General features: G+C 37.9%; 2 protein-coding genes across 13 annotated transcripts; one reads left to right on the top strand and one right to left on the bottom strand.

The window, feature by feature from the left end:
- Positions 1–41,614: 41,614 nt before the first annotated feature.
- Positions 41,615–70,445, bottom strand: STRADB (STE20 related adaptor beta). 2 transcript variants are annotated; one of them, XM_087435615.1, is made up of 12 exons: positions 70,297–70,445; positions 66,848–66,948; positions 57,133–57,213; positions 51,985–52,084; positions 48,078–48,199; positions 47,028–47,136; positions 45,828–45,951; positions 44,454–44,625; positions 44,053–44,157; positions 43,649–43,893; positions 42,930–42,972; positions 41,615–42,457 (listed from the first exon to the last, which is right to left on the bottom strand). In XM_087435615.1, the coding sequence occupies exons 2-12, from the start codon at positions 66,857–66,859 to the stop codon at positions 42,437–42,439; spliced, it is 1,134 nt and encodes a 377-aa protein (XP_087291741.1). In that variant the 5' UTR covers positions 66,860–66,948; positions 70,297–70,445; the 3' UTR covers positions 41,615–42,436. The 2 variants fall into 2 exon arrangements, with proteins under 2 accessions (XP_087291741.1, XP_087291740.1); XM_087435614.1 differs by having other exon boundaries at positions 41,615–42,433.
- Positions 70,446–70,723: 278 nt separating this feature from the next.
- On the top strand, positions 70,724–134,658 carry TRAK2 (trafficking kinesin protein 2). 11 transcript variants are annotated; one of them, XM_087435612.1, is made up of 19 exons: positions 70,724–70,927; positions 79,195–79,236; positions 79,906–80,012; positions 80,813–80,859; positions 97,283–97,415; positions 103,966–104,160; positions 112,020–112,096; positions 113,758–113,874; positions 114,892–115,101; positions 115,730–115,808; positions 117,562–117,692; positions 118,139–118,213; positions 119,351–119,488; positions 122,020–122,099; positions 122,413–122,616; positions 124,057–124,355; positions 125,924–126,190; positions 128,064–128,169; positions 130,723–134,658. In XM_087435612.1, the coding sequence occupies exons 5-19, from the start codon at positions 97,325–97,327 to the stop codon at positions 131,399–131,401; spliced, it is 2,748 nt and encodes a 915-aa protein (XP_087291738.1). In that variant the 5' UTR covers positions 70,724–70,927; positions 79,195–79,236; positions 79,906–80,012; positions 80,813–80,859; positions 97,283–97,324; the 3' UTR covers positions 131,402–134,658. The 11 variants fall into 11 exon arrangements, with proteins under 11 accessions (XP_087291738.1, XP_087291732.1, XP_087291737.1 ...); XM_087435606.1 differs by having other exon boundaries at positions 97,129–97,415; XM_087435611.1 differs by having other exon boundaries at positions 80,809–80,859.
- Positions 134,659–144,179: the final 9,521 nt, after the last annotated feature.

The following is a 144,179-nucleotide window of genomic DNA, read 5'->3' as shown; positions in this document are numbered from 1 at the left end:
CTGTATTCCTTGTCATTTATGGTCAGTCACTGAAGTCTCTCTTCCATTATCTCAGTGGCCAGCTAATGATGTGACAGATTTCTTAAAACACCAAAATTTATCTGCACTTTTCTTCATTAACTAGTTCTCTGGTTGCTGTAAGTTTTGTATTAGATTCTGGAGCTTGAAAATGTTGATTTGTCTTTGACAGTGTATATTGTTTCAGTGGAAGGACCGATTCTTTGAGCACCCTACTCCACCATTTTCCATGATGTCACTTCTCCCCTTCTCTTTTGATATATGCTTTCTTTGATATTAATCTTATTTCTATTTTATATTTTAAGTTACTATTTTTGTTTCCTGGGGTTTAGAGAGAATGAGAAGACGTCAATGATATACAAAGTAATATCATGGGTGTTTTTTTTTAATGCTTGCCGTTTCCTATCTCAACAACCTACTAAATACAATGTTTCAGCCATGCAAGTTATCTCACCACCTACAGTTGCACGGTTAAATTGTAAATGAATTCTTTTCCTTGTATAAGATAAAGCCAAATGGTAACACTGGATCTGCTTATTATTTATAGCCATCAATAATGCAAAGCTTAAAAATCATATTGATATTTAATTATTTTTTCTATTCACTTTCTCTGCTCTATTTTTATTTCAGAGTTCACCTTTTTCCTTTAGCACAATCAATGAAAATGTAAATCTCCCTAATAATGTAGGTAAGTTATTATTTGTATATATATTGTTGTAATTTTTAAATATTCAGTGAAATTGGGAACATGAACTTATATAAAATAATTATTATCAAGACTTTTCATCAAAATGTAAATTACACTATGATGTTTTGTGATTATTGGCATGAAAAACCTATAGAATTACAATATTCGTGGGAAATCAAGCAAAGCAAAATATAGGTGGCCTTAAAATCTTAGATAATATTTATTTTAAATGTATTATAATATTGCTAAACTATTGATTATGTTTGTCTGTGTTTACAAATATTTTGGCTACCCTGTAGATCTATCTAGTGAAGAGGTTTGTCTAATTCAAGGAGTTGTTTGTTTATATCATTATGAATACATATTCGACATATCAGTAAACCCAAAAGCGATAATCAAAATATTTAACAACCTGTACAGCATGAGCATGGAACAACCAGATCAGACAATACTCTTGGGTCCGAGTGCTGGAGGACCCCTGCTGTGCCATGTTGGGGTTGAAGGAAATGGAAGATTCCTAAGGGAATCAAGGTAGCCAGGGCAATGAATAAAAGGTAGGCACTTGAACATCTTGGGGCAGCAACTTTTTACAAATTACAGGCATACCTTATTTTACTATGCTTCACTTGATTGCACTTCACAGATATTGCATTTTTTACTCGTTGAAGGTTTGTGGCAACCCTGCATTGAGCAAGTCTGTTGGCCTCATTTTTCCAACAGCATTCGCTCACTTAATTTTTTACTACTGTATGAACATTGGTTTTTTTAGACATAATGCTATTGCACACTTAATAGACTACAGTATAGTGTAAACATAACTTTTATGTGTTCTGGGAAATCAAAAAATTCATGTGACTCACTTTATTGTGATACTTGCTTCACTGTGGTGGTCTGGAACTTAACCCACAATAGCTCCATGGTATGCCTGTAATACAGAAATGTTTTAATATTTTACAACTGGAACAGTCATAACTGTGTAATGACTGAATATCCATCCAGAGGAGACTGCAGTAATCTAATTAAAATGAAGAGAAAATAGGAACATAACTAGAACACTTGTCAGGGAAGATACAAGTAAGCACATTTCTTTGCAACATGCAAGCATCCTTGGGTTGTAGAGAGTGTTCTCCAATTAAGGATTTATGGGGAAAAGTATCAGGTGAAGTGTGATTGAGAAGTATATTTTTAGAACAAAGTCCCCAAAAGGGAAGTTTGGCTTATCTTGAATAGTTGAATGTAGTGAAATGAAAATGAATAGAAATTAATGCTTTAACCATATATGTTTTTGTATTTATATGTATGTATACATACGTATATATATTTGCACATCTGTTCTACACAGTAATACAGTTCTAAGAACATATATTGGGGTGCATGAAGCTATTTTGGAACATGGGGATTAATTTATGGAACATTTATTGAATGCCTGCTATATAGCAGGCACCATGCTAGTTAATAGTTAGTGATAACAGTTAATTTTAATTACTTAATGTATGCATTTTAACAATACTATTGAAAATAGTAATCAGACTTATTAAGTGGCAGACCCAAGGGTGCAGTTTGTCGGGGGCAGAACAAAGGAAGTAGTAGTGATGGGAACAATAACAATAAAATTTGCATTCATTTGGTGCCTAGGGTGTTCCAGACACAGATCACACTACAACTGTATGTGGGAGGATCTTCATCTTTTGACAGATGAGGGAACTGAGACAGAGGGAGCCAAGATACCTTGTCTGAAGTTAGATGGTTGGTTAGTTGCAGACACTATTTGAGTCCAGGCAGTCTGGCTCCAAAGCCTGAACTCGTAACTGCTAGGCTACAGGATCATTAGTTAGAGACATGTCTGTAGAACATGCTTGTCAAATGCCACAGTGCCAACTTATTTATATAATCATTTTTTTCATTATTTTCAGATGGGTTCATGCAAGATAAGGACTATGGACAGAGAAATACAAATAAAAAAGGAAAATCAGTAAGTAAATTGACATATCCTTTAAAAACCATTGTTAACATTTTACATTGTTTTGAATTAATAAATCTTTAGTGACAGTATTCTGTCATCAAGAAAGCATATACTTTATTATAAATTTATGAATTTATTGTAAATCAATTTTATTATATATTTATTTCATAGTTTATTATAAAGTTATAAATTATTATAAAGCAATATAAATATAAAATTGACTTTAGCAGGCTATGCTATTTAATTCTTTACTTCTGCCTCCCTCAAAATAGCTATTGCTTAATAAGCAACTCACGATAGCACCAGGAAAGCATAGACTGTCTCGGCACATCTATCGTGATATGAACAATTTTAAAGAAGCCATTCTTTTCATTCCAACTGTCAGTTAATACTTGAAATTAGCTATATTGGATTCCTTTCTTTGCACCTTCAGAATTTTTAGTTGTTCAAGATTCTGTCTGAATCCCATGCCAGGCTAACAGCAGTAGGTATTTCAGAAATGGAACAGGGCTTGTGTGGCTTGGGATGAGGATCAGGCAAGAAAGAAATACTGAGATGAAGGTGAGAAGAGGAAGAGAACCTTGGTCTACTTCGTGTTTTGCACTCAGTAGGTAAGAACCATGTGCATACAGGGAGAAGAGTCTAAGACCTGAAAGAAGTGTCAGCACTCTTCCTTGTCATTTTTGGTGACTAACGGACTCCTTAATCCAAGACGTTGGAACCTCATGCTCAAACTCTTTTGTAGAGAGTATAATTTTATATAACGATGTCTCAGACTCCATGCTGTTTCGTCGCTTAAAGATAGCAATCCCTGTTGTCCAGGACGTTACTGATTCTAATATTCAATCCAGTTGTCCCAGTAAGCAGTAAAATGTCCCGGAAATTTTAATGTTTTGGTATACAAACTACTTCTTCCAGACTGATTCATTCATCTAAAAATAGCACAAAAATCCCATCTGATTACTGGCCTAAACTTTTATTTAGGAAAAAAAAAGTGGTGTTATAGCTACAAGGCGTTATGTTGTTATAGAAGGAGTACAAGATTTTGAATCAGAAGACTTGGATTCTGGCACCATTCTCTTCACTGTTAGCTGGAGGTTAAATGGGGATTAATTTATGGAACATTTATTGAATGCCTACAATATAGCAGGCACCATGCTAGTTAATAGTTAATGATAACATACAACAGATGGGCACCATATTAAGCTGTTTATGTGCATTATTTTATTTAATCCTTACAACAAAGTAGGCCTTGTTATTGTTTACATTCTGCAGATGAGGAAACTGAGGCTCTGTGAGGTTAGATAAATTGTACAAGGTCACACAGGTAGTAAGGGAGTTGGGATTTGACCCTAGAGCACGTATGATCAACTGCCTTCTCCTGCCCCCCTGACCTTGAGTAACTAAAAATATATTAGTGAATGCAGCTGACAGAAAAGTAAACAGGGAATTATAATACAGCCATACTAGATGAACGCACAGGGTGCCTTGGGAGCATCCTGTGAAGAATGCACTTACCAGATGTGGATAATGAAAGGCCTTTTTAACCAAAAGGGGTGATTCAATGAGATAATATATATAAAATATTTCCCAGCACCTCGCACATACAATTTGTACTGTGTTGGTTGAATTGAACTGAATCCTCATGGCCGTGGCATTCCCAGGACCACTCAAGCAATTCATGTTGTGATAGGATCAATGAGCTAGAGAGATGGAGATTTTATGTCTACTCCAACTCAAATCCTTTTGACAAAGATAAATTTTATCGGAAATATGCTGCCCTAAGGGTCTCCAAGGGACTCGCTTAGAGACTCCTAAACAAAGTACAAACGATCTCCTAAATGCCAGTGTACAAAGGTCTTTAGTCATAGTTGTCCATCTGCTCTACCAGAATGTACACACCTTGGGGCTGGCCCAGTGGCACAAGCGGTTAAGTGCGCATGCTCCGCTTTGGTGGCCTGGGGTTCGCAGGTTTGGAACCCCGGCCAGGCACCAATGCACCGCTTGTCAGGCCATGCTGTGGCAGCGTCCCATATGAAGTAGAGGAAGATGGGCACGGATGTCAGCTCACGGCCAATCTTCCTCAGCAAAAAGAGGAGGATTGGCAATGGATGTTAGCTCAGAGCTGATCTTCCTCACAAAAAAAAGAAAGAAAAAATGTACCAGAATATATGCACCTTGAGAACTGGAAGTTTGTGTGTCCTGTATTCCCAGCATCTGGAACAGTGTCTGGAACATATGCACTTGACAAATACTTTTTGAATGAGTACTTACTGTGTACCAGGCACTGTGGATACATAGCTCTTGACTTCAAAGATCTTATAGCCAGGTAGAGGAGAAGACTTACTTGGAGTAAACCATTATATTACAGTAACACAGTTGTTCTAAAGGAGATAAATTTACAAAGTACAGTAGCCATGGGCAAAGTAGCACTGACAGTTAAAGATGATCTGACAGCTGGCTTGTGATTGGGCTTGCCTCCATATTAACTCAGGTAGTTTGGCACATTACTACCAGAGCAATATCCCATCCTTTATAACTGACTATGTGACCATAGCCTTTACTAGATTGGGGCAAGGTATTTATCTCACTCATCTTTCTCTCTTCTGGCACCTGGCACAGTGGTGCACAGTAGTCACCCGATAGATGTTGTATTTTGTCTATTTGCCATGTGGGTTTTGGCACATTGCTGTTACCACTAATAGTTTCTGTCTACCAAGTGCTCTGTGACTTCCCCCTCCTGGTGTTGTGTTGGTAGTGTTAGGCACGTGCTCACAAGTTTACTCTAAATATATTTCCCTACTCCCAGGTACACTATACTCCTCACTCCCTCAAAGATCACCTGTAGCCAAGGCCAAAGGCCACCTGTGGATGTGAGGAACTGCATGCCATGACCCCCAAGAATCTAGATTGGCGGCAATCAAGGCCAAAGTGGGGAGGGGGTATTCAACTCAGCTAAATATAATATACCCTGCAATTGGTGGGTATATTTTTTTGTTAGAAATACATTCAGACACACGCATACACACCATATTTATATAATTGGTATACAAAAGTTCACTACTTTAAAATATATGCAGAAGAAAAGAAAAGCTAAATGGAGGATAAAGGAAAAAAGAGATTTATCATGGCATTAGGGAGAGGCGCTGTGACCAATGAAAGAGGAGAAAGGACAGCCTTTCTGTATACCAACAGAGTAGGAATCAAGGTGAGATCTCCCTCTAATTCCTAAGGTAAGGACATCCCAATTTGTCTTTACAAATCGTTAATCTGGTACTGCTACTGTTTAAAGTACAAACTTCTTACTATAAGAGCATTAAGCAATTAAATAGCAGTGATTAAGAAACTTACAAGTCTTCAGAAGTTTTATATTAAAATAAGAGACTTCAGTTCAGAATAGCCCCATTCCTCCCAGGTCCTCCCACTTACAACTTAAAAAATGTACATATAACACAACGAACAAGCATGAGAAGTCTCTGAAACATGGAAAGAAGAAGGTAGGCTGCCTGGGGAATCTCAGGACTTGAGGAAAACATGGTGGTGAGTTCTCTAAGTTTCCTTATTGGCTCCCATATATTTTGAACAGGATGCTGCAGAAGTCCCCAACCAGAAGCTGCCAACAGGCACAGACAAAAAAGCTCCAAGGAAAGCCTGTTCCCCCTAGCCAAGGGACTCAGAAAGAGGTGGGCTAGCAGCAGAAAATTGTTTTGGCAATACCTGCCCTGCTCCATCCAAATACCAATGAAAAAAAGACACACTTTTTCTCTCCTCACCCATGGTATCAGTAGGTACAAGCAGGAAGTTTGTCTTCTATTTCATACCCCCACTCCCACCCCTGGGAAGCAGGTGGGGGACTCTGATTTCCCCATTAGGTGGTAGTAGGACCAAGCAGGCAGCTTATCTTCCATCTTCACCCTGCAGAACAAGGCAGTGCTCCGATTTTCCTGCTAGGATAGTGTCAGTGTGGCTAAGCTGGGAAATGATCTTTCATCCCCTGCCTGGTGAAAGCAGGCAATGCTCTGATTCTCTTACTGGGGTAGTGTCACTGTGGTCCAGTAGCCAGCTGAGCCCCTATCTGCACTTAGTAGCAACAAGATTTAATGAGGCTTTGCAGTGTGGTCCTAGTCACCAGTAGGCTTTGTCAACCCCCATATGTCAGCAGGATCCAGTGGGAAATTGAGCTTCCACCCCCCACTTGGCATCAATGAGGCAAAACTAGGTGGTGGGATGCAGGCTACATGGCACTCTGCTTCCCCTTCTTCACTGCCTTGTGTCAGGGGGCCTAGTGGAGAGATGATCTTACACCCACACTTGGAGCAAGAGGTGGTGCAGGTGGCTGCCCCACTTTCACTGGGAAGATGTCAGCAGGGCCAGGGGTGGAGCTCAATGTCCATCCCACCCATCTGCAACAAGGCAGTATGAGTCATTGCCCCACTTTTGCTGGAGTGGTGTCAGAGGAGCCTAGTGGGAAGCTGAACATGCACACCCACTTGGCTAGCCCCCATACTACATCTCAACATGCTAAAAATATATTTAAAAAAAATATTATAAAGGATCCAGAGTCTCATAATATAAGATCCAAAGTGTCCAGGATATGATTGAAAATCACTTTTCATACCAAGAATCAGGAAAACCACAACATAATGAGAAAAGATCATCAACAATGCTAACACTAAGATGACACAGATGTTGAAATGATCTGACAAGGATTTTAAGCAACCACCATAAAAATGCTTCATCACACAATCATAAATTCTCTTGAAACAAATGAAAATATAAAAATTATCAGCAGAGAAACAGAAGTTGTAAAAAAGACCAAATGGGAATTATAGAACTGAAGAAGAAAATAACCAAAATAAAAATCTCACTAATTGGGCTCAGTAATAGAGTGGAGATGACAAAGGAAAGAAGCAGTAAACTTGAGGAAATATCAATAGAATTTATCAATCTGAACAACAGAAATGAAATAGACTGAAAAAAATGAAGTTTCAGGAACCTGTGGAACAATAACAAAAGAGTTAATATTCATATTATTAGAGTCCCAGAAGGACTAGAGAGGGAGACGCAGAGGGAGAGGGAGAAGGAGAAGGAGGAGAAGAAGAAGCAGAAGGAGAAGAAGGAGAAGAAAGAGAAGGAGAAGGAGAAGGAGAAAGGGGAGAAGAAGAAAGCGAGAGAGAGAAAATATTTTAAGAAATAATGGCTGAAAACTTGCCGAATTTGGTGGAAGATGTAAACCTGTAGATTCAAGAAAAAGAGGATAAACCCAAAGAAATCTACATCAAGGCACATCATCATTACACTTCTGAAAACTGAAAAAAACATCTTAAAAGCAGCCAGAGAGAAACCATGCGTTACCTATAGGGGAATACCTATTTGAATGGCAGTGATTTTATCATCTAAAATCATGGAAGCCAGAGGATGTGGCACAACATTTTTCAAGTACTGAAAGAAAAGAACTGGCAACTGAGAATTCTATACCTAGCAAATATATCCTTCGGGAGTGAATGGCAAGTAAAGATATTCTCAGACAAAGGAAAACTAAGAGAATTTGTTGGTAGCAAAAACCATTAAGGAATGGCTAAAGAAAGGTCTCTAAAAAGAAAGAAAATAACAGAAGAAGACTTGGAACTGCAGAAAGTAAAGAACATCAGAATGGGTAAATATTATAGACTATCCTGCTTTTCATGCGTTTTTAACTAATATGTCATAGTTGAAGCAAAATTATAACACCATCTGCTGTGATGCTCAATGTAAGCAGAGGAAATACTAAGACAATTACATTTTAAAAGTAGAGAGGGTGAAGGGGCCTAAATGGAAGTAAGATTTCTGTACTTCACTTGAAGTGGTAAAATATCAATACCAGTAGATTGTGATAAGTTATGTATAGATGGCCCTGGACTTACGATGGTTCAACGTACAATTTTTTTTACTTTACGATGGTATGAAAGTAATACACGTTCAGTAAGAAACTGCACTTTGAATTTTGAATTTTGATATTTTTCCTGGGCTAGTGATATGCAGTATGATACTCTCTCATGATGCTGGGCAGCAGCAGTGAACCAAAGCTCCCAGTCAGCCATGCCATCACAAGGGTAAACAACCAATACACTTACAATCATTCTGTACCTATAAAACCATTCTGTTTTTCACTTTCAGTACAGTATTCAATAAATTATACGAGATACTCAACACTTTATTATAAAATAAGCTTGTGTTAGATGGTTTTGGCCAACTGTACGTCAATGTAAGTGTTCTGAGCACGTTTAAGGTAGGCTCAGCTAAGCTATGATGGCCAATAGGTTAGGTGTATTAACTGCATTTTCGACTTACAATATTTTCAACTTATGATGGGATTATTGGGATGAAACTTCATTGTAAGTTGAAGAAGATCTGTAAATATATTATAATACCTAGCACAACCACTAAGAAAACTGTAAAAATCCGTGTACTAAAAACTGTAAGTAAATCACTGTGGAATCCTAATAAACATTCACATAACCCACAGGAAAGCAAGAAAAGAGAAAAAAAGGGATGCAAAGTAGAAGAAACCAACAGAAAACCAATAACAAAATGGCAGAAAATAAATAACAAAATGGCCCCAATATGTCAATAATTACCTTAAATGTAAATGGTCTAAATACACCATTTAAAAGACAGAGTCGGCAGTGTGACTAAAAAACATAATCCAACAATATGCTGTCTACAAGAAACTAACTTAAAATACAATGACATAGGAAAGATAAAAGCAAAAGAATGGGAAAATATATCCCATGCAAAATTTAATCATGAAATGCAGCAATGGCTGTATTAATATCAGATAAACTAGATAGATTTCAGTGCAAAGAAAATTACTGGAGACAGAGAGGGACGTTATGTAATAATAAAAGTATCAATCCCCCAGGAAGATATAATAATCATAAAGTAACAGAGCCTGAAAATATATGAGGCAAAAATGTGATAGATCTGAAAGAGGGGGAGGTCCACACCCACTCTCAGTAATTGATAGAACTACTTGACAGAAAGTTAGCAAGAATACAGAAGACCTGAGCCACATAATCAACCAACAGGATCTAACTGACACTCTACCCAAGAACAGCAGAGTACACATTGTTTGTAAGTGCCATGGAACATTTACCAAGATAGACCACATCCTGGACCATAAAACCAAGTTCAGCACATTTAAATTAATTGAAACCATATGAAATTGTTCTCTCTGACCATAACGGAATATAGTGAGTTCAAGGGATTTGGGGGCTGATCAAGGAAAAAGATATAATCATAAGGTGGCAGTAGTACACACAAGCTTTACTTAAGTGACTCTGCTAGGTTTGCATGTGGGGGAAGTCCATCATAGCATTAGACCATCCAGAGACTACAGCATGGAGGCCACCACTCAGAAGGGGAGGAGGGCAAGAAAATTCCTGAGGGAGTGGAGTGTTAGAGAGAGGGTTATGTGTCTAGGTGATTTCACTCAGCAGCCTGGGTCAGAGAACTCCAAAGGGCAGGAAAAGCTTAGGATCTATATACCCCAGGTTTATCTTATCTATGGCTAGCATATGCTGGGCACAGTTTCATGGGGTATGCAAAGTAGGCAGGTTCTAAATAGCTTATTTGGTTTATGTTTAAAACAACTGAAATGTGTACAAATTTTAGTCTGGTGCTGGCAGGCTGTTGAGCTAATGGTCTCAGCCTGCTGTGAAGAAGTAAACAACCTGGCAGTGGGGGCAATATACAGAGGGCATCTTTGTCTTGTTTACATAATATGGAATCAAACTAGAAATTAGTAACAGAAAGACAACAGGAAAATATCCAAACACTTGGAAATTAAACAACACACTTCTAAATAATCCTTGGGTCAAAGAGGAAGTCTCAAATGGAATAAAAAATACATAGAACTGAATAAAAATGAAAATACAACATATCAAAATTGATAAGACACAGTTAACACAGCACTGAGAGAAATGGAGCACTAAATGCACACTGGAAGAGGAAAACTTTCAGATCAATAATCTAAGCTCCTACTTCAAGTGCTTAGAAAAAGAAGAGTAAAGTAAACCCAAAGCAAGAAGAAGGAAGGAAATAATGAGTAGAAATAAATAAAATTGAAAACTAGAAAAATAATAGAGAAAATCAATGAAACAAAGATAGCTGGTTCTTCAAAATAATCAATAAAATTGATAAACCTCTAACAAGACTGACAAAGGTAAAAAGAGAAAACATGCAAATCACCAGCATCAGGAATGAAACAGAATATATCACTGCAGATATTGCAGTCATTAAAAAGATAATAAGGAATTACTACAAAAAATTTTACTCTCATAAATTTGACAACCTAGAAGAAATGGACCAAGTCCTGCAAAACAACAAACTATCTAACTCAACCAAGATGAATTAAACAACCTGAATAGTCCTATAACCATTAAAGAACTTGAATTGGTAATTTTCAAAGCTCCTAAAGGGACCAGCCCGGTGGTGTAGTGGTTAAGTTCACACACTCCTCTTTGGTGGCCCAGGGTTCGCAGGTTCAGATCCCCGGTGTGGACCTATGCACCGCTAATCAAGCCATGCTGTGGCAGGCGTCCCACATATAAAGTAGAGGAAGATGGGCATGGATGTTATCCTAGGACCAATATTCCTCAGCAAAAAGAGAAGGATTGGCAACAGATGTTAGCTCAGGGCTAATCTTCCTCACCCACACACACACAAAAAGGCTTCTGGAAAAGAAGTGTTCCAGGCCCAGATGATTTCACTGGAGAATTTTACCAAATATTCAAAAAAGAATTATCACTATTCCAAAATATAAAAGAGGAAGGAACATGTCCCAATTCATTTTATGGGGGTAGTATTACTCTGACACCAAAACCAGATAAAGACAGTACAAAAAGAGAAAACTAGAGACCAGTATCTCTCTAGTTTTGAACTTAGATGCATAAATCCTCAACAAAATACTAGTATACCAATACAGCAATGTATAAAAAGAATTGTATATCATGACAAATGGTATTTATTCCAGATATGCAAGTCTGGTTCAACATTTGAAGATCAATCCTTGTAATCTACCATATCAACAGACTAAAGGAGAAAAATCATGTGATCATATCAATTGACACACAAAACATTTTTGGAAAGTTCAACACCCAATCATGATATAAAAACTCTCAACAAACTAGTAGTAGAGGGTAACTTCTTCAACCTGATAAAGAACATCTACAAAAACCTCCAGCTTACATTAGACTCAATGCTGAAAGACTGAATGCTTTCCTTCCAAGATCAGGGACAAGGCAAGGATGTATGCTCTTAATATTCTTTTTCAATATAGTACTGAAAGTTTTAGCCATTGTAATTGAGCAAGAAAAGGGAATAAAAGTCACGCAGATTGGAAAGGAAGAAATAAAACTATCTCTATTTTCAGATGAAATGATTGTCTATGTAGAAAATACCAAGGAGTCTATTAAAAAAATACTAGAACTAATAAGTGAGTTCAGCAAGGTTGAAGGATACAAATGCAAATGCAAAAATCAATAGTATTTCTATATACTAACAATGAATATGTGGAAACAAAAATTTTAATAATATTTACAATAATTCCAAAGAAAATTAAATACTTATAAATATAACAAAACATGTATAAGATCTATATGATAAAAATTACAAAATGCTGAGGGAAGAAATCAAAGACCTAAATAAATGGAGAGACATACCATGTTCGTGATTGGAAGACAGCATAGTAAGGATGTCATTTCTCCCCAGATTGACTTATAGATTTAATGCAATTTCTGTCTAAATTCCAGCTCTTTGTAAACATAGACAAGATCATTCTACAATGTATGTAGAAAGGCACAGGCCCTAGAATAGCTAAAATAATCTTTAAAATGAATAAGAAAGTGGAAGGAATAACTTTACTTGATATTAAGGCCTACTATATAGCTACAGTAATCAAGAATCGAGACAGTGTAGTCATAAAAGAGAGAGAGACAAAGATCAGTGGAACAGAATGGACATTGCAGAAATAGACCTAGAAAAAGATGCCAAACTGGCTTTTGATGATGCAATTCAGTGGAGGCAAGATAACGTTTTCAACAAGTGGTGCTGGAGCAGTTGGACATGCACGGGCAAACAAACCAAACCTGGACCTAAGTCTCATACCTAAAATAAAAAACAGTAATAAAACCAAATACTGGCGAAATGTGGAGAAACTGCTGATGGGAATTTAAAATTTTACAGCCACTTCTGGAAACAGTTTGGCAGTCTCTCAAAAAAGTATATATGCAACTGACATGTAACCCCACAATTGCTCTCTTGGGCATTTATCCCAGAGAAATTAAGTCTTATGTTCACAAAAAAAGCTGAACACAAATATTCATAGCATCCTTATTCATAATAGCCAAAAAGTGGAAACAACTCAGATTGTCCTTAAATTGATGAATGACTAAATAAACTGTGGTACATCCATACCATGGAATAATACTCAACAATAAAAAGGAACCAAGTATTGATACATACAGCAACCTGGATAAATCTCCAAAGAATTATTCTGAACAAAAAAAGCCAATCCCAAAATGTTATACACTGTTTGACTCCATTTATATAACATTCTTGGAATTACTAAATTATAAAAGTGAAGAACAGATTAGTGGTGGCCAGGCTTTAAGTAGGGAGTGGAGGCAGGAAAGAAATGGGTGTGACTATAAAAGGACATTAGGGATCCTTGTGGAAATGTTCTGCATCTTGACTGTATAATGTCAATATCCTGGTTGTGATGTTTTACTACAGTTTTGCAAGATGTTACCATTGAGGGAAACTGGATAAAGGCTACATAGTTTATTTCTTACAACTGCATGGGGATCTACAATTATTTCAAAATAAAGAGTTCAATTTTAAAAAAAGAAAACTTACCTTTAATATTTTCCTTCAGGGTGGTAGTCAGACCTGTATACGACAGATAAAACTAAATTAAGTTGAACAAGATAAATTCACTTGGTAACCCGTAAAACATAGGTTATATGTAATCAACAGACTTAGAAGGTTGAAAGAATCTATCACCTAGGGCAACAAGCTTATAAATTGACATATCAGAGTTCTAGAACAAATTCCTAAAAGTGTAAGCTAATTGCTTCACAAACAAGTCACAAAATCTTCAGAATTCTATGGAAAAATAAACTTTGAATTTGTTTTAAGTTAAAAGAAGTTTTTTTATGAATCAAGGTAGACAGTGTGTTAAAGAAATGCAGTATTTTGAGACAAACTTCTGGAGTGCTAATCTGAATTGGAAAGGACTAACATCTCTTTCAACTCATAGCTGATTCAGGTGACAGTCTTTCAATAGTTCCTTCACATTTTTAGAGCCCCTTCATAAGTTAAGACTTTCAGGATATAGCTTAATTAGTTTCTACTTAAACCCTGACAATGACTGGATACTAAATCATTTCCCCAAAGTTCAGGATGCAAGAAAGGTGGGGAGGAATGGGGAACTTAATTTTACCTACCAATGAAAGGCAGTGTTTGGTGATGGTAAGACAACTAGTATATATGATATAGTAAAAGACCTTGGATTTTACAGGCAGAAATATCTAGGTTTAAATCCAGATTCTTCCACTTCCATGGTCATATAACTTTGGGCAATTTACATCTGAGTTTCAGTTTTCTCATCTGCAAAATGTGTATACTATCATCTATTTCAAAGAATTTTAAAGGGCTTGGAACAAAATAGTCACTTGCTGAATGGTAAGTATTATCTTTATTCATCTGTTACAAGTATATTATATGACAAATGTGAAAAGTAGGATTGTTAGATCAAAGTATATGAGCATATTTAATTTTGATAGGTACTGCTAGATTATCCTTTAAACCAGATTTACTAATTTGCATTTGCACCCAAAATGTAGGAAAATACCCATTATTCCACACACATGTCATTTTAGTGTTTGTTAATTTCATACACAAAATGATATTTCGTTGATATTTTAATTTTTCATTTTCCTGATTATTATGAGTGAACAATTTTCATGTGTTTATTACCCATTTGCATTTCTGTTATTTTGACTGTTTATAAAATTTACATTGGGTTGTGTGTTTGTTTATGTGTGAGAATGCTTTACATGTTTTGAATAACAATGCTTTGTTATCTATGCTATTTGTTATCTGTGTTTTTTAACTTCTTTGGGGTCCTCACAGAAATTTTAAATGTTTATGTTGTCAAATCTGGTCCCTTTTCCTTTGTGGCTGTTAGTTTATATCTTGTGTAGAAGGCCCTTCCTCTCCCCAAGATGATGTCAGTATTCTCTTAGATGTTTTTCTAGTATATACTTTTTATGTTTAGCTATTTATTTCATCTATATTTTTTTGTATGAGGTAAGAATCTATTGATATTTTTGCCAAAATAGATAGGCAGTTGTCTCAACACTGTTTATTAATTGTCCATATAGTTAACATTTTTGTGTGTCAGTATCCCTTCCTGAGATTATCATCTCCAATCCTTGGTATTGTTGACAAACTTGACACTCTGCCTCTGTGGCTACAAGGATGACCATATAATTTGATATAAGAATATTAAGAGAAGAAGTCTTTATTGTTTTATATCAAGAGATAGTAATGGTCACTTTCCTCGCAAGAGAAAATGCCTAAGAAAGCCAACACAGAGAGAGGAACAAAGATATGGAGAGATAGTGGCTTGCTCACATTGAGTCCCTGGAACTGGATCTCCCAGTTAAAACGAGCCAATACTTTTTTTTTTTTAATGAAGTATTTTATTTCTAAAGCAAATATCATAAAATGTTTGATGTCTTTAAAATTAAATGTATCCATTATGTTTTACAGCTGATTGTACTTAAATGTTACCCCATTATTGGGGCAAGGAATGAAGGGAGAAGGGAGAAACTGTGATCTAGTATTTGGAGAGTGCCTGGTTTATAGTAGTTGCTCCTTATGTTTGTTAAATAACTAACAAATGAATTAATGACAAATGAATAAATTCATAGAAAGAATTAAATAAGGAATAGTTTTAAAATAAAATTAGGTGAATGAGTAAAATTTCTAAGTGTGAAAAGCAGATAATTTTTTTAAATGACAGAATTTACTGTATGAAATCAACATTATGTGGAATTTCTGTTAAAGAACAAACTAGCATAATTTTGGTATTAATATCTTATTGCTTTTCATGAGAAAATTGGTAAAGCCTTATCCAGGTGTGGCTTGAGAGGTCTAAATTTTAGAGCATTTAAAGCCAGTTGTAAAACTGTAAAATCTCCTTTCTAATCTTTATTATTTCTGTCCTTCTCCTAGCTTTGAGTTTAGTTTGCTCTTCCTATTCTAGTTCCAAAAGGTGTCAAGTTAGGTTGTTGATTTGAGATCTTTCTCTTTTTTAAGTGTAAATGTTTACAGCTAAAAGTTTCTTTCTTAGCATTGATTTCACTGCATCCCATAAGTTGTGATATATTGTGTTTTCACTTTCGTTTGTCTCAAGGTATTTTCTAATTTCCCTTGTGATTTCTTCTTTGACCCATTGGTTGTTTAAGAACTTTTAAATTTCTATGTATTTGTGACTTTCCAGTTCCCTTCTATTATTGATTTCTAGCTTCATTCCATTGTGGAAGAATAGACTCAGTATGTGTGAAAGTTGTTGGATCATTAAGAAATATATTTAGCTATGAGTAACACAAACTTAGAAATAGTGCCTTAAATAGTGCTGCAGTGTTCCAAGGTGTCATCAGGGATCCAGGTTCCCTTTCCTTTTGGATAGTTACACTCAGCATGTGCATGTTACTGTCGGGTAACACAAAGTGGACTCTGTGCCTCCAGGCATCACAGTCTATTCCAGGCAGAAAGAAGGAAAAGGACAAAGGTCAGTTAGGTACCTGTCAGCTGAGTCTGCCTCAGTTTTAACATACTCTTTCGGCAGCTCCTTCCAACAACTTCCAATTATATATAGTTGGCCAGAACTTGTTGTCACATGGCCACTCTTGTCTTGAGGCTAGAAGATGTAACTTTTTTAGCAGGGGACATTTTGGCCCCCTAAAAAAATTGAGTTTCTTGAGATAATATATATTTTGTGAGGGCAACTATCAGTCTGTGTCACAGGGAGCAAGAGACTAGTTACAAGACTATGGTTTGGAAAGAGATGATGGTGGCTTGTGTGACAGTGGTAGTGGGATTGATGGTGAGATGTGATTGGATACTTGATATGTTTTGAAGGAAGCAGGCACAGGACTTAATGCTGGATTAGATGTGGAAAGGAGAAAGAGGAGAGAGAGAAAGAGTGACACTCAGGCTTCTGGCCTAACGATTCAGTAGATGGTAGCATCATTAACTGAGATGAGGAAAAATAGAGAAAGGCCAAGGTTTTGTGTTTTTTGGAGGGAGGAGGGGAGCAAGGTGGTAATCTAGAATTCTTTTTGTATACATTAAATTTGAGATGCCTGTTATATAGCTAAGTGGAAATCAATATCCTTTTGAATATCTCTGAGGTTACAACTGTAGGGGAGGAAGAAATATTCCTCTAGCCCCTAGGTTCTTCTGGCTGGTCTAAGAATTAAATTGACATGAGACAGAATAACAGGATAAAATCAAACAAATTTAATAACATTTATACATGGGAGAAACCCAGGAAAACTGAGTAACTCACCAAAATAGCCAAAGCCACCACCTTAAATACCATCTTCAGCTAAAGACGAAGGAGGATGTTGGGGGTAGTGGTTTGGGACTTCAGGGGGGAGGAAGACAATTCCCATGGAGAAGGAAAAGCAAATGTTTGGTAAACAAATGTTTGCCATGCCAGGCAGAGAGAATGGGACATGGAGGGGACTTTGATTAAATGGGCCTTCCTTCCTGTCTTCCATACCTAGTTTATTATATGATAGTTGTCTATGGTATTAGCTCCTTCCGGAAACAGGCTTTCTATCTTAAATTCTTTAGGCAATTGGGGAGGAAGGTCCAAGTTTCTTCCTGAGTCTTTTGTTCTTAAAAATAAGCCAGAGAGTCACATTTTCTTGTTGCAAATTCTGATCCCCCACATTCCCACCTTTCAAACTTTAAGAAGTCTCACAGTCCAGAAGCTGAGTTGGTAGATTGTTCCATCTCATTTAACCAGTCTATCTGTCCTGACAATAGGTCAGGCCAGTTAAATTCATTTTTGGAGGCAGTCATGTAGATGGGGTCCCAAAGTTAGGCTTACATTGTGTAAGCAACCAATCAAGTATGTAATAAGAAGCACTTCTATGAAAACAAAAAGAAAAACAAGGTTAATGGTTGGAGCAATTATAAACCAGTTTCTGAGCCCAGGGGAAAGCCAGCCAAGAAGATTTCCATATGTCAGAGTTGAAGCATCTTTTGCAGTTTGAAATGTCTCTGATGATGTCATTGGGTGTTCAGGTAAACGTTTTTTGAATGGCTTACACAGCAACAGGCACAAAAATTGGCTAAACATAGGCTATTGTGGTGATCTCTTTTATATCAACTTGTCCAACTTCAGTTTTCAGGGCTTGAGGAAAAAGTGTGGTTTCGGTTCTCAATGATTCCAAATCGAAACTGGGGGAAAAATTAGACGCATTAGTTTGGAGATTTGTAGCCAGACATTTGAGGAAACTAGAAGAATTCAGGATTCAGTCCAGTTTACAGGTAGAAAACAAAAACCTCAAAGACAATTAACAGAACTAGAATCTAATATCCACAAGTGTATATTATAGTTTCTACTGAAACATAATTTTTCTCTCTAAAATCACCCTCAGTTTTATCAAAAATAGCCAAATTAAGACTAATTGGTTTGCAAAATAAGTCTGGTTTCAATAAACTTTGCCCAATTATTTATACAAGTACAGCAAGAATAGCAATTGATCATTTAGGCTCTTTTAAATCTCCTTTGCTGGAACTTTTCATAAGGAATCTCAGATAGAATTTAAAGAGCTCTCAAGGCCAGGAAAACCAAGCCAAGGACTTGTGATCAGACTCTGCCTGAAATACCTGTAGATTTGGGTGAATTCCTCTCTTCTCAAGGTCCCCCAAATATCTTGAAGTTCTTGCACTTGCCAGGAAGTGACCTTCTTTACTCCCCTGGTAAGGTTGCTCAGAACCTGTAAGCAAGGTACCAGGCTGATATTTCCAAAGGGCTTTATTTGTTCCATAAAGTTAACCTTTGTTCTTTATAGCTGTTTGATCATATCTGAGTCTATGCATGGCTCTCTCAAATATGATATTCCAGTCAAAGCCTTGGTAATATTACCAATGTTTCCAATTGTGTCCTGTTACAAGGAGAACAGATTCATATTGAACTTATGCAAACTACATTGCCATAAAGACAAGACTCCTTACTCACTAAGAGTTTCCAAATTCTGGAGGGATCAGGTAAGGAGAAAAAGATAAATGTTTCAGTTCTGCTTACAAGGTATAATTTACCAAATTGCTATAAGTCATAGTTAGCTTAAGAGAAAAAATAAAAAGCTTTCCTTAAATCTGGAAAAGCAAAATATTTTTAAAAATCAGGAATATTTCAAACAAAAAGTCATAAAAATTATAATCATCCTCATAGTTCATTCAGTTCCCTGTAATCAATTCTTTTTTTTTTTTTTTTTTTTTTTAAAGATTTTATTTATTTTCTTTTTCCCCCCAAAGCCCCAGTGGATAGTTGTGTGTCGTAGCTGCACATCCTTCTAGTTGCTGTATGTGGGACTCGGCCTCAGGATGAACGGAGAAGTGGTGCCTCGATGCGCACCCGGGATCCGAACCCGGGCCACCAGCATCGCAGCACGCGCACTCAACCACCAAGCCACAGGGCCGGCCCTCAATTCTTGATCTTGATCTTTTGTTAGCAGTTTTATGAAGCCATCAGTTTCTCTGTTAGAGTTCTGTAATTTCTTACCCAGTTCAGTTTTATGATCTGGAAGTTTATCAGAAACCTGTATTCTAGAGTAAGCATCAGAATCCTTTCCACAAATCTCTCTGAAGATGAAACATATTTTCAAAAGCATCAGAGTAAAACAATACCTGTCTGTAAAAGACAAAAGACTTAAAATGGCATGGTTAAAGATTTGATTACAGTGCAATTGACAAAGAAATATAGTTATTTCTGTAACACACATTTTAAGATTGTAATTAGATTAACATTATACCAGGATATATCAGAAAAAATTTTATGCAATTTCTAGAACATTTATATTGATAACATATGCATACAAGGATATCCATAAGAAAAGTTTAGCATCACTTATTTGACAATGTTTCCCAAGCCATTTAACATACCAAACAACTCTGATTAGTTTAATGTCTCCCTCTTTATAGGAAGAGAGAACAAATTCTTTGAGAAGTTTCAGGGTCCCACTGGAAATTCTCAAAGTTACTTTCAGGTCAGAAGAAAGACTTTATTTAGGATTTGAATTTTGGGGAAGTTTGTCAAAAATATCAAAAGGTTTTAAAACACTTGGTCAGATAGGTGATAGGTCACTGTGAAACAATGCTTAGTTATCCATTTAACCAAAGTGACAACAGAAGATGTTAAAGGTTAAACAGTTACAAAAAACAGTTACAAAAAAGAGAGTTAAACAGTTACCCAAAAAACCTTACTTATCTTAACAGAGAGACCTCAGCTTTTTGAACACAGGAAATTATTTTGACAAAAAAAAGAATTTGTGTCTTTTAGGTAGACATACTCAAAGGTAAAGAAAAACCTTTTATAGTCTCTTTATCAAGAGCAGACTAAAAGTTCAAGAAAATTATCCTTTTAAGAGAGAGAAAACCAAACTATAATTTTATACCTGCTTACTTTGATATTAAAACATTTACTTGATTAAATTCATTTCAATCTTAGCCAACTTGACCATGCACAAAACTCTTTTTCAGGTTTTCTCTTCCACAAACCTTCTATAATTTTCTTTTTTACATTCAGAATTTGTCCTTTCTTCTTGCCCATAACCAGTTTTATTTTAAGACAAATTTACTTTTTTAACAAAACATACAGAAATATCTCCATTTCTTATGCCTTCTTTACTGAAAACATACATTTTACTTTCCTTGTATACAGAGATGTTTCCCTTATTAATTTTTAGTAACTTTAATTACATATATTAATTAGAATTTTTAACCCTATAAACCTTAATTTTTAGTGAAAAGTAAAAAGTGAGCAATTATGAACTATCTTTTACATTAGTATTCTGTGGCTTGATAAATTTATAAATACTTTTCACAATTTTTAGAAACATATGTTACTTCATAGCGTAATCTTTTAATAAAGTACGAGGCATCTTTACTAATAGACTCAAACATCTTTTAGTTTCTTGGTAATAAGAAGCCAAAAGTAGATAATCCTATATTAAATAATTAATGTCTAATATTTTATCTTATTTGGAAATGATCTATATACTCAATTAATTTTCCATCATTTAATTTAACCTAGCAAAACTTCAAAGTTTCAAAGAGATTTTGGAAGCTATTTTAAATACACATGCCATAAAATACAATTATTGCTGAAAGTTTATCTATAAACTCTTATTTCACTTATATCTAACTAAATCATTTGCTCCCAACAATTATGGATTACCCACGAAAACTTCATGAGACATTAGACAAAATTAGCTATCATTCTAAGTTATTATTTTTGTTGACTAATTTGTAACAGAGATAAGATGAGCTTATTTGACTAGTAAACCCGGGCTGCATGTCTGCATTATCTCCAATGTGGATAACTCTGAGGACATGTCTATTTTAGTCAAAGCAACAAACTTAAATAAGTTTTTATTTACCAAAGATTATTTTATGTCACACTAACTTGAAAAACATTTGGGTTAGTTTCTATTACATTTAGAAATAATTTATATAAGTGCTTACTTCATGCCAATTAAATAGAGCTCTTAATTTTGTCCATACCATCCGGAGGTAGAAAAATGTCTCACATTTACAACATATACATATAGACATACATGAACACACAGTCAGACACAGAAAGAGAACTTATAGCTTCCATTAAATTTTTGCTACAAATCAGGTTCAATACAAAACTCACTAGTTTATAAACAATAGTTGCATCCAAATTTTATTTAGCATTTGGAAAGAGTTAAGTTCACCTGCTAAATCTTTTTACTAATATTTGTGGAGAGAACATTTAAGATCTTTTTTTTGGTCAAATTTCCAAATATTTCCTCTCCCATTTTGTAAGACAAAGATAGTTGCATTTTTTTTTATTTTATTTTTTTATTTTTATTTTTTTTCCCCCAAAGCCCCAGTAGATAGTTGTATGTCATAGCTGCACATCCTTCTAGTTGCTGTATGTGGGATGCGGCCTCAGCATGGCTGGACAAGCGATGTGTCGGTGCGCGCCCGGGATCCGAACCCCGGCTGCCAGCAGCGGATCGCATGCACTTAACCACTAAGCCACGGGGCCAGCCCCAAGATAGTTGCTTTTAATTTCTCAAATATTTGGGTTGTAGCCTGAATGATATCAAAAGGCTGATCCACTCATCCAACTATACTTTCTTTCATTTGCTTCCTTATATCAGAGAGATTTTTAACTAAGAGGTAAATCAAAAGATTTTTATGTTCTAAAGCTTTAGGACAACATACCACACCTTTAAAAAGTCTGCACAAAGTGTTTAACAAAGGCACTCTTTCTGAGTGCACAATTTAACCCTAGACCAATTCCCCCTAGGGGGAGGGGTTGCATTTTTTTAGTTAATTTTTTTTTTTGGTGAGGGAGATTAGTCCTGAGCTGACATTCGATGCCAATCCTCCTCTTTTTGCCAAGGAAGATTGGCCCTGGGCTAACATCCATTCCCATCTCCCTCTACTTTATATGGGACGCTGCCACAGCATGGCTTGACAAGCAGTGCATCGGTGGGCGCTCAGGATCCGAACCTGCGAACCCCAGGCTGCCAATGCGGAGCACGGGCACCTAACCACTACGCCACCAGGCCAGCCCCCTATTATTATTATTATTTTTTATTAGCACCTGAATATCAGCCTTCAGTTTCCATCTCACATTGTATGAACTCAGGCGACCCTATTGACTTCCTTTAGCATGTTTAATTAACATTGTCTGAAGGATGGATTTATATGCCCTCTGTTTTACAGTATCAGGCAGGGGAAATGTTCCCCAGTGAGACGCAATGTCCATCCTCACAATACAATCTATAATACAATCAGGCAAAAGAGATGCAATCATTTCACATAAAACCCACTTAAATATACCAATTCTCCTACAAAATTTTATCTTAATTCCATCAACTCTTATACCTCTAATCATAGCTTCCATTAGGACTTCATCAATAAGTCTCAATCTTATAATGTTGGGTGGAGGAAGCATTCCTGGCCAGACATAACATTTATTTCGAAAAAACACTCAGGCAAAGTTGACATAACCTCTTCATGTAATACTAGCTCAAACATTCCAACCTTTATAATCCTATCAACTCTTACACGTTTATGTTTTCTCAGTCTAATTGTAGCCCGAGTCAGTGCCCCAACAATGGGTTTTAGTACCACAATTCATGGAGTTCCTACATCAAGGAGCCTCAAATGTTTTTCTTTTCCATCTCTCAGTTATTTTACCCATTCCTGTGCAAAAGGCTGTGAGTCCCCAGCAAGAGGTGGAGCCAAGGGACCTTGGCCCTTTTGTCAGTCTTTAACTTGATTAACTGGTGCCCCAAGCAATTGTTGGTCAGGTTTCTCATTGTGATCTCTGCCTTCCAGACTTTTTACATTTCTCCAAGCTGGGTAAATAGATCAGGCTTGTTTGGGGCCCTTTAATATTAGGGGGGCCAATGAGGGGTCCCTTATGTCCACTCTACCTTAGGTAGTGCTGTATTAAAACCTTTGTTTTAACTCCCATTACTGTCCATTTTATTCATCCCATTTTTAAAAATAACCATCTAAAGATTTCCATCCTACTGGGATGAGTCTTGTGATTCTTCCCTTTCTGCTTCCTGTTTGTTTTCCCCCCTTCCAATATTTGTTTTATTTATCTTATTTCCTAAAAACCCTTTTAAAAATGTCCATCTTGTTGGGAAAAGTCCCTTGACCCTCCCCTCAGCTTCTTTCCATTCTCTTGTTAAGTAACTTAATGCTTTCATTAGCATCTATAAGACCATGAGAGGAAGCTGAGGCCCCAAATTTGATAAAGTTCTTAAGACTAGTCATTATTTCTTTGTATTTCTTTTTAATTTGATCTTTTCATAGGTACCAATAAAACAGCTGTTTATGATGAGAGCTCTCTAAAAATTTTTCCAATTTAGAAGTTTATCCAATTTAAAGGATCCATTGTCTGGCCACTGATGAGTAGGCTCTTAATAGCAGCTCAAACTAATAAGCCTTTTATGGCTTAACCATGGACATGAGAGGCATCCCCAAAAGAGAGTGCAAAAGAAGCAGCCCTCACAAGACCTAGAACATTCACTCCCCAGAATAGTCTAAGGAAGCAAAGGCCTTCATTGCACAGGTGGTAAGGATGGTGTAGTGAAAATGCTGTCTCTGGTCTCCCACAGGAATGTGGGGTGTCTTCAGTTACAAACCCACTAATCTGTGACACCAGGCAGGTGCTAGTGGGATGGGATTTTTCTAGCACTAACAAGCAACGAAGGGTGAGATGACAAAGGCCCTTTAAGGACTAGGACTCCTATGACAAACTGCCCTGAGAGCTGATGCAGCCATGCCACTAATTAACAGCTTTGAGCAACTCAAAGGAGGTTTCGGAGGCACTTAACTGTTTTTCAAAGTTGTTTTTTTTTTTAGTTATCTTAAGAGGTGAAATTACCAACCGCCCGAACTGGTCCAACCCCACTGCAAGAGTGATGCCTGTGCAGATGGGCTGAGAAGTGCCCAAGGGTTCATTTTAATGTTAAGATCTCCACCCCAGGAGGAGCTTAGGCCTTATTACCATAATACGCGATGTATGTGGAAGCATATTTTCCAACTGCACTCGCGCAAGCTTATTCCCACCTCTACATGTGATGACAAAACTCCCCTTTTGAATATTCATTCCCCATCCAAAATAAAAGGCCCCTGCTTTCCTTGTCTGGTGGAGCCACAGCTTTGGGAATATTTCCCCCTGGTTCTCCTTATTTGCTGCAAATAAATCTTACTTTGTGTGACAACTACTTCTGGTGAAGGCTTTGATTTCAACTCACCAAGAAGCAGACCTTTGGTTCAGTAACAACCAGACAAAGAGAGTGCATTTTGGAACCCCAGTCTATTCAACTGGCTTCCAGATGCACACCGGTATGTGCATCCTCCAGATGGCAGAGACCAGAGAAGTCGCAAAGCCAAGCTCTCAAGACATAGAACAAGACAAAATTAAAAACCTCATCTTATATACACATAACAGCTTTAAGCCTTGGGTCTCTTGGAGCCAAACTAATACCTATGAGGGACGTGCCACAGTGTTGGGGATTGTGTGTTGTTTTACAGAGTACCTTGTTGCATGGAAATTTCCTTGAGGTTGGTGGTTGACCTGTGTCATCTACCCCATTCCATGACCAACTTATCCTATCATGGGAGTCTTCTTGAGGTGGCGAGTGCCCTAATGGCTCTTAAATGCTTGACCCATGCCCACCTATTTTCCAGCTTTTTGGCTTCCAACGTGTCCCTTAGCAATAGCTTTTTTTTTTTTTTTTTTGAGGAAGATCAGCCCTGAGCTAACATCCATGCCAATCCTCCTCTTTTTGCTGAGGAAGACCGGCCCTGAGCTAACATCTATTGCCAATCTTCCTCCTTTTTTTCCCTTTTTCTCCCTAAAGCCCCAGTAGATAGTTGTATGTCATAGTTGCACATCCTTCTAGTTGCTATATGTGGGACGCCACCTCAGCATGGCTGGACAAGCAGTGCGTCGGTGCACGCCTGGGACCCGAACCTGGGCCGCCAGTAGCGGAGCGTGCACACTTAACCGCTAAGCCCCGGGGCTGGCTCCAGCAATAGCTTTTACCTCATGTGCATATTAACCCAGCACCCCAGACTGCTAGGCCAGCCTGAACAATAGGCTTATAGGGCCTATGCCCCATGGTTTTTCCTTTTTATGACAAATGACATAAAAGACAGAGACAAGGAAAAACAGTGACCATATCTAAGAGGAGAACAGTCAATAAAAACCAGAGTTCTCAAACTAAATTTCCTTCCATCAGTGAATCCAAGAAACTAGCTTCACAAGTATTTTCTCCTGCTAATCGCAATTTAGAAAAGGAAAAAACTCACCACTCTTGCTTCCACTGGACCCTGCAGGCAGAGATCTGGGAGACTGATGTGGTAAGAACTCTTACCTCCTGCTGGCTCTTGTCAGAGGTCCAAGTTCTCTTGGCTGCAGTAGTCCTGGAGTGAGCAGCATCCAGGCAGTTAAGTTTTCTCTTGTCTTCATCACCAACTGTAGAGGAGGAAGAAATATTCCTCTACCCTTATAGGTTTTTTTGGCTGGTCTAGGAATTAAATTGACATGAGACAGAATAACAGAAGAAAATCAAACATTTAATAACATGTGTACATGGGAGAAATCCAGGAAAATCCAGTAACTCACCAAAATAGCCAAAGCCACCACCTTAAATACCATCTTCAGCTAAAGACAAAGGAGAATGTTGGGCGTAGTCGTTTGGCACTTCAAAGGGGAGGAAGGCAATTCACATAGCGATGGAAAAGCAAATGTTTGGTAAACAAATGTTTGCCATACCTTGCGAAGATATTGTGACCTGGGGAAGACTTTGATCAAATGGACCTTGCTAGGTTCCTGTCCACCACACCTAGTTCGTATTATACTGTAGTCTTCTATGCTGATAGCTCCTTCCTGAAATAGGCCTTCTATCTTAAATTCTTTTAGGCAGTTATGAGGGAGGTCAAAGTTTCTTTCTGAGTGTTTTGTCCCTAAAAATAATCAAGCCAAAGAGACACATTTTGTTGTGGCAAAGTCTAACCCCCTCATACTATTTAGAATCTTTCCAAGGGTCACCCTCCCCCGATATTGCCCAGAAATCTCTTTTCTCGGGTTAGTTCTGTTTGTTCTCATTGACTCTTCACTTACCTGTATTGATTTTCCTTATATATCTGGTGAACTTTGTTGGCTCATTTTATAATGTGAATGAAGGAATATGTTGATTGTGTAGCTATGCTCTATGTGACAGACAGGCTTCTCTGGAGGGTGTGTGGGAATGGAAAGGCCAGGCAGGTGGCTGAGGACCCTAACATTTCCAAAGACCCAGTGTGTTTCTCTCCCAGATGGAACTTCCTTTCCCTTCTTTTTATTCCCCTTCAGTTATCTGATGTGGAAATGTGAGTAACAGCAAGCTCTCCTCTGCTTCTCTGTCAAGATTCAAAACTTATATAAGGATCTCCCCCTAGGCAGATGGCACATTTTCTTTAGAGAGAAGTTTTTTTGAAGTTTGGTTCATTCCTGGAGAACGACAATACTGTCAGCAGTGTGTCTCTGTGTGCAATGAGAAAGAGACAGTGATGAAGAAGGGTCCCAGTGATCCAGCTGTTCCAAATGCAGCTCTTTAATTTATAACTATGACAATTGCACCATCATCTGATTCTCTTTGGATATGCTGACCTCAAATTTATTGTTTCTCAGGCCCACCTGATTTGTGTTGTTTAAGGCTCTGGTTTTCTTGATGGGAGTTTTCCATTAAGTCAATCTCATCTGCTTTCATATTTTCTGAATTTTCTCAACTTTCTGATCCTGGTGTCTTACCTTACTGATTTCCAGTATTGCTATGGGATTTTTCTTTTGGAAATATTATTTTCTGTTAATTTAGTGTAACCTTGGGAGGTAGGAGAGAGTAAACCCACACGTTCAGTCCACCACCTTGAAGCTCCTGTACTGGTTTGTTTTATTGTACTTTTCTGGCTTCCTAGAGCATTTCCCCTAATATCACTGTACTGGGGTTTTTTATTCACAAAAGTATTATGTGTTAATCTCATCAATAATACAGAGTTAAACAGAGTTGAAGTTAACAGTGTCCTTTTTCCTCGCCTCCACACTTACTCCCTTGAGAAAATAGTGTTAACATTTTGTATCCATTCACACATTTTTCCATGCTTAGATTAGGGGGAAGTTTTTGTTTGTTTTGTGTTTTTTCATATATTTTCTATTATTTGTTCTTTCACTTCTTTGTCATACATATTTTGTTTCTTTTTAATTTTTTTGTGTGTGTGTGTGAGGAGATCAGCCCTGAGCTAACATCTGCCAATCCTTCTCTTTTTTGCTGAGGAAGACTGGCCCTGGGCTGACACCTGTGCCCATCTTCCTCCACTTTATATGGGACGCCGCCACAGCATGGCTTGCCAGCAGTGTGTCAGTGCGCGCCCGGGATCCACACCAGCGAACCGCCGGCCGCGGCGGGGCGCGCGCTTAACTGCTTGTGCTACCGGGCCGGCCCCTCTTTCTAATTTTTATTTTCTACTAAATTCATCTAAAGCAATGAATGTTCAAATGTTAGAATTTAAACTATTTTTAAGGGAGATTTTGGGAAATTCAAGCAAAGGAAAACAAAATGAGCAGAAGAACAGGTGTGGAAAAGTACGAGATGTATTTCAAGAATTCACTCAGACATATGTGCCTGGAGGAAAGAAACTGTGGTGGGAATATTGAGAAACTTGCAGAAATAATTTAGAGTCAGTGTGTGAGGACGATGAACAACAGCAAAAGTGGGAAGCCACTGAAGATTTAAGAATAAGGTCATGTTGTTAATGGCTTAATATTAATGAACATTTAAAATAAACCAAAAGTATTTCTTATGAAAACATCACTCATGGAATTGTTATTTTAACTAAGTTGGTATTAATGACCCTCTACAAACTAAAGCAGATAATGTGTGGGAAGGTGGTTTCTAGTACTGTGTCCTACAAAGAGGTGGTGTCAGGTTTCACCTGGATGAGTTGGCAGTGCGCTTGCACATTCGGTTGCTCCCAAAGCACCTTTCTCCTTCACGGCAGTCTTGCTTGTGGTGGAAGGAGCATCAGATGAAAATTAGGACACCTAGGATTTAGGCTGCTAATCATCTGGGTAACTTGGAGCAACAAACTTCAGCTTCAGATTCTTGTGTAAAACAAGGAGTAGGACCGGATTATCTCTAAGGTGCCTTCCATTTCTAGCAATTCGAAGGTTCTGTGATTCTATAATTGTTCCTATACACCTTGATTTATCACCAAGGGTTTCCTTAGGCAGTGTTAAGTACCCATTTAACAATTGCAGGTTGAGAATCATTGAAAATGCTATCTATGCCATTTATTATCTAAAGCACTTCACGGCCTTTTAAAATTAGATTGCATTTCTTCTGATGATTTTCTTTCCTACTTTTGTTTCTGCTTGAGGTTGCTGTGTATTGTTTTGATTTTACAAATTCAGTAGGGTGAATATTACAGTATCAAGGAAGCTAAGATTATATATGTATGTGTACATATATATATACAGATTTCCTTGACAGTTGGCAAAGTGTAGTAGCTATGAGAAAAATATTTAGGTTTTAAAATTTTTTATATCTTTAATAGCTATCAAAAGAATAAAACTATCTTGGGAAATATCCTTGCATTGCAAGCAGTCTAAAATTAAAAATTCTCTTTTTATAAGGTGGTTTTTTCACCAAAAGAATACATTTCACCATCTTTCAGACCAGAATATCAAGAATTCAAACCAAAATATTGGGTGAGTCCTGAGTTATCCTATATCAATTATATTTAAATACTAGGTTTCTCTAATACTTTATGTAATTCAATGGTTCCAAAACCAGAGTACCCATTAGAAACATCTGGCTATGTTTAAAAAAAATACATATTCCCAGGTTTCACCTCTGACCTAATGAATCTCAATCTGGAAATGGAGGCTGGGAATCTGTATTTCTCAAAAAATCCTAGGGGATTCTTATGCTGTCACCTGGGTATCAACTAGCATCTGAAAAACCGTTATAATAAATTGTATCCATTAAAATGATGTTTGAACTACTAAATTGAAACAAATTAAAACGAATACTAGGTTGATCATTCCACATTTTGCTTTTTTCAATTGGATAATGTAGAAGTTGTATGAACAAAGAGTTTGAGTAAGAAACTTCATTTTGAAGGCTGTTTTAGTGATAGAATAGCCTGATCCCAGAGCTGCAAAACTGCCTGTGGATATTACACTGAAATTTCACTATAATCCAGAATGTTTTATACTGCTCTCTCTTAACTATTTCTGAGACATATATAGTATTCATCAAAAAGCAAGATTCTACTGTGACATGGTAAGGAGTGAGTGGAACTCAACATCATTGTTGAAACTCTCAGACTTAAAGGCAGATGATATATGCCCCCAAGTCAGTCTTTAGAGAATACTTATGATACTTTTAATGGGATAGCTCTTCCTTGCTTTGTATTTTAAAAAAAATTTCCTACATTGCTGCTAAAATAGTAAATATTTATACGGATAGGACTTAGATCCTGATGTTAGCCATTGCCTAAGCAAATGCAGCTAGCACTGGAAATTGAGTTCTTAAAACAAACTATTTATGAGTGCCTTTAAATATTTAAAAATATCCCAGGTAGCAGAAAGCTCTTGGACGCAAAATAGTATCAGAATTAGGAATTTGAAAATTTTGCATTAAAATTCTCATTATTGTTCCAATTTCAAATATTTTTAAATAATTGAAGTTGTTTTTCTCTTTGTAGAAGGTAGGAGGATGACTAGCTAAATTGACAGATTTCTCAAAGAAAATTAACTAGAAAATTTATTACAAATTCGAAATAAATGCTACAGAATTTCTTAACCTTTTTTTTTTTAATGTTACCGTTCCAGAAATTCAACATCAAGGACGGTTTTGATCCTTTTCTAAGGAATATAAACAACAAATTGTCAGTCAGAAAAAAGAAAGACCGAGATATGTCCAAATGTAGAAACATTTTAAGTGCAGAGGTTATAGAGCATGAAGACCAAGATCCTCCTTACCCGAAACAGTCAAAACCTGCACGACCTCCTAATAAATCCTGGCCCCGTGATCTCGATATCACAATGAAGACTTTAGACACTAAGAATATGTTGGCCCATGACCCTGCTATCACCACAGTCAAGACTTTAGACACTAAGGATAAGTTAGTCTGTGATCCTGACAACATCACAATAAAGACTTTAGATACTAAGAATAAGTTAGCTCATGATCCTGGTATCACCACAATAAAGACTTTAGATACTAAGAATAAGTTAAAGAAAAGACTACCAAGTGTATCTTTACCAAACTTTGAAGGAGAATCATCAGTGACTGGAAATATAAATGTAAATACACGTTTCCTCTCAAAATCATTAAGTTTTACTTCTCACGTAGAAAATTTGAAACAATCAATGGTACTCAAGTCAATTTTAAGTAAAAATCTGCAAGACCTTTCAGATAAATTATTTTCTAGACCAGAATTTCCTATGGACACTGAAACAGGAAAGAAAAATCATAGTTCTTCACTTCTAAGTGTTCATGATGAACCACCAAGTAGTTTGGAAGACAGAGTACTTGAAAAAATTCAAGATTTAAATAGCTGGCTTTCAGAAGGAAACGTTTTAAATTCAAAGTCTCTTTTAAGTCAAATAATTAAAGATATTCCTGCAGAATCACTTTCAGAAGGTGGACCAGGAAATTCTTCAGAGGTAGAAAAGGAACTTGTCTCTGAAAAACATTTAGAGGCTGGTGAGAAAGATTTTCCAATTAAAAAAAAGAGTAGTTTCAAAAAGAAACATTTAAAAAGTGAAGTGTCCAGCTCCAAACCAGATTTAAATGCCACTGCACATGATTATATTATAAAGCAAATATTCACTGCACCGTTCTTCTCCAAGTTGGAGATCGGAGTGAAAGAATCTAGTGAAACACAGATGAACTTGCAGAATCAATTACCCACAGCTTGGGAGAGTTTATCTTCAAATATTCTAGTTCACTGTGAAGAAGATGATGATGAAATGGAATTGCCACAGGCTGAATCTGTTATAAGCCAGATAATACAAGCATTTCCTGTAGATACTCTTTTAGAATCTGGGATAATCAAAGTGGTAGAATTGGGTAAAGAATACCAGAAGAGCTCTTTGCTAGATACAGAGACAGTCTTTGCTGAAGAAAACCCAAAGGATTCCACAGAGGACTATTCAGAAATCAAAAGCAAAACAGAATCTCTTTCAGAGCAGAATATACCCACCATTCCCAAAGAAATTACTTCATTTTTTAATACAGTTGAATTTATAGATGAAGGCCAAAATATATCCCCACAACATTCAATATATCAGTCAACACCAGATAAAAAAACAGATTTGCCAAGTAATGGTCAGAGGCTTGATAGAGAAGAAAATGATCTAAGTTCTACTTTAGAAAATTTAAGTAACTCGTTAACGAGTAAACTTAATGAGTCAGATGTAATAATGTTAAAATCCTTTTTAAAAAACATATTTAATGTTTTTTTCAAATGTAGTCAGTCTGAAAGAAGACAACCAGAAAAAGAATTAGAAAGACTAATTCAACATCCTTTTCCAAATAATGCAGAAGACCTTGAAGAAATGAAAGAGAATTTTGATAAAGCAGACGAATTAGACAGAAAACCTATTTTGAGTCCAAAGCTGCGTGTATTTCTAGAAGAACTCTCAGAGTCAGAAATAAAAAATTTAAAATCTGAATTAAGTAAACATATCCAGCATTACCTTGTAGAAAGACTTTCAGAATCAGGACATATCACCAAAGAGGACTTACCAAAAATCCATCAAAATCTCTGTTTGATGAATGAGAAAGCAGAACCAGAAGGGCAAAATCTTTTTCTGGAGAAATATTCAGAAACTGTAAAAGAAATTGTGTCTTTTGTAAATAATTTTAATCATCATTTCATAGATAAACATTTGGAAATAAAGCTAAGATCTTTTTTAAATGAAATTCTCCAAAACTATTTCCTAAAAAACCTTTCCGAAAGCAGTTTATTTAAAGAGACAGACTCTGAGCCTATACACTCAAACATATGTTCTCGAAGAGCTAAAAGTGCCTCAATATCTTTTCCTGAGTTAGGACAAGATATTTCAACGGGGAGTTTTGGTAGAAGGCTTGAAATAAACATGAAATGTCCTTTAAATCAGTCTCTACAGAACTATCTTATAGCTTTATCAGAAACTGAACTATTAAATCTAAAAGCTGATTTAAGCAAACACCTCCAGAGCCTTTTTATACAAAAACTTTCAAAATCAGGACTAATCACAGAAAGGCAATTAGAGGGGATCAACCAGCATATAAAATGGATTAATTCTGGTTCCACACCATTAAAATGTATAAAGCCAGATTTATCTCTTAGAGATGAAAATCAATTTATGGAGGATCATTCAGAAAAGCAAAATAAACGTTCAAAAATTGTTCAAAAAACTTTACAAAAGGTTTCTGAGGATAGACGTGTAGAAACACAATTGACCAGAAAGGAAGAAAAGGAATATTTTTCCTTACAGAATATTAAAGAAAATCCATCAATAATTAGGGAACAGAAAAGATGTGATCCTAAAGAAGGAGCTAAAACACTGAGCTTAATTAAAGTACAAGCTTCTCCCAACAAAAATACCCAGGAGATTCTGTTAAATAAGTCATCAGAAAGACTTTCAGACACAGTGCTTAAGAAACAAAGGAAAGAACATGGCTTCATGCAGCTTCCTCGAGCAGAAAATTTTGATTTTAAAACAGAGATTCAAGACCCACATAGTTGGAGTGGTAAATCAAAAATACCTCAATCAAATGCTTGCTTTGAAAGGACACTAAAAACGAGGTCCCCTGAAAAAAAGGAGCATAGCAACATGTCTAAATTGGTGACACAGAAAAGATCTGAAGCAGTACTGCCACCGTTTCCAAGAATTCCTAATTGCAAAATGCCAAATGAAGATGAAGAATACGTAAACAAACTCACTTTTCCTTCCAGGCAGAACAACGCTTTAACTCATTTCAATTCTGAGGCTGGGGAAAAATCGAAATTAGACCAGTATTGTCAGAGATTGAAAGGAAATAATAACAATAATAAAAAACAACATCTAGTAACATTTGCACATTACAAAAAAGAAATACAAACTCTTTATATAAAACCAAATGAAATTTGCAGTGAAAAATGTGCCAAGGTCTCTGAATCACAGTCATTTAAATATAAAGTTGTAGAAGCTGAGAAAAACTCAAAACCACCCCTCTTCCCGGAAGTATTAAAGAGAGCAGTTCTAAAGCCCAAGGTCCGGAAAGAAAGAGACCATGTCAGCAAACCAAAGAAGTCATTTGGCAAGATAGTTAGGATCCTGCCAGCCACGCTGCCCGCCCCAAGGCTTCTAAGGAAGTCTGAGCCCAGGACATTGCTGCGCTGGACGGCAAGGAGAACTGTGCATGTAATGATGTCTTTCTAAGTCTTCTACTCGGCATTTGGCAAAGTTCTGTCAATAATCTATTTAGGGTATATGTGTCTGCATGCGGGTGTGTGTGTAACCTTCACTGCCCCACGACATACAGACCTCCAAATTGTAAAAATTCTTCTGACATTCAAATATCACCTCACCTGATTTAAAATGCAATCACAAAATCAGGGGCGGGATAACATACTTAGGGCCTTTGTATAAAACAGATACAGGGCACCCCCTCTGGAGCGTGAATTAGAGAAAGGCACCCTTTCCTCTGGGCAGAATCTGCAGGCTGCACAGCCTGGAGCTGGAGCACGCAGCCGTGTCCGCCAGGGGCTGTGGTGCAGGCACAACCTGCACGCCCATTGCGGTGGCTCTGTGCCATGGAAACATCCCTGCGATTTCTTTTCCTGCAAATAGAATTGTAAATATACAGTCTTTTTTCAGATCACTGAATTATCTTTGTTTCAGTAAACAAACACGAAGCTCCTATTATGTGCCAGTTATCCTGCTAAGCATTAGGGGTGTGCAAAATTTACAATCTACTGGATCATGAATTGCAAAATTTTAATTTAACTCCTACTCTTTTCTTCTTTCATTACCACCCCTCTGCAGTATCATGTGCGGAGAAAGTTGGGAATTCAAATCTATTTTTCCTATTAGCATAAAACAATTAGGAAGGTAAATCTGCTCCTAGACTTTATACAAACTGTTCTAGAGCAAAGTTAACATCTCGGAACGGAAGGGACTGATTTTAATTTCCTGCTCTTCTCTGTTAGTATATATAAACCGGCATGACCCACAAATGGGAAAACTTATAAATTCTAAAACGATTTTATATTGATGATTTGATGTGCGTAATTCTACTTTTGAATGAGAAAATAGACACAATTTCAGAATAGTTGCTTTGATTTGTTTTCCACAGTAAAGCAAATTATTAGCTTTACTAAATAGTAAAGCAAATTATTAGCTTTACTAAATAGTAAAGCAAATTATTAGCTTTACTAAATAGTAAAGCAAATTAGTGGCAGGGTAAATGTTATCAATACAGCTTATACTCTCAACTTTGCATTTCTCTTTTCTATCTAAATTCAGTAATTTAGTGTTGAGTGAGTATGTGTGTGTGCACACACGTGTGTGTATGTATACTAGGAAAAGGAAGTAGAAGATGCAATCATAGTTGTTGGAAAGGAAAGACTTTCTAAAGTTGCTTTAGACAAATGGAATCTTTAATACCACTTTGTCAAAACAAGAAATGATGTTTATGTTATAATATGGTATAAGATGATATAGGATCTCAGAACCCTTATCCTAAGAGTGGGCGAGGGAGATAGTTATCTTTATTTCCCTCTGGTAAACCAGTGGTACCTCTTTTCTCTCTACTGAAGTTGAAAACAGAAAATTGAATGGTAAGAGGGCATTTTTCAGATCATCAGAAAGACTTCCTCATCCGATTCTCAAAAATCCAATGAATGTCCCAAAGGAATCAAAACAGAAGATAGACAAACTGAGTTGCAGGAGCATCCAGAAAAATGATCGATGGTGTGGGTCTCCACACTCTTCCACTGGCACTCCCAGTAATCAGCTATGTCAACTGGGAAGCAAAAATTATATGTTACTCGCCAGTACCGCAGAAATTCCCTTGGTGATGTGGCTTACCTGATTGTTCCACGCACACGAGAGGGAAGAGGAAGAACATTTCCTGGCCCTCTGCAAACCCAGGCAAAAATGTGAAGTGATAGCATTTGTCTTTAGACTCTTTATACCTCATTTTTTGTAAATCTCTCTCTTGCTGCCCTAATTCTTCTCATTCCTGCCCAGCCTGCCCCCACCCTCCAACTCTATTAATCCACTCCCACCTTCTCTCCAAATCAGAGCAGCCCGTTCCCTTGGTGTGGCCATCTCTGCAAAGGGGTAAGAGACAAGCTGCTCAAATGGCAGAGGAAACTAGTTTATACTAACTTGAGAATGACTAATAGCTCCATATCCTCTTAGGGGTACTTGTAGATTATATTTTTATTACAAAATATAGCCATATTATAGAAATTTGAAAAAAAAGAGAAAAGGGAAACAAAGCCCATAATGCCACCACCCTAACACAACCACCATTTCTTTTTTATTATTTTGGTGTATATCCTTCCAGTTATTTTCCTGAATGTTTTACTTGTTTACTCTCGGAATGTACACAAAAATTTTTATTATTTTGATGTAAACGTAACCATATTCTTAAATGCTGGGCTGTGTGTGTGTGTATGTGTTAAAGAATATATTTATTAACTTTTAAAGAATGGAAGTTTGGATGATATAAAAAGTAAAACATAAGAGTTCATAATTTAAATTTGGGGTTGGGAAAGCGATTTGGAGGAGAAGAATTCTAGAATAGCCTGGCCAGCTTTGCCTAGGAGTCTGACTCCTAAGGACAGTTCCCCTAAACTTTTCTGGTTTCCAGCTTCATATCTTTCATTTCTTTTGAAATTACAGATCCTTTGAAACAATAGCATGTTTTAAAGCATGGTTTCTTTGGTAGTACCTAATGGGAGGCCTTGGGTGTAGGGACTGAAATTGGGGACTGCCCATAAAACATTCGATGCTCTCATTCTTTGTCTTTGTTGATATTGTAGACTTTTGTCCTTGTAAATTTAAAATGTACTTTCAAGAAACCTAACTCACCAACCTGATCTTTTATTTTAATATTTAGGATTGTTTGGATAGATTTGAGGATTCACCTGTGACCTCATTTAAGCATCTTGAAAACACCAAATCGAGAGCAAGGCTCTTAGGGAAGAGCCCCGGCAACGCCCAGGTGCCAGATCCAGTAAAACTTTCAGTGAGGCCCTACACAGCGCCCCAGGGTCTCCAACGCCGAGAGGGCCACGCTGGGAAGTTCACGAGTCCTCGGATGGTTTCAGCAGGCTTAGTTCATGTAAATGATACAATCCCAGATTATGAAATCCATAAAATGCAGCAAAAGAAAAAATTAAAAGAGAATATTGAAAAACGTTCGCTCATTTGTGATATTATCCAAATGTTAAACAGTTCAGAATGATGCGTGAGGCCAACAGTCAGAATATCATCTCTCCAGTTAGCAGAGGGGTTTGGAGATCTGTCCTTTTGTGTGACAGAAGTCAGCAACCAAATTTCATCTTGTTACAACCATTTCGTTTTAATTAAAATGAAAAAGAAACGCTTTTGATGTAAACGTGTTTTTGTTTATGAACCTTCGGGAACAAACCCAGAAATACACATTCAGCTGATATTCATGAGTCAAGTTTCATGCCCCAAGCTTTGCTCCTTTCTCACATCTCGCAGCATCCCTCTGGTTGATGGTCCTCTGACTTCCCAGCCAGCTCTCCAGTACCCCCCACCCCACCCGCTAGGCTAGCTCGCAGTTGCTGGCGTTTCGCTTTTTGTAATGCAGATGCTTTTACTCTTCAGGTCTAGTTACATTCCTAGACTCAACAGCGTGCAATTCTTTAGGCCTATAGAACTTCTTATATTAATTTTAATATCGTCTGATGTTACAACTTTTTACACTACAAATAAAGACAGTAAAGAGCAGGTTTAATACTAATTCCCGAGGCATCTCCTACACTTCCTAACTTACCCAGAAAACTGTGCAAGGGCCTCTTTAATAACAGGAAACTCAGGAAACTGCATAAAACTGTAGAAACTGCGTACGTCATCCAGCCGAGTCACAGCCGGATTTAAATCAGAGGCGTCTGAGCGCTGGCTCTGTTCTTACCACCTACAGTCTTTAGCGCTCGTGGAACCTTGGTTCACTCTCGAGCAGTAAGAACTGCAATTTATAAAATTTTGGTCAGTTTCAATTTTTCTACCATAAATCATAAAGACCATGGGGTTTAAATAGACTTGGCTGATGCAAAACATAATTCCCGATCATTCGTTTAATGTTGTAATCAAGGTAGTAATTGTTTTTGGAGACCAAGAATGTCTAGTGATCCTCCAAGTTGTCGGTGCGTGTGTTGATCAGTGTGACTGGGAAAGCACCAATACCTCTGGATCTTTCCAGTAGAAGGAACACAGGGAACTGATTTCATGGGTGATGGAACCAAGGCTAAGAAGCCGAAAGGGATGCAGATGCAATCCAGAGGTTATCGAGAGAGGAAGTGCTACCACCCATCGGAGGGAAGGGACAGCAGAAGGAAGTGGTGTCACTAGAGTCCCAAAGCCAGAAGACAAAGACGATACAGCCGCTGCCAGGGACACCACAAGCAACAGGAGTGGGGCAAAGGATGAGAAATACCGTGCTGCTTCTCTCTCCTCCTGCCCTCGTGTCTTCTGCCATTGCCTCCCTGGGCACCAGCAAGTGAAGGATCATGGGAAGTGTGGTTCCCAGAGGAGCAGAGCAGGGGAGGAGAAGTGCATTTGAGAGCTAACAGGCAATTGACAAACAGTACTTATGAGGAAAACCATTGATCTGGCTTGCAGTAAAGGAGAAAATATTTCCTAGATGGAGCTCTCAAATCCCTTTGCCTTATTAAACTTTTAATGGCAATATTGTGACACACACAGTGGCAAAAATTTCCTACTATGGGGTCCGGCCCAGTGGCATAGTGGTTAAGTTCGTGTGCTCCACTTCGGTGGCCCAGGGTTCACAGGTTCAGATCCCGGGCACAGACCTAGGCACCACTTACCAAGCCGTGCTATGGCAGGCGTCCTACATAAAATAGAAGATGGGCACGGATGTTAGGCCAGGGCCAATCTTCCTCGGCGAAAAGAGGAGGATTGGCAACAGATGTTAGCTCAGGGCTAATCATCCTCCTCACACACACACACACAAAATTTCCTACAATGGAAATCTCTTAAATAAATTTTCTTTTCACAGGTCTTTTTTAAAAACAATAAAAAACTCATACCCTTTAAGGAAGAATTCCTTAAATATTTATTAAATGTCTACATTATGCCAAATACTTTGCTAAACACTAGGAATATACTCGTAAATAAGATGATATTCTCAAGAAGTCCACAGTCTAGTGGGGACATAAACACAGACATAGTTAAAAGAGTCGTGTGAGTGCAGTTTGGGGAAAGTACTACAGAAGCTCATAGGAAAGCATGTCAGCTGAGGTGACTATGCTAACTTGGGTCCTTCAGAAAGCAGACACCAAGTTGAGATTAAATGTGTGGTAGGCCGGGCCGGACCAGTGGCTTAGCGGTTAAGTGCATGCGCTCCGATGCTGGCGGCCCGGGTTCGGATCCTGGGTGTGCACCAACGCACCACTTCTCCGGCCATGCTGGGGCCGCGTCCCACATACAGCAACTGGAGGGATGTGCAGCTATGACATACAATTATCTACTGGGGCTTTGGGGGGAAAATAAATAAACAAATAAAATCTTTAAATGTGTGGTAGGCCAAATAATGACCCCCAAACATATCCATGGCCTAATCCCATGAACGTGTGACTTTGTAACCTTACACAGCAAAAGGGACTTTGGAGCTGGATTAACTTAAGGATCTTCAGATGGGGAGACTATCCTGGATTGTCTGGGTGAGCTCACTATAATCACAAGAGCCCTTATGAGAGAGAGGCAGGTCAGCCAGAGATGTGATCACTGCAGTAGAAATTGCCGTAATGCTGGCCCATGAAGCAAAGGAAGGGAGGTCGTCTCTAGAAGCGGGAGAAAGCAGCAGATTCTCCCTTAGAGCCTCCAGAGGGAACACAGCCCTGCCAACCCATTTTAAACTTCTGACCTCCAGAACTCTAAGAAAATAAATTTGTGTTGTTTGAAGCCACTAAATTTGTGGTAATTTGTTTCAACAGCAATAAAATCTAATACAGCAAGGAGGCTATGGTACAAGATTTAAGGCCCTCACTCTCAGGGTGAGGCCATCGGTCAATTACATCTACTGTGATGGTTCATCTTATGTGTCTGTTTGGTGCCCAGTTATTTGGTCAAACATAATTCTGATGTTTTGTGAGGGCATGTGGGATGAAATTAACACCTAAATCTTTAGACTGAATAAAGCAGATCACCCTCCTTGATGTGGGTGGGCCTCATTAGTTGAAGGCCTGAACAGAACAAAAGGCTGCTCCTCCCCCTAGCAAGAGAGAATGCCTCCCTCCTGACTGCCTTCAGACGGGGACATCTGCTTTTTCCTGCCTTTGGACTCGAACTGAAACATCAGCTTTTCCTGGGTCTTCAGCCTGCCAGCCTTTGGATGGGAACTACACTATTGGTTTTCCTGGGGCTCCAGCGTGCCCACTCCCCTTGCAGATCCTGGGACTTGTTAGCCTCTATAATCGTGTGCGCTAACTCCTTATCATACATCTTCTATTGGTTCCATTTCTCTGGAGAACCCTAATACACTCACAGTGGATCTGAGAGGCACTGTTTCATGGCCTCCAGAGTCCACCTTCAGCACTACACATATCAGCTCCCCACAAACTCAGGAAAACCTCCTCTCTGGTTCCTGTGAGCCTCCCTTGCTGAGGGGAAATTTAGAAGGAGGAGTTAGTGGAATGAACTATAGCTCTGATAAATAAATGAAAAGCAATAGGATGTATTGGAGTATATGAGGAAGCCATTTGGTGTAAAACTAATTTGGCCTGACCTTGTTTTTCCCAAAAGGGCCTGACGTGGCCTGTTGAGCATGCATTGTATATCTGCTTTAAATATTTACTATGTCCCACAGACAAGAACAATGCCCTTAAAGATAGAGATGTAGGTTCCCCCACATTGGCATTTCTTTTAGGATAAGTATCTCTCTCTAAAGATTAATTGCTGACCTGCTGTGCTCACCTTGTGACCACTCACCTTGTAACCACTTACCTGCTGTGTTCACTGATCTGCTGTGCCAGCAAAGCAATCTCGTGACAATTGTAAAAGGGACATTCCTATATGTGATGCATGCTCTTTGTTCCAAGATGGTATATAACCACTATGTATACCCCACTTCTTTGGTCTCCTTCCTTCCTTGGGGAAGGAAAGCCCCAGGCTAGTCCTCAGATCTGGCTCATGATAAACTCACCCCAAGTTTGATTTATAGATTGATTATGGATTATATGCGTTGACAGCTCCCACCACTACTGGTGATCTCAGGGCCTCAAATGGTACTCATCTCCTCTCTTTCCTCCACCTGGGCAGCTCTTCATGGCTTACTTGATGGAGTAACCTAAACCTTCTTGATGGGGGCTGGCCAATAATCATCAAAAGATTTGTGTTTCAAATTGTCTATTAATTTGTGTATTATTTGTCTTACTGATCTTATTTTTTTAGTCTTAAGACAATCATTTAAAAATAATTTGTAATGTAATGTTAAATAAAAGTGTACAGATTAAGAAAATCCACTAACTGAGGTAGTCCTAATTTACCACAGTTCAAACTTCATACTCTTTTTGAGACACAGCATTTCTCTTTTGCAAATAAGGTAAAACCAATAATTAAGATCTCTATGTCCTTATATGTTGTATCCCCTACAGGAGAATAATAATCATATAAAGCGTCACAACACTTCTGCCTCCTGAATCAAATAACCAGCTTTCTGCCCTCTGCATCAAATACCAGCTTGGTCCCAATTCACTATGTTATGTAAATAAATCTGTTTGAGAAAGGGCTTTCCTTGGCAAAACAAAACAGAATCTGTGTTTCAGCTCTGTCAAGAACCCTAATAAATAAAAGCATAAGCTCAATTTAAAAAATCTTTATTGAGCTCCCACGGGGTGCATGAATTTAAGATCTATAATTTAAGTAGGAAAGTGTTACTTTAGCCTTAACAATAAAAAAAGCAAATTACAACTTCTGTATATATTTCAAGTGAATCATTTAATGTGAGGCTCAGTTTGATATTACCATAAGTATTAACAGAAAAAAATGGGTAAGTATAAACATTTTCCCTTCTACCAAAAAAGGGTTTGATGCCAGGATAAACTAGCCTGTTGGTCTAACAATAGCTGATCAAAAAGGCTAGAGAACCTGGAGGTAAAAAATGTACCTGGAGGCACTGTCCTCTGAGGGCTCATTCCCCTGAGGGCAGCAAAATGCCGAAACAATCAACTGGCTCAATAGTGAGAGATCACGGAGAGGAGTCAGTCACAGCTTGGGGAAAAACTTGAGAACAGATGACACTAAATGTAGCTAGATGAATAATTCCGAAGTTTCTCTGGAGTTATAACAACACTCTGAGGTGACCAAAGGGCTATACACCTGTGGTCCTTTGAATAGAGTGGTTTGAAATGACAGATTCTCCAGTGCACCAACTGTATTTTCAAGTATAATTCTAGTATTTGTACCTAGAAATACAGAAGGGAAAGCAGCAGGGAGAAGATGTCAAGTATACAGGACATAAAAGGACGTGGCAGCCCTAGAATTCCCAGTCGGATGCTTTCTCATCAGGAAAGTCACATTCTGGCTCAGTCCAAGGGGAGGCTGGAGGCAGTGCTGTTGATGGCTTGTGACAAGCAGGAGGCAGCAGTGAAAGAATTGAATCCTGGCTTTCTTCTTTCATCTGTTAAAGAAACTCAAAATAAGGCTGTTGGTATATAAATCAATACATTAGTTTTGTTAGCAATAAATAACTTTTAAAGAAATCATGTTAAAAGTGTTTGAAATTGTTCTTAGGGATTTTCGCCAAAAATGCTTTTAATTCTGGTCATCTAAAAACAGGAAGAAGCAAATAAACCGATTTGTATCAGAATTATTTTGTCCTTTCATCATTTCTAGCCAAAATAGAAAAATAAGAGTCTCTAATCAAAATATAAACTGAGGATATAGTAACATATGATATTCTGTTTGTTTTTACTCATTTCGTTTTGCAGAATGAAAATATTTTAGAAAGTCTATAATTGAACTACCAAAAAAGTTTTCTTGTTTTTAACTTTACCTTGTAAGAAAATTATCATTAAGAATGTTGGTAACAAGACTGTCCTATTAAGCCAACAAAATGAAGTGACTTTTTAATAGTATTTAAAAACATCTAGATAGCAGAAGATAGATAAGCTCACCTGTTTGAAGAAAACATGGGACAATAAACTGCTTGCTGATGGCCTGAAATTTTTTAAAAAAGTGATAAAAAAAAAAATAGAACCTCATATTAGAATGTAGTTTTTTAGGTATAAAAATATATTAGAAATTAGGTGTAGAGCTATTAAACCCAGTAATAAAAAATTAAAAGGAAAAAGAATATATGTCAGGAAGCCCAATTCTTAGCTTCAACTTTTACTAATGAGAAGAATTAATTCTAGAGATATCCTTCCATTGGTCCATAACTCAACATTTATTGGGCACTTACTAATTATAAGGGACTAAAAAAAGATAAATAAGACACACATCTTATTTCCAAAATGCTAATGCCAATATATGATATGCTATGATGATAATTTTTATAATAATAGCAGTGACTAACGTTTTTGTATTGCTTCAAGTTTCTAAAATGTCTTAACATAAATGCAGTAATTAAAGTCTGGAAAGATTAACTGACTTTTACAAGGTGACTTGGTTACGAAATGACACGGCTGAGACAGAGCCCAAGGCCTCTGACTTCGAACCCAGTAGTCTTCCCACTCGCTCATTGTCTCTACTTGTTTTTAGCACTGACATTTTCTGGATTAGACTATAATTTTTTGATTAAAAGATCTGAATTTGGCAGGAATGGAATATCACAAAGCTTCTATAAAATATAAAACACATATGCTTTATGCTATTTAGACGTGACCAATATTACCTTTTCTCAGGATCTTGTTGCAAACAGAGCTGTACCAAGCTAAAGAAGGCAGGAGAGAAAGCTTTTGAGGATGGCGTTTGCAATCTGTCACTATTGACTGTGCGAGTTCCACTGGAGGCAAGTACACTTTCTCCAATCCCAGAGTCTACACCCGATCGGGAATTCTTCATTCTCGATTCTGATTGAGGGAAAATACTGATATCCAATGGGCTGTAAGGAGGACCTTTCAGTTTCTGTAAAAGCATCTAAAAGAAAGAAAAATTTCCTTCAACTCTTTTTAGGCAAAATAGTAAAACAACAATAAAGACCCTAAGAGTCTACAGCAAAGGTGTTTAACAGATATCATCTAGAATGAACAGGATCTTACGAAAGGGAAGTAGTTCAGGGATTTTAGGAGCATTTACCTGAGTCCTATGCATGTCCTGGAAAGGTACCTGCCCACTGGCCAATTCACATGCTGTAATCCCAACACTGTAAATATCTGACTTCACATTATATCCATGTAAATCCTGTAGAACAATTAAAGTCCTTCAGTGTAAAGAACTTAATAAAATGTTACATACAAGTGCTTTTTTGATAAAGAATGGTGAACAATAATGAAAAAAACCCGTATGTGAGAAATCAAGATATACCTAATATATGATATACATTTAAAAATTCCTAACATCATAATTTTGACAAGAAAGATACAAAAGCCTTGCAGTAGGCCATTCACCATCCAAATATAAGGGCACAACTGTCCTTCAGTCAGGCTCAGAAGACGGTGGAGACGCACAGACAACCCAATGCAACGGCCACACCTGACCTGTCTCAGGAGTTCTGGACTCAGCCACGGCTGCACTGACGTGCTGAACTGTGGGAAGTCATACACAGCCCTATGCCTCTGTCCGTGCTTAACCAGACTACGCAGATGGGACAGGCCAGAGAGGGTCACTAGGCCATCACCAGAAATGAGGATATGGCTGGCTTTAAAACTCCTAGAACAAAAAGAAACAATCCTAAATACTAAGAAACTGGCCAATGAAGAAACAATAAAAATTTGGTCAGAACAAATCCATGTATTCTCTTGGGAATTAAATACTCTTTAAAAAATAGCAGCACACTGATATATATATATATATATATATATATATAATGTTCAGGGAATTGAGGGATCCTTTCAGCTATTTAATATGGCATTAGAACAAGGGAAGATATAACTGAAAGCTACTTGTTTGGAAGTGATAACATTTTTTTAAACTAGGAATAGAATCAAATTATTAATTTCACTATTTTAGGATGCTGTTGCAAAATACTTGAGAAGTCTAAAAAAATCAATTAAATAATATTTGAAGCATAAAGTTAGAATTTAAAGTTAAAGGCAATATTATCCAATAAAAGGCAGCCTCTCATGGTGTTAACATCATTTATAAAAATGTCTTACATAAAAATTTCCTTTGTCAAATAAATTATAAAAGAGCCTTGTTTTTCATCTAAAACACTGAATTTGGAATCATAGAGTAGGATGGCCAATCGCCTGGTAAAGTGTAATAAAACCTTGATTAATTAGAATACAGTCTGTTAGAAATCCTCAGTTAACCAGAATGCTGCTAAAAAAACAAAAACAGTAAGATAAAAAGCATTAAGCAAATTGAAACAAGCAAGAAAACAAACTTATTTAAAAAGTAACTTAAAAAGGAAAACAGAGTCCCAATGTATCTTAGAATAGCATTGTTTCTAACATTCAGCCAATTACTTCTGTTTGGTAACAAGAGAATTGATATTTAGTATGATAATCTCAAGGTGCTGCAAAATATTTAAGAAATCAAAGCAAGGTTTAGTTACAATTTGTACATGATGTAAACATGACATAAAGCTGAAAAGCAGACAAAGAAGCTCTTTATTTGTGTAAGAAAAACAAAAAGAGCTCACTAGAATCCCACTCCCTCCAGCAATCCTCAGATAGACAGATTCTTGCACCCTCCCTGCTGACACCGTGAGCTCCTGGGAGCAGGTGTGCCCTGCGCTGAGCAAGCACTGGGCACGGGGCACGTCTGGGGAATGAACATAAACGTCAGCGTCTACTGTACTGAGGGCTCCCTCCTCCCTCCGTTCTAACACTCCACTGCTCCTTCCTACAAGTTCCCCAAAAGATTTCTTCGACTAAAATTCTTTCGTTTTGTAAAACACAAGTAAATACCTGTGAATACAGCCATTCTGGTGCAGATAGTTCAACCCTCTCACTGCTCCAAAGAGAATGTTTCTTATTAAAGGTTCACTCATTCCTTCAGGAAAGTAAGTCCTCAAGAGTTGACTTGCTGAACCTGAAAGAAACCCCTGAAATCTTTAAAAGAACAGTGAAAGTGATTTTGCTTCTAGCTATGTTGTAAATGTTCTTTTCAACCGTAAACACACATTCACCTGTTACATTTTAGAGCCTAACCACCTTCTTACGCAAAGGTAATTTCCCTTCAAGAATCTTTAAAAAGACTCTTTTAATGACACTCTAGAGACTAGGAAAGAGAAGTAACAATTTTCAAAAGCACTGAAAAAATACATTCTGTGTGCATATACACATTTTTAAATCCAGAGGCAATTCATAAAAGCTGTCCTAGGGCTGGCCCCGTGGCTTAGTGGTTAAGTGCGCGCGCTCCGCTGCTGGCAGCCCGGGTTCGGATCCCGGGCGCGCACCGACGCACCGCTTCTCAGGCCATGCTGAGGCTGCGTCCCACGTACAGCAACTAGAAGGACTTGCATCTATGACATACAGCTATCTACTGGGGCTTTGGGGGAAAAAAATAAATAAATAAAACATTAAATAAAACATTAAAAAAAAAAAAAGCTGTCCTAAAAATCAAAGCTCTGGAATCCATTCATTTATTTATTCAACACACTATTGAACTACTTTGTGTGGGTACCGGATGAGCACCTGGGGACACCAAAATGAAAAATACATACACAATCCTGCCCTTGAGGAGCTTGAGTCCAGGGAAGGAGAGGAGGACACACACAGATGTTCACAAGACAGTGAAATACATGTACAACGCAGAGAAATAGGGATAGGAACGGCATACACAGGTGGAAAAACTTCTACTTGAAAAACAATAGTATCTCTCTCTTGAGAGAGGAAGGAGCCTGGAGGGGAAGAGACAGCTGTGCAAAGGGACGGACTTCTTGGAGAAGCAGTGGGGTTTCACTGAGCATTAGACGCATTCCACTTTTTTCTGAAGACTAAAATTCAACATGAACCAGATATAGAAATATATCACGAAATCTAGAATTGGCCATCAGATTTATAAACTAAAAGTAGTAAATCATAAATCTAAGATCCTACTCATCCTTATAATTATAGCATCCAGGCTATATTATGAGTTATTTGATCTAAAACGAGTTTTCTTACCATAGGCCATAAACGGAGAAATAACCCAAAGCCAGCTGCCAACAGTGAAAACAGTCCAGTAAGTTGTAATATTGGGGTGCCGGAAAAAGTGGGATAGAATCACTGCTTTCTAGGATAGACACACAGGAGACAAGACATTTAAAACAAGCTTTTTTTCCTTATGATGAAGATAATAGCAGTAGAGGCAGCTAACACTCAATGCAGCTTATTAGTACTAAGTACGGTTCTTAGTGCCGCCATCTCTCTAAATCTCACAACCACTACACGAAGTACGTGATATTATGACCCCCGTTTTACAGAAGCGGACATGTAGAAATCAGTCAGAAAGCTTGTCCAAGACACATAATTAATACGAGAAGTGGACACGGGATGTGAACTCAGTCTGACTCCAGAGGTCATGCTCTTAATAACTATCCTATGTTCTTATTATAGAAACATTTAAAAATACATAAAAATACGAAGATCAAAGTCCCTTCTAACACTATATCACAGAGAGAACCATTGTTAACATTTCAGTATAATTTCTTCCAATCTTTTTTTTCTCTGCAATATACATGTGCACATACAAGTATTTTAAAAATTGGGACAATGTTAAAACAAAATCCTTTCCTTCTTTATACCAAAACTGATTAGTGACAATGAAAATGGTATTAACATTCCTGATATGCAATTCTGTCAAAATTGATCAATTTAGAAGATAATTTTATTTAACTGGATTAAAGGAGACTGACTGCTTTTGTTTTTTCTATTTCCCTATATGACTATTTGTGATTGGACTGACCAGGGGTGTTGCGAATCTCCAAGCCAGCATTTCAAATATGATCTTCATTTGAAAGAATTTATAGTAGTTACCAAAGTTTGAATATATTTGTTCTTTCATGGATCTGGCTTCCAAGTATTCTTTCCAATTCTATAATTACATGTTTATTAGAAGAAAGAAATCTACTTTTCTAACAGAAAGAACTATTAATTTGGGGGGGAAAAATTCCTATAGATGTAATCTCCTCAAATGGACATTACATTAAATGTATCATTTTTTCGTATTGTTACCTGTAAAGCTTTCAGGCGTTCTTCAGTGCAGTCTTCCAGATTTGTAATTTTTATAGTCACCAGGGTTCCTGTAGGAGTATGCCGTGCAAGATGGACAGAAGTCAAGTTATCAAATCCTCTTCCTATAATCAGACGTAAAACTTGTGTTAGCAACCAAAGAAGAAAAAATTGATAATTTGGACTTCATCAAAATTAAAAACTGCTCTTCAAGAAAACACAGTTAAGAAAATGAAAAGGCAAGCCACTGATTGAAAGTATTAATATTTATAACTGAAAAGACTTATATCTAGAGTACATAAAGAACTCTTACAGGGCCGGCCCCATGGCGTAGCGATTAAGTGCGCGCACTCCGCTACTGGCGGCCCGGGTTCGGATCCCGGGCACGCACCGACGCACTGCTTCTCTGGCCATGCTGAGGCCGCGTCCCACATACAGCAACTAGAAGGATGTGCAATTATGACATACAACTATCTACCGGGGCTTTGTGGGAAAAAAAAGGAGAAGGATTGGCAATAGATGTTAGCTCAGAGCCGGTCTTCCTCAGCAAAAAGAGGAGGATTAGCATGGATGTTAGCTCAGGGATGATCTTCCTAAGGAAAAAAAAAGAAAAAAAAAGAACTCATACAACTCTCTTATAAGATGACAAACAACCCAATTAAAAAATAGGCAGAAGATCAAATAGGCAATCCACAAAAGAAGATATAGGAATGGCCAATAAGCACATGAAAAGATGCTCAAGAGAGAGAAATGCAAATTAAAACCACGATATACGATTACATACCTATTATAATTGCTAAATCGTGAATTGATAAATTGTGACACAGTCAAACAATGGAATGCTATTTACAATCTCGTACACCCACGCCCAGTCCCTGGCAACCACTGATGTGATTTTTGTTTGTCATATAAACGGCTTCATAATGAATGTAGTCTTTTGTGTCTGGCTTCTTTCACTTAGCATGCTGCTTTTGAGATTCATCCATGTTGTTGTATGTTTCAGTAGTTAGTTTCTTTTTATTGATGAGTAATAATCTATCATATGGATATACCATAATTTATTTATCCATTCATAAGTTGATAGATATTTGGGATGTTTTCAGTTTTTGGTGACTATAAATAAAGCTGCAAAAACATTCTTTAGGTAGATATGCTTTCATTTCTCTTTGGCAAACACCCGCGAGGGGATTGCTGAGTCATGTACGTTTAACCTTACAAGAAGTTGCCCAACTGTTTTTGAAAGTGGCTGAATCATCTGTATTCCCACAAGCAATGTGTAAGAGCTGTAGCTGCTTGGCATACGCTCCAGCATTTGGTGTTGCCAGTTTTTAAAATGTGAAAGACCAGAGTGGCACCTCTGAATAGGCACCCAATCAATGAGAGTTCCCTCCCTCTCTCCACTCGCCAGAATCTGCCACTTTTACCTGTAAATGCAGTTAGTCTCAAATTCATCCCCTCCACAGCATCACAGCCTCAGTTCAAGATCTGTCCCCTTTCCCTGGACAGACGCAGTGACTTCCTCACTACACCCTGCATTCTCACGCAGGGCACGCACTGAAAGGACTGAGGGAACTACTTCAGAAGCCTGTGCCGAGGTCCCATTCGCCAGGAGTTTTGATGCAGCAGGTCTGTGCTGGGACACAGGCACTGCAATTTTTAAAGACTCAGGTGATAAGGATGATACTTCTGGCTGTAAATCACTGATCTACATCTTCCAGACTGCTGCCAGGTGTCCCTCTAAACTCAGCATTTTATCAACAGAAAGGTACTACAGTGAAGCAGCTGGAAACTTAGACCCTACAGTCAGAAAGGCTTGTTTTCAAAGCACTAGCTGTACGACTGTCACTTACATTTTCAGAGCCTCATCTGCAAAATGAGTGGTAAAGGGGTGACAAATTTATATGAAAAAATGCATAAAAAACGCTCAGCATAATGCCTGTTAGATGCTATTGCTACTATCGTCACTATACCACAATGCCTCAGAGAGAGGATCACACAGTGAGGACAAATTCCAAACTCCTGCCTTAAATCCTCTGATTAACGAAGTGGGTGAGTTGTGGAGGCTGACAGAGAGTCTGAACGTCTAAATACACCATATAAAGTCTTTCACACTGTGTTCCAAACCTCCCTTTCCAGACTGATCTCCTACCACTCCCTACTCTCCCACTTCTGGGCACAGAGCAAGTATGTGGTAGTCCCCCTCTAACCATTCTTCCTCGTCATCTACGGAAGTGAATATTTTTTACCTTTTTTTGGATTGACACCATCTAAACCTCCTTTCTAATTTGGGGGCATTGTCCACCAGAGCTATTTTAGAAAAGGTCAGATCCTTATTCTCTCTTGGTCTCCTTGACCCTGGCATGGGAAGGTCAATGACCTAAGCTTGGGCAACTGGAGGATGGAGTGAGTGACATAAAGAGGCAGGGGCAGTCAGAACTCACTGCAGGGGGGTCCCGTGTCTGGTGGTATAAGTACCCTCACTGGGTAGTACACTAACTAGGTAGTCCACTAACTAGGCTGCTCCCATGCCGTGGCCCTGGCTGCGGCTCTAGTCAGGTGGCTTCTCTTGGTTTCTCCCAAGCTTATTTCTCTAGCCAATAATTCAGTGAGTTAGCAATATTGTTCAGAAAAGTCCTCGTTTGCTTAAGTTAGTCAGGATTTTTTTGTTGTTTATAACAAAAACCCTGACTAGAACATTCAGCAAACTTTTCTGCATTCTTCAGGATCCAGTTCCTTTTTGCTCTCCTTCTTGACTCCCAGAGGGGTCAAGATGGATAGATGGATACTCCATTTTCTCTGTTCCCATAACACAGCACACCTCTACTATGGTAACCTCTAGTGCATAAAACAAAGCTATCTCACGTGTTCATCTTCCCTGAGAGGATGTGAACTCCTCACATGTTTTACATGGCTTTATATCCCTAGCACCTAACATAGTATCTGTTTGTAGTGTTTAATAGATGCTTCTGATTATTCAGAGAAAAGGTTTCACAGGTATAAGGCTATAAACAATAACCCAGCCTGTTCCAAACTTAACTGAGAAAGATCTCTACTACAAATGAGATTTTAGGTAAGTTTTTTTCTTTTATTGAGGTCATAATAGTTTATAACATTGTGAAATTTCAGTTGTACATTATTATTTGTCAATCACCATATAAATGTGCCCCTTCACCCTTTGTGCTCACCCCCCAACCCCCTTGCCCTCTGGTAACAACTAAACTGTTCTTTTTGTCCATGTGTTAGTTTGAGATTTTAGGTAAGGTTTTTTTTTTTGGTTAGGAAGATCAGCCCTGAGCTAACATCTATTGCCAATCCTCCTCTTTTTGCTGAGGAAGATTGTCCCTGGGCTAACATCCGTGCCCATTTTCCTCCACTTTATATGTGGGACGCCTGCCACAGCATGGCTTGATAAGCAGTGCGTAGGTCTGAGCCTGGGATCCGAACCTGCGAACCCTGGGCTGCCGAAGCAGAGTGCATGAACTTAACCACTATGCCACTGTGCTCACCCCTTAGGTAAGTTTTTAAGCTAAAAGAAAGTAATTTGGCTAAAGGACTGTGACTTAAAAGATTTACATGATTTGATTTTAATTCATACCCAGTATATATTATAGACATAAAATCAGAAGCTTCCCACAATAAAGACACAAATAAAAAATATTTAGATTATTTAGTGTCTTCCTTCTCTAAAAATACTTCAGTGAAAAAGTAAAAATTCTAGAAAGTAATCTTGAAAAAACTGGGCCACTATTTTATTACAGACATAAAATTAATAGACCTATTTGACTGACACAATATCTAGTTTTATGCTGTAGGTGACAACAGAAAAAGACCTGCCTACAAAATAATCTTTTTGTCATCAATTTCATTTCTAACAATAAAGGGTCAATTATATGAAATCCAGGATTATTACCTATTTCCACTTGGAGTTCATAGTGAGAAACATTGGTGGAACAGATCACTTCACTGGTTCTAGTGGACGAAGGCAACCAGGAATGGGTTGGCTCATCAACCTGCATTGTTTTAAAAAGATGAAAACAAAACAGGTATAAACTTTTCTGGTCCCCTACCCCAATATAAAATACTGATACTGTATTTTCAAACACACAAGTGCTCATTAGAAAGGCACTGAAAGGTGGCTTAAGAGACTAAGATCTAAAAACAGTTTATAACTGCTAATAATTGATGTTAGTTATAAAGCTGTCAGCCTGAAAAGGGGGAGAGGGCAGGAAAAGCAGATCTGCAGGTCATAGAGAATACTTTCCAGCACAACTTCCAGTAAGAATTTTTAGGAGTTGCTAACAATGGCTGTTAAATCTTCAGGGTATCTAATAAACAGATCAAGGGAGTAGATGCAGGGACCTGGGAGGGACAGTCCACGTTTGCGCTCTAGTGTCAAGTGGTTGCCAGTTATATCCATCATACATATAGGTACCTGCTCAGCTAGTGGAGGTGTTAACAGTCAAGGAATAATTTCCACACTGCAGCCTATTAAAATTGCTGAAGAAGTTTTTCACAAGATGAAATGAATGAGAAGGGACGTCAGAAAGAAAAATGAACCTCAAGAGATGGGAGAATAGAGTACAGACCTCCTGAGTTAATGACCATGTACCAAAATGGAGCCTCACAGGGTGCTCCAGAGTCAGAGTCCTAGATTTGCACCCAATCCCAGTGGCAGTAAAATAACACGCATGCAAGAGAAAGAAGAGGCCAACACCACTGGTATCATACAGCCATGAGGATCTTCCAAAGGACAACAGCACTCCAAATGACACTCAGGTGCCATTATAGGCACCAGCAGGTGGCAGGAATCTTGTTACTGCCTCCAGGGTAGAGAGAAGGAAGAGGGGATTAGAAATGACATTATTAGGTATCAGAATTGTGCTAACTACTTTTTACATCCTTCATTCCTCATGTTCCCTAAACTTTTAAGAGAGCAGAAAAAATGTAATTATAAGCTCATGGCTAAAGATGAATAACGGTGAATACTGTTCAAGAGAGATGAAAGACTGAAAAGAAATTCTATTATATAATTGAAAATAATCCCAATGAAGAAAGAAGAGAAATCTAAATAAATCAATTTAATTTCTTTAGAATAGGTAGGCTTCAAATAAACTCAGATTTAAAGAACACATATAAGAGATAGAAAGAAGAGCATACAACAATATACAAAAATTTAACATGCTAACCGGTAGGCCTGTCAGGACGCCAGAGCACAGAACGAACTGAGGCTTACAGGTCACTGCTTGAAGAAACGGCAGCAGGTTACCAGATGACGGATTGAAATCAAACTAATCAACCTCTACTTTGCTTCCATCTACTCCATTAGGGAAATAGTCTTCTTTAAACCAGAAGGTGCACATATGTTGTAAATAAGTAGCTGAAGCCCAAAACAGGTTGTTTTAGACAGGTTCAAGCCTCCAGGCCAAAGACAATTACATCTAGGATAATAAGTTTGCAGACACAGTAGAACTCAGACAAGAAACCAGAATGGAAATAGTCAAACACTGACCTAATTTTCAAAAAAGGGAGAAAACTACAAAGCTTGATGCAGTTGCCCAGTAAAGTCTGATATCAAATTACTAGACAGATGAATTATGGACACTTAAGAAAACAACATGGTAATCACTACAGGACAGCATAGGTTTACTAAGAGTAAATCATCCCAAACTAACTTCACTTCTCTTTTTGATGTGATGACTAGTTAGAGAATTAGACAGCAAAAAAATCACGGCAGGGTCCTTGTCCTTGTTAGACTTTTTAATAACTTCCTAAAAATGCAAAAGATCTGCTTAATGAATAATCTGAAAAGGAAATCATGAAAATAATTCCACTTACAATAGCATCAAAAAGAATAAAATACTTAGAAATTAACTTAATCAAGGAGGTAAAAGACTGTACAATGAAAACTACAAAACATTGCTAAAAGAAATTAAAGACGACATAAACAATGTGGAAATGCATCTCATGTTCAGAGATTGGAAGATTTAAGATTGTTAAAATCTCAAGGGACCCCAAATAGCCAAAACAATCCTGAAAAAGAAGAACAAAATTGGAGGACGCATGCTTCTTGATTTCAAAACTTACTACAAAGCTACAGTAATCAAAACAGTGTGGAGGGGTATAAAGACAGAAATATAGACCAATGGAACAGAATAGAGAACCCAGAAATAAACCCTCACATATATGGTTAAATGAATTTGGACAAGGGAGCCAAGATCACTCAATGGGGCAAGGATAGTATTTTCAACAAATGATGCTGGGAAAACTGTATATCCACATGCAAAAGCATGAAAGTGGATCCTTACCTAATACCATATACAAAAATTAACTCAAAATGGATCAAGTATCTAAATTTAAGACCTAAAACAACAGAACTCTTAGAATAAAACATAGGACAAAAGCTTCACGACATTGAATTTGGCAATAATTTCTTGGATATGACACCAAAGGCAGAGGCAAAAAAAGAAAAAATAGACAAATTGGACTTCATGAAAATTTAAAAATTTTGTGCATCAAAAGACACTATCAACGAAGTTAAAAGGCAACCCACAGGATAGGAGAAAATACCTGTAAATCATATATCTGGATAAGGTGTTAGTATCCACAATATCTAAGAACTCCTAAAACTCAACAACAAAAAAGCAAACAACCCAATTCAAAAATGGGCAAAGGACTTGAATAGACAACATTTCTCTATTGAATAATAATTCCATTGAGTTATTGTGGCCAATAAACACATGAAATATCCTAAATATCACTAATCATTAGGGAAATGCAAATCAAAACTATAAGATACCACCTCACACCCATTAGTATGGCTACTATCAGGAAACAGAAAATAACAAGTGTTGGTGAGGATGTGGAGAAATCGGAACCCTCGTGCACTGTTGGTGGGAATGTAAAATGCTACAGCCACTGTGGAAAACAGTACGGTGGTTCCTCGAAAAACTAAAATAGAATTACTATATGATCCAGCAATTCCACTTCTGTGTATATACTCAAAAGAACTGAAATCAGAGTCTCAAAGAGGTATTTGTATACCCATGTTCATAGTAGCATTATTCACAACAGCCATATGTGGAAGCAACCCAAGTGTCCATCAACAGACGAATGGATAAACAAAATGTGGTATATACATACAATAGAATATTATTCAGCCTTAAAAAGTAAGGAAATTCTGCAATATGCTGCAATACGAATGAACCTTGAGGATATCATGCTAAGCCACAAAAAGACAGATACAATATGATTCCACTTATATTAGGTATTTAGAGCAGTCAAAATCACAGAGACAGAAAGTAGACTGGTAGTTGCCAGGGGCTGGGGAGGGAGAGGGAATGGGGGGTTATTGTTTAATGGGTACAGAGTTTCAGTTTTACAAGATGAAAAGAGTTATGGAAATGGATGATGGTAATGGTTGCACAAAATTATGAATGTATTTGATGCCACTCAACTGTACACTTAAAAACGGTAAGTTTTATGTTATGTGTATTTTAGCACAATAGAAAAAAAGCAGCAGCAGCACCTGCGGAAGTTTCCTGAGTCCTAGGCCTCTCTCTTGGCAACAGCAAGGAGACAACAGACACTCTGCTCTCTGAACACCACCTCAGTCTGAAGGGTAATACTTGAATGAAAACTAGGATTAGACGACACATCCTATTGTACACAAGGGCAGGTAACGAGACGATTTTAGAGTATTAGTGAGTAAAAAGTGAAATGACAAAACGAAGACAACTGAAGATAGGATCAGGATTAATTTATAAACAGGATTAACTGGGATTACTTTATTTTATAGGAAATAAGGCATTTGCAAGGCAGGTTCCATTTTGTAGTAAGAACTGCAGTATAAAGTAAGGATTAAGGCAGGGAAAGATCCCACAGAAATATTTATTCCCAAGCACGTTTTTTAAAATATTATCAAGCATTGCCCAGGGGAGATAAAGATGGAAAAGACAGGATGCCTATTTTATGGGGATCATGTTATGGTTGGAGAAACATATACACCAATCATTATGAGCTAATACAGGAAATGCCATTTTATGGGAATGTCTAAGATACGCAGGAGCATAATGGAATAAGAGGTACAAAAGGAAAGGCTTCAGAGATGTGATATTTGAGCCAACTCTATGGATGAGGAGGAATTTTAGAGGCAGAAAAGGGAGAAGGGTATTTCAAGCAGAAAGAAGAGTATGTGCTAAGACTCAGCAGCAAGAAATGAAACTCGAAAATTAGACATATTCTACACCATTAAGAGTCCTTATACCACGCTAAGTTTAGGCTTTATCCCATAGACTTTAGGAAACCAATGGTTGTTTTAAAGCTGGAAAGTGACACAAGCAGGCCTGTATTGGTAATGGTGTTGAAGACTGATCTGAGTGGTGACAGGAGGTTATTGTGTGTCTAGAAAACTAGAGGCAATGTGTCTACCTGCAATAGTCCGGGTGAGAGATGATGAGACTTGAGTAGCAGCAGTGATCAGGCGAAGGAGGGGATGGACTCAAGGACATTTCAAATACAGATACGTCAGACTTGGTGTATAAGTAGATGTGGGGGCAGAGGTAGAGCCAGTGTGAAGATAACTCCCCAGTTTCTAGTTAGGGTGACTTAGTAGATGGGTTTTCATTAGCCCAAGCAGGAAATACAATGGGCTGCTGAAGTTTGATTAAGATTTGACTCAAACTGTGTAGAGATGCCTTTGAAAACTCTAGTTTGAGGTATTCTGTGGACACTTGTCATGCCCAGGAAAGAGTCCAGGATAACAGGTAACAATGTGAGAATCATCAGTCCTGCTTGATGCCACGGTCCTCTCTTGAACTGAAGGAAAACCTAAGGTAGCTCCAGGACAATCTGAAATCTGAGCAACTGAAGTGACAGGAACAGGTGAGACTGCTCAGGGAGAGGCAATTTAGGCCACTTATAGGCTTCTACAGAATAGCAGGAGTAGAGTAAGAAGAAACAGTAAGACACTGTAAAGAAAAAGAGATACAGGAGAACCAGGAGTGAATGGTATTACAGAAGGCAAAGGAGGAATAGTAATTGTACTCAATCATTTTCTTACCAAGTATTGATGGATACTGGTTTCAGACTGTTTTTCAGCTCTGAGTGATTCAACTCGTGTTCGTGAAATGCAGAAACAATCCTGGAAATTCAGAAATGCATTAATCAAGTAAGTGAAAAATAAGTCAGAAGATAAGTAAGGGTGGCATGTGGTTACGAAAAGGTCTGGTGACGGGGGTGAGGGGCAGAGAGAAAGGGTAGTATGCAGGAACCTGGAACTGAAGTCAGGATCCATACCGTGGAGGTACTCAGTATGGGAGAGAGGGGAGAAGCAGCTGGGTGTGCAGAAGACAAATTTCATATCTGTTATAAACTTGGAGCTATCTCTGATCCTTATCCTCTCCTCTGGAGGACATAATATCAATTCATTTTTACAGCTGGTGTAATATTTAACCCTTTCATCATCTTTGCTAAGGATTATTCTGCTATATTCATTATAATCATTTTTATTTTGATCCACAGATTTTTTTTTTCCTTAAGTGTAGGAACGATGTTTAGCCACATTAAACCACACATTGAGTGTATTTGGAACCAACTTTGTTTCTTAAGGTGATAAACATCTCTAACTTCAACTCAAAGCAAATTAAGAGACTTAGTTCCATTATCACAATTTATATTTTCCTGCATTTTAACCCATTGTCCTGTTATCACATATTGCCAATAAAGAAATGTAACATGTACATGTGATTTATCTCATCATCAATTAGTGGGGTGAAGCTGACCTTACACTATTTAAGAAGAAAAGGTATGTCAAAAGAAAAGTGTAAGGAAATTGCATGAAAGAGACTTTTATAATAAATCATTTTCAAGCATCTCATGAACATTCATTTCTATATGAACATTAAAGTACTAACATCAAATGAGTCTGTAAGATAAGTCCATCCATTAACACTTTGTAGTCAGTTACTTAAAAGTAATCAAACTTCCTTTCTTTTAAAATATGCCAGAATTTCTCACTAATCAAATTAGTCATTTTCCCAGTTAGCCTGAATTACTGATTATTTTAAGTTGAATCCCTACAGTTTGTATACTTCATCAATCTTATCACAATAATTTGATATATATCCCCACTGTTTTACGTAAAACTCACCCCTGAAGAAGAGAAGCTAACAATGTCAAGATAGCACTAGAATCATTTTCTTTGCAAATTTCCTACTGGTTTGTCTAGAGTGAATAAAATTTACAATAACAGTGTTTGAAGATACTTATTACTGCTGCTCATATTGAAAATAACCACTAGTTAGGTCCTTTATAAACTATATTTGGTATTTATATATTTTTTGCAACATTTACCCTGAATTTTTCACAATAATCATTAACACCATTGTGAAGAAAAGAGTTACAGCAGGCCTAGAACTGCTATCATCAGAAAATGCCTGCTTGCAAAGCTGACCCCTGGATGGCACCTGGGAACGTGGATTTGGGGAGGGTTCCCACCATTCCCTGATAAGAATGGTTCACAGTGCCTTAAACTGTTTGTGCAAACAGTATGGTTTATGCTGAACATCTGCTTTTTTTTTGTGAGTCTGGAATTTTGTTACCTGTTAGCAGAAGGTACCTACATGACCAATCCTCAATAAAAACCCTGAGAATGAGTCTCTAATGAGCTCCCCTGGTGAGCCATATTTCACACACGTTGTCACAACTCTGGGGGAATTAAGCAAATCCTACATGACTCCACTGGGAGAGGATTCTTGGAAGTCTGCACTGGTTTCCTCCAAAATTCACTCTGCGTACCTTTTCCTTTTGCTGATTTTGCTTTGTATCTTTTTGCTGTAATAAGTCTTAGCTGTGAGTATGACTATACGCTAAGTTTTGCAAGTCCTCTTAGCAAATCACCAAACCTGGAAGTGGTCTTGGAAGGGACCCCTGACACAGCTATCAAAATATATTCAAGCATATAAAAAAAAGTCTTTCTAAAAAATGCTCATCACTTTTTTTTTTTTATTGATGTTTCAATAGTTTTTAACATTGTGAAATTTTGGGTTGTACATTTTTGTTTGTCCATAACCATATATATGTCTCCCTTCACCCCTTGTGCCCACCCCCGACCCCCATTGCCCCTGGTAACCACAATACAGTTTCTCTCTCCATGTGTTGGTTTATATTCCACATATGAGTGAGATCATACAGTGTTTGTCTTTCTCTTTCTGGCTTATTTCACTTAACATAATAGCCTCCAGGCCCATCCATGTTGTTGTAAACGAGACGATTTTGTCTTTTTTTATGGCTGAGTAGTAGTCTATTGTATATATATACACCACATTTTCTTGATCCAATCATCAGGCGAGGGACACTTAGGTTGCTTCCACTTCTCGGCTATAGTGAATAATGCTGTAATGAACATAGGGATACATAAGCCTCTTTGGATTATTGATTTCAGGTTCGTTGGATAGATTCCCAGTAGTGGGATGGCTGGATCATAGGGCATCTCTATTTTAATTCTTTGAGGAACCTCCATATCGTTTTCCATCGAGGCTGCACCAGTCTGCATTCCCACCAGCTGTGTACGAGGGTTCCTGTTTCTCCACATCCTCTCCAACATTTGTTGGTTTTTGTCTTGGTGATTACAGCCATTCTAACAGGTGTGAGGTGGTATCTTAGTGTTGTTTTGATTTGCATTTCCCTGATGATTAGTGATGTTGAGCATCTTTTCATGTGCCTATTGGCCATCTGTATATCTTCCTTGGAGAAGTGTCTGTTCATTTCCTCTGCCCATTTTTTGATCGGGTTGTTTTTTTGTTGTTCAGTTGTGTGAGTTCTTTATATATTATGGAGATCAACCCCTTGTCAGATGTATGTTTTGCAAATAGTCTCTCCCAGCTGGTTGGTTGTCTGTTCATCTTTTTTTTTTTTTTTTTTTTTTAATTTTTTGTTTATTGCAGTAACATTGGTTTATAACATTGTAAAAATTTCAGGTGTACATCATTGTACTTCTATTTCTGCATGGACCACTTGATTCTGGTTTCATTTGTCTTATAAAAGCTCTTTAATCTGATAGAGTCCCACTTGTTTATTTTTTCTTTAGTTTCCCTAGTCTGGGTAGGCATGTGATCCGAAAAGATTCCTTTAAAACCAATGTCAAATAGTGTGTTGCCTATATTTTCTTCTATGAGTTTTATAGTTTCAGGTCTCACCTTCAGGTCTTTGATCCATTTTGAGTTAATTTTTGTGAATGGTGATAGCACATGGTCCACTTTCATTCTTTTGCATGTGGCTGTCCAGTTTTATTTGGATTCCTTTTATTCCTTTTTCTTGCCTAATTGTTCTGGCCAAAACCTCCAGTACTATGTTGAATAGGAGCGGTGAAAGTGGGCAGCCCTGCCTCGTTCCTGTTCTCAGAGGAATGGCCTTCAGTCTTTCCCTGTTGAGTATGATGTTGGCTGTGGGTTTGTCATAAATAGCCTTTATTATGTTGAGGTACTTTCCTTCTAGTCCCATTTTGTTGAGAGTTTTTATCATAAATTGATGCTGTATCTTTTCAAATGCCTTCTCTACGTCTATTGAGATGACCATGTGGTTTTTATTCTTTGTTTTGTTGATGTGGCATATCACGTTGATTGATTTGCGGATGTTGAACCATCCCTGCGTCCCTGGTATAAATTCCACTTGATCATGGTGTATGATCTTTTTAATGTATTGCTGTATTTGGTTTGCCAATATTTTGTTGAGGATTTTTGCATCTATGTTCATCAGCGATATTGGCCTGTAATTTTCCTTCCTTGTATTGTCTTTGGCTTTGGTATCAGGGTGATGTTGGCCTCGTAGAATGATTTAGGAAGTGTTCCATCTTCCTCTATTTTTTGGAATAGTTTGAGAAGGATAGGTATTAAATCTTCTTTGAATGTTTGGTAAAATTCACTGGAGAAGCCATCTGGTCCTGGACTTTTATTTTTGGGGAGGTTTTTGATTACTATTTCAATCTCTTTACTTGTGATTGGTCTGTTCAGATTCTCCATTTCTTGTTAGTTCAGTTTTGGGAGGTTGTATGAGTCTAAGAATTTATCCATTTCTTCTAGATTGTCCAATTTGTTGGCATATAATTTCTCATAGTATTCTCTTATAATCCTTTGTATTTCCGTGGTATCTGTTGTAATTTCTCCTCTTTCATTTCTAATTTTATTTACTTGAGCCTTTTCTCTTTTTTTCTTAGTAAGCCTGGCTAAACGTTTGCCAATTTTGTTTATCTTCTCAAAGAACCAACTCTTTGTTTCATTAATCCTTTCTATTGTTTTTTTGGTCTCAATTTCATTTATTTCTGCTCTGATTTTTATTATTTCTCTCCTTTTGCTGACTTTGGGCTTTGTTTGTTCTTCTTTTTCTAGTTCTGTCAGGTGTAATTTGAGGTTGCTTATTTGGGTTTTTTCTTGTTTGTTAAGGTGGGCTTGTATCACTATGAGCTTCCCTCTCAGGACCACTTTTGCTGCATCCCATATGGTTTGGTATGGCATATTTTCATTTTCACTTGTTTCCAGAGAGTTTTTGATTTCTCCTTTAATTTCATCAATGATACATTGGTTGTTCAGTAGCATGTTGTTTAATCTCCACATTTTTGTCACTTTCCCATTTTTGTTTTTCGTGGTTGATTTCCAGTTTCATAGCATTATTGTCTGAAAAGATGCTTGTTATGATTTCAATCTTCTTAAATTTATTGAGGCTTGCTTTGTTTCCCAACATATGGTCTATCCTTGAGACTGTTCCATGTGTGCTTTAGAAGAATATGTAGTCAGCTGTTTTTGGATGGAGTGCTCTGTATATGTCTACTAGGTCCATCTCATCCAGTTTTTCATTTAAGTCTACTATTTCTTTATTGACTTTATGTCTGGATGATCTATCCATTGATGTAAGTGGGGTATTAAGATCCCCTACTATTATTGTGTTGTTGTTAATGTCTGCTTTTAGGTTTATTAATAGTTGCTTTATGTATATTGGTGCTCCTATGTTGGGTGCATATATATTTATGTGATATGTCTTCTCGGTGGAGTGTCCCTTTTATCATTATATATTTCCCTTCTTTGTCCCTCTTAACTTGTTTTATCTTGAAGTCTACTTTGTCTGATATGAGTGTGGCAACACCTGCTTTCTTTTGTTTGCCATTAGCTTGGAGTATTGTCTTCCATCCTTTCACTCTGAGCCTGTGCTTGTCTTTAGAGCTGAGATGTGTTTCCTAGAGGCAGCATATTGTTGGGTCTTGCTTTTTAATCCATCCTGCCACTCTGTATCTTTTAATTGGAGAGTTCAATCCATTACATTTAGGGTAATTATTGATATATGATGGCTTAATGTTACTGTTTTGTCACTTATTTTCCTGTTCTTTTGCTTTTCCTTTGTTTCTTGTCCCATTTGTTTCAGACTGCCAATTCAGTTTGGTTGTTCTGTCTTATGACTCTTCTAGTTTTCTCTTTGTTTATCATATGTGATTTTGTTTTGATTATTTGTTTAGTGGTTGCCTTGAGGTTTGTGTAAAACATCTTGTGTATGAGATAGTCCATTAGCTGATGGCCTCCTATTTCCTTATACTAAGTCAATTCAATCCCTTTCCTCTTCCCCTTCTAAGTTGTTCTTGTTATACCTTATTCTATCTTGTGTTGTGGGTGTTTGTTTACAGTGATGAGGTTAAATTTATTTTTGGTGAATTCCTTCCTTTGATCTTTGATTTTGGTATTTAAGTGGTTGCTAACCTATTCCGGTAAAGATCTACTATTTTTCTGACTTTGTCTGCCTATTTTTCTCCTTGCTCCAAGCTTTGTACTCCCTTTCTCTTCTTTTTTTCAGGCCTGAGGGTCTTCTTGAGTATTTCTTGTAGTGGGGGTCTCGTGGCCATGAACTCCCTTAGCTTTTATTTATCTGGGAAAGTTCCTATTTCTCCACCATATTTGAAGGATATTTTTGCTGGATAGAGTATTCTTGGCTGAAAGTTTTCGTCTTTCAGTATTTTGAATGTATCATTCCAGTCTCTCCTAGCCTGTAAAGTTTCTGTTGAGAAATCCGCTGAGAGCCTGATGGGAGTTCCTTTGTATGTTATTTTTTGTCTAGCTGCCCTTAATATTGTTTCTTTGTCACTGACTTTGGCCAGCCTTACCACTAGATGTCGTGGAGTGGGCCTTTGCCTGTTGACGTATTTAGGTGATCTGTTGGCTTCGCTTACTGGTATTTCCTGCTCCTTCCCCAGATTTGGGAAGTTCTCAGCTATTATTTCCTTGAATAGGCTCTCTGTTCCTCTTTCTCTCTCTCCTCCCTCAGGAATAGCTATAATTCTTATGTTACATTTCCTAATAGAGTCTGATATTTCTCGGAGACTTTCTTCATTTCTTTTTAGTCTTAGTTCTCTCTCCTCTTCCATCTGGAGCATATCTGTATTCCTATCCTGTATAATGCTAATTCTTTCCTCCATATTGTCAGCTCTGTTCTTTAAAGGTTCCAGATTCTCCTTTATCTCCTCCACTGTGTTCTTCATCTCCATCAGTACTGATTCTTTTTTATGATTTCAATCTCTTTTGTGAAGAAACTCCTAATCTCCTTGAATTGTTTGTCTGTGTTGTCTCGTATTTCATTGAGTTTTTTTATGATAGCTATTTTGAAATCTCTGTCGTTTAGGTTATGGATTTCTGTGTCTTCAGGGTTGGTTTCTGGGTGCTTGTCATTTTCCTTCTGGTCTGGTGATTTCATGTGTCTTTGCACTGTCGTTCCTGTATTGGCTTTGTTTTTCCTCATCCTGGAAATATCTGTTTGCAATTTCCACCCGCCTCCACTGTGTAGGGGTAAAGGGCTGTGTAATCTGAGCCCCCTGCGCTGTGCCCCGGCTGTTCGCTGCAATCCACCGGTTGCTTGCTCTGGTCTGGTCGGCTGAGCTGCAGGGTCCGGCTTGTGGGGCTGGGGGCGGGGGGCTCTCTCTTTTGCCCACTAGGTCCCTGGCGTGGGGGGCTTCTCGTTCGCCCCTCGTTATCCGCTCTCCTGGGGTGCTCAGATGTCGATGGTACCCCGTAGCAGTTCTGAGTCCTCTGTGTGGGAGTTTCCCAGCGGCTGAGAGAGCCCAAAGAGCTACAGTCTCCCTGCAGAGGGCCGCCCCTCCCCCCTCTTTGGGAGCCACGCAGAGCAGGATCGCTGATCTGATGGGGAGGGAGAGGAGTTCTCCTTACCTCTCCCCACTTCCTCTGGGGGCCCAGCACGTTCCACCCTCAGATGTGCAGCAGTGTGGATCTTTCCGATCTTGCTTTTTGCTGTCTAGGATTCCGTTGTTGGTCTGTGACTGTTCCTTTTGTTGCATCTTATCGGGGGAAGAGTTTACGGGAAAGCTCAGTCTGCCATGACGCTGACGTCACTCTCCCATCACTTTTTTTGATGGAAGAGAAGTTAACAAGACATATTGGGAATATTTCTTAAAATTTAAATTGACCCTGATTTATTTTCAAAATAAAAGTTGTGATCCATGTTCTCAGTTTGTAGAAATATAGAAAACATTTTATAAAATAACAGAGTAGACTTCCTTTTATTATCTTTATATAAAATTCTCACAGTGCAAGAAAGTAGTCACTATTAAATATGAAGACAGCTAAAACCAGACAGTATTATAAGGCAGAATATTTTGCTGACCCCTCCTAAAAAATGTTGGCATGTTCGTTAGCTGCCCAGGGTATTAAAAAAATCACAAAATAGCCATATCTTACCCTTCAAAACATTTTTATACCCACAGTGAATCAAGTGGATGCTGGTGAATATAACAGCTCATGAAAAATCGACACATTAATCTCTGTTAGGCAGCACAATGATTTAAAACCATCCAGAAGAAAGCTCCCCTTAAATATTTCTGAATGTAATTTTTTTATCCATCACCATAATAGCCAAGTGAAAAGCAGTTATACCCTGTAGAGAATCTAAAGGAAAATATTTTACTTGTGCTGCTCCTTTGAAAACACCATTTCTTAGCTCTCAAACAGAGGGTAAAACTTGAATGGAGAGGAATCCTCCATCAGTAAAAATGTCAACTTGATCTTGCACAAATATCTCATTTAGGAAAAAAAAAGGAATTATTTTGATTCAAAGGATTCTAAATATTTCATCATTATAGGAAGAATATAATTTAAAGTAACACTGTTAACAAATTGAATGAATATAAATCACCCATTATCATATCCTATTATTTTTCACAAAACCCATAATTATGAATAATAGACTAAGTAAGATATCCTTTTTCCAAAATTTGGAAGCCCTGGGCAACCACACAGTCCTCTGAATCTCAGGACTTTCATCTATCAATGCCCTTTTACACCTCAGCTAATTCACAAACTGAAATAAAATTGTTAGTTTTACGTAATCCTTTAGGGCAGGAGTCAGTAAACTATGATCCATGAGTCAAACTGACCCACCTCCTATTTTAGTGAATAAGGCTTTGCTGGAACATGGACTCAACCATTTTCATTCAAGTACATATTGCCAATGGCTGCTTTAACACTCCAACAACAGAAGAGGAATGTCACAGAGACCATCCAGCACACAAACACAAAGTGGCCCTTTACAGCAAGTTTGCCAATCCTGCTTTAGAAAATGAGGTAGGTATTTCACCTCAATGCATTTTTCAGATATATAAAGCTCCCCTTTTAAGTAGAAAAGTCTTACTTTAAACATAAAGTAAATGTACTCTGTATTTTCCATATAACTGACAATACAATCTCCTAATTTCATAGTTCTGCCTCTCAGACTTGGCAAATGGAGTGGATCAGCAGACAGGAGTTTGAGTCCTGGCTCTAATTCTTTGCAATCTTGGGCCAAACTCAACATGAGGATTATACCATCTGCCCTGCCAATCACTCACAATTTTGAAGACTGAAAGAGGTATAATGTATGAAAGTATTTGTAAACTACAAATCATCATACAAATGTACTGATCACTTTTTAAACATCACTGCTTTAATATAATAATTCAAAGATTCAAATATTGTATTATATTCTATATAACAAAAGTCCTAAAACTACTTAATCTAAAGTAGATACCATGGATGTAATATAAACAGAAAACAAGTTGGTATCTATACATCACATACGTCGAACCAAATGTTTTTTGTCTTGTTAAGTCAAGGAGCCTATGTTTAATACCATTTTAAAGCATGCCTTTAGTCAGATGGAAATCTGTAGAAGGGATTTTTGAAAGATTTAAAGGATAAGGCATAGTAACTGGATGGGAGAGGCATATCCAAGTACAACCTACGTATGAGAAAAAGTGGGTACAGGACAAAGGAACAGAATAATGAGTATATCAGAAAAGTATAGGAGAAGTTTTGTTTTTTTTTTTTTTTTGGTGAGGAGATCAGCCCTGTGCTAACATCTGCCAATCCTCCTTTTTTGCTAAGGAAGACTGGCCCTGGGCTAACATCCGTGCCCATCTTCCTCCAGTTTATATGGGATGCCGCCACAGCATGGCTTGCCAAGCAGTGCGTCGGTGCACACCCAGGATCCAAACTGGCAAACCCCGGGCCACTGCAGCGGTGGAGTGTGCATGCACTTAACCGGTTGTGCCTCTGGGCCGCCCGAGAAGCTCTTTTTTAAAGAGATAAAAACTCAATGAGAATTTAATTCATTTCTAAAGACCAGAAGTCATTCAGGTCAAAATAACATCTCAAAGCTAAGAATATCCCATTAGAATATGCTTTTGCTTTATGGCTCTGTACCAACAACTACTCTGATGGCACAAAATTAGATCCATGTTAACAAAAACTTACCAGAAGAGACATTGAATCGCTTTAGTTCACAGGAAATGACACAAAATCCATCTATTCCAAAGAAGATTTTTGCTTTATGTTTAGGATGCAGAAATATTGTACTATAAAAAACAAAAGCAAAATAGTTTAGATTTATATAAAAGTACCTTGAAGAACTAGTTCCCATAAACCCACACAATATTTAGGCAGCTATTCTGTGAGACAAGGACTAGAGACATTTCTGAAGTGACTTTAAAGAGCATTTCTGTTCACTGAACACTATCTGGGATCTGACGTCACAACAGAAAGGCAGAGTGAAGTTGAAGGGAGGGTCTGAATATTTCCAAAGCCTCAATATACCTGCATTTCTCCTTCCCTATCTTTTCCGTACTACTTTGTTTAAAGAACCCTAAGCAAATGTGGAAGCAATATAGAAAAGCAATGTTGGACCCACTTTTTTTTTTTCTCCTATTTCTTTTTTTTTTTTTTTTTGTGAGGAAGATCAGCCCTGAGCTAACATCCATGCCAATCCTCCTCTTTTTGCTGAGGAAGACTGGCTCTGAGCTAACATCTATTGCCAGTCTTCCTCCTCTTTTTTCCCCCAAAACCCCAGTAGATAGTTGTATGTCGTAGCTGCACATCCTTCTAGTTGCTATATATGGGATTCGGCCTCAGCACAGCCGGAGAAGTGGTGCCTTGGTACGCGCCCGGGATCTGAAGCCGGGCCACCAGTAGCGGAGCGTGTGCACCTAATCACTAAGCCATGGGGCCAGCCCCAGACCCACTTTTGATATAAATGGTGCCACCTACAAATATATTCCAAGAATTTCCGATGGTAAGTAAACTTTGAACCTTCCAAAGCTTCTTGATCTGACTAATTACCTATTAAAGCATTTGGGGTCCCTGACCAGCAAATTTGGGAAAGAATCAGGATTAGTAACAGACTAGAAATTAATAACATTTTCTTGTTGCCATATGTTTTAAAAAAAAGAAACTTTTTTTCAGTTTTCATGTGAAAATAACATTTTCTGCAGGTTGAAATTTTTTACCTTATGATTTTTAGTTCTCAATTCTATTCCTCTTTGAATTTATTGACAGATATGAAAGATATGCAGATTATTATGCAAATAATTCCTGTCCACTCTCACTAATAGAGTATTATTCTCAATAGTTTATGAAGACTCTGCAACAGATTCAGAGATTTAAAACAGTAACTCCTTCAGATTCAAGGAGGTACAAAAGCACCACCAAAAGTTTCCAGATCTTTCCTAATAAAACGGTGGCAACGTTCTAATCTTGCTAGTGCTTGGGTGTTCTCTTACACCTAACCAATATCATCTCTTTCATCTAAATTGTGCTTCATTATTTCATTTTAACTAAGTCCCCAAGTTTGATCAAGGCATCTGCAAATAACCAAGCAAAATGAGAAAGCAAAGGAAGAGTTTGTAAACCATAGATATTATAGAGCAGTATCCAATTTCATTGTTAAGGAAAGACGTGAATTTATTCAGGATGTTCATTACAAACCAAGGTAGAATCAGGAGGAGGAAGAACCTGAAAGGGTATGATTATTTTGTCACCTGCTATTCATTATCATCAATTAAAGGCACTGGAGTTTGCTGTGTTACAAAACGGGGAAGGCAGTCTTCCAGGATGACTGAGATCAAATGAGTTACTTCATCTGAAAGTACTCATAACTGCCAAACAATGTATCAAAACAATAGCTTGAGGGGATGCTCTGAAAGGTACTTAAATATAATGTGGCAGTGCAAAAGTTAATAAAAACTTAAATAAAGGTGGCAGTGCAAAACGGTAAGGCTCATTTGGAAAGCAAGTTGGCGATGTTTTGATAACCACGAAAATGTCCTACCTTTTGACACAGTAAAATTCTCACTTCAATCATCTATTCTAAGGAAATATCCAAGTAAATGAAGCAACCAGACACATGTAGAAAGTCATTACACTGTTATCTGAAACAGCCAAGTATCCATGCCACAAGTACTTAATGAACGGCTCTCACTGGGCAGGCACTGTGCTGGGCTCTGGGGACACTCACTGGTGATCAGGGCAGACACGGCTCTGACCACTTGTAGCTTACCTTCCCACAAGCAGAAAGATTAGGGATGACGTGATTAACGGAATTTTCTGGTTATCAGGATTTTGTTTCCTGCTTTTTCCACTTAATATCAGCAAGTTCGTTCTTAAACAACAAAACAACTTTAAACTCCATTAGATTATCTATTTTTCAGAAAAACTCGGAAGAAACGAATACTGTAACAACCGTCAGTACTAAAGGGGTTGTCCCCATGGGGCGGTTTAATCCCAGAGATGTTTGCTTTAGATATGCCAGGCCATTAAGAGGATAATTTTACAAGACATTTTGAGGTCAAGGCAGCAGCTGCACCTGGTAAGAGCGGGAGAGGGGGATAGATTTGCTGTCATAATTTTCTCCTGCATACTCATTCACTAGGTATGAATACAAATTCTTTTTTAAAAATCATACTTGAGGCCCATATTTCTAAATGTATTCACAGGTACATCAGTGTGGTCCCTTGCACTTGTATCTGAAAAGCTAATTAGGATAAAGCTTTATAAATAATTTAAATTTGTTCCATAATAGAATGGTTCGTCCGAAGGTTTTAATCTGAAAGGTTAACAGTTTCTGTGAAAATCAGAGGGCGCACCTATTTATAGAACTCGGGTTTCGAGTTAATTTCAGCATCCAGAAGAGGCCATTGTTACAGGGAATGCAAAAAACTCGATTTAACTCTCTTTGTTGAGCTTTAAAATGACTGTAATTTTCAAAGTGATCTTAAAAATTATAGCGACGCACAACTCCGTAGAATTTTCCAAATTTAGTGTAGTGACTCACGCTTTCAAAAAATATTTACTAGCGCCTACTGTGTGCCAAGCTCTGTGCTGGGTAGGCGCTGTGTCACAACTCCTGATCAAGTTTGAAGGAAAAAGGTACTTGACACAACAAACCCACGAGGGAAAAACAACGCTGGATTTAAGTCCCGAGGACAAGACGAAGTTTGAGCACTTAATTTTCTCAGTCCCGTTTGGGGGGACCTTGCGGCGACCTGGCAGAGGCGGCACACCGAGCCGGGACCAGGGGGCGTCTCGGGTTCGGGGACCCCGCAGGCCCGAGAGCGCGGCCGAGGTGAGAGCCGGGGAGAGCTCCGCGCCGCCCCGCGGGCACCGCCCCCCGCCCGCAGGTGCCTCGGCCGCCGGGCGCGGGCGGGGACGGCGCCGGGGTCGGGCAGAGCCGAGCCGAGCTGCGCGGGCGCAGGGGCCGCCCGCCACGCCGGCCGGACTCCCGCACGGCTCCGCCGGGCCCGGGCTCGGGCTCGAGGAGGGGCGGCGAGTTCCAGCCTCGGGCCTCCCGGGGCGAGCGCGGGCCGAGCCGCACTGCCTCACGTCCCCACCGGCCCCGACCCTGCCCTCCCGGCCCGGCCTCCCCTCATTACCCTGGCGGCGACCGCGGCCAGCGACTCTCCTCAGGCGGCCGGCGGTGCGGGGCCTGGGCGGGCGCAGGAGCCCGGCCCGCCGAGGGGCAAGGCGAGCGCGCAAGGCCCGCTGCCAGCGCGGGCCGCGGGGCACGGAAGGGCGGCGCGACCCGCTCGGGGACAGCCGGCCCGGACCTCTGCCCCAGCCCCAGGCAGTCAGCCCGCAAGGGATTCGCCCCACCCGGCCCCAGAGTCGCGACCCCGCCTCCGGCCCCAGGGCCAGGCTGCGAGGGGGCGGGGCCTCCGAGCTTGGGGGCGGGGTCGACGCAAAACTACTCCGGAGGGTGAGGGGGCTGGGCCCAGAGGAAACTACAATTCCCAGCAGGTCATGCGCTGGCGCCGTGGAGGCTGCTGGGAGAGTGGGTCTTCTTCGCTCTTCGCCAATAGTGCGGGGGCTGCCATTGAGCCGGCGTCGCTGCGAAAGTGAAGTCGCCGAGAGATGATGTTGTGAAGTCGCCCGCCCGTCCGTGCCACGCCCGGGCGGTTAGTGGCAGCGGCGGCCGCTTGGGCTGCTGCTCTCAGGCTGCCACCGCTTTAGAAGCTTCTCCCTGAGGGAGCGCGGGCGGAGGACGCAGGACGCCGGGCTGTTCCTGTGAGTAACCTTCCCGCGCACTACCCGAGCTTGCCCTTGCCAACTTCCCCTGAAGGCGGAGGAGCCTCGCCGCCCCGCGCTCCTCCCGGTCCCCGGAGGTCACGCCCGGACACCGGAGCCCGAGGCTGGGTACCGGAGGGCTGGGTCCTCGCCGTGTTTTCCCCCCGCCGCGGTGGAAATTGGGTTGTTTCCAAGTGTGGGTGCGAAGTGATGGGCGCCGGGCTCTGGCCTGCGGGTTCACCTCAGCTGCACCTCCGAGGATTGGCAGAATCTCGTCCTCTGCCGGAGAGCATCCCCGTCCCTGAGCGATGAGCGGCTTTAGTGTCAGGACGTCAAACCCTAAGCCTCGTTCGCCATCTGTGATGTGAGCGACAGGAGAGGGTATTGGAAAGAGCTTTTCCTACGTTGAGTGAGTTGGGCTTTTCTTGAGATTGATTTTGAGCCAGACACCACACGTCTTTTAAAAGCAACAGTTGGCTGTAGTTTCAAGCTTAAATAATGGATATTGGCAGCTGTCCTTTTTAGTACCCACATAAAGTTAATCTCCCGAACACTTAAAGGATTTCTGGGTCCTAATAATAGTGGCGAACTCAGGTACTTGCTCCCGAACCTTTTATTTAAACCTGCAGTTTCTGTGCAGGAATACCAGTAGTTTTTCATTGGAAATTCGTCAAGCTAGAATGGACGTAGGAATAAAATGAAATGGACTCTTCCAGTTTTTTTTTTTTAAACCTATTTCAGTAAATTTTTCCCCCACATTCAAATCTTTGCTGTAGAATTGGAAGTCTGAGCTACAGTGATCTCCAAATAGCATGTTGATGGTGGTGACGTGACACTTCAGAACAAATTGTGAAGGACATTTGGTGATGAGAAAGGGGAGGGATGAAGACGCTTTATCATCTCAGCAGTTATGCCAGTTTTCTATTTTTAAAGTTATGTTCGACAAGTCTCAAGACATTCAGCAGTGCATGGTATATGAAAGACAGTGTTTTATTATTTTACAGATTTTTATTCATATGATGGAAGGGGTGGGAAAGAAGAAACATTTGATTACTTCCAATCAGCCAGGCACCCCAGTGAGGGGCTCTATGTACATTTGCTCACTTAATCACTATAATAACCCTGTTGCACTAATCTGAGGATCAAAGACTTTGTTTATGTAACAAGTGCAGATTCAAACCTAGATCTGCCTTGCTTCAAAGTTACAGGTCAGGTAACTTGTACAAGTACTTCAGAAATTACTGACCTTAAAAATTGGACGATTAAAAAGGATTTTCCAGGGCCGGCCCTGTGGCTTGGTGGTTGAGTGCGTGCGCTCCGATGCTGGCAGCCCGGGTTCGGATCCCGGGCGCGCACCGAGGCACCGCTTCTCCGTCCATCCTGGGGCTGAGTCCCACATACAGCAACTGGAGGGATGTGCAGCTATGACATGCGACTATCTACTGGGGCTTTGGGGGAAAAAAAAAAAAAAAAGGATTTTCCAGCGTTATTTCCTAATGACACCTAATACATTGGTTCCTGCACACCTTGGACGTCTAGAATAAGTCCTGAACCCCTGCAATAGTACTTTTTAACAAGTTATTCTCTCTGCTTGCAATTCCTATCCCCCCTAGAGCTCTGCTTGTTAAGACCCTAAAAGCCCATTCCAAATCCACCTCAGTTTACTTATGTGAGACATGATAGGATGAGATTTTCATCGCAAAAGTCCTTTCCAGTTCAAAGGTTCAGTGATTCTACAATTGAAAATATGAGCCAAGGATTATTAATCTCCATGAAGATGGTTAAAATCTGTAGTCACAAAGTAGAAAAACTTGTTTCTTAAAAATTTTACTTCAATACCCAAAACATGTTCAACACCAATATAAGGTATGAGACAGATGATAATGTATTATTTCATGTTTATTCTGAGCTTTATTTATATCATCTGTACCAGTTTTTGAACCTCTTTAGTTGCTGTCATGTTTAGTTGGTGAGAAATGTGAGGCATCGAGGTAATACTCACATTTAAAATGAAAGTAATTGAAGGAACTGAATTATCCGTGGTTTTCAGTCATAGTTGTTCAGACCTGCAGTGTTCATGTAATAATAGGAAACATTTATATAATACTTGCTGTGTGTTAGGTACCCATCTAAATGTTTACCTATATTAACTCATCCTCACAGTAGCACTATGAGGTATCTTTATAAATAGGCAACTGAAGCAGAGGATAAGTTAACATACCCAAGGTCCTTCAGCTACTGGGGGATGGAACTGAGTGTCAAACCCAGGCAATCTCAGAATCTTTACTTTAACATTTATTGAGCACCTGCTGTGTACCAGCCCCTCACCTGGATGCTTTTGTTACAGTTAGGTCATTTATCTTTAAAACTACCTTATATAGAATGGAAGTTCAGCATTTAGTGTCTTGCCCAAAGTCACAAGATAAGTAAATGTTAAAGCCAGGATTTGAACCTGCGGTTGCTTTTCTTTAATGTTCATGTTCTTTATTCTACTTTCCGTTAATAATCAAATCTTTATTAAATACGTTTGATGGGCCAGACACTGTGCTAAGTGCTAGAGATTTAGTCTCTGCTCTTATGGAATACAGTCTGAAGAGGGAAAGAGCCAGTTGTGACAGTGTGTTAATAGGATAGCACACAGAGAGCAGCATACAGAGGTGCTGTGGGGACACAGAAAGGGCAGTGAAATCAGCTTGGAGTGGGAAGGCTTGGCCAGTCTTGGAAAATCAAATGGAAATTAGCCTGGGTAAAGAAAAGGAGAGGGGGTTGTTATGGGCTGAATTGTGCCCCTCCCAAATGCGTGTGTTGAAGCCCTAACTCCCGTAACCTCAGAATGTGACTGTATTTGGAGATAGGGCCATTAAAGAGGCAATTAAGTTAAAATGAGGCCTTTAGGGTGGGTCTTAATCCATTCTGACTGGTGTCCTTATAAAAAGAGGAACTTTGGATACAGAAAGAGACAACAGGGATGTGTGCACAGAGGAAAAAACCATGTGAGGACACATCAAGAAGGTGGCCATCTGCAACCACATGAGAAACCAAACCTGTCAGCACTTTGATCTTGCAGTTGTAGCCCCCAGAACTGTGAGAAAATGAAGTTCTGTTGTTTAAGCCACCCAGTCTGAGGTATTTTGTTATAGCAGCCCTAGCAAACTAATACAGGGGTGTTCTGGCAAAAGGAATGACTCACAAAAAGCCTTTGAAGTATGGCCAGGTGATTGGGTTTCGTGGTGAGAAGTGTTGAGAGATGAAGCTGGAGACTAGGCTGGGGCCGTATTAGGATGATTTTGTGTGAGATGCTGCGGGGTTTAAACTTTATCCTAAGGGCGATGGAATGGAGGGGTTTGTGGTGGTGGAAAAACATTAGATCCGCAATTTAGAAAGACTACTCTGTGAGCCTTGTGGAGGATGAATTAAAGGGGGTAAGACTGGAGGCAAGGAAACCAATTAGGTGTCTATTGGTACAGAAAGCTGAACTAAAGATCTCAGAATATTGAAATGTCAAACTAAAACAGAGCCATTGTTAACATAAGGAAGATTTTAAAGGGCACAGCTAACTGTTAGGGCGTACATAAGATTTATATACCTGTTTTGTACCTAGAGACTCACTTTGCTTTTGACATTTTGCTTTCCATAAATAAATAAAGCTTTACTCAAATATTACAGAACATTCAGTATTTTTCCGCTGCATTTAATAGGCACTTTTATGGTGCCTACACTGTTCTAAGCCAAGTCCTCTGACAACCTTATGAAATATCAACTATTATGATCTCCATTTTATACATGAAGATATTGAAACACAGAGAGGTTATGTAACTTGCCTGGAGTCACATAGCTAATAAACGGCAGTGTTAAGATTCAAACTCAAGCAATCTGTTTTCAGAGTCTGTGCTTTTAGCAGTTATACGATGCTGTTGCCATATATTGTTTACCAAGATCTTCGACTGCCTATGAAAGCAGGAGGGTGGAATACAAAAATAAGTTGGGTGTGTTTGCCATAGTAAGTACACAGTTTATCAGAGGAGTTAAGGAACCAATTATAAGGTGAAAAAAAAAAATAAGTGTTTTAGAGAATGGTGGGAAGTATTGGGAGGCAATACTTACTTTGAGTTGGGGCCTCTGGGGAAGCTTGGTAGAAAAGGTGGCGTTTGAACGGGGCTGTAAAGAATGGCTGGACTTTGAATATCTAGAAGGGGGAGAGGACATTAAAGACAGAAGAAATTGCATGAACAAAGTTACAGGATTGGGAATTTCTTGTTGTGTCCTGAGAACTAGTAAATGCAACCCTTTGTTTTGGCTGGAATATATTGTGTGTTTGGAGAAGCCAGTTTGGAGGACGGGGGAATGGCAAATGTCTGGGGAAGAGAACTCTCAGGGAGTGAGGGGCAAAGAAAATTGTGAGATTTTAAGCCGAATGATTGAGGTGTATACTAGATGTAGCAATTATCTTTCAGGAGAGGATAAAGTTTGTCTAGTTCCAACTAATCAGTTAACAAGTCCTGTCTTCAAAGTCTCACAAATCCTTCTTACTGTTTCCATTCATCTAGTTTATGCCTTTATTACAATAATCCAGGCATAATGTGACAAAATTTCTTAATTGTTTTTGTCTCTAATCTCTGTATTCCTGAAATTTATCCTGTATCGTGACTCCAGATTTATTTTGCAAATGTCACTTTGCATTTAGAAATTTGTTTCCTGTGGGTTCAAGTTCAGACTTTTTCATCTAAACTAGTCAAATTTAAAGCTCTAAGTACCTTCCCCATAATCATTCCCACTTAAATTGGTCTGTACACTGTGGCCAAACTGGCTCTGTCTGCTGTTTGCTTTGGGGCCTCTTTTTTTCCTTTGTCCTTTACCTACCCAGTACCCCCATTTCTCACTATCCAAATCTTTCCATCCTTGAGGAACCCACTGAAGTCTTACTCCTATGTGAAGCCAGACAACTTCAATTAGAAAAGAACTCTCCTCTCACTATCTGTAGAACAATTCTGTTCTAATACTCATTAAATACTTACTTATCTGGTGGTATCTTGTTTTCTTAGATTTCTTAGACCATTAGATCTTATATCTAATCTAGATTGTGGAGATCATTAGAGCTCTCCCCACTAGATTTTAGATTTCTTAGGTCTTGAACCTCCTTTGGGGCAAAGGCTGTTGTATACTACTTTTTCTCTTTCCAGTACTTAGTTAAATTCAAGAGGCATTTATTGAAAACTGTCCAATCAGCAGCTGATTGACCAGTTGTTAATTGAGATCATTTTATTGAAATTTCTTTTATAAATGGCTTCTTAATATCTAATGTTCTGACTTAATTCCTAACTTAACTGCTGACTCATGTAACCTTGAGGATATCCTGTTTAACCCCCCGGTATTATGGTTTATTCATGCTAGAAAATGAAGCATACAAAGTCTACCCGTGATATAGAGGTGGAACTAATTCATGTTGTAAAGATCATTGAGGTCTTTGAAGCTTATCCGTATATCTCTGTGTTTGCCAGACTTCGAGTTCTGTCTCTTTAGAAAGCTTTCTGACAAGTCATGAAGAAGGAAGGAATAGTTCAAATAAAATAGGGTCTAATTTAAGAGTGTTACACTATGTCGTTTAACAATGGAGTTGATAAATTGTGTGTTAATGGTGAAAGAAGTCACCCACCAGTTTAGTTAATAGTTCATTTCTTTTTTGTGTGTGTGAGGAAGACTGGCTCTGAGCTAACATCTGTTGCCAATCCTCCTCTTTTTTTTTTGCTGAGGAATGTTAGCCCTGAGCTAATAGCTGTGCCCATCTTCCTCTGTTTTTTTATATCTGGGACGCCGCGAGACATGGCTTGATAAGCGGTGCGTATCCACAACCAGGATTCGAGCCTGTGAACCCCGGGCCGCGGAAGCAGAGCATGCGAACTTAACCACTACGCCACCAGGCCGGCCCCCAGTAGCTCATTTCAACAACAAATATTTATTGACTTGCTTGAGCTCCTGCCATTATATTCCCATTCTGATCAGCAAGGAGGAGCAAAGGGAGAAGATAGCACCTTCCCCCTTCCTTCCTGGAAGAGGACTTTTAGGAAGTAAATTGTAACATATGTTGTGAAAGAAACAAATTAGATGCTGAGTTAGAATGTAAAGGTGGCAGGGGAGGCTCCTTTAGATCAGGTGGACTGGTGACTTCTCCCTGAGGGTGACTTTTCAGCTGAGACCTGAAGGGTGAGAAGTAGTTACCATATAAACAACAAGAGGAAAGTGTACTCAAGGTAGAGTGGATAGCTACAAAAGCCCAGAGATAGGAGAGAGTGTGATGATGCAGTAAAAAGAAGTGACAGAAGGCCTGTGTCTCTGGCTGAGGATGAGCAAGGAGGAGAATGGTGCAAGATGAGGGAGGAAAAGGAGTCAGGGGCCAGACTAGGTCGGACCTTGTAGACTGTGATTTGAAGTGTGGATTTTATTCTAGGTATTATAGAGAACCTGTTAAATTTTTTTTTAAGGAGTTTAGTTTTAGAAACATTATTCTTGTTTCCTTATAGAGAATAGAGAGGAGCAGGAGGTTAAGTATGGAGGCCTGTTAGGAGGTTGGTTCATAGTCTAAGAGATGTTGACAGCTTGAATTAGGATGATAGAAGAGGGGATGAAGAGAAGTGGATAAGTGTGAGATATATATTGGTATTAGACTGTACAGGATTTGGTAATGGATTGGATGTGGCAAGGTGAGAGAAGGGAGGCATCTACTGTTCAGTGGATCAATTCAGGGGATCATAATCAGCCTGTGAGAAAATTGAGTGGAGCTCAGGAAGAAGTCTGATCTGAAGAGCCAGATTGGGAGTTATTAACGCTAAAGAGATAGTTTGATCTGTGGTAGGTTGGTTGGCACAAAGGTAAATGAAAAACAGTAACAATAAAGAACATGGTCACAGTTGGAACTCTGAGAAACACCAATATTTAAGCATCAAGGAGAAGGAGCTGGGTGATGCAATGAAGGGATTTGAGAAAAGAGCATTCTTGGTAAGGTGTAGGCTCCAGGAGAGCCACAGGGGGGAAGTTGAGGTAGGGAGGAGTCAACAATACTGACCCAGAGATGACGTGAGATAACAACTAAGAAGGTATGGTTGGATTGGTTGGCAGGGACTCTTGGTGACTGCAGGCAAGGTGTTTTCAGGAAAAATCAGATTGTAGTGGGGTTGAGGTGTGTATGAGAGGGGGAAAAGAGAATGAGAGTAAATACTCTCTGAAGAAGCTTGGCTAAGGACAGAGAGCAGTAGCCAGAGGGAAACCCAGAGTCTTGGGGAAGAGAGATTTTTAAAATTTTATTTTATCTGTTTTTAATAAAATGGAAGATTTTGAGCATAATAAGAGGGCAAGGAAGAGGATGAAGCTAGTGAAGGATAAGGAGAACCAGTGGAGCCAAGTTTAGAGAAGGCAGGAGGAGAGACTTTGAGGTAACATATATTTCATTATTTTTTAACTGGATGGACATACACACATGGTAGAAAAATTGACAGGTAAATGATGAAAAATAAGTTTCTCTCCCCTTCTGTGTTCCAGCCACCCAGCTCCTCTTCTAAGAGGATTGCTAATTTACAGTCTTGTCAACAAGTGTGCAAGTGCATGATTGAGATTATATTTGTACTTAATTCTCAGCATTTGGAGAGAAAGCTAGCTATAGATTATGTGGATTTATTGGTGGGAAGAATGAGAGTAGGAGAGATGGAGAACAGACAGAGGTTCAGAGATGAGTGAGAAAGATGTGGTAGGGAATTTCTCGGAAAAGAGGGACTTTGAAGAGGATAATGGAAGGCATGCCATGGTTGATGACCGAATTTTTGGCAGGGTCCCATTCCACGTAGTTTTGTTGACCTTTTCAGGAGAACTTAACTACTCTTTATGTTTAATATGCATGTCAGCTTAGAAAATGAAATCTCAAAAATTCATCAGTTATGTAAAGTTAAATATCTGGGATCCAACCGCCAAAGCTCTGCTTTCTGCTCTCACTGCTTTCAGTCACAGGCGTGTTGTGTGTGGTGCTTTGGGCTTATTCAGGCCAGAGGTATAAATCAAAACAAAGGGAAGCTTGTTGGTTAAGAAAAAGCACTCTCTGTCTGAAGGAAGAAAGGAAGAGGAGGAGACTGGAAACCAACTACAATGTCTCTGAGATGGTACTACTGTTCCTAAAGCCCATAATTTAACAACTTAAAAACAAAAAATTTCTTTTCAACCATTCTCATCTTTTTAGCTACTACTAGGCTAAACCACTGAATTTGCCTTTGTTTTATTTTTAGTCACAAAATTGAAGACTACAGATGAGACTTACGTTAGCAATTGTGAGTTTTTTTGAGAAGATATTTAATCATTTCTCATTTGATGTGGGGCTTATTTTAAATACATTCGTAAACAGCTGCAGATTCTTAGTGGATAAGGTGATAAAACTAAGCAATGAGCCAAAGATTCAGTTTTAGCTTTCCTATGAAACTGATAACTAGTTCTTTTTAGTTATTGCAAGAAAAGTGGGCACTGTGTTATTGCTATAAAAATTATAAATCACCCTTTTAACAACAAACTCTTATACAGAGTTTTTCATAAAGCAGATACAATGCTTTCTTTTGAATGTTTACTGTTAGCTGGATTTTGTTTTTCAAGGCAAATTATTTAGTTGATGTTAGACTGAAATGTATTAATAATCAATTTTGTTCGTTAAATTACTTCTGTAATTCAGAAGCATTGACATTTTTAGTCATTAAGCTTATAGTTAGGCGTGTATTGTGAGCCTACTATGTGTCAGTGGCTTTTAGGTTTGGGGCATACAAAAATAAGATACCTTCATTCAAGGAGCTCACAGTGCAGCAAGGAAGAAAGTGAGCACATAGTCTTCTGGGAGCAGCCAAGAAGGGGAATCAATAAACACTGATTAAGGAGGAAAATCATAATGAAAAATTTTAAGATTTCCTAACCATTTTTTCCACCTTTGTAATCCACTCTGTATTTCTCTGTAGCGATTAACAGGATTCTCACAAAAGAGAGGAGGACCTATGCTTTTCTTGGGAGGCAGTGAAGAAAGGACCGTGTGTATTCACGGCCAGCCCAGGGAAAGGAGTGCCAGGTGAGAAAAGCACTTGGCGACAGTGCCAGAGGAAGAGAAGCAAGCCGACGAAATCCCTTGTGCTGGAGGCATGAAAGGCAGAGGTCACTGAAGAACCAGCCGCGGGTTGAAAAACAGGTCCTGGAGTTCAGTCTCAAGCAGACACCTTCTGGGTTCTCTGATAACCTGGTTATCTGGTTTTTCAGCCAACAGCAAGTTGGAAAGGGGAGAGGCCAGCTGGCAACAGTAAAGTGTAATGGTTGATGGCCTCACAGTGAGGCCGAAAACAAAATTAGAAGTACACTTAAAATCTCCAACAAATGAGCAATTTTGAGACCCTTAAGTGTGGGGAGAAAGAACTTTTAAAAGCTTATAATCTTGGACGATATCACTATAGTCACTATATTATAATACAGCAATTACTAGTCATAGTAATGACCCTGAGTCATCAAATTCTTTTCAGTCCATTCTGTCTAACCCCTCCCATAGCAGTTTGTTGGACTTTTCTCATTACCATGTCTTATCTTTAGGGGGAAAACATCTTACTACCAATGTTTTTAAAATAAGAAAACCACAGAGGGCAGGGGGAGTGCTAACGATTTTTGCCACAGTGTTGTCAAACCCATCTCTAGGGAATGTTTGCGACTCAGTGTAACTGATGGGCTTAATTGATACAGCCCTGCACCGATGCTCGCATCTCTCACTGAAACCATGAGGGGCCTGTGCAGTTTTTTGTAAATTGGGCTAAGAAAGCCTTCAGTTTTCAAAAGCTGTAACAGTCTTATGTTTCTCACGTAGTTTCATTTTTCTCCCTAAGACAGGTGGCAAGGATGTAGCCTGACTCCAGATTGATTCATTCATCTAACAGGTATTTATTGAATGCCTGGCATTTGCAAGATATTAAGATATAGATGGACTTAATTTATTGGAATAAGGATTTATTTTGGTCTATATTCCACTTATTATTTTTAACCACTCAGAACAAGTTACAGAATTGTTTGTAATTTACAGTAATACTTCTATATTATTTTCTTGATGCTGTAGAATAGCCCATTTAAAGGCAAAATCCGACTCAGATTTGGAGTTGTCTTATTAAAGAAACATATGATATACATAAAAACACATATTCTGCTTCATAGTAAATAACAGCCAACTTTGAGATCAGATGACTCATTTCTGAAAGCAAATATAAACCACTTAAGAGCAAATTAGGGCTTACTTGCTTTTTTTTTTTTCTTTATTCAGTAATCAGTAGGTGTTTTTACAGAGTGGAGTGGAGAGATAGGATTGTATTTGAATTATCTCTGAGGCTTTTTCAGACTATACACGTTCACTGCTTCCCTCCCCCTGCCCCCAAGTCTCTTGCCAGTAGAGCTCAGAGGTTAGAGGCCCCAAGCATTGGGAAAACAGTCTTGGGTTTGGTTCTTGGCTCTTACTAACTTGGGCAAGTTACGTAACCTCTAAGCTTCAGTTTCCTTATCTATAAAATGATGACAATAATAATATCTACATCATGGGGCTGTTGTGAGGATTAAAAACGGTTCATGTGCATAAAGCATTTAATCCAATGCCTAGCACATAGTAAGTGCTCCATCTGTGTTAACTATTATTATTAGGAAAGACTGACTTTAGAACATAATTGAGAATATATTTCTTTATCATGTATTTTTCATTTGAAACACAGAAACCTCTTGTGTCTTTCTTATCAGTCGTTTACCATTATAAGCTGATCTTAGAAAACTTCTGTAGTACTAGTTTCATTTGGTATATTCTACAATAAAGTCATGAGTTTAAGAGGTTTTCTTTTTGCTTTCGGAGTCAAAAGAGCTAGTTTCTGCTCAGGAAAAGTCTCACGTGACAGTGGTGTCTCTTCTTCAATTGTTCAGGTCTAGAAATTAAAGTTTTCTCAGTGTACTCAGAGTTGATCAGGCCTGGAGGAAAGACATTAAGCAGACTCACTAAAGAGTGATAAGCCAGAATGTCTGCTCTTCATATACAGTAGAACTGTCAAGTAAACTGCATGTTTGATTGCTATAGTTAGTATATTTTTCCCTTACCGGAAAATCTGCATGAGAAACCAAGTTATTGGAAGTTTTTTTTCTGTGTGTGCTTTTAGAGGTGGAGGACATTTGAAGCATAAGGTACAGTAAGCTAAGGGAATGGGGTGGGCTGCGTAGCAGTATGCATCCACGAGCCACTCCAGCTCAGAGGAGAGAAGGCTGAGGCTGGAGGACCAGGTGGGAAGCTATTGCAGTAGCCACGGACGGAGAGAAGGGCTTGAACTAAGGCCATAGCAGTCGGCCTGGAGAGTAAATTGACAGGAATTGGTGACTGCATGGGAAGCAGGGATTGGGAAGAAAGATGATTCTTAGATTTTTGGCTCTGCTGATCAGGTGAATTGATAATATTAACTAATTAATAGAATTCGAAAAGACAGATTTCATGAGAGAAGGCTAATGAGTTCAGTTTAGAATGTGGTGAATTTATGGTACTGTTTATAAATTGATATTGAGATTTCCAGTTTAAAGTCAAGAAATGCCAATTTGGGCTGAAGATAGAGACTTGGGGAGTAATTATCTTATAATTGGAAATTAAGGCCTTTGAAGTAGATGAGGATTCTGAGGAGAGAAAGGAGAGGGCTCATGAGGGAATCCTGAAGAACTGGAGATACCAGCTATGAAAGGCAGGTGGAGGAAGAGGGTTCCTCAATTTCCTCAGCCACCTGGTTGCTGTATCCATCAAGTTCAGAATCCCCTTGTCTCCTGAGTTGCAGATAGCCAGTAGCCACAGCTCAAAAAATTTATCTGTTCTTATTTGTTTCCTGGATTTCATTGGCAAACCAGAATCATTCATTACATGTCAATTCTCCCTCAAAAGGTAACTTTATCTTGAAGTCCTGGAGCTGGTTGTAACAGCTGGTTTAAAAAACAGTGACTCTTATGTCTCAACTATAATATAGTTTGAACATCTCTTGCCTAGTAGAATAACATTACTAAAATGCTTATATGTCTTAGATTTGCAGAATTCTAGAATCATTCTAGAATTACGTATGTTTATAAATATGTTTATAATAAGTATTCTTCTGTCCTGACCATCGCTCACCCACATTTTAAGTTACACCCTGTTCCTGGTCATATAAGATTGCCTGTCCTGCTGCCACTGATTACTGTGTTGATCTGAAGAGCTCTGCTGCCTACAGTTTTCTTTTGGCACCTTCTGGGAACTTCTCCTGAAGGCTTTGAGTATCATAAGTGTAAAATAACTGAAGCGGGGCCGGCCCCATGGCCTAGCGGTTAAGTTCATGTGCTCCATGTCGTTGGGTCGGAGTTCACAGGTGTGGATCCCAGGCACAGACTGACTCACCGCTTGTCAAGATGTGCTGTGGCGGCGTCCTATGTAAAGTAGAGGAAGATGGGCATGGATGTTAGCCCAGGGCAAATCTTCCTCAGCAGAAAAAAAGAGGAGGATTGGCATGGGATGTTAGCTCAGGGCTAATCTTCCTCACAAAAAAAATAACTGAATAACTGAAGGATTTAGGGTCATCTTAAGCCAGCAAAAGCAAGTTTACATTTTATTGTTAGGGTACAAAGAGAAATGAGGACACAGATTTTCTGCCTCTTCTTGAATTATTTCTGTTTTTAAAATTTGTGTTTACCTTACTGCTATATGAAAGTGCTGTGTCTTGGGGTCTTCTTATCTATTTGATCTGAAGAGCAGATTATACAGTGATATTCTTAAGTCTGCCATCATGATTATGTCTGTTCGATTTATTTCTTAATCTTCTGCGAAGAGTTTGTAGGTTTTCAGGTGATGGTGTCTTTTGATTTAGTCTAATACCTAAATTTTGCCAGTCAACACTGAAAGAAAATACTCTCTGATTTGTTGGATTTATTTGAAGAATTTATTTGATTCTAGAAGTATAGTACGTATTTAGTACTCACGGAATCAATTGTATTGTATTGTATAAAATGCTTTTGCTCAAGATGTTTCCCTCCATTATTGGTTAAGAGAACAGGAAATCCACAAACTCTATAATGCCATTCACTGTGTATTACTCATTTTTGAAGACCTTATTTGTTTTTTCCTTTTTTAACCATTACTTTAGTCAAAAAGATATAATTTTCTGTTTTAAAACAAAGATTTAAAAGTACAGTAACTATGATGATTTTATTAATATCCTGAAATAAGAATTCTTGACAGCAACTGCTCTTGTGAGCTCATATTTTATATGTCTGTAACCCGGATGTCCAGACAGAGCCTTTAAGAGCTAAGTAGTTGACCTGAACCTTCAGTGAGTGTCCCGTTATCGAGAAGCCAAAACGCTCCCTAAGATTTCGGCAAATTCCTGGTGTTCTTGTGGCCCCTGAGCCACTGCCATCTGGATGAGACTTCTTTCCCGTCCCTTCCCTCTCCCTCTCCAGAGAAAGAAAAAACAATTATTTCCTGAGTCTTCTGCAGAGCATCTTAGCCTTCCTTTGGATGCTGCAAGGCCTCCCCTTCCACTGTAAGTGGCTTTTCCATGGATTTTCCTCAAGGAGCTCTTCTGTCAGATGTTAAGATGATGAAAGGTGTCCCTTATTAGGTATAATTTGATAATAATAGCTCTTCTAGTACCTCTTATTTTCTCCACTTATCAAACATTCAAAGAATTAAATAATTCATACTAAATTCAGTCTCTGTTCTTTAGAAGTTATAAGAAAACCCTATCTTGAAAAAACCTTTGCGATGTTAGAATTGAATATATTTTATAGTATTGTGTAGCTCTTTTGCCAGAGGGTACAGAGAAGACAGTACTGTCTTAAAAGGATACAGAATTTCAGCTAGAGTTTAAGTATCAAGTTACTCTTTCTCTTAGAGGAATAAATCAAGACTATTTTGTGAATGTGATACTGAAGCCTACCCTTTGGAGTTTGCATTTAGTGTTTTTGAGCTATTTTCTATCCTGTTTCCTTTGACTAAACTACCATATGACATCACTAAATTATTTTCGACTGTCAAATAATAAATTGCTTTGTTTTTCATATTTCTAAGCTAATGATGATCTTTTATAGAAACGAGTTTGAAAAAAATGGGTGGTGGGAAGAGGCATAAAACTAGGGATGTATAATTGTAGTCAATGCTATTTTAAGGACTTTTATATATCTACTGTCTCTGATACTCATTGTCACTCTGGGACGTCAAGCAAAAGATGGAATTTCTGTCTAGAAGTAGAGTTTTGAAAAGATGATGTTGATACTGTTTATTCATCTATTTGTTGTATTTTCTATGAGTTTGGCATCATTGTAGTCTTTCATTCCGTGGTGCAAAAATACCATGATTTAGGGTGTAGACCAGACGTCAGCAAACTATAGCCTTTGGGCCAAATCCAGCCAGTTCTGTAAGCTAAGAATGGTATTTGCATTTTTAAAGGGTTGGAAAAAAACCAACAAAGATTATAGGTGACAGAGCCTTATATGGCTGCAAAGCCTGAAATATTTACCGCCTGGCTTTTTACAAAAAAGTTTGCTGATCCTTGTTATGGATTCTTGAGTTTTCAAGTGGATGGATAACCTGTTAATTGTGAGAAAGTCACTGATGGAAACTATCAGTGGTTATATAATTGTATATTCTGAATACTGTGTAATTTGGAAATGAATTACATTAAAATGATGGCATAGGGGCCGGCCCTGTGGCCTAGCAGTTAAGTTTGGCACGCTCCACTTTGGCGGCCCAGGTTCAGATCCCAGGCAGAGACCTACACCGCTCGTTGGCAGCCATGTTGTGGTGGCGACCCACATACAAAATAGAGGAAGATTGACACAGATGTTAGCTCAGGGCCCATCTTCCTCAAGCAAAAGGAGGAAGATTGGCAACAGTTGTTAACTCAAGGCAAATATTCCTCAGCAAAAAAAAAAGATGGCATAGATTGATAATATGTTGACATGGAAAGATAATGAGTAGGCTGCTAAATATCATGTTAACATTCTGTCTCCCAGTGAAAGATGGCAAAAGATTAAAAGTTGCTTTCATTTGATTCTGCGTTTTATCTACTGCGTAGGTTTTTTTTTAAATGAACATATTACTTTATTTATAATGAGAAACAAAGATGCACACGTGCGTATGTGTGTGTTGTGTTGTGTTTGTGTGTTTTAGAGAGAGAGAGAAGGTGAATGGAAATTTCCAGTATAGCTTGTTTTTCATCAGATGAGAGAGAGGTTTATGGAATGTAGCTTATTATGCACCATGCACTTTTAAACTCTTGTCATCTTTGAACTTAAATACTTTTCCCTTCCAGGCTTTTACCAGATAACCAAACACCTGAAAATGTCAACATTGAGGGTTACTCCCACTTGTTTTTTTTACCATTTCCTTAGTTGACATCTAGTTACACTGCTTTAGAAAAGCTAGGTAGTAATATAAAAGCAACATGGCCTTTTTTTTTTTTTTAAAGATTTTATTTATTTTATTTTTTCCCCCCAAAGCCCCAGTAGATAGTTGTATGTCATAGCTGCACATCCTTCTAGTTGCTGTATGTGGGACTCGGCCTCAGGATGGACGGAGAAGTGGTGCCTCGATGCGCACCCGGGATCCGAACCCGGGCCACCAGCATTGCAGCGTGCGCACTTAACCACCAAGCCACAGGGCCGGCCCAACATGGCCTTTTAAGAAATTGTCGGAAACTGTGCCCACATAGTTTTACATTGCAGAGACTGCTAGTTCTGCATACATTGTCTCCAGCTAATGTTTCCTGTCTAGGCCGGTGTTCAGGATTGAAGAGATGCAATAATCATTATATGATCAGTAGTCTGCAAAGAACAGTAGGACTTCCATACGTTTTAAAAAAAATTTATTTGGGGTAGATATGCCCAGGAGCAGAATTGCTGGGTCTTAGGGTACATAGGCACTTAATTTGACTCCATAGTCTCTGATGGTTCCTTTAAATGGCTGTGCTAGTCTGCATTCCCACCATGGGCTTTTTATTTGGGGGAAATTTTTATAAGAGTTTCTCTAAGACCAGTAGTTAGTGACAAGAAAGGATTGCCTTTGGTAAGAATTTAAGTGTCAGAACTCCTGAATTATTGCTGGGCGGCAGTTCCAGGTGAGATATATACCCATGGTTTTTGTAAGAGTATGTGCTTTTTGAGAGCTAGAGCTGTTAGCAATGTGGACGAGTAGGAACTCATCTGAATCATGTATCTTCTAAGTCTGTGTCCAGGTGACCAGGTACCCTGAAATGGTATTGTTTGTATTTTATAATTCTACCTTCTGATCTATTTAAATTTGTATTTAACACATAAATAATGTTTACTGTGCACCAAGTACTGTTATATATGCTTTATAGATAGTAACTCATTTAATCCCCATAACAACCCTGTAAGATAGTTAGTATTATTGTCCCCATTTTATAAATGAGGAAACTGAGGCACAGAGGGATTAAGTGTAGATTTCTCAGTTTTATTACTACTAATTAGGGAATATGGAGAAGTAATGAAAAGTCTGTGAAAATAAAAGGGGGGTTATATAGTATGTGTTATTTCATAGTCCTTTACAAATACAAAGGTGCTATAACTTTTCTGACTTTAACTTCTGAATACCAATCTGTGTAACTCATTCTAAGGCCAAATGGGAAGGGGAAACACGTCTACTAACATGGTTAATATTAGACTTCTAAGAATTTGACAATAAAATCCAGAGATAGTGATAACCTTTATTAGATGCCATAGTTGGTACTCCCACACACTGGATGTGTGACGTTTCTGGATGGGTAAAATTTAATTATTTAAGCACCATAAAATATTATCTTTTAACGTTTTCTTTTAAATCCTGCTTTCCTAACTTTTTAAAGTAGTAAATAGGAAAGCATGATGTAACATTTTCCTCATGATTGGGGTCATATTTTGATAACTGTCATTGTACTTTGATGAGGATATAGATGTGAAATATGAAACAGAATGGCTTCTGATAATGACTAGACCTTGCTTTCTTGAAAAGATCCCTAATATCCTTTTGCCTTTGGATTATTTGCCTAATCTTATGAAAGGTAAAGTATGGAATGTGCAGCCATGGTTGTATAATTAATGGCTGCTTTTCTGTAAAATTAGTCATTGACTCATAAGTGGTTCCTTACCTAGAAAACCTTCTTCAGTGTTGCTGTGGTGGTTTTACCTCTGAGTGATTTGAAGACCCCAATGACTCACTGATAATTATTAGCAGTCACCAATTCTGTTCCTATTCACTTTATTGAGGAAAGTATAGAGAAATAGTATCCCTTTCGACTTCAATAATTTGGGCTGAATTACTTCAAAGAATATAAATTCATTATCTTTTCCAAACAAGACATCAGGCTAAAATTTTCTTCAAACCTTCTTTAATATTTGGCTTGAAATGAAATGCCAAGCACAAGCAACATCTAAGATTACATCTCCAAATGTATAGGACAGAAAGCCCTGTCCTCGCGTGGTAGATTTGCTTTCTTATAAATCTTTTTTTTTTTATTGATGTTTTAATGGTTTCTAACATTGTGAAATTTTGGGTTGTACATTTTTGTTTGTCCATCACCACATATATGACTCCCTTCACCCCTTGTGCCCACCCCCCACCCCCGCTGCCCCGGTAACCACAGTCCAGTTTTCTCTGTCCGTGTGTTGGTTTATATTCCACATATGAGTGAGATCATGCAGTGTTTGTCTTTCTCTTTCTGGCTTATTTCACTTAACATAATACGCTCCAGGCCCATCCATGTTGTTGCAAATGGGACGATTTTGTCTTTTTTTATGGCTGAGTAGTATTCCATTGTATATATATACCACATTTTCTTAATCCAATCGTCAGTCGAGGGACACTTAGGTTGCTTCCACTTCTTGGCTATGGTGAATAATGCTGCAATGAACATAGGGGTGCATAAGCCTCTTTGGATTGTTGATTTCAGGTGCGTTGGATAGATTCCCAGTAGTGGGATGGCTGGATCATAGGGCATCTCTATTTTTAATTCTTTGAGGAATCTCCATACCATTTTCCATAGAGGCTGCACCAATTTGCATTCCCACCAGCTGTGTATGAGGGTTCCTGTTTCTCCACATCCTCTCCAACATTTGTTGTTTTTTGTCTTGGTGATTACAGCCATTCTAACGGGCGTGAGGTGGTATCTTAGTGTTGTTTTGATTTGCATTTCCCTGATGATTAGTGATGTTGAGCATCTTTTCATGTGCCTATTGGCCATCTGTATATCTTCCTTGGAGAAGTGTCTGTTCATTTCCTCTGCCCATTTTTTGATCAGGTTGTTTGTTTTTTTGTTGTTCAGTTGTGTGAGTTCTTTATATATTATGGAGATCAACCCCTTGTCAGATGTATGTTTTGCAAATATTCTCTCCCAGCTAGTTGGTTGTTTGTTCATCTTGATTCTGGTTTCATTTGTCTTATAAAAGCTCTTTAATCTGATAAAGTCCCACTTGTTTCTTATAAATCTTTTGATACACAAACTCACCTGCTTAAAAGGTGTAACTTAGGAACTTTCTGGGTAGGGACAAAGTATGCTTCAGTGCAAGGGTCAGCTCTGCTGATCACCAGCAGAGGGTCATTTTCTATTCAGCCCTTGTTATTTATAGCATGTTTGTTTTATGTATGTATGGTTTTGAGGTATTTTATAAATATTACAAACCCCATTTTGTCCCTAAAAGTAGTGTTAGTAGTGATAGACTGATAGATACAAAAGTAGATATAGTGTAAAAAACAGAAGGTGCAAAAATTACACATGTTAAATACACGATTGGACAGTCCCACAATGTGTGAAAAAAGGTGTAGCTGTGCAGTTGACAGTCGGCCAAAGGTGGAGGAACGTAAATGTCTGAAATGGTTTCGGCAGGGATCAGCGGTGAAGTGGGATGCCTGTTTAGTCAAAGGTTAATTCAGCTTTGAGTGAGTTGTTCAAGGGCTTAAAGGCTAAGCATGGCAAATGCAAGTGCTGCTGTGGAAACTTATCAAAAACCACAGATGGCCCCCTGGGTCCAAGGCCTTTTCTAATCTACAGGTGAAGGGGGGGGGGTGAATTCCTTAGCTACCAGAGGTTCCCTCCCTTCTCCTGTTGGTAGAGATTGTGGCAGGGAGGGGTTGCCTGCCTCAGCAAATGTTCATTGTAAACAAAACAGGGCAGTTTAAAAAAAAATGCCCAAAATATATCAACTAAAAGGAAATGTGGACCCCATAAGCCTAAATCTCACTCATGGTTTTGGACTTTTAAGCTAATGGATTTAACAGCCTTTTGGAATCTGGCCTGTTTGTAAGTAGAGCTGCCTCCATATATTTCGTATTCTGAAAACCCTACTGATCTTTACATTGAATGGCGCTAGAAAAGAGGGACAAAATGTTTCCTGGGCACAAATCCTATTTCCTCAGGGTGAACTTGGAAATTGCTGGTAGAATAATTGTGTTGGAGGTAGCCAATGTAATGTACTGTGGCGCATCAGTGCAGTTGGACTTGATGTGCTGTGTGGTCTTTGCCTTTGTGGGGCTGCTGCTCACTATTCAGGTTGGATTTTGATAGTGACACCACCTCCTCCCTTTTTTTTCAGCTGTTAGCACTGAAGCCATCATATAGTCTTTTTGTGGTTCGATATCTGGTTTTAAAATTATTGTGGTTTTTTTGTAAATCTTATTTTTGATGTAGCCAGATACATTAAAATTAGTGAGTCTTTGTCAAAAATCTATTATTTGATATAGGAATATGGTACATTTATTTTATTTTTTAGATTATACGGTTTATCTTGTGTCTGGATCAGGGTTGCCACTGCCTACAAAAGCTGGGGCTGGAGTTGGTCCTTGGCACTGTTCCCACTTCTGCATGCAGATCAGCAGCCAACATGTATTTTATTTTATTTTATTTTTATAATTTTATTTATTTATTTTTCCCCCAAAGCCCCAGTAGATAGCCGTATGTCATAGCTGCACATCCCTCCAGTTGCTGTATGTGGGACACGGCCCCAGCATGGCCGGAGAAGTGGTGTGTCGGCACGCCCCTGGGATCCGAACCCAGGCCGCCAGTAACGGAGTGTGCACACCCAAATGCTAAGCCACGGGGCCGGCCGGCCAACATGTATTTTAAATTAGTCCTCAAAGTGTTATTTTAAAATTTAAAAATGTTTCCAATTTAAATGTTTGTTAAATCATTATATTTACTGTAGTTCCAAGCTCTGCACCCCTGTTGATTTGAAGTTTCTCTGAATTGTTTTTAGCCCTTTCTATAAGGCTGTTTTGGCCGGAGTATCCTGTTTTAAGGAAGTAGCAAGATTTTTTTTAGGGCACAGGGCCTATATTTAGACACTCAGTGTTGACCACTTAGTTTCCATGGCTAGGCTAAATTAAGTCATGAGCCGTGTTGTTTTCTGCCAGCAATATTTATACCAATGACATGTTTTGGTTGTTCTTTTCAAGTCTCATTCCTATTAAAATAAGTCACTTGGCTATTTTACTTTATTTTCTTCTAAATGTGCGTGAATTACAAAGGCTGGCTTCTTGTTAAGTAATGCGTGCTTGGTTGATTGTTTTATAAAGAAAAGCAGCCAAGTTTTTCTAAAAGATCCAGCATGGGCAGTAAATGATATTCAAGAAAATACTAAGAATATGTGTCTACAAACTAGGAAAGGCACTGAAAATATGTTTGTGCTTGCCAGAGTTTAGTTTTAGCTACGTTTGGGACTCTGACTCTGCATGCATCAGAGAGGTAGAGAGAAAATGATTAGTGGGAATAAACCAACATCACTATCAGGGGTCAGGAAGTAAATGTGACTTCTTATGTTGAGAGAAGATGCCATTAAAGCAGTAAAGCAGGGTTTACATTGTGCCCAACATTGTGTTAGGTACAGTGATAATAATGATAATAAAATAGTACTATTTGGGTGATAGAAATAATAATAACTAATATGTGCATAGCATTTACTGTATTCTAAGACATTGTTCTAAGAGCTTTCCATGTATTACCTTCATGTAATTCCCCCAACGACCCTCTGAGGTAGGTGCCACTATTACCCTCTCATAACTTACTTAATCCCTATAGCAACCTGATAAAGTAGGCCTTGTTATTAGGCCCATTTTACAGATAAGAAAAGAGGTTTAGTACTTTGGCCAAGGTCATACAATTAATAAGTGGTGAAGCTGGGGTTCAAGGCAGTCTAGCACCAGAGTCTATGCTCTTAACCACTGTGGTAGGCTGAATAATGGCCCTCAAAGATATCCAGATCCTAAGCCCCTGGAACCTGTGAATATTACCTTATATGGCAAAAGCAATTTTGCAGAAGGGCCTAAATTAAGGATTTTGAGATGGGGAGATTATCTTGGATTATCCCATTGGGCCTCGAAGGTAATCATAGGTGTACTTATAAGTGGGAGATAGAGGGAGATTTGGCAGAATGTGGTGATGTGACAGTGGAAGCAGAGAGAGAGATTTGAAGATGCTGTGCTTCTGGCTTTGAAGATGGAGGAGGGGGCCCTGAGCCAAGGAATGTAGCTCTAGAAGCTAGAAAAGACAAGGAAATGGATTCTCTCCTAGAGTCTCCAGAGGAAGCACAGCCCTGCCAATACTTAGGTTTTGGTGCGTTGAAACCATTTCGTCCTTTGGTGTTCAGAACTGTAAGATAATAAATTGGTATTGTTTTAAGCCACCAAATTTATGGTAATTTGTTGCAGCAGCAATAGGAAACTAATACAGCCACTATGCTGTGGATACAAGTACTAGTTATAGGTAACACTTTTTATTATAAGCAGCCCTTCTCCAGAATCCATGAAGGAATGAGCTTCAGTAATCGCCCTCAGAGGTCCTGCTTTATGGCACTTGTCACTTTATTGCTAGGACCACAGTTTCTTAGTCCTTATTTCTTTCTATATGAAGATTATTCAGAGATAATCTTTAGATTACATCTATTACAGAGTCAAACAGGGTAGCCATTCTGAGCTCAGAGTTGACTGCTGAGCTACAAACTTAAGAAATACTAGGCAGAAGACATCATCTTTTCTTCAGGCTCAAGCGAAAGGGGGAAGCTGAAGGGGATAAGCATTTTAGTGTCGACTGTGTGTCAGGACTATTTTTATTTAGTCCTCATACCTGACACTCCCTGTAAAGAGTAGTTAATTATTACTCCCATCTGGACAGTGAGGAACTGTTAAATAATGTGCTCAAAGTCAGAAAACCAGTAAAGAAGATGAAAGTTGAGGCTGGTCTAATGCAAAGTTGCATATATTCTTCTACACTCAGCATTGCTACTCCAAACTAATCCTACTGAGGAGCTCAGTCTAGACTAGGGTGTATCCAAAGGGTTTACTTAGTTCTAAAGCATCACCAGGAAAGACGTATCATTTCCGGATGATCCCTGACCTGGTGCAGTCTGCAGGTTGGGCAGGTTCCTGGATTGCCCTGCAGGTCTAGATTCTTCCTGCATGACTCTGGAGATGGGCTTAGTTCTATGTTCAACTTGCTTTTCTCTATTCTTGTGTGTAAGAGTTAAGACCAAACCATTAACAAAACCTCCAAAACTAATTGAAAAGCAATTCTCTAGAGCCAAGATCTGGAGTCCAGTTTTTTGTATTCCTGTGTGATATGTGTAAATATGAAAAAATAGGAATGGTAATGTAAATATAAGATTAAACAAGCTAGTGTGTAACAGAGCGACAGGCAGAAGGTCCCAAGGTTATCATTAGGTTTTCACAACCGTCTTTGATTAAAATGTGATTAAGAACCACAGTTCTGTTTAAGAACCAGTTTGGACCAGTATGAGAGGCACTTTGCTTTTATCTCCTCTCTTTATCTGCCTCCCTCTCTTCTCTCACTTTCTTCCTTATCTTCCCTCCCCTCTCCACTTGCATCTTCACAAGCAAATTTGTAACTTATTACTTTTTTAAAAAATGCTTTCTTAGAAATTGAAAATAACTTTTAAATGCACTTGTACATGTAGAGAGTAGAAGTCTGTTCTGAGAAGCCAATTGACAATACCTAAACAAATGAGCATGGCAGTGTTCCAATAAAACTTGATTTATGGACATTAAAATTTGAATTCAGTGTAATTTTTACATATCATGAAACATTTTAACTTTGATTTATTTTCAACCATTTAAAGTTGTGAAAACTATTCCTAGCTGACAGGTTATACAGAAACAGATGGCAGGCCAAATTCAGCACACGGGCAGTAGTTTGCTGAGCTGCGCTACATGGCCTGCTACACACTAGCATGTTTATTCTTATATTTGCATTGCCATTCTATTTTTTTAAATATATCACTGGGTTCATAATTTATAAATCGGGGTCCCTGGAGTATTATAATTTAAAAGACCTTGATAAAGATTATATGTGACATACTTATGTGGCAGGTGGTTTTTGGTGGCCTACCCAAGAATCGTCTTGGGATTTTGTTGTGTAAGAGTTAGGACCAAACCATTAACAAAACCTCCAAAACTAATTGAAAAGCAATTCTCTAGAGCTTTGTTGGGATTTGTTGGCATCATTCCTCCCCCTTCTTCTAGTTGGGAGTTTGTTCAGATGCTTGGCAGTCCTGTACTTCAGGGGAGGCCGCTTTCTTCCTCCTCCTGATTTCGGGGGGCAGAGGTGAGCAAATCTTCACTGGTTTGCTCTGATTTTAGTTCCATTCGCCTTGCAGTGATTGATTTAGGAACGGCAATTTGGACAGTAAGATACATGGGGAAGAATTCAGTTGCATACAATAGACTGCTCTTGGATATGAAAATGAATTTTTGGGGCCAGCTCTGTGGCATAGCAGTTAAGTTCGCACAGTCTGCTTCGGCAGCCCAGGTTCGCAGGTTCAGATCCTGGGCATGGACCGACGCACCACTTGTCAAGCCATGCTGTGGCGGTGTCCCATATAAAGTAGAGGAAGGTGGGCACGGATGTTACCCCAGGGCCCATCTTCCTTAGTGAAAAGAGGAGGATTGGCAACCGATGTTAGCTCAGGGCTAATCTTACACAAAAAAATGACAATGAATTTTTGACAACTGGAATTAAAATTAGAGTACCTGAACAAATACTTTTGAACTTCATGTTGCACTGGATAGTGCAGATTGCTATATTGACAAACATATTTCAAGAAAATAGTTATATATATAATAGAATTTTAAAAAATTATTAAAAATTTCTGAGTTTAAATATAGAAAAATTAAATGCCAACATGACAAAAGTCCCTTAGGGAAGCACTGTTGTTTATTTCACTATTTAATTTTTTTCCTTATAGAATGTTTTTTAGTTTATGGAGTAATAGAAATGGTAAAAAAAAAAAAAAAAAAAAACCTATGCCAGTAACCACAGAAGTTTTTGAAATTTTACTGGTCCGTGGAAGTCTGGAAGTCTGGGTGTTGGAAGTCTTGGTCTGTACCCACTAAACTCCATTCTTACCATCCCACTTCTTGACTCCTTGCCGCCTAGCTTTGGGCCTAACCTCTTGGCTGAACTGGTTTCTAGAAGGTTACTGTTGATTTTATGGTCCCCCACCCCCTTTTTTAAACCACATTTCCCCATTGACTTTTAATTCTGTTGCTCCTTCTGTCAGTGAAACTCCCTTTCCTAGTATTTGCTGAGAGTGCTTCTCTATTCACCCCAGTGACCATTTTTCAGTCTCTTTCACTGCCTTTATTTTGTTCCTTTCTGTTTCTTGGGGCTAACTCTTGAAAAACACTGAATGTTTACAATGTCTGTAAATAGTAGGCATGAGAATTAATCAGCCATAAATAGAAGCTGGAAGTTGCTAAGTAGAGACTGTCTTTTGATATAGAGCTAGGTTTGTAATTAGTATTGAACAAAGTTCCCCTAACTGATAACAATTCCTGGTTGGTTTTTTTAAAAGTACACACATATATTTAATGTGTTGTATTCCTTTGTATATACCATTATTAAACCCATTTCTTTATGGACATTTTGATTCCAGTTGTTTAAAAAAAAAAAAAAATACTGTGTGGGCATCCTTGTGCCTACATCTTGGCATACTTGGTGAGTATATCCAAAGTTTAAATTCCTAGTGGTAGAATTGTTGAATTCTGGTGTATGTGCATTTAAAAGTTTGGTAGACATTGCCACATAGCATTTCTGAAAACTTGTACCAATTTGCACTTTTATCAGCAGTATGAGTGCAGCTTTCTCCATATCCTCTCCAATGAATATAATAAAACTTAATGTGTGCTAGTCTAATGAGTGAAAAATATTTTCTTTACGTTTTTATTTATTTTAATTATAACTGAGGTTGAGCATCTTTTGTGTCAGTGGTTCTCAACTAGGGGCGATTTTGCCCCCCCAGGGGACATTTGGCAATATCTGAAGACATTTTTGGTTGTTAGAACAGGGTGAGGGTCTGGGGAGAAGATTCTACTGGCATGCTGCTAAACATCCTACGATGTGCATGACAAAGTATTATCCGGCCCCAAATGTCAGTAGTGCCAGGTTTGAGAAACGCTGTTTTATAGTATTGCATTTCATCTCCTTTGTTGGCTCATTTTTCTTGAGTTATTTTCTTGGTTGCTTCAGAGTTTATAGTATACTTCTTTAACTTACCGCAGTCTGCCTTCTAGTGGGTATTTTACTATTTCATGTACATAGTATAAAAGCTTACAGTATGTTTCCTTTTTGCTCCGCCTGGCCTTTGTGCTATTGTTGTAATACATTTTACTTCTACCTATGTTATAGCTCCCACAATATATTGTTATTATTTTACTTTAAACAGTCCAGTTATCTTCAAAACTTTTTAAACAGCTTTATTGAATTATAATTAACATACATTAGATGCACATATTTCAAGTGTACAATTTGATAAGTTTTGATATATGTATACACTTAGGAAACCATCAGACAATAAAAATAATGAGCATGTTCATCATCTCAAACTTTTCTCTTGCCCCTTGGTAATTCCTCCCCAACCCCAAGCAGCCGCTTGTCTGTTTTCTGTCACTATCGATAAGCTTACATTTTCTAGAATTTCATATAAATGGAATCATAAACTGTGTACTTTTTTTGGTCTGACTTCTTTCATCAAGCATAATTATTTTGAGATTTATCCATGTTGTTGTGTGTATCATTAGGAAAACATTCTTAATGACAGACATTGTGGGTAGTTGGACTGCTGTTATTAAAGAGCATTCTGAATTCCAAAGTCACTGGATGTGTTCTTTGTTTTAGGTCATGACTGTCCAATGTATGATAATCACATGAGAGCACTCGTTGCTGCAGATGTCACTGGACTCATCAGAAAAGAATCTGTTTAAAAATATACGTACAACCAGATCTATTTCTTTGTTGAATGGCTTGATGGATTTCCTTTACTCTGCTTCAGACCAAAGCTGTCCTTCTCAACCAAAGCAAGAAAGGATCCTGCATGAGTCAATCCCAGAATGCTATTCTTACATCACCAACAGGTGAAGAAAACCTCATGAATATCGATCACAGAGACTCAGAGAGCATCACTGGTGAGTCCGGTTTAATAAGTACTGAAGTGCTGTTGCTTACAGGATAAAATGCAGACGCCTCGGTCCTGCATATAAGACCCGCCATGATGAAACCCTGGCCTCCCTTTCCAGCCTGGTGTCCTCAGGGACCGAGTGAATTGATGTCTCCATCTCTGGTCTCCTATCACATTATCAAAATCTGCCTCGTGTGCCGCTCCTTGTCTCTGTCTGACTCCCTCGTACCATGTGAGCCCCTGGTCAGCAGGAACTGCATCATACTCATCTTCCTGTCTCCAGAGGGCAAAGACAGAGTTGCTTGTGTTTGTGTACCTGCAAGCACCTGACAACAGTCCCCAGTACAGAAGAGGCTCTCAGGACGTACAGAGTATACAAACACGGGAACAGACCCAAAAGCTCTTACCTGCCAGATTAAACCAAAAAATCTCTGAACACCCAAAGTTTTTTCTAAACTTTGGTTCTAAAACTCATTGGTCCACAAAACCTGACCTGTGCAGCTATTTCTAGGTTTATCTCAGTTTAAATATTAATGTTTGCTGAAAATGTATTAATGTATTTAAATATGTGGTGCTGCTACAAATCGGTTGGGGGTGTTATAAAGTAAATGCACAGTACTGCTTTTCTAAAACTCCAAAAAAGTCTGAGACCCATCTAAACCCAAAGTTTTTTTCTGTATTTATTCAGCTTTACTGAGATATCTCTATTAAGAGACAATAAAATGCACCCATTTTAAGCGTACAGTTTGGTTTTGACAAATATATATACTTGTGTAACCACCAGTACAATCAAGTTGTAGACTATTTTTATTATCCCCCAAAAGTTCCCTTGTCCGCACATCTCCCCACTCTTCACCACTGGCTCCAGGCAACCACTGATCTGTTTCTGTCACTATAGATAAAATTTGCTTGTTCTAGAATTTCATATAAATTAATCTATGTCTCTTATGTCTGGCTTTTTTATGCAGCAGACTGTTTTTGAGATTTACCCACGTTGTGATATTTATCAGTAGTTCATTCGTTTTTATTGCTGAGTTGCAGTTACTCAACTCTGCTGTTGTAGCAGAAAAGCAGTCCTAGACAATACATAGAAGAACAGATGTCACTGTGTTCCAATAAAACTTGATTTACAACCGGGCAGGGTGGCCTGCGGGCTATAGTTTGCTGCCCTCTGCTTCACAGTGTCAATACTTGGTGACGTCAGTGTTTTTGATTTTAGCCATTCTAGTAGTTGTGTACTACTAGGTGCCTCTTTGTGGTTTTAATTTATTTTTCCCTGATGACTAATGATGTTGAGCATCTTTTCATGTGCGTATTCGCCATTTCTTGATCTTATTTTGAGTTGTTTATTCAAATCATTTGCCCATTTTAAAATTCCTTACTATTGAATTGTTAATGTTCTTTATACATTCTAGATGTAAATCCTGGGGACCAGCCCAGTGGCGCAAGCAGTTAAGTGCGCGCGCTCTGCTGCAGCGGCCCGGGGTTCGCAGGTTCGGATCCCGGGCACCCACCGATGCACTGCTTGTCAAGCCATGCTGTGGCGGCATCCCATATAAAGTGAAGGAAGATGGGGATGGATGTTAGCCCAGGGCCAGTCTTCCTCAGCAAAAAGAGGAAGATTGGCAGATGTTAGCTCAGGGCCGACTTTCCTCACACAAAAAGAAATATATATGTATAGATGTAAATCCTTTGTTAGATAAATGGAGTGCAGATATTTTCTCCTAGACTGTGGCTTGCCTTTTCACCTTCTTAATGCTGTCTTTTGAAGAGCACAAGTTTTAAATTTTGGTAGAGTCCAGTTTATCAGTTTTTACTTTTATAGTTCATGTTTTTTGTGTCGTTTCTAAGAAGTCTTTGTATACCTCAAGATCACAAAGATATTGTCCTTTGTTTTCTTTTAAAAGTTTTATAGTTTTTGCTTTTACATTTGGGTCAGTGGTTCATTTTATAGTTAATTATTAGTATAGAATGAGATTAGAGTCCAGATTTTATTTTTTCCAATTGAATGTTTAGTTGTTCCTTCATCATTTGTTGCAAACATCATTTTTCACCCTATTGAATTACCTGGTAATTTCTTTGAAAAATCACTTGATTATATATGTGTGGGTGGGTCTATTTCTGGACTTTTTTCTGTTCCTTTAATCCCTAAGTCTGTCTTTACATACATAGTACCACATTACCTTGATTACTGTAACTCTATAGTAAATCTTGAAATCAGGTAGTATAAATTCTCCAACTTCATTCTTGTTTTTCAAAAATTATTTTGGCCATTCTAGATGTTTCACATTTCTATATAATTTTAGAATTTGCTTGTCAATTTCTACTAGAAAAGAGTGCTGGAATTTTGAATGGAATTGCATAGACACTATAGAGAAATGACATCTTAAGACTATTGAATCTTCTAATCCATGAACATGATATACCTCTCCATTTATTTAGATCTTCTTTAATTTCTCAACAGTATTTTGTCATTTTTATTATACAGTTTTTAGACAGAATTTATTAAATTTAATCTTAAGAATTTTGTTTTTTTCTGCTACTGTGAATGGCATTATTTAATTTAATTCTCCAGCTGTTTGTTACTAGTATATAAAAATGAAATTAATTCTTCTTATATTGACCTTGTGTTCTGCAACTTTGCTTAACTTACTTAGTTTTATTAACTTTCTTATAGATGCCTTAGAATTCTCTACGTGAACCATAACATTGTCTGCAAATGGAGACAGTTTTTCATATTCCTTTTCAATCTGGATGTGTTTTCTTTTTCTTGCCTTATTGAATGGGACAGAATATTAGTATATTTTTGAGTAAAAGTGGTGAGAACAAACCTTCTTGCCCTATTTCCAATGTATTAGGAGAAAAGTTACAGTCTTTCACCATTAAGTTTCTTGAGAATGCACTTTATCAAATTGAGAAAGTGTCCTTCTCTTCCTGGTTGGATGAGAGGTTTTTGTCATGAATGGGTTGAATTTTGTCAAATGCCTATTCTCCATTTATTGACATGGTTTTTCTCTTTTACTCTTTAGTGTGGTGAATTCTGTTGATTCAATTTTGAATTGTAAACCAACCTTGCATTCCTGGGGAATACTCTACTTTGTTGTGTTGTATTATCTTTCTTATATGTTGTGGATTTGATTTATTAATGTTTTGTTATGGGTGTGTGTGTGTGTGTGTGTGTGCGCTCCATTCATGAGAACTATTGGTTTATACTTTTTTTGCAGTGTCTTTGCTTGATTTTGGTATTGGAGTAATGCTGGCCTCATAAAATGAGTTGTGAAGTATTCCCTCATCTATTTTCGGAGTTTATGTAGAATTGGTATTATGACATTTTCTATCCTTTTACTTTTAACTTATCTGAGTATTTAAAGGACGTCTCCTGCAGATAGCTTATAGCTTATAGTTAAATCTCTTTTTTTTTTTTTAATCCAGTCTGACAATCTCTACTTTCTAATTGGGGGTATTTAGACCATTTATATTTAATATAATTATCAGTTTGGTGGAGTCTACTGTACTCCTACTTGTTTCCTATTTGTTCCATTTTAAAGTTCATTATTCCTTTTTTCCTCATTCTTTCCCTCTTTTGAATTGAATTGTTTTTTTTTTTTTTTTTTTTAGGATTCCATATTAATTCCACTATTGACTTATTAGCTATAGCTCTCATTTTTCTCAGTGGTTGCTCTATGTTTGCAATATAAATTTTTAACCTGTCTTCAAATAACTTTACACTATTTCAAAAGTGACACCCTTACAACAGTATTCTTCCATTTCTTCCTACTGTCCTACATATTGTTGTTGCCATTACGTTTGTGTCTACATATGTTGTACACATATTACATTGTTGTTATTTTTGCTTTAAACAATTATAAATTAAATAAATTAGAATAAAAGGCTTATATATTTACACATATATTTACAATTTCTGTCACTTTTATTTCTTTTTTGTAGATTGAAGTTTCCATCTCATATCCTTTTTGCCTGAAAAACTTGAACATTCTTGTAATATGAATAGTCAGTTTTTTGCTTATCTGAAAAAGTCTTTATTCACCTTTTTGAAAAGTGTTTTCTCTGATACAGAATTCTAAGTTGACTTTTCTATGTGCTTGAATGACTGTGCACTTCAATGATATTACATTGTCATCCACCTTGCATTGCTTCCTATGGAAATCATTCTTGTCTTTGTTCCCTGAGATGAAATGTGTCTCTTTTTTTCTTTCTGCTTTAGGATTGTCTCTGAGTTTTCTTTGTGTTTATCCTGCTTGGAGTTATCGAGCTTTCTTAAACTATGGGTTTATAGTTTTAATTAAATTTGTAAGAGATTGGTCATTATTTCTTCAAATATTCTTTCCACTCTCACCTCTCTCCTCTTCTGTGATTGCAACTGCACGTATGTTAGACTGCTTGATATTGTGACACAAGTCGTTGATGCTCTGTTCTTTTTTTCCCCAGTCTTTTTTTCTCTATGCTTCATTGTAGATAGTTTCCATTGCTATGCCTTTAAGTCTACTGTTCTTCTGGAGAATGTCTTGTCTGTTAATCTTATCCAATGAATTCTTCATTTTAGATATTGTACTCTAGTTCTATTTGGGTTTTATAAATATAGATATATCTTATGTTTCTCTTTTCATCAAGTTCATGTTTTCCTTTTAAATCTTTGAGCATATTAGTAATAACTTTTAAAATTGTTGCTTACTAATTTTATCATTTTTATCATCCCTCGGCCTGTTTCTGTTGACTCATTTTCTAACTGGTTATGGATTACAATTTGCTTATTCTTTTTGTATCTAGTAATTTTTTATTGAACGCTGAACATTATGAATGTTACATTGTTAGATATTTGGATTTTGTTATCTTCCTTGGAAGACTGTTAAAATTTGTTTTGACAGGTCCTTACGTTACTAGCTGATAAGATCAATCCTTTTGTGACTTTTCTTTAATCTTTGTTATGTAGGTCTCTAGATCACACTCTAGACCACACTCTTGTGTGCTTTATTCTAGCAGTAATTTAACCCTACTACCACTAGGCATGACCCTGCTATGATCTTTGTTGATTGTCCTGACTGTTGGAAGTAGGGAATTGGTAACCTTGAATTTTCACAGAATTTTATTAATGCTAATTAAAAAAAATTTCTAGGGAATCGTAGCTCTTTTAATGAATATTACTTTTGTTCTTCATTTCCAATTTACCCTTGAATGCCTAAGAATCTGTTTTTAATTCTGCCTTATTTATAGTCAACTTCTCTTCCCACAGGTATTACAATGACAATCTATATGTGATATATTTGTGGCAGGAAAAATTTGGATAATCATGTGGAATTCATAGAAGTAGAGTTTGGCTCTTATTTAAGAGATCTGCTAAGGGTTGAGAGCTTCTTTAGAACCATATATAAGGTTATAAGTGTACCTCATCTTTGTGGTTATGAAGCCACTGCTTGTCCTTCTGGGTGAATAGGGTTGTGTGATATTGTCAGCCTCCTTGTATTTGACTTATTAAATTGTCACTGTTAAGTTAAGGTCAAGTTGTAGAAATTTACTCTTTAAAGGTATGTTTTCTTAAGATGAACTTTGTTGTTCTTTCCCAGAGTTAGAACATGTTTCTTTACACTGCCCACAAAGGAAATACCAGATCTCTTTAAAAAGTGAGAGGGTTCATATGACATCCTGTATTTTCTCTATTTTAAGTGCTAGTATTTTAAGCACGTTAAAAGGGATAACTTTCCCTTTTTTGTAAACAGCCATATTTGAGAGGTGTTAAATGATGGGCAGTATTTGGAACAGGAAGCTAGGAGCAAACACTTCAAGGCAGAGAAGCCTGGGTGTGTTCAGAGATGTGTATGCAGTGGGAGAGTTAGAGGTATGCAGGTAAGAGAGCAGTGATGGGAAAGGTATTTAGGACTTTAAATGTACCATATCTTTCAAATAAAAATGATAAAGTACTTATTCCAGGACCGGTGCTGGACACCGTGCTGGAATGTTAACCTTACTGGTTAACGTTTAACCACTAAATGTTCTTTTTTTTTTTTTTTTTTAATCTAGCTGCTGTGAGAGTATACTAAAATGTAGTTTTCCCAAATTTTGAAGAATCCTCCCACAGAGTTCAAATTCTGTTATTATAAAAGATGTAATTTTATTCCTTTTGAACTGGCTAATTTCTACTGGTAGTTTTGTGTTGCCTTTTTTCTCCAAGCATATAAGTTATTTGAGATGTGATCTCTTTTAAGCAGCGCTAAATAGATTGATAAGGAGGAAATAAAAAATTTGTCTAAATTCATTTTAAACCTTAAAAACATAGTTATGTTCACTAAGCAATATATTTTTAGATAGGGTACAATTAAAATTCATGGTATTATTTTTACTATAGAAGTTCTCATATTAAAGAAAGCTAGAGAAAGACCAACTGTAGTACCAGGATATATTAATAAAAATCAGTGGAGAAATGATCTTGGCTCGTGTTTTTTTGATTATCCTACTTTTGCAAAACTAATTTCACCAATTTTTCTCTGTAGCCTAGTAAATTGAAATACATTAGATTCATTTACGTGGCGTCTCCTCTTTAGATGTCTGCTCCAATGAGGATCTCCCTGAAGTTGAGCTGGTGAGTTTGCTGGAAGAACAGCTACCCCAGTATAAGCTGAGAGTGGACTCTCTCTTCCTGTATGAAAATCAAGACTGGACTCGTTCCCCACACCAGCAGCAACATGCATCTGATGCCCTCTCTCCAGTCCTCGCTGAAGAGACTTTCCGTTATATGAGTGAGTATTTTTTACCCCTTTAGAGTTTGTCCATTTAAATAAAGATCATGAATATCTTGGTGTTGACTTTTAAAACGTTTGACGTCCCTAGCCATTGTTCGGTGTGTACTGAGTTTAACTCGAACTGATTTAACTGCATGAAGAGATGATTCGAATTGTGTTATGTCTGATGCTAAAATTTGTCATTCTTATGACTCTGAGTGTCCAGGGTTGCAAGCATACTCACATGTCTCCATTTCTCCCATCTTTTACTTGATGTTTTCCTCAGACTGAGTAGAAAAATGAACTTTAAAAAAAAAGTAGTGAAATTATTTAAAAATTTAATATGCCTTTATATCTCTCAACACTTATTATCCCAATAGTTTGATATCCTGAGCCATCAGCTTTTTGACTCTTATTTTCCTTATTAAACACAGTCACAGGAACTGTCAGTCATAAGAAGCGTATTTCTTGGATTCTTGGATACATGAGTAGTTTTAATAATGCCAAGGAGAAATAAGTGCACACTGTAGAGTACTCTTCATTATTTACTTAAGGATTCATAGAGAATATTTCAGTGAGAGGCTAAGCCAGATTCGTCCTGAAAATAACTCTGTTTTACACCAAGCTCTTAGAAATGACAAAATTAAATAGAACATTTTTAAAGTTTAACGTATGGAGGGTTCTTTATTTTTGACCTCATTCCAAAAATCTGCATTCAGGCTGAGCTTACTTTTTTTATTCATTCACTATAAAAATGTTAGAATATATAAATAAGTCTGCAAGTTCAACACTGGTGTCTTTGTGAAATTCTTTCCATTTGAATTAGATATGAGATTGCATCAGAACCTAGACATTTTCCCAGTGAGTGCTTCAGTGTTTTTAAAGATTGTAGCTGGATAATGATTGTTGTGAAATACTCATTTTCATAGTAATCAGTAACTCGCTTTTAATAGTAGTTTCTTAGGACCAGGTTATTTAACTGCTCAGAAAAAGAATTGTAAACACTGTTTAAACTTGAATTGAAATATCAGAAAACTCAAACTTTATTTCTATCTTCAGTAATTCTTTTAAATAGTTGAATATTAAATTAAGTCTCTTCAGGTTTTCTTAACTTTCTAGTTTGAGAAGTTCCTTGCTTGAGATTTTCTGGGAAATGCTTTTTAGAAGGAACACTGTTTTTGATTTTCATTTCCCTTTGTTCCACAAGTTTTTAGATTTATGAGAAGAAAATTTCAAACTGAAATTTCATCAGGATAAATTTAGTTTGTCATTATTTTGATAAAGTGGCACAAAAAGTGCGCCTTTGTTTACCAGTTCTTTGTCCTGCAGGCCACTGAGGGGTGGAACTGTAGCTAGGAAGATGTCTTAGATCATGATTTAATGGAGTTACTTTTAGGATGAATTTTAAATAAAAAGACTGGAAAATAAAAGATAAGCAAATTCTAAAATACCTGGTTTTTAGGACTTTATGCAAAACAAACCCTAATGTTCAGGGGAGCAATTTAAAACTTCAGATACTAGGATAATATAGATCCGTACTTCCAGGCTCTAGGAAACTATCCTATTCCTTTAGTCTAATGGTACTAGTTCTACTTCAACAATATGAAAATGGAACTATATATGATATACCTAAGACCATGAAGCAAATAGGCCGGGATTATAATTGGTCCATTATACTTTATCTTTGTTGTACTTTAATGTCACTGTTATTTTAAAGGTATCAATTCTTTGGGTTAACAGTTCACACAACTATAAATAAACTTCATTATGAATTTGCATCTTATGAATGTAAAAGGTAAGTGATTTACTATTTAGCGAATAGGCCAAGGTTCTAAAAAGCAAGATACAAAACATTCTCTTACCCTTTCCCACAGTTTTCTATCCCCTTGAGATTTCAAGATTTGTGGTTTTGAATAATTATTCAGTACCTGGCAAGCCATCCTCGGTTCACTCCCTTGTGCTCCTTCAGCCCCTCCTTATCCCCGCTCCCCTCACGTACCAGTAGACACTGGTGCTCATTAGAGTGAACTTAACAGCTAATAAAAAGAAGTGGTACTTTCTCTTCAATAACATAAAGAAATTGAAAGAGCTGTGAGAAGAAAATAAATTTGGAAGGAAGCATGAGCAGGGTTTTGCATTGGGAGCCTCTCTCGCATGAATGAAAGGATACTGGTTGTTCTCTGAAGCCCCCACCAAGCCAGAAAGAGATTGTTTACTTTTAAAATAGAACACTTGAGAGTACTGGGTAGGTCCAAAAAAAATAATTCCATCCTAGTCCCCGCCATACACACACAAAATGTAAGATACTCAAAGAATGTTTTGCATGCAGAACATGTCACTCCAGGGTTTTCTTAATTTCATTAAGAATGAGACCCAGAGTGAGCATTAGGGTGAGCAGTGAAGAGTAAAAATAGAAACCTGATCTGCCTTTCAGGATGTTTTGTGGGTCGGGGGGGTGAAGGATCACCTGTACTACTTCCTAATCTGTAAGAAAAAAAGGGGGGAAAATGATTGGTTATATAAGTTTTATTTAAGGCATCAACATCACTTGGGAACTGGTTAGAAATGCAGGTTCTCGGGCCCACCCCCAGATCTTTAGAATCAGAAACTCTGGGGGTGTGGCACTGCAGTCTGTGTTTTAACAAGTCCTCCTAATAGTACTGATCATACTCAGATTTGAGACCCACTGATATAAAGTTTTGTCACCCAAAGCTAAATGGTCATTTCACAGTGACATTAATTAGAGAATTTAAGGAATTAGGGAGAATGTACAATTTTGCAGAGAAATACAGTTGTAGTAATTATTATTTCTGATTGGTAGTTATGCTTTTCTTCAAGCTCTACCCTCAAAAATCATTGGCCTTGGGGGCCAGCCCAGTGGTGTAGTGGTTAAGTTCGCACGCTCCACTTTAGCAACCCGAGGTTCACAGATTCAGATCCCGGGCGTGGACCTACGCACCCACCGCTCATCAAGCCATGCTGTAGCGGCATCCCATAAAAAATAGAGAAAGAAGGGCATGGATGTTAGCCAAGGGCCAATCTTCCTCAGCAAAAAAGAGGAGGATTGGCAACAGATGTTAGCTCAGAGCTAATCTTCCTCATATACACACAAAAAAAGTCATTGACCTTTATTGGCTGGAGAGGAAATATAACTGATAATGTTCATGAAGTATTAACCATGGTCAGATCATAGAGGTAAGCAGATTTAGAATTCCTCAGATCAGCCCTCTCAACCAATTCCACAAAAGAATTAAGCCATCTGTCCTGAGACACCTATCGTATACTGGATGACCTTATCGCCTATGTGTCATGTACTGGCTAAGTATTATCCTTGGGAGAACTGAGAAAATTGTCACCCAAATCATCACCTACATGTAAGGCTTAATTGTCCCCTGGAACCCTGTTGAGAAAGGCTGCCCTAGATAGTATATATCATCATTCTCCTTCTTTTTGTTCTGTCTCAGTTCTATTGAAGGCAGTTTTTGGTATTGTAGAGATCTCTATATTATAGCAGCAAGAGCTGCCGTCACTTCTTTGGAGTTAAAACCTCAAGACCTGTCTGTAGTTGTCAGGAGCTGTGGCAGCTTTTGCTATATGCCACGTGGGCAGTGCTTGTGTTTCGTTTCTTTTGCTGTTGTTGTTTTGGCTTTGTTTTTTGGTGTAGGAAGGTTGGAGTGTAATGACAATTAGTAGTCTTTTTAAAATTGAGTGTGGTAAAAACTCTAGATCTTGAAAAGGGACATTTGAAAGAACTATCAAGCACCATCTCATATAAATGACAAAGATATCAAAATGGATTGACATTGGCATTTCCCATCCTGAAAAAATGTGAGATTGGAGTAGTTGATGTAAAGTTATGCAGAGTTAGAACATAAAGTAAGAATTAGTGAAGTGCTTATGTATATTACCCCCCCATATTTTTTCAGAAACATTAGAGCCTTCAAATGTTACACCAAAAATGTTGAACATTAATTAACAACCTTCGGAAACCAAGTTGCAAATTGTTCTGTAAAAATGTTTATCTATATGTCAATTATACCACAATAAAAAATTTTTTTATAAGTTTATCATCTCCCTGATGTATAAGTTTCTTTTTAGAGAGTTAGGGAAGTTCCTGTCTAGAAACAAACATGAAGCATTGCTAATTTCTGTACCATTTAACATTTTAATTTTAACAGCTGAGAACTGAAGGGAAAATATAATTTGATAGGATTAATTATAATAAAGTCAGCCTGCTTGGCCATCTCTGCATTCTTGGTTACAGAATTCCAGGGAAGAATTAGTCTATGGCTTTAGAAGCATTTAATCACAATGTCCAGATGCCAAGAGAACACTTAAGAGCTTTGCCCCGACTACTTTTGGAGTCATCCCAAGCGCATGTCTGTATCAGGAGTATTGTGATAAGGAAGAGGAGACAGAACTGATTAGGCTGCAGAGAGGAATCCATTGTGTTCCTGTCTGCTTTGTGACTGACTGACTCAATTGAGCAACTCTGCCCCTGGTGCCCCAGCCTTTGGGGCTTGGTAGTTTATAGACTGTTTCACATAAAATATAAGAATCTAAGAATTCTCGTTGCATTATCTAACTTCTTTGCCATAATAACACATATTTAAGCATTCTAAAATTCATTTTTGCTTTTTGGAACCACTTAGCAAGAGCTGCTATTTTTTAATTGCAAAGATAACATTTGTTCTTCATGGAAAATTAGCAAAAAACTGAAAAGAAAATAGCTGATAACCATAATCCTTACCCAGAGATAACCACTGTTAACATTTTAATGTATATCCTTCCAGCCTCACTTGTGTATAGACATATATAGATATGCACATACTTTAAAAAACAAAGTTGGGATCTATGCTGTTTTGTAACGTGGGTTCACAGATGGATACTATAGTATTTCACCAAGTAAAGGCCTTTTGATGTTCTTAGTGGGGCTGTGGTAGAAACAGCAGCACTGTACAAAGAGCCCATTACTGGGAATGCTTAGGCCTAAGTTTTTTCTTAAGACCTTCTGTGATAGGGGTTGTTTTCACCTCATTATTATCCTGGCTTTGCCACTAATAGCTTGCTTGTGGTCTTGGCCATGTCATGTAAGTCTTCTCAGTCAAGGTTCCTCATACAAGAAAATGAGATCATTAAATTAGATAACTTCTTAAGGTTCAGCTTTAAATTCTCAGATCATGACAGGCGGTAAGCATTTATAGGAAATATGTTTTAGTTTCTCCTACTAAAACATGTTTTACTTCTTTTCTGTGTTACTGTATCCTTCATTTTCTCTTCCCCTTTCATCATGTGTGACTTGTAGCTCACAGCTATTCATTACAACCTTAACTTACTAGTTTGACTTCTGGTCGGCCATGTAATATAAGCCGTGTCATGTATTTTTTAAATCAGTTGTGTAAAAACTGTTTTTGACTGAGTTTCCAGGATTCCTGGTTCTTGCTTTGAGTGTTAATGCTGGATCTGGTTTTCATCCCTAGCTCCACATCAGAACACCTGGGCATCTTTTACTTACTACCTGTGCCCTGGGGCACCTCCAAATTAGTTAAATGAGAATCTGGAGTTGAGACCCACTGCCCTAGTTTACATTTGGTTGTGCAACCATTGGCTGGTTTTCTTGTAACTAGTTTAGAGCATAGATATATTGATGTGATTTATTTTCCCTCATCTTATTACAGTCATGCATTGTTTAATGATGGGAATACGTTCTGAGAAATGTGTCGTTAGGCGATTTTATTGTTGTGTGAACATCATAGAGTGTACTTACACAAACCTAGATAGTACAGCCTACTACACACTTAGGCTATAAGGTACTCATCTTATGGGACCATGGTCATGTATGCAGTCCACCTTTGACCGAAACATCATTATGCGGCACATGACTATATGGAGACCAGAAGTAGAAAAGACCACATCCTGTATCTACCTTATTTTTTAATCCTTTTTTCCTGCTATGCTACCACGTTCAGTTGTGAAGATGCGTTAGGCCCACAAGCCTGTTTCCCTTGGCCCCGTGATTAAATTATGGGGCTAGTTTCTCTACTTGTAAATATAAATTCCTTTGGAGTAAAAATGTTTCTTTCCAGGTTTTGGTGTTTTGTTTTTTTTTTTTTTTAATTATATTCAGTTTAAAACTTTTTTAGCTATCTCCTAATACCATCAACCCAGCACTTTTATTTTACTTTGAACTAGGAATAAGACTATCATTAATAATTAATCCCTGAGTAATTCCCAGATTCATTTTAAGCAGTGATGCTAGGAAGAAAAATTAAAAGCTCAGATAAAAAGTGAAACATGTCTAATAGTGTCTTTCGGGCAACCTCAAGTGTTGAGATGGGACTGAGAAACTACAAATGACTTACATCATAGTATCTACTGCCAACTCAGTGAATTATTTACAGAGAATTTAAAATCAGAGCTGTTTCATATATACCAGTTGTGTCTGAAGAGGAACATCTGTAAACAGTTGTATGATAGTTAGCAGTTTACTGAATACTGCTCAGTAGATTATCATAATTGAACGTCCTCATGACCTTGTGAGATGAGTGTTATCACCTCCATATTATAAATATGGCCCTTCTAAGAGTCAGGTTCCGTAATGGGGGTGATAACACTCCACTTTTCAGCTTTTCTGCCTCCAAGTCTCTGTTTTTTCTTCAAGACAAAATAGTTATAAAATCAATCTAAGTCAAACATAAATCTGTATCATGAAATGTACCCCAGTGAAAAGATCCCTTTATGGTTAGGCACGTGTGTGTAGTGATGGATTGTAATTAGTATTTAGGCGGTGAACATGATGTAATCTATGCAGAAATAGAAGTATAATGATGTGCACCTGAACTTTATACAATGTTATAAACCAATGTTACCGCAATAAAAAAAAAAAGATCCCTCTTTTATTAAACATCATTAGCTTAAAAAGATACTGTTGATTGTGACTGGAATCTTTGGGGTCATATTTGTCCTCTTTGGGGCTAAATTATCCAAGTGCCTTGGCAGTTCCTCAGTTTATGAAGTGCAGAAATACTGGGCTTGAATTATGCAAGTAATAGTATAGTTGTCCCTCAATATCTGTGGGAGATTGGCTCCAGGAATCCCCATGGATACCAAAATCCAAGGATGCTCAAATCCCTTATACTATAAAATGGCGCAGTACAATGAATATACAGTTGGCCCTCCATGTCTATGGGTTTCGTATCTGTGGATTCGACCAACTGTATAGTATACAATTTATTTTATAGCAAAGGCCTAGATATGATGAAGATTATCATAAAGAAAAAGGGTTTTTAATTAAAAACTTGAGCTTAATTTTAGCTCAATTAAGCTAAAAAGGATTATAGTTCATAACAGAGCTACAAAAAGTCCTACAAGTCCCATTCTTTGTGTACTGATATTAGCTCACATGGTAGGTGATCATAGATGTTCAAGACAATCACAACAGAATTCTAAATGAATTCCTTTGTAATAGCAAAACCCCTCACTAACTCAGCATTCAGTAACTTTAATTTAGATTAGGATATAAACCAACTGGCAATGTAATCCATTCTCCAGGCCCACATTCTCTAGTGTGAGTGGGCCAAAATTCTAATCTTACCGAGGGAGGCAGAGATAGTCAGGAGGTAACTTCCTTGTGATCATTTGATACTTTCTTAGTTCACTGTATGATGGACATTTTGTTTGTAATAATTGGTCTATTTCCTGAGTGTCTAATACATGAAACATTTCTTTTCTTTTTTCACATATATTTTTATTCTCCTGAATGGCTTTTTGTAAAAGTCTGGGTTTGTTGTTGTTGTTGTTATCTTTCAATTCAATGAATATTTAAAACTTTCTGGTGTTTTTTTAATCTTATAAACAGTTGTTTTTAACTGTCTTAGTTCTAGGCACAGACAGGGTGGAGCAGATGACCAAAACTTACAATGACATCGACATGGTTACACATCTTCTGGCAGAGGTAGGAATATATCTTTTCTTTCTTCAGTACAAAAAGCTAAAACTTAAGGATCATTTAGAATCTATCAAATTTTGCACATCAAATGAAAAATGATGATGTCTTTGCTCTGGGTTATTTTGTATAAGGTTGTTACAGCTGAACAACTGACATGCACTGGCATTCCGAAGTAGAATGGTTCCTGAAGTTTGTTGTTAGGAAGTTGTAGAGAGTTTAATTTGTTGTTGTTATAGTGGTGCCGGCTGGCTTCCCTGTCCTAGAAAAGCAATCTTAAGAAAAAAATTTTTTTAAGGGGCCAGCCCCGTGGCTTGGCGGTTGGGTGCGTGTGCTCCGCTACTGGCGGCCCGGGTTCGGAGTCAGGGCATGCACCGACGCGCTGCCCGGCCATGCTGAGGCGGTGTCCCACATACAGGAATTAGAAGGATGTGCGACTGTGACATACAGCTATCTACTGGGGCTTTGGGGAGAAAAAGGGGGGAAAAAAATTTTTTTTAATAAATCTTTGCTGTTACTGAACCTGGAGCAGAGCTGCCCATTCAAGAAGCAGCTCCATTGCAAATCAACACCAGCAGTTTGGAGCATCTTCTCTTTTTCCCTTTCGGTTTGGGCTATTATTTGAGCTCACTTTGTCCGTGACATTTTTAGTATGTATAGTGTATCTCTATTAATTGGTAGTCTTAGAGGTCTCTACTTACACTTCAAATTCAGCTGATCTTACTGAAACTGTCTTTCTCTTTGAAGTACCCTTCTCCCCTCTCCCCCCAGCTCCTCATATTGATTTTGTGTATGCCACTTAGCCTATATCGAAAATGAGCTAAGTGGGCCTTGAAAATTTGGAGATAATCCATCTATCTGTTTTCACATGCTATGGAGTAGAAAGATAGAAGCTTTATTTTATTTGTAGTGATTAATGTAAGTGGAACCCATGCTCATATATAAGGCAGTTAGATATATATTGACAGTTTTCCGTTTTACAGAATACAATCCTCACCACCACCATGTACATGAGATTCCTGTGCCCTTGCTAAGTATCACCATCTACCCGGAAAGAGTAACTCTTGCCTTGCTTAGCTTTTCTATAGGCCTCCCTGCATTCAAAACTTCAGTCTGTTATCCCCTATTTTATTTCACGTCATCATTTTTGCACCAGTTAACAATAGGGCTCTTGATTATGCTTTCCTCTAAGCCTCTGTCTCTGGATGCATATAAGCTTTGCCCTAACTGGAACTGTTTTCAATATACCTACTGTATCATTACCATGCTTGATAGGCAAATGCATTCAACAGATATTTGTTGGGCTTTTACTGTGTGCCAGGCCCTGTCCTCATTAAAAGAGTATATTGATTTTCTGATTCCACAAAGTTGTAAGTTTAAAGGTTGAGTTGCTGGATCCTAATTAATCGAGTGATCGATAAATCTCACTTGATATCAAGAAAAGAAATGCCCTCTTGCATTTGTAACTATGGTAGTCATTCATTTGACCAACATATGTTAAACACCGCTTGTGTGCCAGGCCCTGTGTTCATTTGTCGAATCTGGGCATTAAAATGGAACTTGATACTTTCTAGGACATTGCTTTTGAGTTTAGCAAAATTGAATGCAAAGTTTCTAAACTACCATTTAATTTTGTTTGTACTTGAAAGATGTATTTGATATTTTAACAGAGGGATCGTGATCTGGAGCTAGCTGCTCGAATTGGACAGGCTCTCTTAAAGCGGAACCATGTCTTGTCTGAGCAAAATGAAGCCCTGGAGGAGCAACTGGGACAAGCCTTTGATCAAGTAAGTCTTTGATCAGGTATTTGCAGCATGAAATAATTAGGTCTAGGACAATGGAGAAATTTGTTTTCCTGGGTGTCCCCAAAGTGATGACAATAGATAGGTAAATAACACCAGTACATGTTGACTTTGTTGGCAACTGTTGAACTAACCAGTAGAGAAATGAAGTGTTATCTACAGAGGAGTGCTTGTGCGATTCCACCTTAATCGATATAAAAGCCCATGGTAGTAGCTACGACACTCGTGGTACCCTGCTTAGATTCGACTCTATCCTCACCCCTTTGTGTAGACTTTGTGTGTGATCTTATCTTAAGTTTATTTTTAAAAAATTTATACCCAAACAATAGATACCCAAATGAAGTATCTTTATGCAAAAACCCAAATGAAAGGAGAAAAGGAAAAGAAATTTATGAAATATATTTATTCCATAGCAAATATTTTTAGCAAGATCTGATTTATTAACTTGAATGGTTACATTTAAAATTTTCTGTAATTTGTTATTATCTGGTTTCATTTATATTTTATAAATGCATTATGTTTAATACCATTTGAAACTTTGCATTGAAAATATTTATTCCCTAGAACTAAAGTTAGGAAGTCATATAGAGTTCTAGAGCTTAAAAGTGCGAGTCTTTGGGGTGAGAATTTAAAGTAGGTGTCTATTCTGATACTTTGAAAGTTCTTCAGTTTTGCTTTGCTTTTAACTCTGAATGTATCGTTATCTTATGTGAAATTTTCCTCCTATATTCCTATTATATAGACCATGAAAATTGGATTTTCTTTTCACCTAGTATAGAAAAAGCTGTATTGTTGGTTAATGCTCTAAAATTATAGCTTAGGAAGTGTCTGAGGTTTGTTCTCTTTTTTAGCACTTGTTACTTTAGTCAGTAAAATCTAGCATCTGGCTTTATGATTTTGTTTTATGGTGAGAAACAATTGCTCCATGAGTTAAAAGCTATATTGCATGTAAATAATGCAAAATAAGGAACATTTTGTGAATCAAGTGCTGTCGATGTGCAGGTTAATCAGCTGCAGCATGAGCTGTCCAAGAAAGATGAGTTACTTCGAATTGTCTCCATTGCTTCTGAAGAGAGTGAGACTGATTCCAGCTGTTCTACTCCTCTTCGGTTCAATGAGTCCTTTAGCTTATCTCAAGGTTTGCTGCAGCTGGACATGCTGCAGGAAAAGCTCAAGGAACTGGAAGAAGAGAATATGGCTCTTCGATCCAAGGTACATTCAACCTAATTCCCACTTTCCTTTACTTTAAAGGCTATAAGGTTTAGGTCCAGGTAGTATTGAGGTGAAATATGGCGTTACTAAGGATTTGCTCTTGACATCCCAATGAGGGGGTGACAGCCAAGGCACATGTATATGCCTCCCGTTGTTACTGAGATCTCACTAAAAAGTGGATAATAGCAAGCTGACAGATGAAATAGAGAAAGCCACAGCATAGAATATATATCTTGTGGAGTTTACACAAATAATTACAGCTGTGGTAAGAACAATATTGGAAAATTACAAGGTTTTGTGAGCTCGGGGGTAGAAATCAAAGAAATCCTACTTAAGCAAGTGACATTTTAGCTGAGGCTGGGGATTAGCAAGGCAGAGATGTATGGTGGAGGAAAGGGGCCAGGGGGATAAGTAGGCATATGCAAAGGTCCTGAGGAGAAGGAGGAGAGAAATGTCTGTCATGTCCTTTTTCTTACTTTATTTTATGGTGGATAAAGCTTTATGGGTTTTTCTTTCCTTTGTAAGTAATGAACTTTTATCGTCAAAGGAGAGTTAAAGGGTACTTTTAGTTAATACTATAAAATCATTAGACCATATCATCACGTACTGATATTTTTTTTTCTTGAAGGCTTGTCACATAAAGACAGAAACCATTACCTATGAAGAGAAGGAACAACAGCTTGTCAGTGACTGTGTTAAAGAACTTCGTAAGTATTAATGTGTTCTCGTTCGTAGCCTTTGTACAGTTATTTGGTAGAATATCACCAACTCAGAAATTAGATCAATGGTTCCGGTAGAAGCATCTCAAGAAACGATTTTAAATAGTTACTGAAAATCTTAGAATATCACATTGAGCCTACAACCCTAAATAAAGTACCATATGTACGTTTAAGAATATCTTTGATTTAAAGTGCTGTCGTCATTAAATAAAGACCTGTATTTCTATCAGTTATAGCAAGTTAGAGTGAAAGGAGCCAAAGCTCTTATTTTGTTGGTGAGGAAATAGTCCTGTAGAGAATATGATTTGCCAAAATCAGAAAGCTGATAAGTGGCAGAGCCAGGGCTTAAATGATGGCATAAAACCTAACATTCAATGAGTATTTATTAAGTGCCAACTATGTGCTTATGAAGGAATATATTTCGGTTTGACGAAATATATTCGGTATATTCGGTTATTGTTAACTAAAATAATTTTAAAAAATAAATCAATTAGAAAAGATCGGCTTTGGGGCTGGCCCGGTGGCGTAGTGGTTAAGTTTGTGCACTCTGCTTCGGCGGCCCAGGGTTCGCAGGTTTGGATCCCGGGCAGGGACCTACACACTGCTCATCAAGCCGTGCTATGGCGGCATCCCATATACAAAATAGAGGAAGATGGACACAGATGTTAGCTCAGGGCTAATCTTCCTCAGCAAAAAGAGGAAGATTGGCAACAGATGTTAGCTGAGGGCCGATCTTGCTCACCAAAAAAAAAAGAAGATCAGCTTTACTAGAAATAGATATTTAATTTTTCTACAAATATATAGCCTTTTATGTTGAAAGAGAAGATATGATAACTTTATATCAATTCATATGGGCTATCAGCCTCAGAATGTTATGCCTTAGAATAACAGAATATTAGAGAACCGGAGGGAATGTAAATTGAATCTTCTCCATCAGCACTATCATTACCCACCTTTTACACTTTAAAAAACAAAGAAGAAATGACTTGCCCAAGAGCTTAGATCCTGGTCTTCTGCCTCCTTATTGCCATCCTTTGAAATATTATGAGCTTTCTGTCAATGTTAAAATAATTTTATATGATACTGAAAAATAGTTTTGCCACTTATGTTTAGAAGTCAAAGTTTTTATTATGAAATAAAGATTTATTTCCCCAGTAGAATTCTAGAGGTTCTATTTCATGCACATGCAAGAATGCTGGGTTGTAAGAATTGCTTTAGAGGCCCTGCTCAGTCTGCTAGGTATCCCAAAAAGTCTCTCTCCTACAGAAGCATCTCAGTAGCTTTAACAGATTGTGACTGTTCCATTTCAGAAGTGTTCCTTTGTTAGATTTGTTAAGTTTAATTTTCATTGCTTGTGGGATTTTATTTACATCCCTGAGGAGTTATCAAAGACATTAATGAGATTATTTCTTGTCGCTTGCAAAAATATATAATTCACATATCTCTTTTCAGCCTTCTTGTCCTTCATAAAGAAAAAGATTGAGGCAGAAACCTTTAGTTTGCTTGCCTTTTTGTAGCTTCATTGCCTCCTATTTAATTCCCAGCATTAGCCTATTTCAGAAGAACCTTTATTTTTCTCTGTTGCGTTATCTGGGTTTATTTTTAAAATTTATCTTAAAGAAAAATCTATTTGTGATAGTCTAGTGCTTGTTATGAAACAGGATTTGGCGCACAGGTCATCGTTTGCCAACCCCTACCCTACCATTTATATTAATTTTTAAATTTTTATTTTGTTTCCAAGGTGAAACAAATGCTGAGATGTCCAGAATGACTGAAGAATTGTCTGGGAAGAGTGATGAACTGATTCGATACCAAGAAGAGATCTCCTCTCTCTTGTCTCAGATTGTAGATCTTCAGCACAAACTTAAAGAGGTCGGTTCATTCAGTTGTTCAGCAGATGTTTGCTGAAGCACTGACCTAGCTTTGTGCACTCTGCTAAGTGATAGACACATTAAGCAAAATGAACACAGTCCCTGCCCTCTTACAGTGCTTTAATGTGATTGCTGTTTTAGTCTGCTATCACGAAATATCATGAATAATGACTTTCAAGTCACTATTTCTCTCAGTAAAATGGAGTTAGAGTTTCCTCAGAAAGTTGTGATGTGAATTATTGACTCATGCTCATTGTCCTCTGAACACCTTGATGGATTTTGTATTCTGCCCATTTTGTTGCTCTTATTTGGATTTTGTAAGGTTAGCTTTTTATAGGCCTCTAGATTATACCCCTGAGAGACACTCCTAAGGTGTCTTAAAAAGAGAGAGAGTAGGCTGTATTTTATATGAGAAGGCGTCACATGTCTCTTTTAATATGTTGTTAGCATGTGATTGAGAAGGAAGAACTGAGACTTCATCTACATGCTTCCAAAGATGCCCAAAGACAACTGACAATGGAGGTAATGAAATCTTCCTTTATCTTATATAATACTGTGGGAGGGGAGGAATGGATAGTTTCTTTCATCTTGTGAATAAGAATGATTAAAGGTGATTACCAAATTTAAAACAACAAAAGAATATTAAGATGAAATTATGAGATCTAAGAAGGAAAGCATTTAAAAAATTCTGTCTCTAAAACTAATAACACGACAGCATCCTTCTTAATTAATAGAGAAAACTTCGACTTTTATAAGAGTCTTTAGGAATATGTGACCCTTTTACCAGTTTACCTGAACTAACCCAACAGTTTTTAAAGTAAGATAATTTCTAATAAGTGTTTTTGCAGATATGTCAGGAGAAATAACAGAAATCTCTTACTTTCTACCTACATAAAAATTCTATATGTTAAATATACTTTAGTGCTTCCTTAGCATGCATAAGAATCACTTGACAAAATGAGTTTTAAATGGAGATTCCCAGACACCGTCCCCAAAGGTTTCTAAGTGAGTGGGGTCTAGAGTAAGGGCCTAGAATCTGCATTTTTACTAAGCATCCCCAGCCTTGGTGATGCTGATGATCCAGTTCACATCCCATACTTGAAGAAATTGAAGTTAAAATGTACTCCAAAAATTATGTACTCTTTTACCATGCTTGTGTATCTAACTATAAAGAAGATCTGAAACAAGGGAGAAGAAACTACTTGTTTAGGGTGATGGAGCACCCTGACGTCATTTACAATACTTCATAGACTTGATCTTGTCATTTACAGACTTCAGAGTGATGTTTAAAAATATACATATCTAACATTATGCTAAACCTATCTTGACCACAGCTATTATACTTCCTTTGTAAGTTTTTTTAAGGGTATGAAGCATTAAATATTGAATTAACAGTTATGATTGTCTCAGCTACATTTCACATTTTTAGGAAATCATCTTTATGTATCATTCTGGCCAAGACACATGTAATTCTGGCAGCTTGAAATATATAAACTCTCCTTGATTAGTTTGTTTCAGAGTTTTTGTATTGAAATTACATTCATAAAGATAGCTAGCCCTCTAGGTAAAATTAATACTTATCCCACTGGGTTTTTTCCCCCCATTGTCGTTTTGAGAATATAATAAAGTACACTAATTACGTAACATCCCTTCTTTTAGCTGCATGAGTTACAAGAGAGGAATATGGAGTGTCTGGGAATGTTACATGAATCCCAAGAAGAAATAAAGGAACTTCGTAGTAGATCTGGCCCTGCTGCTCATCTCTACTTCTCCCAGTCATGTGGAGGTTTTTCTGGGGTAAGGAACTGAGAAGGATGTCATATATTTAAGGAAACTTGTTTAAGATTAGATTGTCCTGAGAGTGTTATGGTTTCTGATGGTATAAAGATTGAGAAGAGATAACATGGTTTGTCCTTGTTTCTGGAATTCACTTATTGATTTAGGCCTGAATTTCCATATCTACATCTACGTGAATACTCTTACTTATCGTAGACTTCCTTCTAACAGATGACCTTTCAGATTGACTGTAATAGATGAACCCTGAGGAAATTAGGTTTAGGTCTAGGTACCATAAAGCTACTTAAATGTGGGTCATCCTTACTCTAGGCCCACCACATGCCACTTATTCAAATAGTGCTCTGAACATCTAAAACCTCTGTCAATAGATCTTGAGTTTCTTGGTATATTTAACTCCACTTAGAATGTAAGCCCCATAAGGGCAGGAATCATGTTTATTTAATTCATCAATAAACAATATTTTTTGAATTAAAGCAATTAATAACAACTTCTGAGTTTATGCCAAAATTTGTAATGTTGGTTCAAAGAGTTATTTTAATAATCTTATTCTTAAACACTTACATGCAAGCATGTGATATTTTTTAAAAGACTGAAACTATAAGTTTTAGTAGATATTCTGAAGAATATGGAGGCAGAAGTTTTGTTTTTTAACTTTTTGTTTTAAAATAATTTTAAACTTAGAATAACGTTCCAACAATAGTACAAAAAACTCTCATATATACTTCACCTAGATTCCTCTATTTTTAACATTTTACTATATTTGCCATATTGTTCCCTTTTTTTTTTTTCTGGACCATTTAACAGTAAGTTGCAGATATACTCTATTACCCCTTAATCCCCTTAATACTTCAGTGTGTATTTACTGAAAACAAGGACACTCTCCTGTATAACCACACTACAACCATCAGCGTCAGGAAATGGACATTGATACAACACTATCATCTCATCCACAGAGCCCATTTAAATTTTGCCAGTTGTCCCAACAGTGTCCTTTGAAGGATACATTGTGTTGGGTGTTTCAACATGGGACAGTTGTCTTTGCTTGTTTTTCATGACCTTTGTAGAATGTCTTCCGTTTTGGTTTGTCTCGTGTTTCCTTATGATTAGATTCAGATAATGTATTTTTGGCAGAAGTAATGCCATGTTCTTCTCAGTACATTGTATCAGGAGGTGCACATTGTCTATTTATCCCATTACTGATGATGTTAATTAACTTTGATCTCTTGGTTAATAGGTAGTATCTGCCAATGTTTTCCACGGTAAAGTTAATCAGTGTTAATTAATAGTTAATTAAATTAATGTTGCTGATTAACTTTGCAGTAATGAACATTGGCGGATACTACCTTAACCAGGTGATCCAAGTTACTGTTTTGTGGGAAGATACTTGGAGACTGTTAAATATCCTGTTCCTCATCACACTTTTGCCCGCTAGTTTCAGCCCCCATTGATGGTTCATGTCTGACTCAGTTGTTACTGTGATGATTGCCAGACGGTGATTTTCTAATTCCATCATTTTTTCAACCTTTATTAATTGGCATTCTTTTGTAAGTTAGAGCTTTTCTGTCTCATTTATTTTTTCATTTAGTTATGTCAGTGCAGATTCATAGATTCCTATTTTAGTTGATGGGTTATAATCTATGACTGTTTTTTATTTTGATACTTAAATTGTCCCAGATGTGGCCAGTGGGATCTCCTTCAAACTCCTCTTGTTCTTTCTCTGTCCTAGTCCTGGAATCAGCCATTTCTCCAAGGAGTTCTGGTTAGTTTTAATGAGGAATGATATTCAGAATCCAAGATCTAGGTGCTGTGTGTCTCTTGCCACTAGAGTGTCATTGCTTCCATGCCCTCTTGGCAGATAGAGCTAGGAAATATGTATATGTTCGTACGTACAGCCACAGAAACACATCTGTATCTATATTTCCATTCACATTTATGTTCATGTATCCATCTACATATATTTAAACTCATGAGTTCGCACCAGACCACCTCCAGTTCCTGCCATTGTCAGCTCGGCCCCATTGAGCATGCCACCCAGGCTGGTTGAATACTCACCCCTGGGAGACCAGGGGAAGGGGAAGCCTGCTTATTTTTCTCTTAATGAGTTTTCTGTATTATAAAAGCTATACATATTTATTATAGAAAAGTTAGAAATTACAGAGAAGCAAAAAGAAATTGTTAAATACCTGGCCTCCACAGAATCACTATTAACATCTCGGTTTATAGCCTTTCAGACCTTTTATTTTTTTGTATCTGCACGTGTAATATTTCTATTGATCATATTGGTTTTTTCCACTGCTTTCCTGTAAAAATATATCATGAAAAAGTAGTTGGTTCTTGTTTAAAAGTTACATTTCCAGAAAGTCCTTTTTTCCCCTGCATTTTAGCCTGTGACTGTTTTCTTGTGTTTTCTTTCATTATAACACCAAAATTATTGGATTCTAGAGACTCTGATACTTAATTTAAAGACAGTTCATTTCTCCTGACAGGCTTCTTACATAATCACCATAGAGATCTCAAACTCTCTTTCTTAGGAATCCCTGGCAGCCGAGATTGAGGGGACCATGCGTAAGAAGCTGAGTTTGGATGAGGAATCTTCTCTCTTTGAACAAAAGTGAGTACAGATCACAGGTGTTGTCACCCAGTTGTCAGGATGGAAATTAAAAAGAAGCCACTCTCCACGGTGATAGGAGTTATAAGACTCAGTAGTAAATCTGCTTACTTCAGTAGTAAATCAGTTTTTTGTTCATAGTGCTCACAGTTGTGAGAGTGTCCTCTTGTTCTGAAGTTTATTTTCTAATACTTTCTCCTAAGCTTTAGAAGCTATTTTGGGTGGCTTTATTTTTAATGAACTACACACACATGTCTCTTTTCTAGAGCATTCCACTGGTAGGCAGTCGCAATAATGAACACTTCTTTTTTGACAGAGCCCAACAGAAGCGGGTATTTGATACTGTCCGGGTTGCCAATGACACGCGGGGTCGCTCTGTCCCATTCCCAGCTCTGCTACCCATTCCAGGCTCCAACCATTCCAGTGTCATCATGACAGCAAAGCCTTTTGAGTCTGGTTTACAACAAACAGAGGACAAAACACTCCTGCACCAGGGGAGCAACTCGGAGGAGGTTCCAGGGTAAGAAACCTAGATCACGGCAGTGATTCTGTGTTTCTTGTGCATTGACATGCCAGATTCACATGCTCAAATTCCAGCCCTGCTCTGTGCTGTCCAGGGAAGTTCTGGAACTGTCAGTTTCATTCAGTAATGATGCCCTGTATCATTATTTGTAAGAGACAGCATCGATTTCATAAAAGTTTTTAGAATGAAAAAGCTACATTTAATTAGGTGTATTCAAAATGGAGCTTGCATTGAACTATAAAATTATTTACTGCTTTTCTTCTTCGGTGTGGCAAAGTTTGAGTCTAAATCTTCTTTGTGTTCAGAGTCAAAATTTGTTTGCATCTGTGTGGTCATTGGCAGTTATACATAGCCTCAGATGACACTTTCTCATAAGCCATGCTCATAATCTCAACTGCTTTTGGTACCTTTAGGATAAACAATATGCTTGAATACCTATTGAGGAAAACTAGGTTGCTCTTAATTTCCTATTTGATTAAACTTAGATTTTTTTCTGCTTTCTATTAATTCGGTTCGTTGAATTACATATAATTAGAAATTAAACAGCATTACTAGAAAGTCAGCCGAAAGCTTTTGGAAGATAGATGTTTGGCACCTAAGAGAAATTTTTCCTAATGCAGAAATCCATCACCCTGGGTTTTTGATTATATTGCCTGGTCTGTAGTGGACAGGTTCTGCACCCACAGTAGCTTTGTGTGTCAATACTGCCTCATTGTACACAATTACCTTAGGAGAAGATTTAACAGACAGACCCTGTGAATTCACACGTAGTAGTCTGGAGCAACTACAGTTCAGCTTGCTACACTTTCTTTTGATATCAGTTATAAGATACCTCCAATTTCAAACATGTTCAAAAGTCACAAAATGTGTGTTGCAGAGCTATGAAAATGCAGTATTTACTGTTATTGTTGTGTTCTGTTAAATGTTCTACAATATTTCTAGAGGATTCTATGGCCCAAAGCAAATTTTTTCACATTTTAATATTTTTTAAATTGTTTTTGTTTTGCAGCTAATGGCATGTCATAGTTTAATGGGTAGCATTTTTTTCTGTGTTAGTAGTACATTAAATAATGGTACCTCTTGCAGTCAGTGGTAATATAGATTCAGTGAAATATGATAATATTTACTTTTTACTACCTAAGCTGAATTTATAGTCAGATCTGTGGTTTCATAAATTAAGTGAAATAGAAAAGTCAGTGAATACACATAATAAAGTATTTTTTTGCCTGTCTGAAATCACTTGAAATGATCTGTAAAAATGATATATAGTATTAGTGATTTTGGTTTGTTGTTACTATTTTTGTATTCCAGATATCAAGGAAAAAATACTGTGTTTTTAAGATCAGTCTCTTGAACATTCACCATTGTGGAAAGGAGAGGTCTAGGTTGTGCTCATGACCCTTACAGATCTAGTCAGTGAATGTGCTTTTCCCATAGGAATGTTGAGAAGACGGGTCAGCCAGGACCCTCTGAAGACAGTGATGTGGCTACAGCGCTGCATCGCCTCAGTCTGCGGCGACAGAACTACTTAAGTGAGAAGCAGTTCTTTGCTGAAGAATGGGAGCGGAAGATCCAGGTTCTGGCTGACCAGAAGGAAGGGACTAGTGGCTGTGGCACCCCCACCGAGAGCCTTGCCTCTCTCTACACCGACCAGTCGGAGACCACAGACCTCAGCAGTGCCAGTTGCCTTCGAGGTTTTATGCCTGAAAAATTACAAATTGTTAAGCCCCTTGAAGGTAATAAATCAGTAAGGACCATTTGTAAGCCATGTTGCTTTTTGGCCTTCCCCTGGAATTGAGATTTGTATTTTAATTATAAGAGAACTGGGGCCAGCCCAGTGGCATAGTGGTTAAGTTTGTGCACTCTGCTTTGGTGGCCCCGGGTTCTTGGGTTCAGATCCCAGGTCACAGACCTACACACTGCTTGCTCATCAAGCCATGCTGTGGCGGCATCCCACGTAGAAAATAGCGGAAGGTTGGCGCAGATGTTAGCTCAGAGACAGTCTTCCTCAAGCAAAAAGAGGAAGATTGGGAATAGATGTTAGCTCAGGGCCAATCTTCCTCACCAAAAAAAAAAAAAATCTCTGTGTGCAGAAGATAGCTTTATTAGCCCTAAGTTTGCTGTTGGGGTGACAGTGCCTTGTAGTACTTTATAGAAAATGGATGAAGAGCTCTGCATTCATCAGCTGTCAGTTCTCTTCTACTGATTTTTTTTTATGTAAATGTGAGAGAGGAGGAGTAACCTTTTTTTGTCCTTTGCTAAGGAGTGTCATTGACAGTAGTTTTGATGTTAAGATAAATGGGATATGATAGATAAATAAGAATAATCTAGATATAATACTTGGTCTCTACCTTCCTTTTCAAAGAGAGGTTCTTTACCCAAAAAGTGTCATTTACCTAAAGGTATGTGTGTCCGTATTTTTCTTTTTTTCAATTCTGTTAATTTCGGTTCAGTTTTTGTTCTCTCCTAAGATATAACTTAAATTCAGAATAAATTTCTTTGTTTTATGAAATACTGACAATCTTCAAATGATTCTCTACTATTATTATAAAAGAGTCTGCATTAGACAAAATTTTGAGTAGGTTATCCATAAGGACCCCTCAAATGCAAAGATTCTGTAAGTTAGTTTTATTCTTAATGATAAGTGCAGGTATTTGTCAGAGTTGCCATTTTTAGGATGAAATGACTATAGTGACATAATTAGACATTACATCTGGTGCTGCTCCTTGTGAAGATCATTCACCATGGTTTGTAGACAGGAACCATGGGGATATATCCTCCTTTTAGCATCTCCTTCATTTTCCTACTCTCCCTGAGAGCCTGGAAAAAGGAGAGTCATGAGCCGGGTGAGGAAGTATACAAAAAGTACTGAAATTCAAGGTGTCTTCCCAACCTGGGAGTCTGGCTTTTGACTTCACAGTTCATAAGCGTAGTTCCAAGCCAAAGGAGTACTGATTTTTGTCACCTGGGAAAATACAGCCCCACCTCTGAGGTGCATATCTTCCTTCTCGTACTGCCTCAGCATCCTAGTTCCTATTAAGGGCGTTGCCTTCGTTTTTTCACTGCTGCTTTAGATGTCTTTTTTAAAGTTAACTTTTGAAATAGAAAGATGATTATTTACACCTTTAGCATCTTGTCAGTCTTCCACAGAGAACTTTAATTTACAAATTTTACCAGAATATTAAGACCAAATAAGTAGTTTTATCATCACTTTTTTACACATGCAATTATAGCTTCTGTTTCAAGATTTAATATTTGTGGGAAATTTAAAACATGCCTTTTTTTTTTTGTCTTGCATATTCAGGATCACAAACTCTGCACCACTGGCAGCAGCTTGCTCAACCAAATTTAGGAACTATTCTTGACCCACGGCCAGGTGTTATCACTAAAGGCTGTACCCAGTTGCCCAATGATGCCATCTATCACCTCTCTGATTTAGAAGAGGATGAAGAGGAAGGTATCACTTTTCAAGTTCAGCAGCCTCTTCAAATGGAACAGAAACCTTCAATATCCAAGCCAGTAACAGGAATCTTCCTCCCGCCCATTACTTCAGCAGGTGGTCCAGTTACAGGTGAGGAAAGTGCTCAGTTGAATGTAGTCTAGGAACCAGTAGTACTTTGCATTCTGACTTGGTGTATGGTCAGCTGACCACCTCTATTTTAATCTTACTGGAGTGTACTCAGTCTTGAATGTAAGATGATGAACATCTGTAGCTTTAGTAGCCCTTCTAATTCTCTCCACTTCCTAGCCAGCCTGCATAAATAGGGCAGAGAGAGATCAGTTCAGTGAGTGGCTCGCAAACCATTTGGGCTCAGGATCTCTTTACACTCTTAAAAATCACTGCGAATTTCAGAGTGCTTGTTAATGTGGCTTCTGTCTATTGATATTTACTATATTAGAAATCAAAACTGAGAAAATATAAAAATATTTATTAACTCACTTAAAGATAATAATTACCTCTTAACACAAATAATATGTTTTATGAAAAATAGGTATTTTTTTAAGTAGATGAATGGTTTTCTTTTACAATTTTACAAGTCTGTAATTCGTAGCTTAATAGAACATAGCTGGATTCTTGTATCAGCTTCTATGTTCAGTCTATTACAATATGTTGTTTTGGTTGAAGAGTATAAAGACAAAGCAACCTCACACAGATATGTAGTTGGAAAAGTAAAGAGTATTTTAATAGCCTCTTCAGGTGTTTGTGGATGTTCTTAATATTACACCAAAACTTTTTAAGTGGTAGTTTCTTTAAGGTTCATAGCAATGTGGAATCTGAAACCCTGTCAGTGAACTTACTGTACTTTGTTACATTAAAATCTATTGGTCTGTCCTGCAGTTTGAATGCATCTTTTACCCATGAATGATATTGTAACATCAGGCATCGGTCATTTGGAAGATATTGGTTCACTGAGTTATGCAGATCTTCCAAATTTCATTATATAATATATTAAAATCACGTTAATATCGCCACCTATCTCATCAGATAAGTCTTTTAGTATTAGGAAGCTTTGAAGCTCTCAATGGTTAATACAAGTTTTCGAAAACTCGTTTTCACTTGAAAGCTCAAATTTTGTCAGTGGTAGCAAATCCTGCTAGCTATTCTTCTTGAAGAGACAGGTTCACTACATTCATTTTCAAGAAAATTTCTGCCAGATTGCACATCTGAATAACTGTAGTTTGTCTATTAATTGTTCCTTCAGGTAAAAATGGTGTTGAATGAAAAAATTTCAACTCCATTGCACATGTGCTTTTCCTCTAGATAACCCGTGTATCTCAGTCTGCAGCAGTGTGTGTAATGCTTACTTCCCATTTCATCACACAGAATATTAAAAAGATTCAAGGGTCAAGATTTAATAAATAATTTTTAATGCTTCATCAAGGACATTCTTACGTGAATCTGGCTTTTTTTTTTTTTCCCCTACTGTGAGTGGACAACCGTGAAGAATGCTAGTACAGCTTGGTGCCTTTGCCTGGACTTGTGCTAAGGAGCCGGCAGTTTTACCACCAATGCCAGCCACGTTGAAAAGGCAGACAGCGTCTTAGCATTGCTGTGAAAGTAGTTTTGACCTGTAGATTCCCACAGGTTTGGCAAACCACACTTGTAGAACTGCTGGAGTAGATAGTTTGGCTTTCTTAGAAAGATTGGAGGACTAGATCTTGGGAGTTTGTTTAATGTATTTTTTCAGAATGTGGTTTTCTCTTGTTTGCAGGCTATCTATAATCCTTTTGAATTACAGTTTTAAAGTATTGAAGGATTTAGCTATATACTAACCAGTCGATACTAATACAGTATTTATGTATGTTTCATTTTTACATTTGGGGATTTTTGTACAAAAAACACTTGATAAATACTGTATTATTAATAAATAATGATGAACTTTTTACGTTATTAACCAAGTCTTTCGATTTTGTGTTTGGTTCCCTAAAAATCTCGACTTCAGTTGCAACCTCAAACCCAGGAAAGTGTCTGTCATGCACAAACTCGACTTACACCTTCACCACCTGTAGGATATTGCATCCCTCTGATATCACTCAGGTTACCCCCAGGTAAGAGGGCTGGGCAATTTGAGGCTTCACTTCTTTCCTCAACTATGTTTTCATCAATTTCTTAAAAATTACTTTTAATTCCCAGAATTTTAATTAATGTTCTGTGATAATTTGTCTTTAGAATATTTTCACATTGTATTTTTTCATTTGATCGTTATAACTCTTTGAAGTAGGCAAGGCAAGTGAGTATGTATTGTGTAAATGAAGAAATTGAGGCATGGAAAGTTCAGGTGGCTGGTCCGAGGGCAGACAGGTCGGAAATGACTGTACCCAGAGTTAGCCAAACTGCAAGATTTGAGGCACCAGTCCTCCGCACAAGACTGCCCTCACTGCTGACACCACCTGCAAATTGGGGGTTTTCAAAACCACTCTCTGGTTCGTTACTTTGCTAGAAGGACTCACAGAACTCACGGAAAGCTGTTCTGCTCAAGGTTGCTGTTTATTACAGGGAAAGGATACAGACTAAAATTAGCGAAAGGAAGAGACCCATAGAGTCTGGGAGGGTTCCACACATGAAGCTTCCCTTGTACTTAGGGTTCATTACTGTCCTGGCAGCGACGTGTGATAGTGCACACAGAGTATTTCCAACCAGGGAAGCTCACCTAGGCCTCAGTGTCTGAATTTTTTATTGAGGCTTCAGTGCATAGACATGATGGATGGATGGATTGATTGATCACCCATATGGTTGAATTCACCTCCAGGTCCACTGACCCAAAGCCCCCACCCTAAATCACATGGTTGGTCTTTCAGGCATGGCCAGCCCCTATCCTGCCACTATTGGGTGTGGCCAGGTCCACCCCAAGATCTAGCATGGCCAGCCTCCATCCTAGACAAAGACACTTCTATCAGATATGGCATAGATTACCTCCCAGAAGCTGAGGACAAACGCCAGAACCCTCTGGGCAAGGCCAAGTTATTTACTACACAGACTAGAACATGGATATTCTAACATGTAGTTGAGAGATCTTATTAAGCCATATTGCTGCTATTTCTATCCTACCAATTCCCAAAAGAATCTAAGGTAGTTTCAAAGATATGTAAAACATTGCAGGGATAGTGTTAACTAGAAGTAGAGAAGAAAAATGAAGCGAAGAGGAATCAAGAATAAGGATATAAAATGGATAGAGGAATAAAACTAGTGTACCAATTATACCATAAAGTCTACACTTGCTAAGATGAGCCATGTATTTGAGTCTTAACTTTGTAGCTGCCAGTGTGGAGGCTAATAAGATTAAGATTCACAATGTTTATAAGATAGAAGCAGATCAGTTGTTTGGGGAAGCATTTGGGAGATATCCAATAAAGATCTCAATAAAGTCTGTAACGAGCAGGCATATCTCTGTTGTTCTTATAGTCAACAAGATGAGTTTTATTAAATTGTTTCCTAAGGGGACTCTCAATACAAGCTGATACCATCATGTGACGTGTACAATTTGGGAAAGGACAGGCAATTCTACAGTAATAGGGGCAGGAAAGTGGCGGACTCGGAGTACAGTATAGAGACTGCATCAGATTAGAGGTTCTTAGTTGGACTGGTTTAGCCAAGGAGTCAAACTTGTTTGCATTTTGCTTCTTTTATACAAGTTGGTACTTTAGCAAGTTTATTTATTTATCCTAAACTTGCATTTTTTTCACAATCTTTAAAAATCTTGATAAATTGATATACTGAGTATTTTGAGTTAGAGGGAAAGTTTATCTATTAAATACCGGTAACTTCTGCTCAAGGGGGAAAAGTTGGTTAAACAAGTATCCTCTTCATTCTATCACCATTTCCTTGAGTACATGATTTCTTATTAAGGTTTTTTTTTCTTTTTAACAAAACATAGAATAACAAGAAAGATTCTAATAGCTGTCAAAGCTTTTAATAATTTTTCATTTCCCAGAAACACATGTTCTAAGTCAAGATCGAGAAAAATTCATTCCACGGGTATCCTTATACTCCTACTGTTTGGAATTAACATTCTTGAAAATGGAGATTTAACAATTAGAACTTTTTTAGTTCTCAGTAATACAAAATTGAAAGATTAAAAAGAAATTTCTCCTTAGAAGAGCATCTTAGGTTTAAGTATGAAAGATTATATTTTCTAAAAAGTTGAAGAATTGTTTACTCATGGATTGTTGTCTCTTGGTGTATTTCACTTTATGGAATGGATATATTAATAAAAATGTTTAAAGGTTACTTTCTTTAATATTTTAATTTCTTTGATTTGTCATAAAATTTAGTTGTATTTCCACGGGTATATATTTTAGAGTTAAAATTTAAGAATGAAGTTATCTAAGAGTACAGTAGACTTTTTCATATCCTATGTAAAGGAATATGTTTCAATAAGTTAATGACTAAGTTACAAATTACAAATCATTAACCAATCACTGAAGTAACATAGAATCACAGAATTTTCATTACTCAGATATGTTCCACAGAGTTCTTTACTGATGTGTTGCCTGTTCCTCTGTATTTACTGTGGATTGCTACTGTAATTACTTTAAATGCTGACTTGGAGATTGCTTTTTATTCTTAAACTCTCTCTTCTGCTTTTTTTTTTCTTTTTAAAGCTCTGGGTTCCCTTCATTATCCTGTGGAAGTAGGGGTAGCAGTTCATCAAATACAGCGGTGAATTCTCCTGCTATGTCCTATAGACTCAGCATTGGTGAATCCATCACCAACCGGCGAGATTCCACTATCACCTTCAGTAGCACCATGAGCTTGGCCAAACTTCTACAAGAGCGAGGCATCTCTGCTAAAGTGTATCACAGTCCAGTTTCAGAGAACCCCCTCCCCCAGCCTCTCCCTAAAGCCCTGGCTATCCCTTCCACACCACCAAATTCACCTTCTCACTCACCTTGCCCTTCTCCTTTGCCCTTTGAGCCTCGAGTGCATCTCTCTGAAAATTTTTTGGCCTCCCGACCAGCTGAAACATTCCTCCAGGAGATGTATGGTTTGAGACCTTCCCGGAACCCTCCTGATGTTGGACAGTTGAAGATGAACTTAGTGGACAGGCTGAAGAGACTGGGGATAGCCAGAGTGATCAAGACCTCTGATGCACGGGAAAATGGAAGAAGCCAAGAGGCAGAAATTGGTCTTCAAAGACCAGACTCTGCTGTTTATTTAAATTCAGGTAGCAATTTATTGAGTGGACTGAGGAGGAATCAGAGTCTTCCAGTCATGATGGGTAGCTTTGGCGCCCCAGTTTGCACATCCTCACCCAAAATGGGTATCCTGAAGGAGGACTAAGGTTCAGCTGTTATCTGACCTCTTACACAAATTAGCACATGAAGGATAGATTTGCACTGATAGATGTAGTCTGGTTGGACTGAGAGAAAAGGAACGTTGCAGAAGGGGTTGTGAACGTGGGAAGAGGAACGTGGGAGAATAGAAACAGAATTGCGATGAGGCCCTAATGAATGAGGTCTGATAAACTGAAAGTATATATGAAAAGGTCATGAGTGTTTGGAGGCAGAAAAGGAAGAAAAGTTTAATACACTCCTTCAGTTGGGTTTTCTTGTCTTGAAAATGAAAAGTGACTAGAAAATAAATTCAGTAATATTGAAACATACCAAAAGTACTGAACTTGCTAGCACATTTATTTCTGGTAAGCATAAGCAAGGAGAACCCAGGTTAGGAGATGGGAAGAGAAAAGGAGCAGCTTTGACGTCACCTATGGAAAGCTGTCCTGGAGGGTTGCTGGGGAAAGCTCAGTCTGTTGCTGGGACAGTGGTGAGATGGCTCATAGGTTTGCCCCTCCATCAAATGGTGTGCTCACAGCGTTAACACAAGTTACCTTTTTCATGAAATCAGAAGAGTGGAGACTCCCTTTTGCTTTCTGTTTTCAGGCCTTTGAGCCACTGGCAGCCCAAAGACTACCAAATTCCTTTTGTATTTGTGATTAATTAAAAGTTCTTTTTTAAAATTTGTATTTTTATATGACAACCCCCAAAAAACAACATGAGTGGGGAGTAGGAGAGATTTACTTTAAAAGGAAAATTTGGGTTAATTGGAACCAAGGAAACTTGTTTTCAGAATATTTCTTCTGGGTAAGTGCAGTGGCCAAGACATTTGAACACAATTACGTGTCTTTCAGATTTCCATGGAGGCTGGAAGGGATTCAACCAGAAGTGCAATCATAGGAGTTAGGGAACGTTGTGTATTTATGTCTGTGAGTTTTTTAATAAGGAAAGTTGGTTGCAACTAAACTTTTTCCAAAGTATACTATGCATATTTTTAATGGAAGATGACCTGTATTTGCACAAAAATTCTCAGGCAAATAAATTATTATAAGCTGAAGTAAAACCCAGGTGCTTGCTTTGAGATTGTGGGTTTTTTAAGTGTAAAATAAAATTAAAACAAATCTGCCTTTTTCTTGATATCTGTAGAATTAAAGAATGAACTTTTTAATGGGAGAGTCAAAGCTTTTGCTTTTTCCTTGAGGCGTCTTTTTTTTTTTTTTTTTTTTTAAACAAACTATGTGAAACTGCAAAGTGGAACTTGAGGATTAGGTTCTGGTGTTTAACCGTGTGACGCAAGGCTGTGAATTGGGAAGAAATAAATCTGTTTTCTGAGTGTTGCTGACCAAGGTCTGCTCCTCACAGATGACATGGCTTCATCTAGGCAGTACAGCTCAGAAAGAAATAGCATTATATGAAAGGCATGATGGAGAGACGATGAGGGAGGGGAATAATTATTTTATTTTTGAAAATGAGAGACATATTACTTGATCTTTTTGGTGTTTAATTTGTAAATGTTTTACTCCTTTGTTCTGACTTAACTGAAAGGCAGTTTTCTGACGAATTCTTCATGAGTCTTGCTCCTTTGATTCCCATTAATAGACCTATCTTCAGGCCAGAGGAGGGTCCTTCCTCTCTCAAGGTGCCTCTCCTTCGTGAGGAGCTGTGTGCTCAAAAGGGTAGAAAAACCAACATGCATGCAGTGGCAAGAATATGTGAGTTTTCCATGCTTTTTAGAATCTTTTGATAAAACTTTTCTAAGTAAATTTCTCAAAAAAGAAAAGTGAAAGTGTCATCTCCCCATTCTCCCTCCTTGCTCAGTCATGCTGAGGTCAACAGACTGTACACATGCGTGTTCAGAAAGGATTCTAGCAGGTCCATAGGTCAATGTAAGTGTCCCTGAATGTGGCAGGCATTAACCAAAAGAATTCCTGATGTTTAAATTTCTGAAATATTCCAATTCACTTATTAAAAAATAGTATTTGAGTTTCTACTTCATAAAGTAACTCTGGGGTGCTTATTTTAGCCAATTCTTAAAGCTTTTTATTTATTCTCAAAGAAAGAAAGCTTCCTGTTGCCAGTTTCCAAGAAACATCAGGAAGTAGGAAAATGTAGGGCCAGAGAATAGTACAAAGTGTTAAACTATCAGATTTATGAATATTATATAAATAGGTATAAATTAAGCTAGATTTTGGAGCGTTCTGTGTAATTAGTATACTTTTTTGTAACAGATGCTAAAATGATCACTTAGGAGGCAAGGCAAAGGCAAATTCACAGCCAAATAAGCACATCAGATGAAAAAGAACCATACTTAGGTTTTTGAAGATTAGATTGACGTTGCTGTTCCATCAGAAACGCAGTAACTGTATACTGGTGCATGCTTGTCTCTAGAGATGAATCCTGTTTTGAAATTGGGTTTTGCAGTTTTTGAAGTTTGCACCTAAAATCATTTTTGGTACAGCCTGAGAATCTCTTATTATAGCAAAATTGTGTGCAAAGTATAGTGAGAAGAACTGGATAGCAAGTTCCTCCTCAATTTTTCTGTTATGCGTTAGTACTGTTCACATTTTAGTTCTTCTTTATCAACTGTGTATGTACTTTTATGCCAGTATAGGAAACTCCAATCTTTTTTTTCTCCTTCAAGAAGGTTCTCAGTGATTATACCTCAGGTATTTCTGAGTATCCTATTAGATCTAGTAGGAAGGATACCTTCATGAGCTCAGACTTAAAAGTTTTCCTGAATTATGATGATCCCAAATCTTAAGCATGAGTCTTAGGGAGAAGTTAATGACCATTGTTAAAGTAATTTTTTAAAAAGTTTTGTACTATATGTCCTTGATTTGACATGAATGAACAGACTTTGACAAAGGGACGACATAAGCTAGAGGCAGCTCACAAGAGCCTATTCTCTATTAAAGGTGTATTTTATATAGTATTCAAAAAAGCCTGTTATTTTTTCTGACCATTCTAGTATGTGATTAGTTCTTGTTGGTTACTAACATTGACTGTTGACATCTAGAACTAGATCCCTTGAGTGTTTGTCATGGTCCACTCCTTTGATATCAGATGCCTGTACTCCGGGTGCAACACACAGTGTTTACACTGTGGTTGTGCTGCAGAGCACAGTGGAAGTGCCCGCTGGGGCAGCCAGGGAAGTACTGTTGTTTGATAGCTGGGGCTTGACTGTCGAACAGCTCTTTGTGCACCTACCTTTGCTTTGTCAATTGTAAATCAGATAATAAACATGAGTCTCTTGTTAAATTGTCACTTGTCTCCCTGTGTGTCTGTCCCAGTTCTTTTCACAGATAATCCTGTATTAGGTCTTTCCTTTCCATTATGTTGTTTTTGGTACAGAAAATAACCTCTATTTGCCCAACCAACAATAGTCATAAGTAGTAAACAGATCTCATTGTATTTTCTAAAAATAGCATAGACAAAGTGTCTACATATGCCTTATTGTTTCCTTAGCAAAGTAATGGCAACAAAAAATAAAATCTGGCATCATTGATAGGCAGATCTTTAATTTGAAAAGATTCAGGAAGTGTGAAGCAGTTCTTTTCCTAGAGTCCACAATATACTGTTGATTTTCTTAGCTATTTAGAAACTGTTCCAAGAAACTAAATTTGAAAATTATTGGACTCAAATAGAAAAGGTTCTTTGATGTTCTCTCATCTCCATCACAATTTAATTGCTATATTTTTTTAAAAACTCTAATGTCCAGTAGAATTATGAGCATTTTGTGAGAAATAAATGAAGAATGAGTCTCTATTTCTTTGACATGAAATTTAGTGATATTCCTAGCATCTTTAATTGTGTTTTCTTTCACAAATGATTATCAGTAGATGTGTTTTAAGTCCAAAACCCTTGTGACGAGGCTAAAGATTTGAGACTTGCAGCATGCTGTTGACTTCTTTCTTTGTTTTCATTACATTAATTTTGAGTTATACCGTATTTCATTAGTTTTTATGAAATAGGGGCCAAAATGCCACAGGATTTTCAAATGAACAAACGTTGCTGTCCAGGTTTGGCAGAGATGCCAAAATAAAATTGTTGGCTGGCAGGCAGTGTTGCCAGCATTAGCATGAAGTGTTTTATTCTTCAGTGTGAGAAAGTATGAGTAAAACATGCTAAAGGAGATGTGAGATGTTAGAGAAAAATACATAAGAGCCAAATAGATAAAAATCAAAGGGTTATTCCATAAAATTTATTTTTCTTGCCTTCTCAGCAAAATCACTATGTTGGTAAAAAGCAAGATTTTCACATCACATTCAAACATTACAATCGGCCAGGATATTTTATGAAATATTTTAATTTTACATAATTCACTACCACTTACATCACTATTTCACCACCTCTTAATCTGTAGATCATACAATAATATGAAGAACAGGCACCATGCTTCTTTCATGTTCCATCTAGACCTAGGGGATCAGAACTTTCCACCCTAAAATGTGTCTTTTTGGCTTGATTATTTTTAAGAACAAAAGACTCAGGAAGAAACATGGACCTTTCCCCCCTAACTGCCTAAAAGAATTTCAGATAGAAGGCCTATTTCAGGAAACAGCTATCAACATAGATAACTATAGTGTAATAAAAAATAGGTGTGGTAGACAGGGAGGAACCTAGGAAAGCCCATTTAATCAAAGTCCCCTCCATGTCTCATTGTCTCTGCCTGGCATGGCAAACATTTGTTTACCAAACATTTGCTTTTCCATCTCCATGTGAATTGTCTTTCTCCCCCTTGAAGTCCCAAACCACTACCCCCAACATCCTCCTTTGTCTTTAGCTGAAGATGGTATTTAAGGTGATGGCTTCAGCCATTTTGGTGAGTTACTCAAGTTTTCCTGGGTTTCTCCCATGTATACATGTTATTAAACTTTGATTTTCTCTGGTTAGTCTGTCTCATGTCAATTTAACTCCTAGACCAGCCAAAAGAACCTGTAAAGGTAGAGGAATATTTCTTCCTCCCCTACACTTGGTGATGTAGGGGATCAGAATTTACCACCCCAAAATGTATCTCTTTGGCTTGATTATTTTTAAGAACAAAAGACTCAGGAAGAAACTTGGACCTTTCCCCCCTAACTGCCTAAAAGAATTGGAGAAAGAAGGCCTGTTTCAAGAAGGAGCTATCACCATAGATAACTACAGCATATTATAAACTAGGTGTGGTAGGGAGGAACCTAGCAAGGCCCATTTGATCAAAGTCCTCCCCATGTCTCATTGTCTTTGCAAAGCATGACAAGCATTTGTTTACCAGACATTTGCTTTTCCATCTCCATGTGAATTGCCTTCCTCCCCTTTGAGGTCCCCAACCACTACCCCAAACATCCTCCTTTGTCTGTTGCTGGTACTTAAGGTGGTGAGTTACTGAGTTTTCCTGGGTTCTCCCATGTACACACGTTATTAAATTTGTTTGATTTTCTCCTTTTATTCTGTCTCATGTCAATTTAACTCCTAGACCAGCCAAAAGAACCTATAAGGGTAGAGGAATATTTCTTCCTCCTCTACAATTGGTGACAAAGATAAGAGAAAACTTAACTGCCTGGATGCTGCTCACTCCAGGACTACTGCAGACAAGAGATCTTGGACCTCTGACAGGAGCCAGCAGGAGGTAAGAGTTCTTATCACGTCAGTCTCCCAGATCTCTGCCTGCAGGGTCCAGTGGAAGCACGAGTGGTGAGGTTTTTCCTTTTCTAAATTTGGATTAGCAGGAGAAAATACTTGTGAAGCTAGTTTCTTAGACTCACCGATGGAAGGAAATTTAGTTTGAGAACTCTGGTTTTTATTGATCCTTCTCCTCTCAGAGATGGTCACTGTTTTTCCTTGTCTCTGTCTTTTGTGTTATTTGTCATAAAAAGGAAAAACCATAGGGCAAAACATAGGCATAGGCCCTATAGGCCAGTTGTTTGGGCCAGCCTAGCAGTCTGATGCTGGGGTAATATGCACATGAGGTAAAAGCTATTGCTAAGGGACATGTTGGAAGCCAAAAAGCTGCAAAATTGGTGGGCATGGGTCAAGCATTGAAGAGCCATTAGGGCACTCACCAACTCAAGAAGACTCCCGTGATAGGATAATTTGATCACAGAACAGGGTAGATGGACATTAGGTCAACCTGCCAACCTCAAGGAAATTTCCATGCAGTGAGGTACTTTGTAAAACAACACACAATCCTGGACCCTGCAGCATCTCCCTCGTAGATATTAGTTTGGCTCCAGGAGACCCAAGGCTGAGCTAAAGGTGTTAATGTGCATATAAGATAAGGTTTTTTCTTTTGTCTTGTTCAATGTCTTGAGAGCTTAGCTTTGAGACCGGTGAGATTCTCTCTGGTCTCCACCATCCGGATGATGCATATACTGGCATGCATCTTGGCAGCCAAGTCGAATAGCCTGGGGATCCAAGACATAATCTCTTTGTCTGGCTCTGTCACCTCCCAGGGGAGTTTCTCATAAGGGATCCCAGACCATAAGAGGGCTTTGTCGTCTCAACCTTCATTGCTCATTAGTACTAGAAAAATTCCATTCCAGTAGTGCCTGCCTGGTGTCACAGATTAGTGAGTTTGTAACTGGAGGCATCCCACAATCCTATGGGAGACCAGAGACACCATCCTTACTGCCAGTGCAATGAAGTCCTTTGATTTTTTAAACTCTTTTGGGGAGTGAATGTTCTAGATCTTGTGAGGGCTGCTGCTTTTGTATCTCTTTGGGGATGCCTCTCATGTCCATGCTTAAGCCATAAAAGGCTTATTGGTTTGAGTTGCTATTAAGATCCTACTCATCAGTGGCCAGACAATGGATCCTTTAAATTGGAAAAACTTCTAAATTGGAAAAATTTTTAGAGAACTCTCATCATAAACAGCTGTTTTATTGGGACCTATGAAAAGACCAAATTAAAAAGAAATAACTAGCCTTAATAACTTAATCAAATTTTAGGTCTCAGCTTCCTCTCACAGTCTTATAGATGCTAATGAAAGCATTAAGTTAATTGACAAAATAATGGAAAGAAGCCAAGAGGAAAGTCAAGGGACTCTTCCCAACAAGGTGGAAAATTTTTAAAGGGTTTTTAGGAAATAAGATAAATAAAACAAATATTGAAAAGGGGGAAACAAAGAGGAATCAGAAAGGGAAGAGTCATAGAACTCATCCCAAAGGATGGAAATCTTTAGCTGATTATTAAAAAATGGGGTGAATAAAATGGACATTGATGGAGTTAAAACAAAGGTTTTAATACAGCCCTACCTAAGGTTGGGTGGGTGAAAGGGACCCGCTACTGGTCCCCCATTGTTAAAGTGCCCCAAATAGACTGGCTCTATTTACCCAGGTTTTAAAAAATTTTTGAAGTCAGAAGGCAGGAGATCACAATTAGAAACTGGACCAACAATCACTTGGGGCAACAGGCTGGTTAATCAAGTTAAAGACTGACAAAAGGGCCACAGTCCCTTGGCTCGACCTCTTGCTGGGGACTCAAAGCCTTTTGCACAGGAATGGATAAAATGACCGGGAGATAGAAAAGAAAAATTTTCAAGACTCACTGATGCAGGAGCCCCACGAGCTATGGTACCAAAACCCATTGGTGGGACCCTGACTCAGGCTACAATTAGATTGAAAAACGTATAAGCGTTGATAGGATTATAGAGCTTGGAATGTTTGAGCTAGTAGTATATAAAGAAATTATGTCAACTTTACCTCAGTGTTTTATGGAAATGGGTGTTATGTCTGGCTGAAAACACTTCCCCTACCTAGTATTATAAGACCAAGACTTGTTGAGGGAGTCTTAATAGAAGCTATGGTTAGAGGTATAAAAGTTGGTGGAATTACGATAAAATTTTTAGGAGAATTGGTATTTGAAAGGGCTTTATGTAAAGTGATTATATCTCTTTTGCCTGATTGTATTATGGATTGTATTGTGGGGATGGACATTGTGTCTCACTGGGGAATGTTTCCCAGCCTGAGACTGTAAAATAGAGGGCATATAAATGTGCCCTTCAGGCAATGTTAATCAAACATGTTAAAGAAAGTCAATAGGGTTGCCTGAGCTCATACAATGTGAAATGGAAACTGAAGGCTAATATCTGGGGCTAGTAGGAAAGATAACGGAACCCCTCCCACCAGGGTAAATTGGTCTAGGGTTGAATTGTGCACTCAGAGGGCCTTTGTTAAACACTTTGTGCAGACTTTTTTAAAGTTGTGGTACATTTTCCTGAAGTTTTGGAACACAAAAACCTTTTGATTTACCTCTTAGTGAAAAATCTCCCTCATATAAAGAAGCAAATTAAAGAAAATGTAGTTGGATGAGTGGATCAGCCTTTTGATATCATTCAGGCTACAGCCCAAGTATTTGAGAAATTAAAAGCAACTATCCTTGTCTTGCAAATCTCTACAAAATTAGAAATGTAAACACAGCCCACAATCGCCTGAGACTGATCCCAGTGAGCTCAACTGACACAACAAAAAAAAAAAAAAGAGAGAGAGAGAGAGAGAAGTATTTGGAAATTTGGCAAATAAAAAAAATCTTAAATGTCCTCTTCACAAATATTAGTAAAAAGATTTAGCAGGTAAATTTCACTCTTTCCAACTGCTAAAATAAAATTGGATCCAACTATTCCTTTATAAACTAGTGAATTTTGTATTTTACCTGATACCTAGCAAAAATTTAACAGAAGCTATAAGATCTCTGTCTGTGTCTGCCTGTGTGTTCATGTATATCTCTCTCTATACATAGGTTATAAATGTGAGATATTTTTCTTTCTCCAGGTGGTGTGGCCAAAATTAAGAGCTCTATTTAATAGGCTTAAAGTAAGCACTTATATAAATTATTTCTAAATGTAATGGGAACTAACCCAAATGTTTTTCAAGTTAACATGATATAGAATAATCTTTGGTAAATAAAAGCTTATTAAACTTTTTTGGTTTGATTGAAATAGACATGTCCTCAGAGATATCAGCATTGGATAAAATGCAGACATGTGCCCTTTATTCTACCTGGATTTATTAGTCAAATAAGCTCATATTATCTCTGTTAAAAAATTTGTCAGCAGAAATAATAACTTAGAATGATAACTAATTTTGTCTAATGTCTCATGAAGTTTTCATGGGTAAATCTGAACATAAATTGTTGGGAGCAAATGATTTAGATACATATAAGTGAAATAAGAGTTTACAGATAAACTTTTAGCAAAAATTAATTTTTATGGCATATGTACTTAAAAGAGCTTCCAAAATCTCTTTGGTAGTTTGAAACATTAAAGTTTTACTAGGTTAAGTTAAATGAAGGAAAATTCATTAAACATCTAGGTCATTTTCAAAGAGGATAAAATACTGAAACATTAATTGCTAAATAAGTCTAAGTTTAACTACTTTTCTCTTCTTATTACAAAGAAACTAAAGATGTTTGGGTCTACTGGTAAATACGTCTTATGCTTTATTGAAAGATTGTATTATATAAAGTAGCATATGTTTCTAGAAATTATGAAAAGTATTTATAAATTTGCCAAACCACAAAATGCTAACATAAAAGTTTATAATTGCTTACTTATTAGTCTTAATTAAAATTAAGGTTTCTAAGGGTTAAGATTGCTAATATATGTGATTAAAGCTACTAAAAAATAAGTCCTTTTTTTGACCTGAAAGTACCATTGAGAATTTCCAGTGGGCTCCTGAGACTTCTCAAAGAATTTGCTCTTTTCCTATAAAGAAGGAGATATTAAACTGACTAGGTTGGGCCGGCCCCGTGGCTTAGCGGTTAGGTGTGCGCGCTCCGCTGCTGGCGGCCCGGGTTCGGATCCCAGGCGCGCACCGACGCACCGCTTCTCGAGCCGTGCTGAGGCCGCGTCCCACATACAGCAACTAGAAGGATGTGCAGCTATGACATACAACAATCTACTGGGGCTTTGGGGGGAAAATAAATAAATAAATAAAATCTTTAAACTGATTAGGCTTCCTTGGTGTGTTAAAATGCATGGAAAGCATTGTCAAATAAGTGATGCTAAACCTCCTTTATGGATATCCTTGTATGCATATGTTATTAATATAAATGTTCTAGAAATTATGTAAAATTTTTTCTCATCTATCCTGGTATAATGTTATCAGTCTAATTACTATCTTAAAATGTGTGTTACAGAAATAACCAAACTCTTGTCAATTGCATTGTAATCAAATCTTTAACCAGGCCATTTTAAGTCTTTTGACACTTACAGACAATTATTGTTTTACTCTGATGCTTTTGCAAAAATGTTTCATCTTCAGAGAGATTCATGGAAAGGACTCTAATGCTTACTCTAGAATACAGGTTTCTGATAAACTTTCAGATCATAAAACTGAACTGGGTAAGAAATTACAGAACTCTAACAGAGAAACTGATGGCTTCATAAAACTGCCAATAAAAGATCAAGATCAAGAATTGATTACATGAGTAGATATATACAGAACATTCCATCTGAAAACCAAAGAATACACATTCTTTTCAAATGCACATGGAACATTCTCCAGGATTGATCACATATTAGGCCACAAAACAAGTCTCCATAAATTTAAGAAGATTGAAATAATACTAAGCATCTTTTCTGAGCACAAATTTAAGAAGATTGAAATAATACTAAGCATCTTTTCTGACCACAACAGTATGAAACTAGAAATCAACTACAGGAAGAAAATCAGAAAAGCCACAAATGTGTGGAGATTAAACAAAATGCTACTGAACAATGATTGAGTCAATGAAGAAATCAAAGAGAAATAAAATACCTGGAAACAAATGAAAATGAAAATATGACATGCCAGAATTTATGGGGTACAGCAAAAGTGGTTCTAAGAGGAAAGCTTATAGCAATACAGGCCTATCTCTATCTCAACAAACAAGAAAAATCTCAAATAAACAATATAACAATGCACCTAAAGGAATTGGAAAAAGAAGAACAAACAAAGCCCCAAATCAGTAGAAGAAGGGAAATAATAAAAATCAGAGAAGAAATAAATGAAAGAGAGACTAAAAAAATAATAGAAAAAATTAATAAAACCAGGAGCTGGTTCTTTGAAACAAAATTGACAAACCTTTAGCTAGACTCACCAAGAAAAAAAGACAGAAGGCACAAATAAGTAAAATCAGAAATGAAAGAGGAGAATTACAATGGACACCTCACTAATACAAAAGATTATAAGATTATTATATGAAAAGCTATATGCCAACAAATTGAACAATCTGGAAGAAATGGATAAATTCTTAGAATCATACAACTTTCCAAAACTGAATCAAGAAGAAATAGAGAATTTGAATAGACCAATCACCAATAAGGAGATTGAAACAGTAATCACAAACCTCCCCAAAAATAAAAGTCCAGGACCAGACAGCTTCCCTGGTGAATTCTACCAAACATTCAAAGAAGACTTGATACCTATACTTCTCAAACTCTTCCAAAAAATTGAGGAGGGGAGGAAGCTCCCCAACTCATTCTACGAAGCCAACATTACCCTGATTCCAAAACCAGACAAGGACAACACAAAAAAAGAAAATCACAGGCCAATATCACTGATGAACATCGATGCAAAAATCCTCAACAAAATACTAGCAAATTGCATACAACAATACATTAAAAAGATTATACACCACGATCAGGTGGGATTTATTCCAGGGATGCAGGGATGGTTCAACATTCACAAATCAATCAATGTGATATACCACATTAATAAAATGAAGAATAAAAATCACATGATCATCTCCATTGATGCAAAGAAAGCATTTGACAAGGTACAGCATCCATTTATAATAAAAACTCTGAATAAAATGGGTATAGAAGGAAAGTACCTCAACATAATAAAGGCCATATATGACAAACCCACAGCTAATATCCTCAATAGTGAAAAACTGAAAGCTATCCCTCTAAGAACAGGAACCAGACAAGGATGCCCACTCTCACCACTCCTATTTAACATAGTATTGAAGGTCCTAGCCAGAGCAATCAGGCAAGAAAAAGAAATAAAAGTGATGCAAATTGGAAAGGAAGAAGTGAAACTGTCACTATTTGCAGATGACATGATTTTCTATATAGAAAACCCTAAAGAATCCACCAAAAAACTTTTAGAAGTAATAAACGAATATGGTAAAGTTGCAAGATACAAAATCAGCATACAAAAGTCAGTTGTGTTTCTATACACTAACAACAAAGTAGCAGAAAGAGAAATTAAGAATAAAATCCCATTCACAATTGCAACAAAATGAATAAAATACCTAGGAATAAACTTAACAAAAGAAGTGAAAGATCTGTACACTGAAAACTATAAAACATTGCTGAAAGAAATTGAAGAAGACACAAAGAAATGGAAAGATATTCCATGCTCTTGGATTGGAAGAATTAACATAGTTAAGATGTCCATACTTCCTAAAGCCATCTATAGATTCAATGCAATCCCTATCAAAGTTCCAACAACATTTTTCACAGAAATAGAACAAAGAATCCTAAAATTTATATGGAACAACAAAAGACCCCGAATAGGTAAAGGAATCCTGAGAAAAAAGACCAAAGCTGGAGGTATCACACTGCCTGATTTCAAAATATACTGCAAAGCTATAGTAAGCAAAACTGCATGGTACTGGCACAAAAATAGACACACAGATCAATGGAATAGAATCAAAAGCCCAGAAATAAACCCACACATCTGTGGACAGCTAATCTTCGACAAAGGAGCCAAGAACACACAATGGAGAAAGGAAAGTCTCTTCAACAAATGGTGTTGGGAAAACTGGACAGCCAAAAAATGAAAGTAGACCATTATCTTACACCATACACAAAAATTAACTCC

The sequence above is a fragment of the Ceratotherium simum genome, chromosome 9, assembly GCF_057802395.1.
Source record: "Ceratotherium simum simum isolate JZ-2026a chromosome 9, ASM5780239v1, whole genome shotgun sequence".
NCBI classification, from domain to species: domain Eukaryota; kingdom Metazoa; phylum Chordata; class Mammalia; order Perissodactyla; family Rhinocerotidae; genus Ceratotherium; species Ceratotherium simum.
The sequence above is the reverse complement of the archived record's forward strand: the minus strand, read 5'-3'. Positions and strand labels throughout refer to the sequence as shown.

Coding starts and splice junctions, on each gene's coding strand:
- STRADB (XM_087435614.1), bottom strand. Junction 43,894..44,052: donor AGGACATGCATAGGACTCAG/GTAAATGCTCCT, acceptor TCTTTCTTTTAG/ATGCTTTTACAGAAACTGAA. Junction 42,973..43,648: donor CAACAAGATCCTGAGAAAAG/GTAATATTGGTC, acceptor AAAAAATTTCAG/GCCATCAGCAAGCAGTTTAT.
- TRAK2 (XM_087435613.1), top strand. CDS start 97,325: ATGAGTCAATCCCAGAATGCTATTCTTACATCACCAACAGGTGAAGAA. Junction 112,097..113,757: donor TTACACATCTTCTGGCAGAG/GTAGGAATATAT, acceptor ATATTTTAACAG/AGGGATCGTGATCTGGAGCT. Junction 115,809..117,561: donor TGACTGTGTTAAAGAACTTC/GTAAGTATTAAT, acceptor TTTGTTTCCAAG/GTGAAACAAATGCTGAGATG.